The sequence below is a fragment of the Ceratotherium simum genome, chromosome 15 (assembly GCF_057802395.1).
Source record: "Ceratotherium simum simum isolate JZ-2026a chromosome 15, ASM5780239v1, whole genome shotgun sequence".
Classification (NCBI taxonomy): domain Eukaryota; kingdom Metazoa; phylum Chordata; class Mammalia; order Perissodactyla; family Rhinocerotidae; genus Ceratotherium; species Ceratotherium simum.
This window is the reverse complement of record NC_141914.1, coordinates 38,793,078-38,907,357: the sequence shown is the minus strand read 5'-3', so window position 1 is coordinate 38,907,357 and position 114,280 is coordinate 38,793,078. Positions and strand designations below refer to the sequence as shown.

Sequence of the window (114,280 nt, the reverse complement as noted above, 5' to 3'; positions counted from 1 at the left end):
CAAGGTCAGGTTGGGCAAGACGATGGTGCTCTGCAGAGGAGAGCTGGTGTGGCCCGGGAAGCCTCAGCTGGCCCAGCACCCAGCCCTGACACTGGGCTGAAGTAACAGCCGGTGTGCTAGTGGGAGTGGCCCAGGGTCAGGGGGCCTCCAGGAGACTCAGCAGGCAGACCCTGTCTGGGTTCCTTCCCTCCAGGCTCACATCAGTGAAGTTGCTGAGCATTACACAATCCTGGCTAAGGACCACCCACCCGTATCCTGAAGACTCCCAATCCAGATCTAGAGACACAGCTGCTGCCTCCTATGAAGAAGGCCAGTGGCTGTTGGGCATGACTGGAGGGGGACCAAGTTCTGCACAGGGCAACAAACACTGGGGTGGCATGTGTGTGTGTGTGTGTATGTGTGTGTGAGGGGGAGAGAGAGAGAGTGAGGAGAAATAGAACGGCAGACAGACAAGGAGAAAGACTGAGTGATGAGGCAGAGAGAAGGAGAGGAGACAGAAAGCTTCACTCTTTAGGAGTGGGGAGAGAACATGAACCCTAACCCTCACCCTAGCCCTCACTCCATCTCAAAAAAGAAGTGAGTGATTGGCACGAGAATCAGACTGATCAGATGCGAGCAGAAAGGAGCCAAAGGCTCCTGTCAGGGTGATTTCTGATTCTTACCACGTGGGCCCTGGGCTGACCAGAAACAGCATAAAGTGGAACAAGGATGGAGTTCGTTGTGGACCCGCGTCCTGAGACACTCAGTTCGAGGGGTTCTAAGGAAAAGCTTATGTCCCATGGCAAACACCAGAGAATTAAATCAGCCCCCTCTGTGGGGACAAGAGGACTGGCCACAGGATTCTTGGTTTTGACAAAGGTATCTTGAAATTAAAAACGAAACAAAAACAAAAGACTCAGCAGTTTGAAGCCTGCATCCCAAGCAGAAGCCAATAAAGAATGCAGAAATTCAGCCGATGTAAATACTTTCAGAAGGCACTTTTGTTTTTTCAGTTGTAGTACTGCGGGGTTCAGGGAGGCACCTGACTCTAGCCATCCGGACCAAAAGGCACCCAGACCTGGTCCCTCTGGGGCTTTAAGCGGAGAGGCGGGGAGGCACCTGTTCTTGCTGCTTCCTGAGTCAGCTATACATTTCCTAATCATAGTCGTGAATTTCCCTGTTTCCTCACCTGGGATGAAGTAACCTCTGCATTACAACAGTTCTTAATAATCACCTTCAGATGCAGAGGCTCCTGGCAAGATGCTCTTTTCCCTCCAGAATTATTTATATCCTGTTCTGGGTGATGTTTGGGACTCTTTCCAAAGTGACTGACTGATCTTAATTCATGGAACAGGCTCAGAGCACAGACTATCCACTACACAAAAAAGGCAACTCTCCTTCTTCCCCCAAATTACAGATCCATCTGTCTGCTGGGTACCCCCTGGGGACTCTATGCCACCTTCTTGCCAGTAAATGGCAGTTTGGAGTTCACAATCAAATAGAATGTCTGAGGAGGGACAGCTTTGAAGTACCACCACCGTATTAGGGACCATTGCTGTTGTCACTATCACTTGACTGGTGGAAAGGTTAAGAACAGTTTAGGAATATCTGTAACATTTAATGATCTACTGTCAAGCTTTGAGTCCACTTTCAGGAGACATCTCTCACCCAAGTTGTAAAAGCTCGATATTGATTCCAGGCTGTTAACAGTCCCCTGGAGCTCTCATCACAGAACAACTCCTAGAACCAAATCGGCAGGAATGGGCTCTTCATAAGGAAATTTCTAATCCCAAATGACATAAGACAGAGCTGAACCCTTGTTCCTTCCTTTTTAATTTGACCTAATTTGGCACAGCTTTTAGACAATGAGGCCTGGGGCCTCCTGCCACGCCGACAGCAAGATGAGCTGATGATGTGGTCCTGTCCTCACATTCCAGGAGACATTTGTCAAACCTGTGAACTTGCTGGCCAGTTCCTGTCAAGGACAGTTCAGTATCAGCCAGTCTGGCCCACCAATGGACGATACAAAACATCTCCATCCAACACATTGGTTCATTTACTTACCTAGAGAGGCATTTTTGAAGCAATATGAATGGCAGGGAGTGTGGTGGAAAGAGCAAAAACTCTGGAATCAGGACACAAATTTGAAACTCGGTTAAGTCACTTACTAATTGTGTGTTTGGGGCAGTTACTTGAGCTCTCTAAGCTGAAGTTTCCTGTCTGCAAAAAAAGAATAACAATAACAGCAACATCTAAAGGATCAGGTTGTAATGAAGAAGAAATGTGTGGAGGTGGAACCTCAAGTCTGATCAAATTAATAATCACATCCTGGCAGGGCCCTTGGAGTCAAGTCTGCCCTGAACCATGGTTGTAAGAGCCATGTAAAAACTCATGGAGAAGATTGGGCCCCACATTTTCTCTCCCCATCACTTTCATAGTGTTTCATTGTACCATCGAGGCTTCCACCAAGGACGGGCTGGAGCATCAGTGCTGAGTTAAAGCCCCTTTCTTTTCTTTTCTATTTTTTTTTTTTTGTGAGGGAGGTCAGCCCTGTGCTAACATCTGCCAATCCTCTTCCTTTTTTTTTTTTTTTGCTGTGGAAGACTGGCCCTGGGCTAACATCCGTGCCCATCTTCCTCCACTTCACGTGGGACGCTGCCACAGCATGGCTTGCCAAGCAGTGCGTCGGTGCGCGCCCGGGATCCGAACTGGCGAACCCCAGGCCGCCGCAGCGGAGCGCGTGCACTTAGCTGCTTGCGCCACTGGGCCGGCACCTTACAGTAGCTGTTCTTGACCTAAATATTTTGATATAATTCTCTTCCTCTATCTCTCTTTATTTGGTACTTGTTCTCTTAACCTTGTCGTAAAATGAAAGAAACAGGACCTGCATTTCTGCTAGAAATCAATTCTAAGGAAATAATACAAAAAACAGACCGAGCCTAAGGCACATAAATTGCAAGTAGCCTAAATGTTCACCAATAAGGGTTAGGAACTACAGAACACCCATCTGGTGGAACATTATGCAACCATTAAGAGTGATGTAGGAGCCAGCCCGGTGGCCTAGCAGTTAAGTTCTCGTGCTCTGCTTCGGTGGCCCAGAGTTCACCGGTTCAGATCCTGGGCGCAGACCTACGTACCGCTCATCAAGCCATGCTGAGGCGGTGTCCCACGTAGAGCAGCTAGAAGGATGTACAACTATGACACACAACTGTCTACTGGGGCTTTGGGGAGAAAAAAGGAAAAAAGGAGGAAGATTGGCAACAGATGTTAGCTCAGGGCCAATCTTCCTCAAAAAATAAATAAATAAATAAGCTCTAAAAAAAAAAAAAGAGTGATGTAGAGCAGTAGTTTTCAAAATGTGGTCGTGGGGGCCGGCCCGGTGGCGCAAGTGGTTAAGTGCGTGCGCTCTGCTGCGGTGGCCCGGGGTTTGCCAGTTTGGATCCCGGGCGCGCACCGATGCACCGCTTGTTAAGCCATGCTGTGGTGGCGTCCCATATAAAGTAGAGGAAGATGGGCATGGATGTTAGCCCAGGGCCAGTCTTCCTCAACAAAAAAAAAAAAAGAGGAGGATTGGCAGATGTTAGCTCAGGGCCGATCTTCCTCACAAAAAAAAAAGAAAAAGAAATCAAAATGTGGTCCTGGACCAGATGCATCAGCACCACCTGGGAACCAGTTAGAAAGGCAAATTCTCAGGCTCCACACCAGACACTGGGAGTGGAGCCCAGCAATGTCTGTTTTTAGCAAGCCCTGCAGGTGATTCTCATGTACTTGGAACCACTGTTGTAGAAGAATCTGAATGATGTGTTTGTTTCAAGAAATGAAGGATTCAGAATTATATAGTCAGCATCATCACAGCTATGTAAGATATACATGGACAAAAAAGATTGGAAAGAGGTGCATTAAAATGTCTGCAGGGGTTACCTCTGAACAATAGGGAACTTTAAAAATTGTCCCTCGGTGAGTATATTCTTTTATAATCATAACCCTCCATCCCAAATTGCATAGATAGAGATGGATGGATGGAAGGATGATTTATTGAGAGCTGGCAGATAGGCAGAAGCTATAGCAGGTGGCTGTGCTGGGCAGGAAGGGCAGTTGAAGGGCATTTTCTGCAGGCACTGGATCAGGGTGGAGCCACACCAGGGTCACCTACCTTGGGCATGGGGTGGCCATGCACACGGGTGGAGGTTACACACTAGCGTACGGCATCCAAGGCCACTACGCTGCTGAGGGGCTGCCCCTTGCAGAGGACAGAGCGGGTGTAGGGCAGTCACTCTCTGTCCTCATAGCAGATGGCCCCGGTGGCACCCAGTACCACGTCCAGCTCCTGCTGCACCCTCTCTACAGGTGGCTCGGCGTGGGTCCAGGGAGGGCGCTGCAGCCTGGCCTCCCCACCCCACCAGACTGTCCTCATCCCCACCCAGAGATGGTCACAGCAGCTCATGGCCCCGAGGTCACCCCACCTCACCCGGCCATCTCTGGTTTCACAGGAGCAGCCTTTTTATAAAGGCACAGCTTATAAACAAGATTTTGCAGGGTTTGCTCTTTCAGGGGGGACTTGAGGGAAGAGGAAGGACCCAGATTTGAGCAGCCGCTATGTCCCGGGTAGTCTGTATACAAAGAGCCTTGTGGGATAGGAACTATTGTTTCCATTTTACAGATAGGGAAACTGAGACTCAGACAGGACAGGTACTTCTGCCCAAGGTCACAACACTGATGGAGCCAGGATTTGAACTGGGGCCATAGCCGGTTTGTCCCTGAGAGAACTCCAGCCACTTTTTTCTTCTACGATTGTGATCTTGAGGTGAAGGAGGAAGGTGGCTCCTTTCCCAGTAGAAGGTGCTAAGTTGCAGGAGCAGGAAGCAGACAGTCAGTGAAGCCGGCCCGCTGAGCAGGCGGAATGTCTTGGCCTGCGCCTCCCCTCACCCCTTTGCTTCCTGGTCCTGGGGATTCCAGTGCAATCCAGCCTTCTCGTTAGCCCTCTCTGGCCACCTTCCTCTCCCACCCTGCCTACCTCCACTTTTAGGCCAGCGCTCTCAGGCAGCATCGTGGAGGGAGGCAAGGCCAGGAGTCTTTTCCCAATGGAGTAAATCCATTTGGTCACACCTGTCACACCCAGGCCCTGCTACTCAGCAGGGCCACATGGCTCTGGCCTGGGCCAGGTTGGGACACTTTCCCTCCCACAACAGCCTCACCTGTGGCCCCTGGAGCTCAACCCCGGGCAGGCTTCTCTCAGCCTCCACCTGGGAGTCTCAGCTGGCTGCACGGGTCAGTTCAGGGCCAGAAAGGTAGCAGCCCATTCTCCCCTCGGGATATGCTGTTCCACCTCAGCATGATAAACACTGGGCTTGTGGTTCCTGCTTTCCTCTGCCTAGGCACTAAGCAGCACATTCAGAGGCCTCACCAGCCTCCCAGTCACCTCCCCGCCCCCCAACTCCAAGCTCTGGTCCCCTTGGACTCTTCACCTACCTGGGACCCTGGTGTTTGTCAGTAGTCGAGTTCTGTAGCCCTTGCTTTTGTTTCAGCTGTTCTGGAGCCAGACTGCTGGGGTCTAGATCCGAGTTCTACCCTTACAAGGTGAGTGACCTTGGGCAAATTATGCAGCCTCGCGTTACCTCAGTTTTCTCATTTGTACAATGGAGGTCATAATTTTAGCCAACTGCCTCACAGAGTTGTTGTACCAGGACCCGGCAGGAGAGAGATGGTACACTCAAGTTGAGTAAATTGAGGATAGTTTAACAAAGAGATTGTTCACAAAGGTGTGTGGGTCAGGATTAGGGAGACCACAGGTACAGTGCAGAGCTCCAGGGCCAGCCTGGAAAGGCTGGGAGCCCTTTCCACTCGAGGCCTAAAGAGTCAAGGGATTTTGTTTAACAGGTGCAGAGTTTCAGTTTGGGCAGATGGAAAGTTCTGGAGATGGCTGGTGGTGACAGCTGCACAACAATGTGAATGCGCTTAATGCTACTGAACTGTACACTTAAAAATTATTAACATGGGGGGCCGGCCTGTGGTGTAGCAGTTAAGTGCGTGCGCTCCACTGCTGGCAGCCCGGTTCAGATCCCAGGCGTGGGCCGACGCATTGCCTGTCAGGCCATGCTGTGGCGGCGTCCCACGTAAAGTGGAGAAAGATGGGCACGGATGTTAGCCCAGGGCCAGTCTTCCTCAGCAAAAAGAGGACGATTGGCATGGATGTTAGCTCAGGGCTGATCTTCCTCACACACACAAAAACAGAATGGAGCATCTCTTTGCCTTTGCTCATGCAGTTCCCTGTGCCCGGATGCTTTCCCCTTGCATCTCCACCTCTAGAAATTCTATCTTCAAGGCTTATCTCAACTAGATGTGGTGATAATGATGTTCACCTAACAAAGCTGTTAGGAGGATGAGCTGAGACAATGTCACATGAAAGTGCTGTGGATAATGTGCCGTGCTTGTACAAATATATATATATTTTTGTGTGTGACCGCCAGCAGCGGAGCGCACGCACTTAACCGCTATGCCATGGGGCCGGCCCTGTAAAAATATTGTTACTGCTGCAATTTCCACAAAACTGCTGTCTTCTGTTTTTTATGTTTCCACCCGTTCCCCAACAAGTCATGTTTCTTCTTCCTCAAAACATTGCTTAAGAGACTACACTTCTCTGAAAGCTTCTCTAGTCAACCCCACCAATCTCACCACTTCCTCCAAATACCCTAACCGTCTCCCACAGTTGTCCTTGCCTTGTTTGGGGTTGATTCCTTGGCTCTGTTAACTATGCTGAGTGTCCACCCCATCTTTTCCACAATATAACAAGCTCCTAAGGGCAGGTGCCAGGTTTCCCTTTCTTTGGGTTTCTCCTGCAGTGTCACCAGATTGCTCTAAGTCCCGAGTTGCCATTGAGTGATGTGGACTCACTGACAGAAGGACCTGGTGGCCCCTCGAGGCCTGGTCCCACGGTGCTCAACGTTCCTTTGTGTGAGCACACCAGTGAGCCCTTTATGGGAGCTCCTACATGGCACTCCCTTCATGCATGCCCAGACTCTATGACCACCTCCTCGTCCCACTGCAACGTGAGCTACTAGAGGCCAGCGACCATTCTCAACTGAAATACCACGCATGTCACGCAAGTACGCTGTTTCAGCCTTCAACTTAATTCAGATGGTTTTGGTGGTTTGGGCATGTGAGGATGGTAGTTTTGGGGTCTGGGATGAGTGGTGCTGTTGGTCACAAGGGTTTTAGTAGAGGCTTTAGCACAGATGAAGGTAGGTGGGCAGTGGCTGTGATGGCGACTCTGGTTTTGGAGATAGTGGTAGGATAGAAAGATGGATCTATCATCTGCCTTGTGACCCGCTGACCTTTGGCTCCAGCTGTCATCTGGGTATCTTGGCCAAGAATGTTTCTCAGAGCCTCCTCAAAATCAGATATAGCGTTTGAGGCCTTTTCTTTAAGTCATAGAAATGTGTTACCCTAGTGGGAGACTTGCCTGCTCAACATTCCCAAGAGTGTTGAACTTTCACAGACTTCCTCTCCTCCCTCCCTTGCCCAAAGGTCACAGCATTCTGGCTGCTGAGGGCTCCCTGTTTTCTCTTTAGAATCCTAGGCCAAGGATGGGCAAAACTCAGACCCCTCTCTCCTGTTCCTCCAGGAAGAACTCAAATCAACCAAGATGTCCTGGTTAAGCACCTTCCTTGTGTGAAGTATTTCACATCAAATTTCTAAACTAATCCTCTCGACAATACTGTGGAGGATGTTGTTGTTTCTGCTTTATTGATGAAGAAAGTAAGGCTCAGAAGGGTGAACTGATTTGCTCAAGAAAGTAGTAGGGCTACAATTCTAACCCAGGTCTTCTGTCTCCAAGTTCAGTTTTCTCTTTCCACAGCTGCCTCCCAGCTGGGACGAGCCAGCATCCTCAAAAGGAAGTTTACTAAAGGCTAAGAGAAAATAGATGTGAGAAACCCAGAGCTAGTCATGCTTCCAGAGGTTCTGATGCAGCTGTAGAGGCCTCTCTGCAGGGCCCAGACAGGTCCCAGGTTTGCATCCCGTCTGATGTTATGCCCAGAAACCCCTTCTCCAGAGCGGAGATGCTCTTTCCTCTCCTCCTTCCTTCTCTGCCTGAAGACCCCATCCAGGGGGGAGCCCCTTCCATGGCTCTTGTAGAAACAGTGGATAAGGAGTACCTATCACAGCCTCAGTCAAGGGGGCTCAGCCTCAAGCAGGAACCATTTCCCATAACAGACTGCCCCTCATTGTAGATCCCTCAACCTCCTGCCCCAGCCCCTGCAATGGATGGATCTCAGATCAAAAGGCTGCCTTCCCATTTCTAGATCTACCCAGACCCAGAGCCTAATCCATGCTCAGTGCCTGGAGGGTGTTCCACTCGACACCCGACTCCAGCAAGGTTTGAAGGCACATCTCCCTCTACTATGAAGGGGAGAGGAGATAAAAAATAAGGAGACACAGAGACCACTAGAGATGGAAGAAATGAGGAGAGATGAGGTAGGAGAGGTCCCTAAGCTTATCTCCATACGTCTGAACAAAGAGAGAGATTTTTATTTCTTATGTTTGTGTTTAATTTGCACAGTGTGCCCCAGCTTCTCATGGGAGTGAATGGGAACAAATACAGGCGGCCTGACTGCCTCTGAACAGTTAGTTGAAGTCCCTAAAGGACTGTAGCTATTTCTGGGGAGCCTTGGGAGACCCAGGGATCCATAACAGAAGGAGAGTCAGACTCAGAGACCACATCCGGGCAACGAGGGCAAGAGCCAGCTCTAGAGGACATGGTCCTGCTTTGCACATTTTATTATTAATCATGCTTTCTTTCACTCTCCAAAGTGTCCCAGTTTGACTGCTCCCCACAACACTCTATAACCGCCGACTCTAAGTCTCTAGGCTTTGTAGGTGGGGAAATGATGATGTGACATCTGATGGTTTGTAATGAAAACTTGGCATCTAGAATTCTGCTGAGTGTTCCAGTGGGGTTCCCTCAAGGAGCTGCTTTCTTTCAACCTCAGCTTTGAAGAAGGGTGCGTGGCAGCAAAAGACACTCCCACACCATTGCTGGGTCCCAGGGAGTATTATCCCAGGGCTCAGGAGGAGGCTTGGTGTGTGAAGTGTGTGGCAAAGGGCCACCAACACCCTCCCCATGTGCATACACACAGGCACACCCACATCTCCATGCGTCCTGCCTTCAAAGAGCTCCAAGGGTAGTCCAATTATTCTTCAAACCAGAACAATGTCTTTCATCCCGTTTCTCTTATCCAAACAAGATTTATGGCAGCTTTTATTAAAAATATTGAATATATTCAAGACAGTCAAAAGGAAAGATCCAAAATCTTATGAAGGATGAGGGAAATAAATTGAGATAAACGTACTTACAGTGCCTGAACTTCCTGTCAGCCAAAAGAAGAAGGGAGAAACAACGTGCTTCAGAACCCTCATTGAGAAGCAGAAAGTATTCCCAATAACAAATTCTGAGAGGGATTTATTGTGTGGACTATTGTCTAGCAGATAATGTTGTCAACAGCAATTTTCCGGAAGATGTAGCAGCAGCTTTCCTCATGTGCCCATTTCTGAGAATGACTCCAGTACTGACCAAGGACAAAGTGTGGAAACCAAAGGAGTGGTGGTCTTTCTGTGAGCAAAACATAGCTTGGCTGGGTTGGAGTGATTTACAGGCAGAACCGATCACACTGGGGCCGGCCTGGCGGCATAGCGGTTAAGTTCGTGCACTCTGCCTCGGCGGCCCGGGGTTTGCAGGTTCGGATCCTGGGTACGGACCAACACACCGCTTGTCAAGCCATGCTGTGGTGGCATCCCATATAAAGTAGAGGAAGATGGGCACAGATGTTAGCCCAGGGCCAATCTTCCTCAGCAAAAAGAGGAGGACTGATGGCAGATGTTAGCTCAGGGCTAATCTTCCTCACACACACAAAAAATAGAACTGATCATACCTAGGAATGGGTGGATGGCATGTATCTTCCCAAGGGATCATTTCTCTTAGCCAAACATAGTTTTGCTTATCTAAATATGAATACCAGTGGTTGTGCCAAATGGTATGTGGCCAGGACTCAGCTCCTGCAATCTTGACCATCTGCAGGCTTCCAAAGGAAATATACACTGAGGCTGTTCTAGGCAAAACCCTTCCATTGACGCCTTCAAGGCTTTGGCCATGCCTCTGTGAGGCAGCTTGGTAGGCTAGACTGGATAGTCTGGTGCCTGAGGACTCCTGTGGTTGGTCTGGGGGATGCTCAAGGCCCAGAGGTCTTTTTGGCAGCAGCCCCTGGGCCCACATCCTTACATTAGATCTTTATGCCTTACTACACTCAAGGTGAGAATGGGTGACCCCAAGTAGAGAACACCATGGACGGGAAGGAAAGGGTATCTCTGTAGAACCTGGGGAAGAACCAACCAGGCACCTCCCTAGTGGTGAGAGATCCTGGCTGCTCTCAGCATGGATCTGAGATACAGAGAGTCATGGAGGAGGAGGGAGGGAGAGAAAAAGAGACAAATACAGAGAGCAAATAATTTAAGTCTTTCTTCTTCTTCAACTGTGATCTCCATGTGTCCACTATGGTGCCTGGCACTTAACAGATACTCAATCAATATTTTTTGGGAAAAGAAAAAAGCCCAAGGTGGGTAGAGTCCAGGTGTTGGGAAGCTGGAAGGGAAGAGTTGGTTGGATTGATAAGGCAAGAAGTGGGTGGCTTAAATTCCCAGAGTGCATGGAGGGAAGGACTTTCTCAAAGGCCCATGGGGATGAGGGTGGGAAAGACCCCAGGGAGGGACTGTTGACACATTTTCTCTCACCAGTGGTCAGAATGGCCCCAGGACCCCAGCCCAGTAGATTCTTTGTCAAGGATATGAAAGGAAGGTCAGAGCAATGTCCCCAGCCCCCAAAACCAACCATTCTGGGCAAGGTGAGTGTCTCTGCCCCGACCACTGTGTGCCCACAGTCCTGCCTGGCTGGCGTTGGGCTGATCCTGGGTGGGTGATGGTGCTCCCCTTCAGGAAGATGGCTGTGCGATGGCTATGGGAGCCCAATTACTAGCTCTGACAGTTCTTACGTGGGCAGCAGCTGGGTAGGGAGCTTAGCCTTCCTAAGCTGAATCCACCTGAGGGGGTGAGAGAGAGCTTGCTTGAGCCCAGGAGGAATGGTGAGCCCAGGTCCAAGGCAGCAGCAGGGTAGGGAGAAGACTCCAGAAAAAGAGATGACTCTCCCCACTCCCCAAATACATGCCATCTCCCTCATGGGACCTGGGAGGAATGGGCATAGCTCTGGAGCTATGCTTCAAATGGGGTTATCAGGATCCAGGTTTATCAGGACATATTTATTGATCCACATTAGTCATAGAATCAGAGCTAGAAGAAACCTTAGAGACCATCTGGTCCAGCATGTGTGCTTACTCCTGAAGCTAAGGTCATGAGATGAGAGAGAACCACTAGAAGTCTGGAATCAGGGTATCTGAGTTTGAATTCTATGTGATTTACTATGGACTTCTTGCCTGTTCTCCCAATAGAATGCAAACTCCATGAGGGCAGGGGTGTTTTCTGTTTTATTGTCAGTACTGTGCTGTCAGTTCCTAGAACACTGCCTGCCATATACTAGATGCTCAAAAAATATTTGTTGAATGAAACAAATGAATCTCTAAAAGAAAATGTTATAAAACTATCAAAATCATATTTCTGAAGAATATTTGACGTGAGAAAATGTTCATAATGTGTTGAGATCATACAAGTTGTATATATGTTATCCTAATTTTGTTTTTTTTTTTTGTTTTTTTTTAAAATTTTTTATTTATTTATTTTTTCCCCCAAAGCCCCAGTAGATAGTTGTATGACATAGCTGCACATCCCTCTAGTTGCTGTATGTGGGACGCGGCCTCAGCATGGCTGGAGAAGCGGTGTGTCTGGTGCGCGTCGGGATCCGAACCCAGGCCGCCAGCAGCGGAGCGCGCACACTTAACCGCTAAGCCATGGGGCCGGCCCCCTAATTTTGTTTTTAATGAATTATATTTTAAATGAATAATGCTGTTAGGTGTTTAGAAAAAAAGACTGGAAAAATATAGATCAAATGGTTAACAGTGGTTGCCTCCTTTGTGGGGTGTGATTCAGTTGCCTTTCCACTATCTACATTTTCTACATTTATGTGCCCTTTGGATTTCTAACAAAAAACCATGCATATTTTTAATAATTAAAAAATATATATGCTTAGAAAAAGCTGTAAAGAATACAGCAATATAATATTGGCTATTTTGGGGTGATATGTGCTTCAATAGTGTTGTGTAATTACCCCAAAATGTAGTGGCTTTAAAAACATTTTATTTTGCTCAGGGATTTGGGAAGGGCTCAGCTGGGTGGTTCATCTCTCATCTGTAGGGGCATCAGCTGGGGTTGGAAGTTTCACTTCCAAAATGGCTTCTTCACTTACATGTCTGATGCCTCAGTACTCCCTGGCCTCACTGTATCTCCACATGGTATCTCATCCTCCAGGAACTTTCCATGTGGCTTGTGAAGCTCACAGTATTGTAGTCTTAGGATAGTTGTACTGCCTATGTGGTGGCTGGTTTCCATGAGGCAGGAAGTGTGAGCCGCAAAAGTGTGCAGAACTGACACAGTATCACCATATTCTATTAGTCAAAGTAGTCAGAGAGCCCACTGAAAGGGGTAGAGAAACAGACTCCACTTCTTGATGGGAGAGTGGCAAGGTTGCACTGCAGGAAAGCATGGGAGATGGGAGATGCTGCTGTGGCCATGTTTGTAAAATACACTCGGCCACAATAGGGTACAGGCAATTTTTGGTGTCTTCATTGCACCTTTCTGCTCTTTCCAAATTTTGTACAAAAAGCATGCCTTACTTTTATAATTAGAAAAAAAAGTTATTAAAAGAAATATGACACACAACAGTGCAGGCAACCATTAGTGCAAGATAAGGTTTCAGTTAGTGAGCCTTTCTATATCCCCTGTGACTCATTTACTTTTAATGCTAGACCCTATTTCTGGGTGATCAATCAGCAAAGAGCTGCACATCACTAAACCATTCCCCCAATGCTGGGCATGCTTATTTTCTGGCTTTCCTGAAGTCATTCTGCATAAAGGCCTCTTTTCCTCAATGCCACGTTTTTGTCTCTTTGAAGAAATCAAATTTCTTTTTGCCATGACCACAGTGAAAGTCTAAAGCACTGATTTCTGTTAACAAATATTGATTGAGCATCCATGTATAAGGCACTATTCAAGAGTCAGCTGAATAGTGTGATACTTATTAAGCACCTACTATATGGAAACATAATGCTTAAGCCAGGAGTTAAAAGGTATACAAAAATATGATGATTTACTGCCTTCATGAAGTTTATATTCATGGGCAGAAATATAAGAAAACAATCAACTATAACATGCAAAGTAAAAGGAAATAAACCTTAAAGTGGATGTGTAAGTAATGTGTTGTAGGAACCCAGAGAAGTCTGGTTTGAAGCGAAAGGCTTTGTGGAGGAGATAGTATTTGAACTAGGTTTAAAATGAAAAACACACCTTTGTTTGACAAGAGAGGATCAAGGGATTCCAGGCTGAGAAAAAAACAAAGACTTAAAGGTGTGCAAAGATTGGCTTGCTTTTAGGAATACTGAGTAGAAAAGGAGGGTTGGAGCCAGAAGATTGACACCCTGTCAAGCTAAGGAATACGGGCCACTCTATAGTCAACTGTCCCCTGAAGATCTTTGGAGGGTAAAGTATTCGACCAGCTTGCAATTTTGGTCTGCATTTTGGCAGTAGTATACACAATGGTTCAGAAGAGGACAATGAGGCATGGAGACTAGTTATGAGGCTGTAACTACAATGTGAAAAAGAAGAGAGGTAGGTCTTAATTAGGGCAGAGGGAGAGAGAAGAGGGCGGTGGTGGTGATGTATAGGAAGTGACTGAATTTATTGGGAAGGGGCAGGAGAGCTGAAATGAATTCAAGGCTTCTAGCCTGAGACTAAGGATGTCAGTGCTACCACTAATTAAGACAAGCAGCGCTCTTTGATTTCCAAGAGGCTGTTTGAGGCACCTGGGAGATGCCCAGTGGAGGTACTCAGCAGGAGCTGGAGACTGGTACTAAGGAGAAAGGCCAAGCCCACAGGTGAAGGTGGGTCACCGTACCTGTGGGAGTGAAAGAATCCACACAAGGAGAGAGAAGGGAGTGGGCAAAAGTCAGGGAAATGCTTCCTTTTAAGGCGGCAAAGCAGGTTGATGGGAGGAGACCCAAGAGATATGAGAGAACAGAACTGAAAGGCGGGGAAGTCAGTGTCACCTGCAACAGAAAGCCTGAACAGGGCGGCGACATAGGGGCTCTTCCCGCTGACCTTGTTACCCTTCTTGGAAGGTAAATCCAGTGCATCAATAAAAGTGGTTGTTTCCATCAGTGCCGTCCAACAGAACTGTCTGCAATGATGGGAGTGTTCTGTATTTGCGATGTCCAATACAGTAGCCACAGGTCACGGGTGGCTACTGAACACTTGAAATGTGACAACAGATGAGCTGAATTTTTAACTTTAGAGCCAAGCCCCTGAATTTTCAAGACAGTAGTTTACAAAAAAGGGCTGGGTTTAAGATATTTCCGTGGATGGTCAGCAGAACCAATACCAAATAGTTTAAAAGCTTTCTTGGCTGCATTCAACACAATATACTGAGAAACTTTAGAATAAGTACCCTTTTGAATGGGTACTTAATTCTCAATGAGTTAATCTGAATGAACTGGCTGAAAGGGCAATTATATTGTTTGAATTGCTGAGAACACTCAACAAACTGTTCATTTTAAATATATTTCACTGCAACCATTCACCCTCCCCACTCCCCACCCTCTTATTAGCAGCTCAGGAGCTTTACTTGGCGGACACAGGCTGTAGTGACTACGACACCACAGATGATTCCAGGCACGTTGAGTCCCATGCCCCATACCACCAACCAGATGTAACTCCATCGCTGGATATTCAGATCCAAGGCTCCGGTCCTCCAAAGCCATTCAAAGACATCTTGCTCCCTTTGCAGAGAACTATTTTATACACCAAGAGTTTTACAAAATCCAAAATAATTTTATTCACTTTTTTCAGATTTTTGCTTCCACAAGGTGTTCAGCAAACATGCTAAGGCGACAGAATGTCTAGTTGGTCACGACATGCTACGCTGACCATTCAACTGATGACAGCAGCGACCACGCCCACCTGAGCTACTGGCCCCACAGCACAAAGGGGGTTTGCGGGAACACACCGAACCACACAGCAATCAGCAACCTGAGGTAGGTCTCTTTACAGTACAAAAAACTTCTACACCAGTGTGAGACACTGATTAGCAAGAGCTGCTTAAAGTCGCAGACTTTGGAGAGGAGAAAGAGACTGTGTGACAACTGCAGTGAGAAAGGAAAACAGACCCACAAAATCCTGAACCCTGTCACTGAACTGCGGAGGTGTGGGACCAGGCAAACGAAAAAGTACCACCGAAAAAAGCAGCAGCTGGCTCCAGGGTGTGGAACCAACAGGTCTAGGAGCTGGAGAGCTCTGTGCAGTGGCCAGCGTTAGGAACCTGAGGCAGTGGGACACTCTGTGAATAGACTTGATTCTTGTTTAGAAACAACAGCAAAAAGAGGAAGGCAGGAAAGAAACTTCCCCTCTCCGAGGAACGCTTCTGTGATTCTCATTCCTGATGGAGGGAGTGAAAAGGGGTCTGGGGCTTTGCCCCACTGCTCTCCCAACAGAAACAGTGACGTGACAACAGGACAGAAAGCAGGAGCCCTGAGAATTCACGGCGCTCTGCCTGGCCTCCAGCGACCCCCTCGACCCCGCCTTGGAGTGGTTGCGGGGTGGGGGGGGTGGCAGAGGGTGCCACTGGAGGGCCCACTATTGCCACACATCTTCATTTGGACACCCAGAAAACCCGGCACCGTGAAGCAACCAGCTACAGAAGAACAATATGCTACCCTTCCTACAGTCTATTAGCAAAACCAGATCTCTAGTACAGCAAACTGTACAAAAATGATAGAAAGGAATTTGCACTGTTATTAGCACAGTGCTTATTTTAATATAAAATAAACAGCTTACATTTTCACTGTAAATATAGGCTATGTACAGAATTATATATAGATATAGCTACACGTATAAAGCTTCATTATAGGCCTCTGATACATTTATAATAACGGTTCCCTGAACCTTTTCGAGTGCAATTAAGAACAAAAACTAGATTTTTGTTTACATGAATATGGAATAAATACAATAATCAAAATATGACTCTCCCTAAAAGTGAAACACATAAGCCAATCCTGAAATGCTGTGCGAAAGATAAAATCGGGAAAGGCAAGGTTTCGGCAGGAGGACACGATGAGGGACCCGCCCCAGGCAGGGAATGGCAATGCTCCAAAGAAAAGAGACTTCGGCGGTGGTGGTGGGGAGGAGTTAGCCCTTGACAGCGACCTTGTTCTCCGCAGCAGCAAACATGGCATAGAACCGGGAGCTGTCGTTGGACAGAAGGACCGATGGGGTGTCAAACTCCACCACCTACAAAGGAAGGAGACGGCATCAGAATGTGACTCAGGGTGATTCAGAGGATCCACTGCTCAGGAAAGGGGGCAAACCCCAAAGCCCCCTGAGGATGGAATCAGGGCGACAATTCAACCAGCCCTGCCATGTCCAAATGGGTTCCTTGTTTTTTTAAACTAACCAAAATATAAGGGAAAGGTGAGGGAGAAAGACCTCCAGATCTCCTTCACATAAATCTCAATTCTTTCAGCCTTGGGTATGAAGGAATCAATCAACAAGGTCCTATAAGCTACAGGGGAAACAAATCACAATTCAAGTCACGTATGGCAGGCAAACGTCATCTTGTGGTACAAGCTGATCTAGCCCTGTAGATGGAAAAGAAACAGCTCAGAATGCCCAGCTGGAGGAAAAAAAAGGAAGTGACTAAGGACTGACTCAATTATCCATTCCTGTGACGAGCTCCAGTGCAGCCACTGAAGATCATAGTGCAGTAGAAAATTGCATGATATACTGGCAGAACCTGCCTCCCATGATAGAGGCTGACAACACCACATACTCACTTTCCAAGCCACTCTTGCTGCAGGGCAAAAGCATGGGACACAACCTTGTTCAAGGAGATACAAGGGGAAGTCTCCTGGGTACTTCTAGGAAAGGCTGTCCTACCCGACAGAGAGGCATAAGGGCAAAGTGTCCTTCATTAGGACTGGTGTGAGGAGGATACAATGTTGGAGCGAGAGCAGACATCCTCCACTATGAGGGGAAGGGTAGGCACCGGCTGGAAGCTGATACAGAGTCTGACATCGCTGAGCTGCTGAATAACCACCCCTCTGGCCTCTTGCCACATGGGATAATAAACTCCTACTGTCCAAGCCTCTTTCATTCCAGCATTGTGTCTACAGCAGAGTGCATCCTATCAGAGTCTGTGCGTATAGATGCATGAAAAATGCCGGTGGGGGGTAAGTTAATGTATTAACAATGATTATCCCTGGGGGGGTAAATGACTTGTGGTCTTATTTTTGCCTTTATGCTTTTTTGTGTTTTTCAGGTTTTCCTAAAATTACAAGGAAATTTTAATTAACAAGAAACACAAATAAGGGAAGGGAAGGATAGAGTCCCTCATTAAGAGCCAATCACTTCCCATACCAAAACAGCATTGAGCCACTCACAGAAACAGAGTGGTCTGGATATGTGTCTTTAAGAAAGAATTTCCCAGGAGGTATTCTTGGTCCCCTCTATCTTATTTTATCATGTTCTATTTAATACCTGTGTACTAACGTATAATAGGATCTTGGGAAACATTTAGGATAGTGTAAACAAAGAGAGTAGCAAAAAAACCACGAATGTTAATAAAATTTCAAGATGAGGAGAAAAATCATTAACCCCTATGATCTCTGGAACTCAGCTTTGACGCCCAGCCTAAATCAGCCATGTTTTCTCAATATTTCTCCACAGACAGACAGTGCAGTGGGATAGTGTAAAGCACTGGCTTTGGAGTCACTGGCCTGAGTTCGGCCCCAACCCTCCACTTCCTGCGGACCTGAGGCAGGTATCTGAGTTCCCTGAGCCTTAGTTTTCTCTTCTGTAAAGCAGAGTTAATAGTAGCAGCACTTTTCTCGGTAGTTGTGATGATGGATTATATGTTGAGAGATTATACGTAAAGCACTTAGCACCGTGCCTGACATACTATAAACATTTAATGAAAGTAGCTGTTATGGTCGTCAGTATTGTTGATAACAGAAGACAAGCCACCCATTGTAACTGGCTTGTTATTTAAGCCAAATCATTAATTTACTTCCATCCCAGGAGCACACAAAGGAAGTGTTTGTCCAACATAAATTTATGTAACATCTACCATGTGCTGTGTACTGTGTACTCAGAACTGTAGTACTGAGCCTCGCAAGAGACCCAAAGATGGATAAGGTGGGACCCCTGCCCTTAGAGAGCATACAGTCTAATAGGGGAGATAAGGAATTACACAATTACTAGCAGAGGAGGCAGGTTATGAGCAGATAGATATGGGAGAGCAAATGAGAAGAAAGGGCACCTTAGGCAGATGGAAGTGTATGAGTGAAGACAGTGGGGAAAAAGCTTAGGGGATGCAGGATTGTCTCTAGCCAACAGCACCTGCAAGGAAAGAATGGGAAATGAAGAAGACTAGGCTGGGCCAAATTGTGGAGAAGCTTGGAACAGCAGGATAAGAAGTTTGGCACCACTGCACGATGGCAAAAAGCAAACATGTGGTGGCTGGTCTCAATACGCCTTGGGTGATTCTTGTGCGTGTGAGTGAATTACTAGGTCCACAGGTTCTCTGACCTAAGTCAAGGTGTCACTGTTTACAAGTGAGAAAAGAACAGGTAATAAAGCAAAATGAGAACCCAATAAGAATGCCCTTGACTCAATCCCTTGATTGGGAGGGCTGTATTCCTTCCAGTAGCAACCAGACTAGAGTAGCTGAGGCTGCTTATCTGAATGCGCAGAACCACGCTATGATGGCAATCAGCCCATCCCTGCCAGGGGCCAATTTTCCTCCCAGACAAGACCACATGACAAGCCAAGGTCCCTCAGGGGCTCAGTACCTGTCCCTGGGCCAGCACCATAATCCTATCAGAGCCTAGGACTGTATGTAGGCGATGGGCAATTGTCAGCATGGTGCAGTCAGCGAATGCTTCTCGGACGGTCTCCTGAATCAGTAAGTCTGTCTCTGTGTCCATGGCAGCTGTAGCTTCATCTAGAATCAGAATCTGCCAGGGAGGAGAGGAGAAAGAGGGATCCAACCAATTCCTTAAGCATTCTGGTTAATCTAGGTTTTACTAAAAGGTATTTCATTATTTAAATTTTATATCATACATTGTTTTTTCTAAGTAGCCACAGATACATGTAAAAATACCATTTTCTTTAGAATTGACATAATTAAAACCCATACATTTGCCTTGATTCCCACAAATCAAAGAATATATGTATCATACTCATCTAACAAAATACTCGCCCCTACGTGTTCTGTGACTCTGAACATGTATAGTAATCTTTCTGGACCTCCCTTTTCCGGTTTATAAAAAGAGGGGACTGGATTTGATGACCTGGATGTCTCCAGGTTTTAAAATCTTCTAAATCCATGGTTTCCAGCACTACAACTATTCACTGACCAGAAACAAAAGTCGCCCTTGGAAACTGAACGCTCAGGTAAGTTAAATAAAAACAAAAAACACCCATATACCCAAACTACATCAAGGTTAATTTAGAAACATCACTGGGCATTCTCTTAAACAATGCCACTGGGCTCAGAGCCAGGAATGCCTTGGACCGTGTGCTCCAGGGAAAGGCTGTTCTTCCATCTTCCTGTTCTTCTCTGCTGCTCCCCTTCCCCACATCCACCAACCTGCCCTACCTTACAGTGACGGAGCAAGGCTCTTGCTATGCACAAGAGCTGCCGTTCCCCCACTGAGAAGTTATCTCCATTCTCCATCACTTCAGATTCAAGTTTCAGAGGTAGCTGAGCAATCTAGGGAGAAAGAAAGTAGAAATTAGAAGGGTGAAAAAGTAAATTTTGAAAAAAAAAAACTAAACTAAATTTTATAAAAAATCCAGTGGCTAAAGTAAATTATTCTGAAACAGATGCAAGAATTATTAGCCAAGAATCTGGCTCCTCTAGAAAGAAGATACAGGTGTGATGATCATGTGTGCCAGGACCCACATTTTCTAGGACAATCCATATATCAAATATACTATTCTCTTAGCTTCACAGCATCAAAATGACCCAGAAATTCCAATTTTTACATGTACCCAAATCCTGTTAGATAGTGGCCCTAATTTTTGGGCCACTGAAAATATTGTCCTGCAATAAGAGATGGGGTAAACAACATTACTCCATTTCTGAAGTCTAAAGTTGTAGGCCCATGGCTGTCACATTTTTTTCGGTAAGCTATAGAACTTATTCCTCAAATGAAATTGTTTGAGGAAGCCAGATATAAAAGAGATAAAAGCAGAACTGATCTAGTTGAATTAGGACAGGGGATCCTGAGCTCGACTCAACCCAGGGGCATGAGAGACCCTACTCTAGGCCAGGGGTATTGGAGACTGTGGCCCCTGGAGGGGTCCTGAGTTACCCTAAGAGGTCTATGAATCCATACACATACTGCAGGCTTTCTGCAGACTCAATAAATGATATGTCTCTTGCATATATATAGATGCTTCAAAAGCATGTTATACTGTTATGATTAATAAAATAGAAATTAACTTAAAAGCATTACTGAATTCTGAGTGGTTGTCATTAATATTTTCTCAATCAATGGAGAGTAAAAGGGCAATATGACCATGGGCGTGGGAGAGGGTAGGGACGGGAGGTATTAACTTTTATGCCCTCTCTAAAATGCCTGGGAAGCCCTGCTCCGATGCCCCTCCACAGACATCCAGGGGGTAGATGGACAGGCTGAGGAGGCCGGAGAGTGACTACAGTATCACTGCGCTTCTGCTCTCGCAATTCCAGCAAGGCCCTCCCTCCGTTATTTACTTACACATTCTTTCATGTGGGTCCTTTCCAGGGCATCCCAAATCTGGTCTTCAGTGTACTGGTTGAAGGGATCCAAATTTGACCTAGAAAGAAACGTAAGAGGAATTTCTCAGACCCAACATGTAAGCAACCACACGGCAAAGGCTGTCCATGGTAAAAGTTGAACCGCGCACAGGAAAAGGAGGGCTCAAACCCTTCAAGGTCACAGAGGCTCACTCCCCAGCAAGCCCTGGGTGGGAGCCAAGATGGGAGTGCCGATGCCTGCCCATCGCAGGAATGTCTCTGAGAACATACTAGGCCTCTCTTTCTTCTTTATAAAAGATATGCAAAACACAAAACAAAAATCAATACATGTTTTTTCTTGTTGATGGTGCCAGAGTCAATTCCAACTCCTAGCAACGCTGTGTACAGCAGAGCAGAACCCTGCTCAGTCTTTTTGCTCCATCCTCTCACCTTCAGCACTACATCAGACAATGCTCCGCTGCTATTCATAGGGTTTTCATGGCCAATTTTTTCAGAAGTGGGTGGCCACATCCTTCTTTCTACTCTGTAAGACTCTGCTGAAATCTATCTAGCATGGGTGTTTGAAATACTGGTGGCATAGCTTTCAGCATCACGGCAACACGCAGCTGCCACAGTATGACAACGAACAGACAGGTTGTGTGGCTCCCTGAGCAGGAAAGGAACCTGGACTGCAATGGTGAGAGCACTGAATCTTAACTACTAGACCACCAGGGCTGGCTAATGTTTTAATCACCTCTAATCAGACCCCTAGAAACAAAGACCATTAGCATTTTAGCATATATCCTTCTAGATTTTTTTTTCTATGCATATACATGTTAAAATACATCTCTAGGGGCCGGCCCCATGGTGTAGTGGTTAAGTGTGCACTCTCCGCTGCTGGCAGCTTGGGTTCAGATCCCGGTCGCGCACTGATGCACGGCCTGTGAGGCCATGCTGTGGCGGCGTCCCACATAAAGTGGAGGAAGATCGGCACAGATGTTAGCCCAGGGCCAGTCTTCCTCAGCAAAAGAGGAGGATTGGCATGGATGTTAGCTCAGGGCTGATCTTCTTCACACACACACACAAAATACATCTCTATGTACAAGCTTAGAAAAACCCCCTTTTTCTTCCTGAGGCACTAAGGTGAGAGCCCTGAGCAGGGGACTCGATGATAGCTAGCCTGACCAGGAAAGGAGCCGATCCAGCAGAAGGGCAGACAAGGGAGAGCGTAAAGGGCGACTCAAGAGGAAGGAATTTATTGGTACAGAAAACCAGTTTGGGGACTATTCTTGCTTACTGTACCAACAGTATCTACCTCAAGGAAGTCAAGGATGATACCAAAAGAACAGGACTAGATATTTCTGGAAATGTTAAAGACAAGAGAAAAAGCTCTTTGTCACAGAGGATGAGGGTGGAGAGGCGGTGGCAGAAGAGATATTTGGTGGAAACTGGGATGTTATATTAATTTTGGGTGTCTTGTCTCGATCTAAACATCACATTTACAGGTCTAGTGATCTGAAAGGTATTAAGCATAATTTGCTTTGCTCATAAAATTATGCTTGGCATAAGGGAAATAGGAAAGTCTCTGGGAGAACCATAGCTCTGTGCCATATTTGTCTCCATGTCTGGGGTTACTAATTATGGGCATGCAAATGAAGCAGGTCATGTTCACAGAACTCTACCTGAGAGGAGGAAGCACAGATTGGCATACACCTGGCTCATGTCCTTTGGGCCATCTCTGGACTCGCCTGGGAGACTTTCTCTCTCTCTCTCTCTCTTTTTTTTTTTTGGTGAGGAAGATCAGCCCTGAGCTAACATCCATTGCCAATATTCCCCTTTTTGCTGAGCAAAATTAGCCCTAAGCTAACATCTGTGCCAATCTTCTTCTATTTTGTATGTGGGACGCTGCCACAGCATGGCTTGATGAGCGGTGTGTAGGTCTGCACCCGGGAACCGAACCTGCAAACCCTGGGCCACCGAAGCAGAGCACGTGAACTTAACCACTATGCCACCGGGCCAACCCCCCAGGCCCATCACACCAGCTGAGGAGCCTCTGAAGACTAAGCAGTGGGTTCCAGATATGTAAGAAATATTTATATACACCAGCAGGTGGTATACATACACATTGAGGCAGACCAGACTGATCTCAACAGGGAGCTTAATCAGGAAGAGAAAAAAATACCCATCCTCAGAGCAGCCAGAAGGCCCTGGGTCTGAACAACAGACAGAAATGAAAGCAAAGTTATGCATCCACTGCATCAAAAGTATTCAAGCAGGATGGACGCATAGAAAGAAAAGCCTCTGAACATGAAGGCATTTATTTTTAATAGTCAGAACTCCTGGAGTCCTAATGTTGTCAAAAGAGCATTTTCATCTTTGGTTCTTTGTTTTATTTTTAGCAATTTTCTAAGCTCGCCTATTGGCCAGTGCTAAATGAGGCCAAGAATATCTCCCAGGGTGTGAGAGGACACAGCAATCCCCTCCTGGTACACCGAAGATACTGTGCTGACTCACACTGTCCTGTCCTCTGGGGTGACCCCTTAGCAGTGGCGGGCCTCAGGACAGGAGACTTTGGGGCTCACAGACCACCTTCTGTCAGGAAGCTAAAGGAAAGCTCAAAACAGTCATTCAGAAATATGGACTGACTTTGGCCTTTAGTTGTTAAGAGTAAAATTAGGTTAAAAAAAAAGTTGTAGGTGAAAAAAGGCAAGAGGAGTAAGTGGAGTAAATGAAAAAGACTAAGAGAGCAGCAGAGATGGTATGAACATTTTTTTCAAGATGAGGGAGGCCTGTGCGAATCTGAAAGCAGAGGAGGAGATCTTGAAGATGCTGGAAAAAGAAAAGTAACGAAAGGTCAAGACCTCTGAGGAAGCAGGCCTAACTCTGGTTTTCGCAGAGACGGAATGCCTCTTGAGGTGGTGATTAACAGAGGTGTTGTGATAACTTCAGGAGGCCACACAGAGGCGAGTGCGCAAGAGCCCAGACCCATCCCTGTGGCATCTAAAAATAGATTTATGGGAAGGAAGAGCAGATCTGGCAACACCTCTCAATTTCTTCATTTTAGACCCGAGTCCTCAATAATTCTCATTCTCTTCTGCTGTCGCTTGTTTGACCTCAGTTCCCAAAGGGAATGACTTAGGATCATCAACAGATCCAGTCTGCGCTGTCCAAATTCCTTAGTGTTTTATAGAAATGCCAAAATAAACACACTCAAGAGTGTTGACCCGACGTGAATGTAGGTGAGAATTCAGTTTATCTACCAAACCTCGAGTCAGCGAGTTCAAATGCCATTTCCAAAGAATAGGGAGTGGGGAGGGGCAGACCTAGTTTTAAAGACAAGTCTGAATACTGCCAGCAGTTATTTAAAATTACGCTGGTCTCAATTTTTTTGGAAACTGCTAAAAACTAAAGAAGAAATGGCAATATTACTTTTAGAATGATTTAAAAAAAGAAGTCCTATCTAGGTCGACTATACAGTTAAAGCTGTTTCTATTTCGAAAGAGAGGCGAACTTGAATAGAAATGGATGCAAATTATAGAAACCCATTGTTTTTAGGAGGCAAAAGCTTGAGGATAAAGGTAGGATAAAGTATAGGAAAGATAATGGGATTAAATATATTTCCTTCTTTTTTTTTTTTAAAGATTTTATTTATTTATTTTTTCCCCCCAAAGCCCCAGTAGATAGTTGTATGTCATAGCTGTACATCCTTCTAGTTGCTGTATGTGGGACGTGGCCTCAGCATGGCCGGAGAAGCGTGCGTCGGTGCGCGTCCGGGATCCGAACCCGGGCCGCCAGCAGCGGAGTGCGAGCACTTAACCGCCAAGCCACAGGGCCGGCCCAATATATTTCCTTCTTAGTTACTATTTTAACAGGTCAAGAAGAGGAATTTTATCTTTGATGTGCTGGCAGATTTCAAAGAGAGGCATCATTCTAGAGTACATACCAAAGGTGGGATACTGGAAAATGGAAAAACATGAGTGGTAATAATGCCTAAAAACCATCATTAGAACTGCAACTTCAAGCGTATCTAAGAGAGATGACAGTATGGAGTGGGAGGAAGATGGAGGATGATGGTGATGAGGCTGATGATGGCTGCTACTGTTTATTGAATGCTCAACATTTGCCAGGCTCTTTGCTTGTATAATTTGTGTGAATTTATGGGGCTGGCCCAGTGGCACAAGCGGTTAAGTGCGCACGCTCCACTTCAGCGGCCTGGGGATTGGGGGTTCGGATCCCGGGTGCACACTGATGCACGACTTGTCATGCCATGCTGTGGTGGCATCCCATATAAAGTAGAGGAAGATGGGCACGGATGTTAGCTCAGGGCCAATCTTCCTCGGCAAAAAAAGAGGAGGATCGGCATCGGATGTTAGCTCAGGGCTGATCTTCCTCACAAAAAAAAAATTTATGTGAATTTATTCAGTCTTCACAACAAGTTTTAATAATATTCCCATTTTATGGATAAAGAAACAAGCTTAGGAGTGGTCAAGTAACTTGTCTGAAGTCACAGAGCAGAGATCTGAGCCCAGATCTCTCTGACTGCTTTACCAACATGCTGCAGGGCCTCCAGGCCCTATTTAGAATTCATGAAGTGGCTTGTACAGTGGAGCTGCCCCTATTTCTGCAACAGGAAGCACACGACGTAGTGGGAAAGCACTAGACCAGAGGTCTCAGATCTCAGTCCCAGATAAGAGATCTGAGAGCCAGATGGAGGCTCTACCATGCCCACTTGACCTTGACATGAGGCACGAAGCACATGGGCGCTCAGATCCTCACCTGACGGTGCCGCTGAACAGAACTGGCTCTTGAGGAATGATGGAGAGTTTGCTTCGGAGGTCAGCAAGGCCAATGTCACTGATTCTCACTCCGTCAATCTTGATGCAGCCTCCAGATAACTCCACCAGACGGAAGAGGGCCATCCCCAGAGAGGACTTCCCTGATGAGTCAGAAGACATGCAGAAAAGTCGCTCAATTAGCAAATTCTGTGAAGACAAAACTGGTTTATTCTCAAGGCAAAATCATCTATTTTTCGATTTCTATTCAATTATTATTTTGACTGATTAGCTGAGATAGTGTATAAAATGATAGCCAGAAACAGAAAAAAACGATGAACTTTCCTGAGCTACCAAGCATACACATTTAAATCACACAGCTTCAGCCTGAAAATAATTTGGAGGGACTGCCACACTTTCATGAGACTTAAATGGAAAAATGCCTCCTTTTCACTTTAGGAACGAGTACATAGGCTTTAATGCTTCTCGGGCAAAGTGAGGAGAACAGAGATCTTACAGCAAAGAGCTAGGGGCAAACCAGAGAACAAGATGTCTTCTCTCTTTTCTGTCCCCTTATCGCAGCTGAGAGAGAAACAAGACAAGGCCTCCCATCGCTGCCACAGCAGCTGGGGAATGGAAGAAATTCCCGGGTAAACACGCAAGGGAAGGAGATGTTGGCTTGAGTCAAGGAGTGGCCAGATGACTCTGCCATGATAGGGAACTGTGGCAGAAAAGCAGGTTTGGAGGATAAAATAATGAGTTCAGTATTATGGTGATAAGCAGAACAGCTTTTCTTAATCGAATCTTCACTTTAAAAGTTATTTAAGTAATTCAAGAAGCTAATATCAATCTCCCATAATCACACTACTGTTATTTTTGACACATTTCCTTTCAGTCTTTTTCTCAGAGTTGAGATCATACCAGAAATAAAAAATTGTAATTGCCTTTTTACATTTAACTTTATACAACAAGCACTCAACCATATTATTAAAAACTTTTAAAAATAAAATTTTAGTGGCTGCAATATATTCCATCATGTGGATGTACTGTTACTTACTTAACCAGTCCTCTAACGTCGGACACATAGTTGATTTAAAACTTACTATAACAATGTTGTGGTGTTCATGTTAGTACTCAAACTTTGCTCCTACCTCATTTCCTTGAGACAGATTCTCAAAACTGAAATCACTATGTCAAAGGACATAAACATTTAAAAAGCTCTCTGAATATAGTGTCCCCCTCCAAGAAAAGCTTGACATCGTCCCGTCTACTTTTCTGCAACTCAGACCCATGGTTTAGATTTAGAGCTACAGGTTTGTAGCTGTTAGATCACTTTTCCTTAGCTGGCTGCCTGATTCTTGACCCTCCTTACCCTCCTCCTGCCTCCATGTTCTGAAAGACCTCTCCTGGGAGCCTCATGACTCTGTCTACTCAGCAGTCACTGAGGGTATAAATATCCCGCCTTGCCCCCAGTGTCTGCAGCCACATCCCCACTACTGGGATTTGTCCCCTGAGCAGGTCCCTGTCAAACAACCTAATGGGAACTCCAAGTAATATGCATCTTCCTAAGGCAGCAATCTTCACATCCCTCTACCAGAAACGAGTTGGGATATCCAAGTCCACGTAGCAGGACAGTTCTTAATGAGGCCTTCTCCTCCTAGAAGTGAAGGGCTGTAGTCGGGATTGGGGGATCTGGTTAGTGGCCCCTTACCCAGATATAAGGAAGGCAGAAGACCCTTCCTCAGTGCTGAGACAGTGCTTGTTTTAAGATCTAAGCTAAGGAAAGAATGGTGCTCAAATACACGGGCCAAGTTGTTCCACTTTAACAAAAGATGCCTAGATTTGGGCCACCTGGACTGGAAGATTTTATACTTCTCTGAATCTAGACTACCTTTGCATTGATGGAATGTGCTGGTAAAAGAGGCAATGAGTCCTCACGGTGGTGTTCTTGATTGAGATCACGGCAGAGCCAGGGGTCTATGAGCCTTGGGAGAAGCTTACTAGGATTAGAGTTCAGACTTTGTTAAGTCAGGCTATTTATAATTATTTTATTTTTGTTTATTTCTCTTCTGTCACTATTTATGGTTTAATTAAGTCTTGGTGAATATTTCTGCCTGTCTCACCTGTGTTAAAAGGAGATCATGGGAAGGGACATCAGTCAGAGCTTTCAAGAGAGCAGTGTGCCCCTGGGAGCCAATGTAACACAAGGAATTTGAGGGAGAGAGCAAAACAAGAACTTTGGGGACAGCCCGTAATCCTCCTTGGCTGAACATTCTCTTTCCAGTGTAAAAACCTAGAGGCAGTGTCTTGTTTTGACGTGAAATAATTCCTTCAAACAGGAAGCAGGAAATGGCTTTTTCTTTTCTTCTTAGTGGGTTCTTTAAAGTAAATTGGCCAAAAAGATACGAGGCTTTTTTTTTTAATAGCAAGAAAAAAAGCTAGAAGAGTTTTGATGCCAAGGAAGCGTGGAGCGCAGAGAGCTGATGAGAACTGACTCAGAGAGACCTCAGATCCAAGGGCAAACAGGTTAGTAACGGAAGACAAGACTCAGTCTTTGAAATGTTATTCAGGAAGGAAAGAGAGAAAGAAATTAATTACTCAAGTCTTGACCCTAGAAATCTAAAGGGCATACAGTAATAACCTTCTAAGATTAAGAGTGAAGTAAAATGCCTAAAATGAAGGCACATTCTCTATTTCTTTGCAACTGATATCAGATCAAGAAAATAATTTCTGTCTTCAAAGGAACATAGTTTCCTTATTTAGAGTTGTGTTAGCCGCTGATAAATATGAGGCTATACTGGCAATATATCACAGAGACCTTAAACTTTTTGTATATTTTGACTTCATAGAAATATAAATATATTTATTGGTTAAATATAAATTATGGTACATCCATAAAATAGGATTTTATATCATGCAGCGTAGAAATCATAGAATATTAACTGACATGAAATATATTTGGTAATTTTAAAAGCAGGCCATGAGCCAGTGTGAAAGGATCCCATTTTTGTAAACATTATTTGTTGATAGAAAAAGCCTAACAAGATATCCACCAAAATATTAATAGTGATCATCTCTGGAGAGCTGAGTTACAGGTCCTTTTCCCCTTTGTACTTGCTGTATATTCCAAGTGTCCTGCACTGAGAATGTATACTTCTATGAATAGAAAAAGTGCTAAATGTTATCAAAGCAGGGTTGAAAATAAACCTAGAAAATTGGTTTCAGAGACACCTGAGACACCAATCACTCATTTAATAGGGGTCTGGTTTGAAGGGATGTGAGTGATATTCAGTAAACAGCAAATCATGGGCCCCAAAGTTAACTCCAATAGGTTCAAACGTTTCTCCAGAGAGGCCTCGGCATATCCTTACCTGATCCCGTCCGCCCCACAATGCCAATCTTCTCCTTAGGTTTGATGGTGAAGGACACTTTCTTCAGGACCAGAGGGAGGTTTTCTTGGTACCTCATCTCTGCATTCTCAAAGGTCACCTCTCCTTCTTGGGGCCAGTCAGGAGAGGGAGCCTTGTTCTTAATTCTGGCAGGTGCTTCCAAAGAGAGAGTCTGGGGAGACAGAAGTGGCCGGTTCAGACTGACCACAGATTCCGCGGGAGCTGCAAGGCTTTGTCATAGGGAAGTAAAACCAGACAACCATAGACACACAGAGGCAGCTGCCACCATGTCCCCTTGCTGTGAAAGACTCCCTGGGCGGTAAATGCTTATCACCACTAAACTAGACAGAGTACAACGGCTACAAAGTTTACACTTAGCAGTTTACAACAGCTACTAAGCAGCAGCTTGGGGAGGGCAGTGGCTTTCAAACTGCCTTCCGTCTTAAGGAATTCTTCCACAAAACTGCCTGGGAGGCCAAGGGTGGGAGGCCATGGGAGGCCATGAGGCTTCCACTCCTCTTCAATCACAGCCGTTTTTACTGGAATTCTTTGAAAATATTCCACTCAAAACAGAATTCCACCCTTTGACAAACACTGGTCTAAACCAAAGGAAGGAAACTAACATTTATCGAACACTTAATCAGATTGTGGCATTCTGACATATCTCAGTCAATCCAGGAGACATGGACTCTATTCCCAAACCCGCCACTCATAGCTGGGTGATCTGGATATATCACTTCTTCACTCTACATCTTCGTTTCTCATTTGCAATTGTAGGCACGGGATTACATAATCTTGGAAATCCATTCCACCTTTAAAATGCTGTGTTTAAAACAACTGCTTGGGTAATTTTTGTTACCAACAGTGGTACTCTGCAATGTTTTAAAACTCTCTGGCAACTAACCATGGGGCTTTTAGCTTTATAGGGAAGTAAGGGCCAAAGACTGTCATGCTCCAGGCAGAGGGTGTGGAACTGAAGCCTAAAACTCCGAGCTGGAAGGACTCCATGTTGGGACAGGCATCCAGGTTGGGGACTGGCAGCGGGGAGCCAGTTCTCAGATATGTGGCTGGCTTGTGCAGGGTCCACTCTGTACCATGGCTGACCATCACCCTGACCTCTCCAGCAAGAGACTCTCACTAACAGTGATATTAAATCAAACACTACACACCTGTATGTATACCCATCCACAGACAAGAGCATTGGGCAAAGAGGCTAATGTATAAACAAAAGGAATAGTTATTAGCAGATATATTTGACAGCTATCTGCCATTCCTTCTGAGAATAATCATTTGTAAGTTTAAGAAATATCCCACGACTAGTGTGAGGTTCATTGTCAAAACAATCCTAGAAAATGCAGTTTACATAATATACTAGTTCTCAACCGAAAGGGGTCATTTTTCTTTTCTTTTCTTTAACTTATTTTTAAAAATTAAGATATAATTGACATATTCATTTCAGGTGTAGAACATAATAATTCAAGATATGTATATATTGCAAAATTATCACCATAAATAAGTCTAGTTAACATCTATCACCATACAGTTACAATATTTTTTTCTTGTGATGAGAACTTTTAAGATTTACTCTCTTAGCAACTTTCAAATACACAACAGGATATTATTAACTCTAGTCACCATGCTGTACACAAAGGGTCATTTTTCAAAACCGTGTTTGTAAGTCAATTATTTGGAACTTGGAATGTATTCTTCCCATGTAAACAATGATATAAATAGCTGATAAAGTGTCCGGGCAGTTCACAAAATAGGTTAACTCCTGAGAACTGAGCTAAATTTGAGAATCCTCGCTACTCATGATTCTGCTTCTCTCAATAGAAAATTACTTTCAGAGTTCCAATTAGGACACCAGCAAGCCACTGCCCCATAGCAAGACCACAGGGGTTACTGAGGGAAGGTGGGAAGAGCCAGGTAATCTCAGTATCAGCTAAGTTAACTGGTTTCTAAACTGTGAATGCAGTTTAGAATTAGCGAGGGATCTACTGCACCAGAACCTCCAGGGATGAGGCCCATGTTTGCCTTTGCCTAAAGCTCAACAGAGGATCCTGACAGCCAACCCTGGTCAAGAACAAGTGAACCAGACTAAGATCTAAAACAATACATGGTTTTAAACAGTGTAAGGAAAATGTTACATTAGTCAGCTTAACTGAACTAACAAGATTCTGAACATTTTGGAAATTAGCTGATGAACATAAGTTCTTAATCAGATACAATTCACAAATATGTTTGGAAACTGTTATGATATTCTCTTCTCCATTCCACACATCTCCAGCTGGAGAGACTGCTGGTCCTCTCCCATGGATAAGATAAGGCAGAGAACACAAGCGTCCTCTCGCACATCCACCTGAGGCAATACAAGGGTAAAACAACCCCACGAAGGGTCAGATCACAGTGAATGGCCTGGAGCAGCCTGACCTTGACGTAGTGGTTGATCCTTTCCACTGAGGTGAAGCGAGCTTCTGTCTCGGACGCCAGTCTGACGGTAAACTGGAACAGCCCCGTTAACTGATAATGGAAAGCAAAAATCCAAGAGAGAATTCATTATATATACACACCGGGCTAACAGTGAAAATCTCCTTCATCTAGGGGACCACAACTCAATTATAAGAACTAACTGGGCACATGCAGCAGCCGATTTTAGGGACTCAGTCATTCTCTAAATATTTAAGACAATGCCTATTAACCCCCAGTCAACTACAATTCTCAATGAATGCAGGTGGCATTGTGGCACTGCTGGCACTAACTTTCCTGTATCCAAAGGTTCTCCATCCATCTTTACATTTCCAGTAACACATATCTGTAGCTGAATAACTTCTGGCATCATACTTGTACCTGCACCTGCTGTGGCAGTCACGACAAATGGAAATATATATTAACCTGTGAGCAATTAGTGGGAATGCTTCCAGGAAACTCAAATAATAAGGCTAGGCAAAAAGGGCATGCAGAGTCCCTGTGCACCTCAGACTGAGGATTCTGAAACACTGTATATATAATATGTATTCTTCCCCATTCAATAATCAAGTAAGTCTGCATAACGTCTTTGGGTATCTGTGAAGATACACAACTCTTCTTGGGTTTCCTTTGGTTACTTATTAATTTTTATCTTTCCAATAAGGAAAAATGTCAAACAAATACAAGAGTAGAGAAGACAGTATAATGAACTCCCATGTACCAAACATCCATCTTAAAAAATTTTCAACTTATAGCCAAAATTCTTTCATCTACACCACCCTATCCCTCTGTATTATTTGGAAGTAAATCCCAGACAGCCTAAGATTTTATCCTTAAATATTTTAGCTTGTATCTCTCTAAAACATAAAGACTCTTTAAAAACACAGTACCACTATCACATCTTAAAAAATTAATACTAATTCTTTAACATCTTCAAATATCTAGTCAGTGCTCAAGTTCCCAATTGTTCTTTGAGCTATTTAAAGACCTTCAACCAGCCCTAGGGACCAGAAGGGTTTACATATGTAACAGTATTGGGAAAACCAGGGGCCTGAAAATAAAATGCACAGAAGAAGTATACTGAGGATATAGTATTTCTTAGAAGACGAGGAAGAGGCCAGAGATGAAAGGGTGGTGAACACAGAAACCCACAATTAAGAAACTATTTTCAAAATCATGTTTATTTATGAAGAAAACAGCACCTAGTTCTTAAACACATGCAACAGACTTAAATCCCTTTATTCCTATAAACCACTCCTACCTCTCTCCCATCCTACCTGCCCCAGCCAAGTACAGATTGTTACTGCCAAAGCAGACCAGGAGAAGGGAGGTGAAATGGTGGCGTAGTGTTGAGCCCCCTACCATGCCTCTCCTAGGCCAACAAAGGAAGGACTCTAATGAGGCAAGATGAGGTCCCCATCCCAGAGACTGACCTGGACAGCATAAGAGATGGCAAGACCCGAGTAGGCTGGGGGAATCTGCCCATGCATGAGAACAATCATCAGCCCAGTGGTGGTGATCAGGGCAATGCTGATCAGGTCGAGCCGCACAGCCAGCCACCGCATCGCACACGTGAACAAGAAGAAAGGACTTTGGTTGTTATCCAGTAGCTCCTGGTACCTGTGAGGAAGACAGAATACCAAATAGGCAAATAAAGTACCACACAGCACTGGTCATGGATGATGTCAAAGCTTTGGTGAACTATGGTTGGAAGGCTAATATTTAAGTCCTTCTATTTGTAAGTACGAGAATGATATGGAAACTTAAAAAGTACAGAGTATTCCAGGCTCCACACATAGGAAGATGGGGTTCTTTCAAAGAAACTATTCAAGATGTTAGGAAAAAATACATACTTCAACAGCATAGGGAAAGCATAGGAGAAGGAGATCAAACAGAGGCTGTACTAAGCTTTAGAAAAATGTCTTAGGTCAGGGGTCATTTTCTCAAAGAAGGAGAAGTTACAAAGGCAAACTGCAGAAATGACCCAAGACTAGGAAAAAGAAACTCTCAGGCTGAATATGGGGAAGCAGAAAATCACCTACTGACGCACCACTGCTGGGCAGAATGGTACTTGTTTCCCAAGGCCATGGAGCAAAGAACCAGGAGCAGCGAGCTAAACCACAGCAAAAAAGACCTGGACAACCTTTGCCATTGAAGGATCGAGACATTACTGTCACTAGGGGTCCTAGAGAGCAGGTCAGACCCCACCTGAAGGCTCAGGTGCCACACACAATTAGAACTCCAGAGCAGGAAGTGCTAAAAATAAAATCATGTTTCTTCCCTACACAAGATATGTGTTCTTTAGAGAAAATTTAGAAAATGCAACAAAGAAGAGGAAAATGCAAAAGTCCACTATTCTCACCACTCACTGAAAACCAAGGTTAACCTTCTGCTGCATTTCCTCCCAGCATTTTTTTCAATGCACTCACATTTACGTGTGTATGTATATACACGTGTACATAGTGTATTTTACTTTTTTTCACTTAAAGTAAGGATGTATTATCTGAGTCATTTAATCTAACCTTTCTATTCTAGATTTTCTTTTCAAAATGAATTACTTAATTTTTGGAATAGATAATATATGCACAAAATACAATATGTAAAAGGTTTTTCCAAGAGAAGTCACTCTTTCTCCTGCCCATCCCCAAGCTACTCGGTTCCCCTTTCCAGTGGCAACTATCAGTTTCCTGTGTATCCTTTCATAGATATTCTAAATGTTACACATACAAGCACATACTTAAAAGGGAGTATACCATACACACCCATCTGTACCTTGCTCTTTCACTAATATACCTGAGAGATCACTCCATAGCAATACCTACAGAGCTATTTCATTCTTTTTAAGGGCCACATACTATTCCACTACATGGGGATGCCATAGCTTATTTAACCAGTCCTCTATTAAAAGACATTTAGGTTAGTTCCAATCTCTTCTTAATACAAATCTCCAGAATGTACATAAATTTCTCATATAAACAATATTCAACAGCTAAGTAAAATGTCAGTCTAATTTCAATGACTATCTTTCACTGTTCCAAAAAAAAAAAAAAAAAAAAAGCAAAACTCCATCAAATGTAGCCATTCAGAGCCAAAAGTCAATAGGCTCCAAACCTGTGTTTTTGTCATCTCATTTGCTCAGAAGGGAGTTCCAGGAAGCAAGTGAATTTTAATCAAAGACCACTAAATCACTAATACTTTAAATATAGTATAAAAAATATAGTATACTTTAAATATTAAGTAATGAGCTTTATAATCTCTAACTCCGGCCTTGAAAGGTAATTTAGAGTCTTATTAAGTGCTGGGCTGCTGGCTCCCCTTTGAGCCCTCTGGCCCCCATCAGCACTGACCTGTGCAGAAATTCCTGCCCTTTATTGTAGGCATGGATGGTGGCAAGGCCCTGTATGCTGGACGTGATGTGGGAGAGGAATGGCGACTGCGTGATATTGTCCAGACGCTTCAGCTCTCGAATCAGGACCCTGGAGAGAGAATGAGTTCTTTGTCAGAGCGATAGACTAGCAACTCTGGCTTCATCCTTGGCCCTGGAAGACATGAACACTTCCTGTTTACCTGGAGACAATGTGCAGAACTGAAAAGAGGATGAAGAGGGGCCCCACTGCCACGAGGAACCATGGGAAAACCCCTGCGATCATTCCGACACAGAAGAACACCAGGATGACATTCTGGATGAACATCTCGGCCTGGAACGGCAGGCGCACGTCGACTGGGGAAACCGTAAAGCAACAAGTGTCAGACTGTTGGGATCCACAAGGGAAAACAGAACCAAAAATTTAAGAAAAGTAAAAGAGGTTCCCAAAATCCCTATCTGAAATTTGTGTGTTGTCTTCTAAACAGTCTGATCAAAGAAAAATCTGGAAACCTGGTTGCTCTAATTTTTCTTGTCCCAAGAAAATTCAGATGGTCTTTCTTCTCTGGGTCCTCTTTTTGGTTCACTATGCTGCCCAACTCCTTTAAACATTTTTTTCCCCTTTACAAAGTAATACTTGCTTGTTGTAGAATATTTGGAAAATAAATATGCAAAAAAGAAAATAAACATAATCTTTATTCTTACCAATACCAATGAACTGCTGCTAAGATTTAAGAAATTTTTCATCATGGAAAGTTTTAAACACACACAAAAGCCAAGAGAATATCCAACAATTATCAATATTTTCTTCGTCTCCTTTTGGCTATCTCCTCTCCCTCGTTTTTTTTCTTTTTGGCTGGAATATTTTCATGCAAATCCCAGACGTGTTGATACCACTGATTTTTTCTTTCAGTCTTTTCTCTATTTGTCTGTGCACGTGTGTTTAGCAGAAATGGGATCATGTCATGCATCAGCTCTATGTATCAGTGATGGTTTTGATCCCTTCTTACCTCTGGCCATGGCTTTACACTAGCCTATCAACATCTGAAACACACTACTTCTATGGAGGCGGCACAGGGCAGTAGTTAAAAACATTAGTTCTGGGGTAAAAAGATCTGGGCTCAATTCCCAGGTTTGTTATCTAATAGCTGTGCAATCTTGGGCAAGTCATTCAACCTTTCTAGACATCAGCTTTCCCATGTATTCAGTGGGTGAAACAATACCCACCCCGTAGGGCTGCTGTGAGGATTAGGATAATGAATGCAAAACATTCAGCACACTGCTTGTTACACAGTAAGCCCTCAATAAGTGTCAGGGGTCGTTACTATTATTCTGGGCTATGGGAGTATTTAAGTTCTGGTGCTGGCACAGCCCAGGCAGCATCCAGAAAACCTGCCAGAGGTTGTAGGTGGTAAGTGTCCAGGACCAATGCATTACCTACACTACCCACACGTAAATACGTGTTTTGGAATCTCAGATGCCCCTGTTCCAAGCCTTTATACTAACTCAATCCTCTGAACTTGTTTTCAGGTTAAATAAGATCAAACAAGAACTTTTAGATGAAGAGTGAAAAATCAGATGGGTCCTTAGCCTAAATACAAGCTGCAATATGGAGAAAATGCCAAAACTATAGTGTTCCTAGTGCAAACACCAGCAGCCGCTGCGCTCTCAGAGTCTAAGGCTGGAGAGATCTGCACATCTGGCGAGTCATCTAGAAGGCTGGAGAGCAGTGAGCTCCAGCTTGTGCTCCAGAAAATAACAGGAAGAAGCGGTGAGAAATACCTTCATCCATGTCTTTGGAAAACCTGTTGAGAATCCTCCCCGTGGGGGTAGTGTCGAAAAACTTCATAGGGCTTCGAAGGATCCTTCGGAAAAGCTCATCATGGAGCCGGGAGGAGGCTCGCAGTGTGCCCTAAGGAGCAGAGCACAAAGTGATCAGGGCTCAGGGACCCAGGGACTCAGGCAGGCTCAGGTCCTACTCCACATGATATCTACTCCCAAAGCTGAAGGGCAAATGGCCATGGAGGAAGGGGGTGACTAATAAGAAAAGGCTGAGGCTAATGGGATACAGGTCATTTCAGCTGGGGCCATCCTACTTCAAAGGAGCCCCACTACTCAGAATAAACCTGAGATGCCATGCAGAAGTCTGACCACACAGTCATCAGGGAGAGGAGGAGCAGAGGCCACCACCGCATACCTTGACAAAGACCACTCCTCGAATGGCTTTCAGGATCAGCATGACTGCCATGGAGAGGGCGTAGATGCTGGCATAGTACTGCATGAGGGGATTGTCCTTCATGCTGCTGCTCACAGAGGTCTTGTTCCCTTGCATCACTGTGGCGTTCTGTTTGGAGGCAAGGCTCTATGAGGCAGATTCCTAAGGACAGCCAAGAACCCCTCCTCAGGGCCATCCTCAGCTCAGGGAGGGTGCAGGATAATGACTCTGGGACCTGGCTGTGGCAAACACAAGGCAGGTTTTTCCCCTTCTTCACTCTTTTCTAATGGACAAGGGCAGACAGGTACAGGTGTGCTACTGATAAGCCCTACTGCCCCGTGAGTTGGTCAGGGAGCACTATCTTCTGAGGTTACGTTAGAGACTCATCTTTTCATCCTAGGTAATCCTTGTTCATTGCTTTTTTAATTGAAAACTAGAGCAGTTTCCCTAAGAATCACAGGGAATACAGAGAGATGGCCATATTCTTAGACATGTAATTTTCCCCTTAATGAGTAACCTTACCCCACTTCCTTGCTTGATCCAGTAACTCAACCACCAGTTGCTGAAGGCGGTGCTGCCCACGTTCAGCATGAAAAGGGATATGATGACCAGGAATGCCAAAGGGCCCCCAGCAGCCCGGATGTAGACACCATATACTGACCAGGGCACTGAACCCTGCCCCTTCTCTTCCACTTGCACGAGCTGCCCTAGGTGAGAAAAAAAGAAACACGAACTCAGGAGGAAAAAGCTACCTTTCCAAAACTAAGTCACTGATAGAAGAGCAGAATCAAAGAGAGCCCATAGTTTCACAGGGCCCTATATTAGAATTATTTCCTCTTCATCAGAAGCTTTTGTTCATCCATTTAACATTTATTAAGCACCTACTGTGAACCAGGCCCAGGATGAGGCCCTGGAGCAGTAAAGAGGATTAAGACCAGGTCCCTGCCCTTGAGATCTGGCTAAGGATCCTTCCACAGTCTAGAAGGACAGATAGATAAATAAACACAGAGGGGCTGGCCCCCGTGGCGTAGCGGTTAAGTACACGCCCTCCGCCACTGGTGGCCGGGGTTCGGATTCCAGGCAGGCACCAATGCACTGCTTGTCAGGCCATGCTGTGGCATTGTCCCATATAAAGTGGAGAAAGATAGGCACAGAGCCTAGGGCCGGTCTTCCTCAGCAAAAAGAGCAGGATTGGCATGGATGTTAGCTCAGGGCTGATCTTCCTCACACATACACACACATACACACAAAAAACAACAAAAACCCCCACATAATTATAGTAAAATGTGCTAAATGCAATACTAGATCTCTATGCAGGGCAGGATGGGAACACCCAGGAGGTGTGCCTACCCTACTTGGGGAGCTGTGGGGTGGTTAGCAGGAAGGTTTCAGGGAAGACTTTCTGTGCAGTCCATACTGCATCTCAAAAGGAAGCCAGAGTGGGCCAAGGGGAGAAAAATAGGGGCAGAGGAAATACATCAGCACCAGCACAGAGGTGGGAAACAGCAAAACAGTAAGTACAGACAGCCAGTTTAGCATGGCTAGATTACATGCACATAAAGAGTGACAGGAGATTAGGTTGGTTAAGCAGGCTGTGGTGAGAGGATAAAGGCATTTGAACTTGATCCTTCAGACAAGAACTTCTCAAGAGAATGGGCTATGGGTGTGTGTGGAGATTTGACTCCCTGGCCCTATTAGGTGGGCCTGGATGGCCAGACCAGTCACCTCTGGCAGTGAGCAGCCTCTTCCATGCAACCCAGTGTCCCATACAAATAATGGCATTTTCTATTTGTGCCATATCAGGACAAAGATTAGAAAACACTGCTTTGAAAATGCAAGGCCACTGAAAGGCTTCACGCAGGCAAGTGGGTTGGTTGGTCTCCTATTTTTAACTAGCTCTCTCAGCTGTCTTCGTGGAGGACAGATTTAAAAGGAGGCAGCTGTTAACACTCTAGGTAAGAGATGATAAAGGCCACAACCAGGGTCGTGGCAATGGAGACGGAATTTCAGGAGGTAAATTCAGTAAGACATAGTGATTGGCTGTAGGAGGAGAGAAGAGGTTCCAGGATATCTCCTTGGGGCTCCCTAGGGTGGTCAGATGATTGACGCTGATGGGAGACTACAGAGAAACAGCCCTACCGGAAGCCTCTGCCTCTTTATCACATATGATGTTTAATTATCTTGAAACAAGCCACACACACCATGAGCACTTTAAGAATTGTGAGTCTCCAGGTTAGTGCTATGTAGATGAGAACAAATGTTTTCTAAGGATATTCTGTTTTTTTATACTGCTTGTGGCAGGAACTGACAGATGTCTCAGCCTTTTGTGCTGTTTTTGTGTGCTGTGAGAGTAAGGTTATCTTAAATTACACCTAAAGTCAAAATCTCATACGTGGCTTATTAAAAAAAGAAAAGATGGGCTGGCCCGGTGACATAGCGGTTAAGTGCTCGTGCTCCGCTGTGAGGGCCCAGGGTTCGGATCCTGGGCACGCACTGATGCACCGTCATGCTGTGGTGCCATGCTGCAGCAGCGTCCCATATAAAGTGGAGGAAGATGGGCACGGATGTTAGCTCAGGGCTGGTCTTCCTCAGCAAAAAGAGGAGGATTGGCAACAGATGTTAGCTCAGGGCTGAACTTCCACACACACACAAAAAAAAAAAAAGAAAGAAAAGAGGAAGAGAGTGGTGAATCAGGAGGGTTAACTCCTAACACCCAACACTTGCTGCAGTCTTAAGAACGAGGAAGTGAAAACAGGCCCATCGTGGCAAATCCAGGAAAGGGCCTGGATTCAAAACGTCAGGTGAGTTACACCTGAAACTAACATAATGTTGTATGTCAACTACACTTCAATAAAAAACATCAGGTGAGGAGGTGACACAATAAAAAGAGCTTTAAAACAGGACTGCATGTTTTCCTTTTTTTTTTTTTTTCGATAAACTGACATGCAGCTTAAAATTCACAAAGGTGAAAACGCCTAAGGTATTCCAAATACCATTTCTAACTCCCAAGATTTGTTCCAGTTGATAAGACAAAGGGTTTAAAAAACAGGACCAAGGACTCTGCACAGGGAAAGTCAAGGAGGAAAAACCCTAGCTGTAAGTCCTCAGCACAGTCCTGCTGCAGTCTCATCACGACAGGCCGAGGAGCAAATCCTTCTAACAGGAGCTACTAAGGACGGGGGCATTCTTGGAGCCAGAACGCCTCTGCCCTGGTTGGCACTGGCTTTTAAAGAGCAGAGGTGAATCACAGGAAGGAAGGGTACACCTCTACCCACCATTCAGTGTTTCCTTACTCAAGATGACTCAGCTATGACTACCTACACCTGACCCCACCCCGAAGAGGAAGAGAAGGCACAAGATGAAAGGTCACTCTTATCACCTGGGTCTCTTTAAGCAAACAGAAGGTGCCCCATGGTCTCCTAATATTACACAAGAATTTTGTCATCCCAGAATTACAAGGCCAGATACTCTACAACACACAATGCTATCAAACATCATGAATTACCACATGGCATAATTTCTGATAAACTTTAATGACAAATCTAAAATCTCAAAAAGGTCCTTACCTTCCTCTGGCTTCACGGCTTTCTCCTTCTTTACTGATCCTGTTTTAGGACCCTTCTCTTGGGTTTTCTTCTGTGAACCACTGGTTTCCTTTTTTGAATTAATCTAATTAAAAAAGTGTCTCCAGTCATGATATGGCCATTCAGACAAAAGCCCAAAGGACGTATTAGAGAATCGTCTATTGAGCTGCTGCTATTATTGAGAAGAGATACATACAACTTCTTAAAAGGGTCACCTATACTCATTTCTTGTACTTCCTCAACTCCTTAAATCTTTGAGATCTGGGTTGCTACCCTGTTATCCAATTGACATTGCTCTCTCTAAAGTCACTAAAGCCCTAAACTCCAAACACAGTAGCCTTTATGCCGTTCTTACCCACTCCGACCTGACCAAAGTATTAGGGCTGGGGTCATTTCCGTTCCTCGCTTCTCTGATCGCCACATCACTAATCAAATCATAGATCTGATCATTTTCCACTGCTACCACGGGATAAACTCAAACTTCTCAGCCTGCTTTGCAAGACCTCCACATTCTGGCCTCAGTCTAACTCTGCAAGTTCCTCTCCCATTCCCGTGCTCTTCACTTGAAATGCCCCTCCCTCGTCCCAACTCAGTCACAGTTGTCCTCATTCAGAGGGATTCAAATCTTACATCCTCCCTAAGGCAACTTAGTCTCCTCTAGAATAAGGCTCACCCCTCCCCAGTTCTCCCAGGCACTTGGTCGGTACTCTATTATAGCACGCTGCTATAAATGTGACCTGGTGTTACAGTTCCCTGTAAAAGCATAAGTGCATTGGTCTTCCCTAGGAGACTGTGAGTCCCTCAAGGACAGAAATGATGTCTCACGCACAGTTATAACCTACACAAGGCCTAGCACCCGGACTGCCCAGCATAGGGCACACAGAAACTTTATAAATATTCATCAAATTGAACCTGAGAAAATAGAAACTACTTAATGGTCTCCTTTCCAAGTTCCTCTTATATCTTTATATAGGAAATTCTCTTAATATACTTTACTACATTTAATTCTATGTCATAGTCAGCCTCATGACCCCACTTTGCTCTCCAACTAGACTTTTTAAATTGATAGCGAAAAAAATCAGAAAATAATATAAACTTTAGAGCCACATTTGGAACACAAGATAGGGCTCTAAATTTTTTAAATTCAATTTATTTCAACTAAAACAAAAAACAAATCAGTTCATCCATTTATCCCACCTCCCAGCCCCTGCCTCTGGCAACCACCAAACTGTTCTCTGTAACTATGAGCTTGGTTTTTTAACAAATTTATTTATTTATTTTTAGATTCCACATATAAGAGATCATATGCTAAGGATTTTTCTCTGACTTAGTTCACTTAGCATAACGCCCTCGAAGTCCATCCATGTTGCTGCAAATGGCAAGATTTCATTCTTTTTTGTGGCTGAATAATATTCCTGTGTGTGTGTGTGTGTATCACATTTTCTTTATCCATTCATCCATTGATAGACACTTAGGTTGTTTCCATATCTTGGTTATTATAAATAATGCTGAAATGAACATGCAGGTGAATATATCTTTTCAAGTTGGTGTTTTCATTTTCTTTGCATAAATACCCAGAAGTGGAATTACTGGATCATAATAGTTCTATTTTTAATTTTTTGAGGAACCTCCATGCTGTCTTCCATAGTGACTACACCAATTTACATTCCCACCAACAGCGCACAAGGGTCCCCTTTTCTCCACATCCTTGCCAACACTTGTTATTTCTTGTCTTTTTGATGATAGTCATTGTAACAGGTGTGAGGTGACAACTCACTGTTGTTTTGACTGGCATTTCTCTGATGATTAATGATGTAGCACATCTTTTCATGTACCTGTTGGCCATCTGTATGTCTTCTTTGGAAAAATGTCTATTCAGATCTTCTGATTTTTTTTTTTGTTTCTGGTGAGGGAGACTGGCCCTTAGCTAACATCTGTTGCCAATCTTCCTCTTTTTGCTGAGGAAGATTGGCCCTGAGCTAACATATGTGCCCACCTTCCTCTATTTTGTATGTGGGATGCCTGCCACAGCATCGCTTGATGAGTGGTGCACCACTCCACGCCTGGGATTCGAACCTGTGAACCCAGGGCCGCCAAAGCAGACCATGCGAACTTAACCACTATGCCACTGGGCCGGCCCCCAGAGCTTCTGATTTTTTTTTGGTATTGAGTTGTATGAGTTCTTTACATATTTTGGATATTAGCTCCTTATCAGACGATTTGCAAATATTTTACCCCATTCAGTAGATTGCCTTTTCATTTTGTTGATGGTTTCCTTTCCTGTGCAGAAGCTTTTTAGTTTGATGTAGTCCCACTTGTTTATTTTTGCTTTTGCTTTTGGTGTCAGATTCAAAAAATCATTGCCAAGACCTATATCAAGGAGCTTCCTGACCATATTTTCAGGTCTTATGTCCAAGTCTTTAATCCATTTTGAGTTAATTTTTGTGTATGATGTAAGATAGTGGTCTAGTTTCATTCTTTTGCATGTGACTGTCCAGTTTTCCCAACACCATTTATTGAAGAGACTGTCCTTTCCCTGTCCTTTCTCTTCTTTCTTGTATATTCTTGGCTCCTTTGTCATAAATTAATTGACCATGGGTTTATTTCTGGACTCTCTATTCTGTTCCATTGACCTATGTGTCTGTTTTTATGCCAATACCATACTGTTTTAATTACTGTAGTTTTATAATATAATTTGAAATCAAGGAGCATGATGCATCCAGCTTTGTTCTTCTTTCTCAGGACTACTTTGGCTATTTGGGGTCTTTTATGGTTCCACACAAATTTTAGGATTATTTGTTCTAGTTCTATGAAAAATGCCACTGGAATTTTCATAGGGATTGCATTGAATCTATATATTGCTTTGGGTTGTATGGACATTTTAGCAATATTAATTATTCTATTCCATGAGCATGGAGTATCTTTCCATTTATTTATGTCTTTTTCAATTTCTTTCTTTAATGTCTTGTAGTTTTCAATAAGGAGGTCTTTCACCTCCTTGGTTAAATTTATTCCTAAGTACTTTATTCTTTTTGATGCAATTGTAAATGGGACTGTTTTCTTAATTTCTCTTTCTGATAGTACCTTATTAGTATATAGAAACGCAACAAACTTTTGTGTATTGATTTTGAATCCTGCAACTTTACTGAATTTATTAATTCTAACAGTTTTTAATGGAGTCATTAGAGTTTTCTATATATATCATGCCATCTGCAAATAGTGAAGGTTTTACTTCTTCTTTTCCAATTTGGATGCCTTTTACTTCTTTTTCTTGCCTAATTGCTCTGGCTAGGACTTCCAATACTGTGTTGAATGAAAGCAGTGAGAGTGGGCATCCTTGTCTGTTTCTGATCTTAGAGGAAAAGTTTTCAGCTATTCACCACTGAATATGATGTTAGCTGTGGGCTTGTCATATATGGCCTTTATTTTGTTGAGGTACATTCCTTTTGTACTCACTTGTTGAGAGTTTTTATCATAAATGGATGTTGAATTTTGTCAAATGCTTTTTCTGCATCTATTAAGATGATCACATGATTTTTATCTTTCATTTTGTTAACTGTGGTGTATCATATTGACTGATGTGAGAATGTTGAACCATCCTTGCATCCCTGGAATAAATCCTACTTGATCATGGTGTATGATTCTTTTAATATATTGTTGAATTTGGTTTGCTAATACTTTTTTTTTTTTTTTTGCTGAGGAAGATTCGCTGTGAGGTAACATCCACTAACACAAGTTGTTTTTCTCTTGTTTTTAATATTATCTTCTTGTCTTCCACTTTTTTTTTTTAAGATTTTATTTATTTATTTTTTCCCCCCAAACCCCCAGTAGATAGTTGTATGTCACAGCTGCACATCCTTCTAGTTGCTGTATGTGGGACGCGGCCTCAGCATAGCCGGAGAAGTGGTGTGTCAGTGCGCACCCGGGATCCGAACCCGGGCCGCCAGCAGCGGAGCGCGAGCACTTAACCACCAAGCCACGGGGCCGGCCCCTTGTCTTCCACTTTTGACATTTTAATTTTAATGTGTCTTGGTGTGGCTCTCTGGCATCTTCTTATTTGGAACTCTCTGGGCTTCTTGGATCTGGATATCTGTTTCTTTCCCCAGGTTAGGGAAGTTTTCAGTCATTATTTCTTCAAACAAGATTTCTGTTCCTTTCTCTCTCCTCTCCTTCTGGGAGTCTTATGATGTGAATGTTAGGTTGTTTGATATCATCGCATAAGTCCCTTAAGCTATCTTTACTTTTTTTCATTTTTTTTTCTTTTTGCTGCTCTGATTGGGTGAGTTCCACTGCCCTGTCCTCAAGTTCATGGATCCTTTCTTCCACTTCATCTAGTCTGCTGTTGAAACCCTCTAGTGGATTTTTCAGTTCAGTTATTGTATTCTTCAGCTCTGTGACTTCTGTTTGGTACTTCCTTATACTTTCCATCTGTTTGTTGAAGTTCTCACTCTGTTCATCCATTCTTCTCCCCAGTTTGGTGAGCATCTTTATGACCGTTACCTTGAACTCTTTATCAGGTAAACTACTTATCTCTGTTTCATTAAGGTTTTTTTCTGAGGTTTTATCTTGCTCTTTTGTTTGGAACATATTCCTCTGTTTCATTTTGCTTGATGCTCTGTGTTGGTTTCTATGCAGTAAATGAAACAACCACTTCTCTCAGTTTTGAAGGAGTAGCCTCATGTAGGAGGTGAAACTTGTCATTCAACCCTGCCTTAGCTCTTTGTTGTCTCTCCAACCTTTGTGCTTGTCCAAGCAGCCTATTATATTTTTAATAGTTCCCAGCAGTTGAGGATGTGCCAAGACCTGTCAGTGTCCCAAACAAAAGGATTTCAGCACTTAGATTCAGGCTGTCTGGAAGCCAGATCCTTAGGCATCAGCTTTTAAAAGTATGCAAATATATACAGTCCTGTGGGCCCACAAGTATAAGGCCAACTGGCCACCAGGTGATCTGCAAGTGTGCCCTAGGCAGCAATTGCAGGAAACAGGGCTCCAGATGAGTGTATAAAGTCTTTTCTGGGGGATACTGGTGAGCTGGAGCAAGGCACAGGGAGAGTGCCAAGATGGCGTCCACAGCCTACATTCCTTAAGAGCAGCTCTGTAGGTCACTAAATGTGTACCAAACCTGAAGCCTGCCCCTCAGGCCAAAGCTCCAGGCCAAGCGTGTTTAATTACCTTAATTACACTGCAGTCATAATGATTAAGCTAATAAGACTTCTTCACAGAAAGATTGAGCTCCTGAGTCTGTTGCCACTTGTTGCGCCCCGGGGGGAGTAGCTGTTTAAGAAATCTTTCTCAGTTGGTTATAGTCCTGTGGGACCCACAAGCAAGCCCCACTGGCCACCAGAGCCAGGCGACGTAGAGTGGTCCCCTAGCAGTAGTCACAAAAATCAGGGTGCCAGATAGGGATATGAGCTCCTTTCTTGGTGACACTGATTATTACAGTCCCAAAGGACCAACAATGCAGGCTCCCCTGGCCTCCAGAGCCAGGTGACCAAGAGGCATCCTCCAGGTGGCAACTGCAAAAATTGTGGCACCAGGTGCATGCAAAAGCTCCCCTTCTGGAGATACTGATGCTTTGGGACACGGCAAAGGAAGAGCGTGAAGATGGTACCTGCCACTTTGCAACCCTGGAGAGTGTTCCAGCAGGCTCCTAGATGTGTGTGTTAAATTAGACGCCTGGCCCTCAGGCCAATGCTTTAATATAAGCAAGTGAGTCTCCTTCACTTTAAGTCTGGGTGCAGTTGGCTGCGGCTGAGCTGGGCCCTGGGGCGGGTGAGTCCGAGCACACAAGCCCTTTAAGAGCAGTTTCTCAGATCGCATCAATCTTGTGGGTCTGGGTACGTGAGCCCTATTGGTTTTCAAAGTTAGATGTTTTGGGGGCTCATCTCTCAAGTGTATGTCTTAAAAGTTGGGATGCCCAGTGTGGGTTGGGATCCTTTTCTCCTCAGGGAGAAGCTCCAGGTTTTGAGTTCCCTCCCAGTGTGGGTTGCCACGCTGGGGGTGGGGTTTATGGCAAGATCGTGTCCCAGCGTCTCCTACATGCTTCAGTGTGGTTTTCTTCTTGTTCGCCCAATGTTTAGTTGTCACTCAATCAAGTTAGGTTTTTTTAAGAGGAAATTGTTCCATATGTAGCTGTGGACTCAGTATGTCTGTGGGAGGAGATGAATTCAAGATCTTCCTACAGAGCCATCTTGAACCGGAACCCAGATAGGTCTCTAAATTTTATATTTACTGCAGTGTATGAATAAATGCACTGTCTAAAGAGAAAATTACCATTTGATGACACTAACTAGAGTAAGAACATTAAATATTATTTCATTTAACTGATGCAACAACTCTAAGAGGCAAGTGTCATTCCCATTTTTAAGATTAGGAAACTGAAGCTCAGGAAAGTTAAGCGACATACTGAAGGCTTGCTCCTCCACTACAGCACATGGACCCTCCATATTCTTTTGTTCCTTGGACGTTTCATATTTTAGCTTCTCTCCCTCTCATTTTCCCCTCCACATCTACAGTGAGGAGGAAATAATCTGAAGAGTCCAAAGTACTCTGAGAGTCATAGGGAGAGATCATAAATCCAAATCTGGTTCAGGTTGTCTCTATGGAAGTTACTGATGACAACCGGAGTGTTTGAGTTGCACCAAAAGGCCTAAAACACATCAGTCATGAACAGTCAGTTGTACTGTACCTGAAATCAAACAGGATGACACCCAAAGACTGAAATAAGACTCCCAGAAAAGGTCCCAACAACTGTCTGCTTTTCTCTCACTCAAACATCAAAATGACCTGGTAGCTAAGAGGTAGCTTTTAGCCCAGCCTGAGTGCACCCCCAGGACCCAAGGTGACCACAGAATAAGGAGTTCAATATGAGAGCAGGTTGGCGAGCAGGAAAAACAACTTCTTTGGCTAGCTCCAACTAAAGCTAAAGGCTCCAACTTTTGCCTTTGCCTGACTCGGAGCCAGAGTAAAGCCATGGAAAGCCACCATCTTTCTGTGTTGCCACAGGAGGCAGGGCAGCATGGCAGAAAGATACTTTGGAGTTAAACTGCCCTTCTTAGCAAGCTGCTTAACTCTTCTGAGCTTCCGTTTCCTCAGATGTAAAAGTGGGGGATAATCACATTTTGTCACAGAGCTCTGTTAAAATGACTAAAGAGGATGACATCTATAAAATGCCTAATCCAGTAATTGGGACACAGTGGGTGTTAGCTAATGAGCACCAAGTCAGCAGCCAAGATACCATGGATCATTTTCAAATGTATGCAATATTTAATTTCTCTTTCTTGGCTCTTTATTCACTTGTTGATTAAGAAAAGAGCTTCATAATGCTTCAATCAGGATTGATGAAGTTTTTGAAACTAAGTTATGGCTGAACAACAGCACATACTGAGCCCATATCCTTCTCCCTGTCATTGCCTTATTAACAAGTTCTCAGTGACAGAAGACCGATCCCATAATCCTGCTCTCCTAGAGTGGAACCAGTAGGTGAACTAAAACACAGCAGTCTGGTCACCAGAAAATAGAGCCCCTGCCAATATGAGCCAGACACTGAGTTCAGCTGAGATGTCTTCATCACTCACTACAGTCATGTCTCCCTTGCTAGAAAGGAGGAGATACACACAAAAGCCACAGGAATCTTACCTCAACTGGGGGAGTCTCTCCCAGCAACAGGTTATTAAAAATGGTAGCATAATCACCACTGAGATTCATCAGTTCCTCATGGGTGCCTCTTTCTGTGATACAGCCCTCTTTCATGAAGATCACTTCATCACAATCAGCCAGGTACTGGAGACAAAGGCAGGGACAACAGAGTGTTGCTGGTATTTGTGCAAATACATCCAAACACCCATACCTTAGTTCAGCGGTTCTCTTGTGGAGGCGACTGAGCCTCCCAGGGGACATTTGGCAATATCTGGAGACCTTTTTGGTTGTTACAGTTCGGGGGAGGGGTACCAATGCCATCTAGTGGGTAGAGGCCAGGGACGAATAGGACATCCCCGCCCCCCTCAACAAACAGCTAACTGGCCCCAAATGTCAATAGTGCCAAGACTGAGAACACCTGCTTTAGTTTATTGTGCCTTGAGAAGTAGTTCAAAGAGCAGTTCCTCCCGTTTTTGACATAAATCTGCTGATGGAGCCACATGAGCCTTGCATGAAACTTCACACCCTTTCACTGCACTCAGAAACATACATAATTACAGACTTTCTGTGGCAGAATGGAGGGTTAGCCCCCTAAACTTGACAGCATATGCAAAACAGATGGCAATATCCTTGAGCTGCCTCCAAAGTGGCTGCTAGTCATGGAACGATAGAGGGAGAAGAGCTTGTTTTCCCTAAACAGTTCCCACTTGCATGGAGCTATTAACACAATTCTTTCCAAACCATCTCATACCCAAACTCCATTTTCAGCCTACTCTTCTCAGCCCTTTTACTTACTGATTTATATGCAGAAGCTAACATGCTTCAAAGATTTCTGATTCAGATGGCCATCTGGTACACTGGTACAACTAACTTTATTGATATAATGGGCCAGGGGGCTATTTGCTGAGGAAATGAACACTGATGATTCCAGGAACCTCTAGGGAGCACCCCACGCAGGTTACCTGGACCAAGCGCACCTCCCTGTTTCTGATTTCCTAAGCTAAGGTAGGCAGCCTGGGGCAGAAAGCACCATACCTGTAACTGGTGGGTAACAAATAGAACCGTCTTGGACTTGAGGTGCTTCTGGATAGCACTGTTGAAGATGTGGTTGCCCACATGGGCATCTAAGGCACTGAGGGGGTCATCCAGGATGTAGATGTCCCGGTCGCTATACAAGGCCCGGGCAAGGCTGATCCTTTGGCGCTGCCCACCACTCAGGTTGGCTCCTCGCTCACCAATCTACAAGAGCCCAGAAAGCACAGTGAAGCCTCCAACTCAAGTCCAGAACCATGCTTAGTGATCACCCCAGTCACCTCTCCTCTCCTCCACCCAAACTGGCTCCTTCTACTGAATTCCCCAGCTGGATGAACAGCCACTGTGATCCTCCATGGGATCACATGGGAACTGGGGGAATCAGCCCAGATGCCTTCTCCTCTCCCACAACCATCTGGATATTAATCAGTCCTACATCTGGCCTTGCCGCTCCCCCTGGACACCCCACTCAAATCCATTTTCCATGGGCGGAAAGATCTTTCCAAAACAGAAAGCTGACCATGTCCCATCCTTGCTTAAAACTCTTCAAGAGCCCTAAAGGATAGAGTCTAAACACCCAAATACAGCATAGGAAGCAGGCCCTTTGCCACCTGGCTCCCCAGCAGCTCTCAGCCTCCACTGCCAGTCCCCCTTCCACACCCTGGGTTCGAAGCCATTTTATATTGTGTCTATTATGAACACACACAACTAGTGTCATGCTTTCTCCTGTACCATATCTGCTCGGTTCTGGCATCCTGTCCTCTGCGAAACCTCCCCCACCCTCTTCTCCACTAACACCCAAAAGAAAGGGCACTCTTTTTCATCAGCTTTTTTTGTGCCCATATGTTTGGGTGTCTCATCTTCTCAACTGTAAGCTTTTTGAGGGCATAGATTATTGTCCTATTCCTTTATATTCCCAGTGCCCAGCAGTTTCTGCACATGTAGCTGGCATATAACAAGCACCCGATAAATGTTACTAAATGACCAAATGAATAAATCAATTGTCAAATGGTAACTGGCTCTGTATTTTTATAAAAACATTCAATTAATTCAGAGGTTTTCAAACTGGATCAGATATCAGAATTACTTGCAGGGCTTGTTAAAACAGATTGCTGGGCCCCACCCCTACAGTTGCTGATACACTAGGTCTGGGGTGGAGCCTAAAAATTTGCATATCTAACAAGTTCCCAGTGACGCTAATGCTGCTGATCTGGGAACCACCTTTTTGAGAAGCAGAGAACTAATTAAACCATTCACCAAGTCTGGTTTGAGGGATTTAACTGAAGTCAGCTGAATAAGTACCAGCCCCAGAGACCTCCAGGGCAGGTCACGGGAGACAAGCATCAACACTGAAGAACACAGAGGAGTTCCAAAGACACACCTTGGGAAACTGCTCCAGGGCAGAGAACCAAAGAAAGATGGATTTGTTCTAAGGCCTCTTTCTTTTGAATGGAAAAGGGCTCTCTACAGACTGTATCTGAGTAAGCAGGTTGGCAGAATAAAGTCCCGGGAGGAAGCTCAACACGCACATGCTTGACTTAGGGTTTTAAAAATGAATAGTGTAGAAAATGTTAACTCTGAACCAACAATGGGATTTTGTTTAAAATCCACATGACATATGAAATATTTATATGCTTAAAACAGTTAGTGTTGATATCCCTGCCCTAAGGAACAAATGCTTTCCTAAGATAAAGTCCCAATAAAAGCAAAACTGCCTGTGTTTTGCAGCAAAACTGCCCACGCATTTAAGATGCACTCCTAGGAGGTGGCTCTGGCACAGCCCTGCCATCCATCTTCCAGAATCTTTTCTGCTAAACATACTGCCCCATCAGGGCCAGAAGACTCATACCTCAGTCAGGTCACTGTGGGGAAGAATGGCCAGGTCAGGTCTTAGGCAGCAGCTGTTCAGCACAGAGTTGTATCTGAAGGACATAAAGAGACCTAGCATCAGGGACATGGTTGGAGTAGAGCCTGTTGACTTGGGTTGCCTTGCGTCTCACACGGCCAAGATGGAAAGCATGACAGAAACCAAACATTCCTTGCCTTTCTTCATCAAATTCCTTCCCAAAGAGGATGTTGTCTCTCAGAGTGGCATTGAGGATCCAGGCCTGCTGGGCCACATAAGCGAAGGTTCCACTGACTGCAATGCTGCCCTCTAGAAGTGTCATCTAGGGAGACAGACACCATCCAATGGCATCATAACGCAAAATCATCACCCTAAGATAACAGAACCCCCCACATTCCACAATTGAGTTGAAAGTTTGGGCAATTTCCTTGGATGCTTTTTGGACTCAAATCCAGACCTCACCTTTGTTCCATGGAGAGCTACAGCAGCAAAGAAAATCAAAGTTCTCCTTACTTATGTGTGATGGGAGCCCAGTATAACCCATGACTTGAATGAACAAACACTTCATTCAGCAACCCATAGCTACTTTATAGCCTTTCTTCCTAATTGCAAACTGTTTTAATTAAGGGAAGCACAAGCAGAAGGCCCTTTCAGAATTCCCCTGAGGAGGATGCTGTGCGGATTTACAAGTCCCTGCCTCAAGATGAGGGCAGGCCAACTCATCTACAGAATTAATCCAGGCTGTTGGCTAGACCAGCTGCTTCTGTAAAATGAGCACCGAAGGGAAAAAAATTCCAGTTAGACATTAACTAGTATTATAGAGTATCCATACAACGATGACAGACCCTCCCCTCCAATAGGAAGTGACTGTATGATAAGCCATATGCTTTGAATTGTGTTTTCACAATTGATTGATAGGATTGATACGAATTGATTTATCCATTTTATCCTCTTTCAGGGTTCCTTTTGGCACCAACGGTAGACATCTGTCTTGGGTTAGGGATGCTATAGCTTGAAACAAAATTTCGCCGGCCAGCCTGCACAGTACATGCACATACAAGCTTGTCCTCTCAAACACCATACACAAAGTGTACACACACAGGTGCACCCGCCACAGACCGTGACACAGCAGGACCAACTACCCACACACTGGTAAGCACTCTGAAATGCACTCAAGTGTTCAGAAACCCACGGAGGGTCTACTGTGGAAACCCAACTCTTCCGGCCGCTGCAGCACCAACACCCGACGCTGCAGACTGCCAACAAAGAGTTAAACTGTAAAGAAGGGGGGCTGACCAGTATGACCAGCCTCCCTATCAGAGAGAAGGCTGTCAGAATTTGATCCAGAAGCAAAGACCCACTCAGTTTTCAATCTAACCATTGCCCACTCAACCCTCCCCTCCCTTCATTCCTCCTGTGTCTCTTATCACTGGCCCTTAAATCCAGCTGATTATCAGAAATCACCTAGGAGGTTTTTGGCTTTTACAAAGACCAATGGCTGGGCCCAACCACTGACAAGTCTCATAAAGTAAAAGGGGAAGGGGGCCTGCCACTCCAGATGATTCGAACGCAGCCTTCCTCAAACTACCTTGGGCACCACCGCTCTTGAGGAGAGCCACACTCTACCAATTGTGACAGTGACACTGAACAAGACAAAATATTCCATAACCTGGATGCTACAAAACACTCTTCCCCAACCCCTTCTCCCATTTGTTTAATTTCCTCAATATGGATTCATGATTCAGAGGACCTCAACCATCAGGAGGTAGGAATAATCTTAAGTTTATCCTCATCTCAACCATCTAAGTCAAGCTACATTAATTCAAGATGAAAAGCAGGTAGGAGTACCTTGGGTTTTGTTTTTTTCCCTAATTATTTGGTTCTAAAACAGTAAAAGATAATTTATCTTAGCTGAATGACCCTCCCCCCGGCCCCCACTCTAAATGCTGACGGCCCTCTGCTGGGCCATCTGCGCTCTCTTCACTCACTGCCTTGTGTGATGCTTGGTGTCTAGAAGGCCTAGGTTTCCAACTAGACCATGAACTCCTTGTGGGCATAATTCTTAGGTTGAATTTCTAGGTTAGGTTGAAAATGGACTGGGGCTTTGCTTCTAGATCAAATCCTGACAGCTCTCTCTGACAGGGAGGCAGATCATGCTGATCAGCCCCACTTCTTCAGTTTGTTGGCAGTCTGCATTGTGTTCATTTCTTATCTCTGACATTTCCCAACACACTGGCACACCCATGGCACTCAATAAATACATACTGAATAAAAGAAGGCAGGAGAAACAAATGACTCCAGCTGGGTATCAAGTAGTCATTCATCAGGTATCCTCTGAGTCCCCTTCCGGATACAATGCTATTAAGGGGTGCAAATGCAGTTGTGGGGGGCATGATGCAGACTAAGGTTCATTTGGTTTCTCCCTTTCTTGACTCTCTTCAGGAAATAAGTTTATTTTTCCTGAGACCCTTGCTAAGCCGAGTCCAAAGCAAGAAGCAGAAAATACCAAGGACAATAACAAAATCTTACCTGGCCAAAAATGGCTGAAATGAGAGAGGTTTTTCCACTTCCCACACTGCCACAGATTCCAACCAGTTTACCCTGGACAAAGCACATAGAGAGGAAGGTCATTAAGAGACTACTGACCACTCATCTTTACAGACTTCTGATTTCTTTGAGGAAAAACACATTAACGACAGTCCATCAATATGGGAACTGCCATCCTGATGACCCAGCAAGTCACTTACCTCTGCTTTCTCCCTTGTCAGACACCTACTTCATAGGGTTTCTGTGGGGATACACTGAGCTAACAGATATGTAAGCCTTTTGGAAAAATAAATAAGCAGCTAACATTAATGTATCCCACATCACTTACAGAAAGGCCCAGGCCCTTTTCTACTTTGTTGGTAACCCATGTTTTTTGACTATCTATTTATTTTTGCTGTTGTTTTTGGAAGAGAGGCAGGACTCTTAAATTTTTTTTTTTATTTTCCCCCCAAAGCCCCAGTAGATAGTTGTATGTCATAGATGCACATCCTTCTAGCTGCTGTACGTGGGACGAGGCCTCAGCATGGCCGGAGAAGCGGTGCGTCGGCGCGCGCCCAGGATCCGAACCCGGGCCGCCAGCAGCAGAGCGTGCGCACCTAACCTCTAAGCCACGGGGTCGACCCAGGACTCTTAAAAATTATTTTATTATGACTTTTTATCCAGGGTCTATAAATTATTTTCAATAAAAATTATATGCACTGTTGTTTCCATTTTTATACAAAACATTTCCAAGAATCTGAGGAACATTTATATCGTCAATCCCACATAATATAGAAAAGCAAGCCTGTGATGAACTGAATATCCTTAGGCCAAACAATGAGATCTCAACGGGCTGTCGTAAAAGTTTTCAAGAACAGACAGAGGATTTTAACAGGGCCACTTGTTTCGCCAACCCTGTGTTGGCTCAAGTCTCACAGCGAAGGAAGGAATGAAGAGTGGTGGTGTGGAAAGAGCAGACAGTCTGGATATGAATCCCAACTCCACTAGCACTTGACAACTGTGTGATCTTGGCCTTGTTACTTAAACTAATACTGTCTGTCCCTCTCACTGGGCTTTGAGCAACTCGAAGGAAGGAGTCATCCTTATAGAACCAAGTCCGGTGTCTGGTACTTAATAAAAGTATGTTAAGCAAACAAAGTTTCTGACACGGCCCAGGAGTTTGAAAGATTACAGCCTGGTGGTATGAGGAGACCAAGTCATAGGTGCAGTCTCTGCTCAGGTCAGTTAGGTTTACCCAGAGGAAACTCTGTTCTGATGACTAAATGGTGACTAAAGGAGACACCAACAATGAAGTAAGTGCCTTTGGCACAGAAGACATCAGGGAAATATTAACTTCCTCCCTTCCCCTCCCTACAGTGGGCAGGCCAGGAGAATTATGGTATCTCCCTTCAAATAGCTAAAGGTCTGTCATGTGAATGTGGGCTCTAAAGGGCAGAATGAGGACCAATACATAGAAAGTCGAAGAGTAAACTTCAGCTGATTATGAGGAATAATCCTCTAATACAGCTGAGTAGCAATGTAGTAGAGCTGCCTTGAAAATCAAGATAATAGTTACTAAATACGAACCCTATGGTTAAGAGTTAACTGAAGTCAAAACCTGACTTGAGTGCCTTCCAATGATGAACTACACTAATTGTTTCAGGTGGTCTCACTAAGGACCATCTCCTCCTCTTGTTTATAGCTTTCAAGAGCTGGGAGCTTTTGTTCTCTCTTCTCCCTAGCTCTGGATCTGTGTAACATGTCTCTAGTCATACACAGCATTGGAACCCATCACTCCCTACTTCCAGTTATGTAGATAAACCTTTCTCACCACCACCCTCCGTCTAAGACATCCTTGTGCTCCTCCTGGGTTAACTGTTCTCCTTGCCTCCTTCCTTGTTTCCCAACATACTCCTCTGAATCCAGAAGCTAGAATGATTCTCTTTATACGAAAGTCAGATCACATCATTCTTCTGCTCCAAACCCTCCAATGGCTTCTCTTCCCATTCAGAGTAAAGCCCAAGTCATTACAGGGGCTCTGGCATCCCAAGTGCCTCTCTGCCCCCAGCAGCTACTATCCTCTCCTGGGCTCACTCTGCACCAGTAACAGGCACACTGCAGACTCAGGGCCTTTGCATGTCGGCTCCCTCTGCCTAGAATGCTCTTCCCTCAGATACCCAAATGGCTTACTCTCTCACCTCCTTCAGGTCTTTACTCAAATATTCCTTTTTAAATGAGGCATCCCTCAGGCAACCTATTTAAATTGCATCCATACCTGCTCTCTGCTCCCCTCCCCTTTCTTCATAGCCCTTATCGCCATCCGATGTACAATATACCTATTCTACTTGTTTACTGTCTGTCTTTGCCCACTAGGATGTAAGCTTCCATGGGGCAGGGATTCTTTTGTGTTTGGTCTTTCACTGCTATATCCCAGCCCTACAACAGTGCCTGCATAGAGCTGGTGCTCAAAAAAGGGCTGTTGAATGAATGGATCTATATCCATCTGGGACCCTCTGGATGTGGCAGCCCTCAACACAGTGCTGGTTCCCAGGCATATTCTGTATTTTAAAAGCCTTGAACCTGGAATCTGTGTTCCAGCCACTCTCTACAGGAGGGCCTCTGAGAGACTCTAGTCCTGTGCTACTTGGGTGACATCATATTCCAAAATGAGCCTTTACTTACATTAAAAATAAACAATTACCACAGAATTGTCGAGGATAGCAGCATTGAGAGTACCTATTATATGCCAGGTTCTATGCTGTGCACAGCCTAGTGGTAAGGAGAAGCCCACACAGAGTTATAATAACCAGAAATAATTATTACAGCTCACATACAACTATAACAACCAGAAATCCATTCAGGGCAAACCCTTGGAAAATCCACTTGAAGGCTTCATTGCCTTGCTTGTAAAATGAGCATCTCATGAGATCAGTTGTTATGCATTTCTATTGTTAAATGCCTAAATACTCCTTTTAGAGGTCGAGCTGCTCAGATTTGCTCTTTAGTTCAAAATCACTCCCAGCCACAAAGTATTTTGCTAAAAGGAATGGCAGCTGCCTACTCTTCCAGAATAGACACTCGGTAGACAGAGAGGGTGCAGGCAGGGGGCGGGGAGGCAGAGGGCTTACCTCTTCGATTTCCAAGTCAATGTTGTACAGCGTCCTCTGTAAGCGGAGGTTGCCCAGGTGGACATGCTTGCCCTCTTCTTCCTCAGGACTGGGCCGCTCGTCACTGTCCAGGAGGAGGTGGCCCTTCTGCTCTGCCAGCACCGCCTGATGCTCAGTGCGCTGCAGCTCCCTCACCTTCTCTTTCTTGCCCCTGGCAGCCCTCTTGTCTTTTTTCGTTTTGGGGGTCAGCTTGGGTGAGTTCTGGATACTGGAGTGGGAGAAGTCCCATGCCAAGGTGGCATTTTTCATCTCTATCTTGATGTGAGGACTGGCTGGTTTTTTCTTTATCATGTGAACCTCTTCCATTAGAAACAAACTCTGATAGGAGTTGTGAGAGAGGTGCAAAGATGAGACACTGGATCAAGACCAGGGAGACAAGCCTAGGGCGTACACTCACGTAGCAAAACACATCAGGCTATACAGTGGAAGGAAGCTGAAGGGCAAAAGGCAGCTCATTAGTGTAGCCCAGCCTCAGGCCCATCGAGAGGTCACAGGGGTGTGGGGACACCCTCAGGAGGGACAGGAGCCTTGTCAATTGCCCAACACTCTACACTTCCTGTTACATGCTAAACTACCTTTTCATTTTCCACCAGTCCAATGTGGACCAAAGGACATTGAGTTCACTGGTATGCAGCCCCTTGTTCTCACCCAGGAGTCGCTGAGTCGCAAGCAGTAAAATGCTAGCAGGAAAACCAAGGGGCACACTGGTGTCCTATATAGACCCTCATCTCTCTGTTTCTCTTCCAGATCACTCCTGTAGAACCCCAAGCCTGTGCACGTCCCTCATGCTCAACGTGGCACATGTCTAGTGGGAGAGGCTGAGCCGAGATTGTGACCAGGCCTAGCTTGCTCAGGTTAGAAAGAGTAGCGAAGGTTTCACCAATGGTAGAGCACATCTTTTCGCCAACAAGTTCTCATGTCTTCAAAGTCCCGCCTTGGAACTTGAGAGAATTCAAACAACCAAAGGAACGGACTTGCGTGGAAGTGAAGGGTATTTCCCTCAGAAACATCCTTGGAAAAGGAACAAGACTCTGTCCTCCCACTCATTCCTAGAGGCCCACTGAGTTATGTTAGGGGAAGGAAAATGGAATGCTTGAAAAGCTGTGTTTCTGAAGTTAGATCTGAAACACTGACCATAATATATCTCAGCCCAGGACTTACACGTTTCCACGACTTTGAACCCACTTCTGACAAGTCTCTTAAACCAGTGATCTTCTCTAAAGAATGCTATCTCAGCTAGATTCCCAATATGATAAAAACATTTTTTTTAATAAAAACATTATAAAACAACATTAGAAAGTCTTCAGAGAACAGATGACTTTTAGGGTCAGGACTCTGCTTGGTTACTAAGAACCTCCAACTATTTTAAAGTTTGCTGGTGCTATTAAATGTAGCATATAATCCTCTTCCCCCGAGAGCAAGCCTTTTCTCCTGGATTCTCAACTTCTAAGCTTGCTGTTTTCCTCCCTGAAGTCGCCACGTCTCCTCTCTGTTCCTAATCCCCAATCTTCCCAGAGGTGCTGGAAGTGCCATGGTTCTAAATCTCCTAGGAAATCTTCACTCTTGGTCAACCTTAGGTTTAGTTTTCTGAAAACAGCTATTGGTTTCATTTGTTCAGACCCTCCCTGAGAGACCGAGCTAAGAATAGCATGCCAAATATTCCGACCACCTTCAGAGAGTAAAACCCTATGCTGATTGCATTCCCATCATTTCTCTCCCGCAAAGAGTTACTAAAAGGATCTTTTAGGCCTCAACAGACTATTAAAAATGATGCTAGTTTGCACAGCTCCTTCCCCACGTTTCCTTCCCATGGGCTCCCTGCAGCCCCTCCTTCCTCCCAGGAGGGTTTCAGCCTCAGGTCACTGCCCCGACATGCTGAGACACACAAGGCCCTGGTGACACTTGGATTTATATCTACTTGGATTTGCACCTGCCAGGACAACAGAATTTCAGAGGTACACAAACCATAAACCTCAACTTTACCACAGGACACTGACTATAAAACACACCTCTCATTCACTGGAAGAATCAAATAAGAATGTATCTGTTGAGCAGAAGAGGGGTCTACTCATAGAGTTGCCAGATAAAACACAGGTTGCCTAGCAAAATTTTGATTCCAGATAAACCATGCATAATTTTTTAATATAAATATGTCCCAAGCAGTTATTAAGTGGGTGTCCTGTGTTTGTATTTGCTAAAGCTGGCAACCCTATACTGGTGACAATCTTATCAGAAAAGTCACAAAGGGGCTTCTCATGGCCTTTCTACAGTTATCATCTTCCTAGAAGGAGGAGAAGCAGGGAGAGGGGAAGGAGAGGGGGGGAGAGAGGGGGAGGATGGGAAGGAGGAGCAGGGAGAGAGAAGGGAGGGGAGGAGAAAGGGAAGAGGAGGGGAAGGAGAGGGGGAGGAGGAGGTGCAGGGAGAGGAGAAGGAGATTACCAAGAGCAATAAGATAGAATGGAACTAAAGTCTCATGGGACATATCATAGAGCTGTGGGTGATTTTGCTTCTATTATTAACTCTGAAGCTTCCTGGATAGAGGAAGGAGGGATAATGCAAAAAGCCACCTGCTAATACAAGTCCTCACTAGTAAGTAAAGAGAAGAGAGCTCTCGAGAAACAAAGAGAGAACAAATCTATACTGTAAACTCCTATTCCTTCATCCCAAATGCCACCAAATCCATTCACTAACAAGGACAGAGAAACAGAGGGACAAACTTATGGTCAAAACATTTGCCTTCTTCCACGGCTGGATACTGCAGGTTCAGCAAAATACAGCTCTGATTACAATTAGACCATTTCTTTTCCTATGGCTCTGGCTCTTGGCCTTCTAGCAGCCAGGTTGGGGTGAGGGAGGGCATGGAGCTGGAGGTCATCCTTGAGGACTAGCCTTCTCAACAAACAAAATTCACCTGGCTAATGATAAACAAGTAGAATATAAATAAATCTTGGGAAGCTACTCTCCATTCTTCTTAAGAGAAAAACCCAATTTGTTTTCTCCTGAACATCTAAGGTGATGCTATTAATCCTCAAACACCTGAGCCTCAAGCCTTCAAGCCACCAGCACTGCTTCTGTATTGTTCTTCTCTCTAGCCAAGGAGGATTAGCAGGAGCTACTCCACGCAGCGGTTTTGTCAGGGAAGTCCAGCCCACACAGGTGCTGCTCCTCTTCTCTCTTTTTTTTAAGAATTAACCACCTCCAAATATCTATCTCCCTCCACCTTCCCAAATATATCTTCCTCTTGTATCCTTATTTGTATTATTCTGAAGGCACAAAGAACAGTCAAGGCATGATCAACTAACCCCCTTAAGAAAAAACCCGATACTTAATTGAACTGCACTTCTCAACATGATCTGGTTTTATGACACCCGTTCCCACGTCACTGCATTTCCTGCATCCTGAGTGACAACCCCAGGGCAGGAAAAGAAAGTACTGAAAAGTGCTCCGCAGCATATTGACCAATCAAAATGCCGAGAGCATCTGGTAGAAGCAGATGGTAGATCAGATGAGGAAAAGCTGACAGTCACCTGACAGCTCTGATCGTCCAGGGTTGAATCACTTAAAGGCCCAGGAAGTTATGACATATATCCACGTCAGTCCCAGGCAGAGGGCCTAGCTCTGAAGGGGAACTGAAATCGTGGGAGCCCACACCTATTTATTTATGTGAAAAGGTCCCTTAATTCAGTCTCCTCCACTGCCCCCTTTCTTACCAACATGCCAAAAGGCTAGAGGTGAACAGAAGTGCAGCCAGCCTGTGTGGCCCACTGGAATCAAGGCAGCCGTTAGTTTTGCCAGGGACGGCTCCTGACACGGAGGAGGGGAAGGGAGCCACTTACCTTAAATCTGTCGACAGCAACCGATGCTTCTGAGAGGGATTTTACTGAGAACGGTGTAACTTTCAAAGCAAAAGTCATGGAATTGAAGACAGTCACCACTGTGAAAGCCTGAAAATAGGAAGCCTGATTAGGCTATGCAACTAAAATAACAAGACATCATCACTTTCCTCTCAGGTTTAAGGAAGGCTGCAACTCGACGGTCAAATGTTGGCTCAAATCAGATATGTTTTTTTAAAGGTGGAGTTTTTATGAGACCTTCAATTAAAATTCTCAGCAAATCTGAACCAAAGGATGATCTGTAATTTCAGAATTAAACCCGAAGTTGGGTTGAGGACCTGTACACTATTTGTGCATTAGGACTAATCCCTACTCTTCCACTTCTCGGCTTAATCACATGAATTAAAAATCCAAATCCAGTAACAAGAGGACCATAGCATCTCCATATGTGGTGTTTCTAAAATGTTCCCAAGCCCTGAGGGCTCACTGACCTGTGCTGCTGTCAGGTCGAAGCCAAGGGTCATGTGAACAGAGAACGTCACCACACTGGCGATCACCATCACAATGGGAGCCACCCCGACAGTGATGCTCTGAAAGTACCCAGCTTTTTCCAATATCCGACGTTCCTCCTCTCGGATTTCTAAGAATAAAAAGCAAGCCAATTTCTAAAAAGCAAGCCAAACTCAAAGCAAGTCAAAAGAAACCTTGGGATATTGCTCCTCTGTCACCAAACAAGAGTTGGTAGGTCTTCAGCCACATATAAGTTTTAAAACGATCCTTGAACACCTATGATGCAAAAACTAGGTCAATATGACTATCAATTACTATCATTAAAGCTGGCGTACAAGACTGAGGTTTGAAAAGAATCAAGTCACAGGAATGAATCTAACAGAAACCAGCCACTACATAGCTGTACAATAATCATCTTCTGCCTTATTCTGATTCTTTTTGCAAATTTCTTATGTTTAGAAGGAATGAACATATTAATTGTACTTGCAATTGGCAATTTTGTTTGCTTACCTAGTTGTTGTTTATTTCTTACTTAGGTATTTATAGGAAAGACTATACAACAGTAATGGAGAATTAAAAAGGAACTAAGATTTACTAGAGTGCCTACTATATGTGGGTGTGGGATGAAGGCTTTCACACAACAAACAGTAAGGATGATTGGAATGAAATGAGTGAAATACAATTTTTGTAGGCAGAAAGATTTTTCTTAAATATTTGCAAAACTGACACCCTTATTAACAGAGCAACCACAGAGTACTGAAGACCATGGAGGAGGACGTATGACAATAAAGCGGTGAGGTATTTTCAAGCACAAAATCAATTCTTCTGAGAGGCTATGCACTGACCTTAAAGGTATTACCACTGTCCAAGACACTGGGAACTATCTTCAGAGCTAGTTCATAAGTCATATTTTTAAAAATCCAACTCATTGCTTTAATATTTATCATATGCCTTGCCCAAGTCTATACCGAGCATGAACATTCTTTTCAAACTAACACACACAAGATACCAAGTCAAGGGCTGAAGGATGAGTGGAATTTCACAAAGATGATGATAACTATAGCATCTGAGAGCCAGAAGGGACCATCAGCAGTCACCCTGCCAAGAAGATACTTGGCAGATGTCCAGTTAGCATCCATTTATTCCATTCAATGGGCAACGAACTCACTACTTAACGAAGCAGCCTAATCTACTGCTGGACACCTCTGAGTGGTCACCTCCTCTGGATGACCACTCATAAATAAAGCCTATGAACCGGAAACAATGTTCCTAAAGGTTTAATCGACAAACCAAGCAGTGAAATTAAAATAGCCTCCTTGATCTGAACATTGTATTTCTATTCAACCTAAAACTGCATTAACTTTTTAACTGCAGCATATTCAGGGTTAGCACACTATGAGGTTATGGTCAATTAACAGCCCACATCTTTCATATTTAAATTAAGTCTAAATGTAAATATGCATTCTTTTTTGAACTGTAAAATGTCTTTAAATACATCCTTCTTAAAGTTCACCTTTTTTAAGGCCCATCATTCTGACTTCTGTTGAATCTTTTTGAATGCCCATTCTGTGCTAATTTATTCCTCCAAGCTTTGTGGCATTTATATATTAGACATGTTTATGTCTGCACTGAATTTACAGATCAGGATGGGGTCAGGTTCTGAGAACCTGGTGACTCAATATAAATAAATTATTTGAAAAGATAAAAATAAAACAACAAACCAAAAAAAAAAAACTCCTATGAATGAGTGGCAGAGCTAGGCCCAGAGTCCAGCTGTCCTGACCCCCAATCCAGCTTCTCCCCGAACCCCCCCAGGATCTCAGACCTATCTATCTACGGTGCACATGCACCCACAGAGTGGAGGGGCCAGAAGTGGAGCTCTCAGCAGCCGCTTGATATTGTTTTCTGTGATATCCTCATGGCCAGGCCAGAAAATTATGGGTGGGATGAGAGTATAGACAGGGGGCTTCAAACCGAATGAATTACTCATAACTAGCTGAGTTATCTTGGGGGGAAAAAAAAAAATCACAATTTTCTCAGGTCTCAATTTCCTCATCCGTGAGATGACCTTATAGGTTCAAATCAATAAGATCCCTCTCAATGTAAAGATCATAAGATATTATAAGAACCTAAGATATTACAGCCCTATGACATTAGGATTCCTAGTAGCTAATGCGCTCAGGAAGCAAAGAGGCCGAAGTCCTTCTACCACATGCACATATGAAGTTGTTAAACTCACTTTGAACAATTTGAGAAAATGCTTTGACCCAGGCATACATTTTAATAAATTTAATGTAGGTGAGAACTTCATTCATCTTCTGGACACGGTCATCTGTGGTGGCCACACATTTTCTCCTGAAATATGCAGTGATCCGTGATACAAACATCTGAAAGGAAAAGCAATGTCATGCCAAACCAGAGTTTATTCAAACTTAAAAACTGTCTAGTCTTTCTGGGACGTAAATCTGTTTAAGATTATTATAAATAAAATGAGCATCATGTAGTGGGACTATTTTTTAAATAAAAGTTGTCTATTAAATTAAAAGCGGTCAACTATTATTTAATTCTTATTCCTTTGTAAGGCAGTTAAGACAAACAAGTATTTGTTCTCGGAGTAATCACAGATATTGAGTGCTACCAAAGGGAAGCAGGAAAGCCACATCAGTTGTCATCAACTTGAGACAGGGTGACTCAAACACTCCTTGTTCCCTGGGGGCAAGGTTCATCTGTTGGCCTTCTCTTTCACTCAGACTCTCTCTTTTCTAATCTCACTAGGAGCCACTGCATTTATTCAAGTGACACCTTACTTCCCCTCAAGTCGAAATTCTGCCTATATAGACTGAACACTGTCTAGCTCTTTCTAGACTTTTCCACACCAGGTACCTGATTTGAGGAAATTTCCAATCAGAGATGTGATACCTCAGTGGTACCTACTATATATAACCCAATGGAAGTAATTCATCTAAGGAGAAGCTGCCAAAATACAGCAAAGAAGGCTTACTCACCATTGCTGGATAAAAGAGGATAAAAACAGCTGATCCTAGGAAGCCTGTTGGTCCCAGAATAATGACATTATAAATCATGCCCAAGATGGCAACAACGGGTCCTCCAGCCAACAAGCTGCCAACGGCGGCCGCCTCAAACATCCTCTGCCCATCATTGGAGCACAAGTTGATGAGCTACGAGACACAAAGAGCAGTGAGAGGATCCTGCAAGGACGAAGGCCACTTGTCTCAGGAGGAAGATGAAGGACAAAGCAAGGACCCAACAGAAAGAAAGAGCTCAAGCCGGGAGCTTTCTCTCTGCCCTTTGCAAACACCCCTTACTCACCTCACCCACAGACTTCTCTTTAATGTTCTTTAACTTAAGGATCTTCTTAAATGCCATGGTTAGGATGGCCCCCCGCAAGCGGACAGCAGTTCGGTAATTCAATGCCCAAGTCAGCGCAAGTGACCAAGAGCGCACGATTTCCGTCAGGAGGAGGCCCAAGACTAACAGCAAGCTGTACTTGAGGTCAGAATCTGTGACCTGGGTGTACTCCAAGAGGTGTTTCACCACGAAGGCCTACAGGGAGAAACACACACCACCGTCAGCATCTCCACAGCACCCACACATGACGCCACAGTTTTATGTTAAGTTAGAAAGAGGAGGCAGCTCCGTTGCACAGTGATACGTGCACGAGCAGAGAAGACCCTTCTCGGAGGATGAAATATTACAGACAGCTGCCTGCAGTAATTTACTCAGGGCATTTCGCAGGAGGTAGGTCTTATTTGAAACTTTCTTCCTTAAGGACACCACCAAAACCGTTACTCTTTCTAATGTAACATAAACCTGTCCATGAGCTGAAATTAATTCTAAACACATGGCCATTAAAAAATATATATTTGACCTTATTCCAGTATCTCCACACACTGATACATTTCTTTAAATGAAATTAAGACCTTTTTTTTTGCATCGTTTCAAACGTGCTTATTTGATAAAAAGGAACAGTGTACCTACAGTTGGACTGGGGAAGAGAAGTGCATTTGCAAAACATTCCTGAAAATAAACATCAGCAGTTTAATAGTATAGAAGAGAGAAAATGAAACAGACTATCAAAAATCCAGAGACCCTCCCGTGGACCCTCCCCACTCCCCGCGCCCTCCCAAAAACAAAAACATGTTACCTCAGGTAGCATATGTCTAACACCACCTGCAGTGAGGGAAGGCAGCCAGCCCCCAAGAACCACCGAGCGCCACCTCCAGCTCTGAGGTCCTGCAACGCCGGAGCACACACTCACACAAGGCACATTCAGCGATAGGATTAAATACCAGGAAGTGGGAGGTAAAGTACTTTTATTGAGAATGAAAAAAAAAGTACCATCTTCAAAGAGCATCCCACAGACACTGTACAGGAGGAGCATTGCGGTAACATACATGGGAACATACAGAGTCAAGTTATACAAGGCTAGCCATCTGACAGGTCATCTGGCCTCCGACTGTTGTTTTAGCTACACACAGTGGAAATACAGAATAGAACCAATATCTGTTTCCAGAGTCCGGAGTAGTACATCAAGCTGACAGCACTTAAGCGGTTAGGGCTCCTCACGTTGCAGTGGGTCTGCAATAGAGTAGATTCTCCAGGAATAAAGACCTTGCTGCCAAGGAAAGAGAATTAAAAAATAAAACTAAACTAAAAACTCCCCAAAGAGGTCACTGCTTAAAATCGCTGGTGCTATTGGTCCACTAGGCTGTGAGGAATGACTTCTGTTCAGGACAGAATTCAAAAATCTAGGCCTCAAGGAAAAACTGCTGGCATCCTTCAGAGTCTTTTCAAGTCCTTGCAGCTAAAAGGGATCTTGCCAAAAATGAAACAAAACAAACCACAACAAAAGAAAGCCAAACCAATCCCCTACCCTGAAGGAAGGAAAAAAAAAATTAACGAGAAACCCATCCACCCATCTACCCCGGATCCTTAACAGCAGAGAATACTGTAGCTGGAAGCCAGCTGTGTGACAGACAAAACTGGAGGTCAGACACAATTGTCCTAAGGCAGCTAATGCTGAATTCCAGAACCCAGACTCCCTCTGGGTTAATTGATATTTCTCCTTTCTCCTGGGAGGAAATAATACCAGATGTCCACTAGATCCTAAGAGATTCCCTCCAATCAGATTTATATCAAGTCTCAGTAAATAACCTGCTCAAATAAATCGGCGATTGCAGATTCCAAGAACTATTGTATTTCACCTCTCCCCTCCCTCAGATTTTTAGGTTTATATCCATTGTTTGGTCATCACTGCACACAGCTGGGTTGTTGGTTTACTAGCAAGAAGATTGGCTTCTTTTCCAGTATGCAATCCAAAATGTGGAACTGAGTCACTGAGTGGCAGGGTCAAAACCCCATTTTCCTCACGTGAAGCAACTCAGTAAGATGGCGGCACAGTAAAGCATTTTCTCACAGACCTCGGCACCGATGGAACAGTCTCCAAAGGAAGGCTTGAAAGGACAGCAGGTTGTAGTTTGGGGTTCCTTCCTTCCCACAGCTTTATAGTGCCATTTTTCAGCACCAGATAATAGCATTAGTACCTCCCAGCAGGGAGGGGAGGGGCGAGGGAAGGTAAAAGACATAACGAATGCTTACGCTATGCAAAACTTTCAAAGGGGGGAAAAAGAGGAAACAGCAGATTAAAGAATTTCCAACACACAGAGTTTTTAAAAAACAATTACATTTCAAACCATTTTGTATGGGATAAAGGAAAAAAGGTTTTCATGAAAAAGCCAACCAAAATTTAGTTTTAAAAAGTTACAAATTTATCATTTAAATTTAAACAAACTGGGAGAAAACTTGAGATTGTCAGCATAGCTGTCTGGCTGTGGAAGGCATTCCCAGTGAATAAACATTACCTTACCTGAACTCTTGGCGAGAGATTCTGCCCAGCTTGACTCTCTCATTCTGACCGCAGAATACAGCCATCCTGAAAATTCTAAAGAACAGCTTCTGTCACTGGTTCCACTACAGAGACACTCCCCCCAAATCCAGATTCTGACAGCACCAAGCAAGCTGCAGCTGGAGAGAGGTTGGAAGGGTGGGAAACTTACCTCTCTAGAGGCTTTTCACTGTCCTTTCCCCAAAAGGCCCTTGAGCAGGGTTAGCATTCACCAAGAGATTGCACTGCAGGAGGGAGGCTTCCCTTGCAGATCTACAGGGCGGATGCTAATTATTTATAGACAAATCATAGGTCAGGCCTGGTCTTTTAAAACGGTTTGAATCAAATCATCTCTGTAAGTTTAGCAATTTGGCCATTTTTCTTAGGTCAGGACCATACCCTTATAGACTGTGGTACTCCATTAACATTATGGTGACCCTTGGACACCCTGCAGAGCACTGGTCCACTGGTGTCACTGAAACCTTGGATCATCTTGATCAAAAATGTCCAGCCTCAGCTGTCCAGCTGTTTAAAAAAACAAAATAAAACACAATAACTTGATTATGTTTCATTTGTTCGGCATACCAAGGTTCAGTGAGGCCCGAGGGGAGATAAGAAATATGACACCATATTTGGGGAGTCAGTTCTTACATAGATTTCTGTAAGAACAGACTAAGTCAGTTTGAAAGCCATGCCATATTAGAAAATGTGAAAAAACCTAAAATGGATGTTCCTCAAAAGGATTTAAATCCACAGACAGAAGGTATGCTCATTGCTGGAACTGATCTCAAAACTGGCCTGATTCCTCAATTTCCAATCAAAAAGAAATTTATTAGAATTGGCTCCAAAAAAAGAAGTTTGCATTGATTACAATTTTAAGTCTTTTTATCATAGAGAGCTTGTGGATGGGACCCTTGCTTTCTCGATTGTTCTAGAATGGAATCTCATGAAATAATATAGGCCTTAAGGCGCTCTTCCCCAAGAGGGTAGAAAGAAGGAAAAGCGTGCTGCGGTTTTCCTATTAAAGGAAGGCTCTCAGCTTTCCCTGGCATCCAGAAGAGTTTACTAGAGATTAGTATTCCAGCGTGCTGTGCCTTAAAAGAGAGATTAAGGAATATGCAGATGCTCAAGGGAGTGACTATAAGGCCCCCAAGCTAAACATGCATAGGTAACATTTTTTCCCAAGAAAAAAATTAAAATCCCACCAACCTACGGAATTTTCATGGAAGGGAGGGAGCCAATGAAATTCTTACATTGGTCAAATGTAACTAAGAAAGCCTGTATACCATGCTACCCAGCTGAAAGAATTCTACAAAAGACGAGACTCGCCACCAGCCCTGTAGTGAAACAATGACAGAAGCTCTTCTTGGGGGAAGCTGGTCCTACGAAAATGTTTGCCATTTTGGTCAATAACATAATATTCAGTTACATGGTCCCTCTGACTTAAAACTTATACAAAAGTGTGTTAGTTGGTCAATTAATATAGAAACCCAATACCAGAAAAGTAGTGTTCTCTGCTTCAAAAAAGAGATCAAAATTTTTCAAAAGGCATCAATCATTTAAAAAAAAAAAAACAAGAAACAGAAAAACTGCAAAGTAGTTTTACCTAAATCACCATGCATCTTAGGCACATACTTACCAAACCATGAACCTCCAGCTTACCCACACACGGAAAATGCACAGTATAAGTAGTACTACTGCTCCGATGCCTCAAGGCAAATATGTAGAGAATAGATTTAATCAAAGTCTTAAGTGTAAGGCAGCATAGCAGATGTAAGAAACAGGTGTCCAGAAAACAGTGTGAACATCACTCTCTTACCTACTCTGCTTTCGTACACACTAGGAAAAAGCCACGGCTGCCGCCCCAACACTTGCCACACAGTTTATACTATAAACCAAAGTTTCAAATGGGCTCCAGGTTAGACTCTAAAAACCTCAACAGTCCTCTAGTTTCTTCAGGGCTCATTTGCCACAGAACCATCTCACATGTGACAACTCTGCCTCCGGGCATTCGGTGTGTCACCAGCACTGGGTCAACAGCCTATGCCACACAACACTGCTCTCGCCCACTCACAGCACTGCGAGACACATCTTCTCGAACCGAGACTGCCATTTCATGTCAACACACAGCAAAGAAGCACAGTCCCGTGCAGAGCCGGAATCATTCGGTTTCACCCCCGCCCCAGGCAAGCAAACCAGTTCCATTTCTTCTCTGACAACATGGGCCCCTCATCCTTCCAGCTGCTGACAAGCCACCATTCACTCCAAAATCAACTGTTCCCTTTCAAGAGACCTGGAGGCATCTCTATGGCTGCTAACTAGCCCAAAGGTGAGCACAACCCCTGCAACAGAACAAGAATGTTAGAGCTGGCCATGGCCGGGCCCCTGGAGACTGTCAGAAAGAATGGTTAGAACTTACTGGTCCACTGAAGCCAGCCAGCTGCGTGATCATCAGGCACACGATGGAGAGGATGAGCCTGGTGCGGCAGAAGATCCACACAACCCTTCGGAGGGAAGCAGCGTCTGGCCCAACTTCATTCAGCTCTTCTTGCCACAGTCTCTCTAGTCTTAACAAGGGCACATGTTCTCTGTTACACATCTCCACAGGGAATAAACACACCCTAGCTTCCCTCCTGCCATCGCTTTTTGTCTCTAGGCTTTGACACCACTCACACCAGTCTCTCCTTTAAAATTATGTACATAGTCTTCACCTTCAGGAAAAAAATACCCTTCTGGGTAACTACATATTTACCCTGAATAGGGAGCCTCTAGGATACAGAAAAGGATGAGAACAAAAGTCTTTCCTTCTACCCAGAAAAATTATCCCTGAACAGAATTTGTTTGTGGATAAGAGCTTCCTTTCTCAAGGGTCCCCAACCCTTTCTGAAGGATCCTGTGTAAACTGTAAAGTTGTACACTAGATTTTAATCATGACACTCAGCTACCATAAACATGTATTCTGTCACAAGGCAGCAACATAACCTCCCTGCAGACTCAGGAAGAGAAGCGGGGCTGAGAGAGAGAGAAAGCCCGTGGTTAAAAGAGGATTAAAGGTGAAATAGGAAATAAAGCAGAAGAGGAAAGAGAACATCATCCCCAGGCAACCCTCCCTCCATAGGATAGCTCAGATCCTCAAAGGACACAGAGTCGTGGACTTCACGCTGTCAGACCCACACTCCTAGCTCAGGCCCTACGCATCCAGTATATGGGAGACAAGGGTGGACCAGAGACGCCTACCTTCTGCAGTTCACATCAGAAGACTCGTGCTTAGACAAAGACCACACATCCTCCATTGAGAGCTCCCCCTTCCTGTGGGCCGTGCGGGCCAGAGGAGAAAGCCAGGAAAAAGTCATACAGGAGAAGAGCCCAGCATTGTCCACTGGGTGCTGGTGTCTAAAGAAAGAAAACCCATAGCACAAAATTGTCAACGTACACGGAGAGGCTAGCCAGCGCCTATACTATGCTGTTTAGTAAACAGAGCTCTGACTAAAAACAGGCCTCCCCAAATGGTCTAATCTTTGCCTGGATTTTCAAAAATGCTTTTGATGCTTCACGGACAAGTCATTACCCAGAAGAGTCTCTTACTTGGAAGTGGTCCGGATGGGCTTCAGAGCACTTAAGCTATGATGGTACTTTCCCTTGGGATGTTCCTCATCCAGGATTCTGAGCTGAGAATGCATAGAAACATCCAGGGAAAGGCCTTCAGCTCGGGCTGCTGTTTCCAAGGCATCTTGGCATTCCAACTGTTTCAACAGATAGGGAGAGAGGGCAAAAGCACAGTTAACGAACATTAGAAAAACAGAGAGGGGCAAATCTATCTGACATAACAGCTTAAACTGCAAACCAGATTCATCTTACCTGAGAAATCCCAGGGGGATCAGGGGGCCAAACACTAACTTGTATGATATGAACTTGCTACGGAACATTTAAACCAGATACTTAAAACTTCTAGACAGACTTCATTTCTTGGAGCACTTTTAGGTTCAGAAAAATTGAGCAGAAAGTACAGAGTTCCCACGTACCTCCTCATCTCCCCGCTCTCTTCTCCGTCCCCATGATTAACATCTTGCATTCGTGTGGTACATTCGTTACAACCAATGAGCCAATACTGATATGTTACTATTAACTAAAGTCCATAGTTTACATTAGGATTTACTCTTTGAGTTGCACATTCTAAAATTTATATTTTTATCATCAAAATGTTTTATCTTTCATTTCCCAACGTGGACTGGGAGTCAGTTCCTTCGCTACTCACTGCAAATTCGATTGCCCATTTTCTGTGACAAAAACTTCACAATCACCTCCAATTAAACCCCAATTAAACCCCTCCAATTAAAGCCCTGTCAAGCAGAAAAAACCAGGATGTACACATGCCTCCTCTCTCTCTCTCATCAGCAACAGGGAGAGCAGAAGAGAGGCTCTCACCCTGGCTGCACAGCTAGAGAGCTCCAAGACCCAGATTTCTGCAGCACAAAGCAGAGGGTCTCAGGAGTTGAAATACAAAGTTACACGTATTGGGCCGGCCCCGTGGCTTAGCGGTTAAGTGCGCGCGCTCCGCTACTGGTGGCGCGGGTTCAGATCCCGGGTGCGCACCAACACACTGCTTCTCCAGCCATGCTAAGGCCGCGTCTCACATAAAGCAACTAGAAGGATGTGCAACTATGACATACAACTAACTACTGGGGCTTTGGGGGGAAAAAAAGGAGGAGGATTGGCAATAGATGTTAGCTTGGAGCCGGTCTTCCTCAGCAAAAAGAGGAGGATTAGCATGGATGTTAGCTCAGGGCTGATCTTCCTCACACACACACACACACAAGTTACACGTATTTACTACAAAGTTTATAAATACCAATTTATCATATTAACAAAAATGCATGTAATTCAAAGTCTGACTATGGCAGAAGAGGGTGGGCCAGGAGTCTGGACACATCTGTCCCCATCTACCCTAAATGTAACTCAAAGGTTACGCCTTCCTGTTGGAGAAGCAGACGCATTATTTTCCTCAAGTAAGGATTATAAGTACATCACTCTTTTCTCACATTATCACAAATATTTCCAGCAATTATTGTGAAAGAGCAAGAAAGAAGAGATCCCCAAATCAAGAAAAAGGTAAGTGGTGCAGCACCCACCTTACACAAAGCAGGGTCTCTATTTTTACACACCACCTCTGTTCCACACAGAACAGAGGCACCTCCAATACGAGCGGGAATGAGAGGGCAGAACTCATGCATGGGGGTCACCTGGATGCCCAGGCGGCTCTTTCCTCAAATACAATAGCTGTAGTCCACGCACAGTTATGTATCTTCAGATAAGATAAGGCATTGCTTAGTATCAGAAAGTACACAGCCCCGGCAAGGGGAAGCACATTTTTTTCCTTTTGTCAAAGGCAAGGTAGACCAGTTTCGAGAGAAGAACACCACAACACGACAAACGAGTCAACACCAAGAAAAGAATGAACTCTTACATAAAGTCCTTAGGTATAAGGTAAATACTTACTTAGTGGTTAGGGACTATGGCACCTAATAATGAACTAAAGGTGGCTGAGATTCAAGTACACAACAGAGGTGCTTTGTTTTATTTTACCTTTAAGCTGCTTATAACCACAAGGGGAAGAAAAGAAAATCACTGGGTTGAGAAAGGAGAAAGATACACCAAAAATACAAACATACCTACTACAAGGAAGTAGAAACTGAGAATAGGTACAGAGCAGGTTCAGAATGTTACAAGGACCAGCTTTATTTGGATATCCAAAGCTTCAGAAGAAGAAAAAAAGTTAAAATAATACCACTTCAAGTGCCCACTAGATATCTGCCAAAATGGGCTGTATGCTGGGCCATAAAGCAACCTCAACGAATTTCAAAAGACTAACATTAGATAGTCTATGTTCTCTGACCACTTTGGAATTCAATTGGAATTCAGCAAAAAAGATAACAAGAATATCTCCAAATATTCAGAAATTATGCAACACACTTGTAAATAATACGAGTTAAAGACGACATCAAATGGAAATTAGTAAATATTCTGAGCTAAATGGTAAGAAATTTTAACACATCAAAATTTGTGGGATGCAGCTAAAGCAGAGCATAGAGTGAAATTGTGAACACTTTAACAGCATACATTAGAAAAGAAGAAAGAGTGGAAAACCAATGCTCTAAGCTAGGGATGGTAAAATTTTCTGTAAAGGACCAGACTAAATATTTTAGGCTTTGTGGGCCAAGAGGCAAATTGAGAATATTAGGTAGGTACTTATATTACAAAAAAACACAAGTTTCTACAAAATGTTAATTGACAAAATTCAAAATATAGTAATAATAATTGAGTACAATTTTTTGTAACACAGTTCTACCAATGAGAAGAATGGAATTCTTTTATGGGGGAATAACATTTCACTTAATTGGGGTTTAAAATCGTTTTCCCTTCATCAAAATCAATTGCAAATCTTCATCTGTTAACGCCGACTGGTAATGAGATTTTATAATTTCATCTTTGAAAATATCTTTTCACACAGATAGGTACTACTGAAACTGAAAATAAATCCATGAATATATGATTTTAGTTGAGCATATTTATCTCTTGAAAAGCATCATGGAATTCTATTAGATTTTTCTCTTGACATTTGCCTTTATCATGTCATTATATGCAGATTAGTCACTTCCAATTGAAAGTTAGGTGGAAGCTACTGAATGTACAATTAAATGGATGTTTTTTATTGTAGTAAAATACATATAATATAAAAATTGCCATTTTTACTATTTTTAAGTATACAATTCAGGAGCATTAATTATATTCACAATGTTGTGCAACTGTTGTCACTATCTATTTCTAAAATAAACGGATCTTGAAATATGGAAGTTTCCTTTGTACTTCGAGAAACACACTGCTGGAACTATAATTTAAGCCCAGAAAATACATCCACTACAAATTTGTATGGGAACGGAGATCTCACTTCTTATTTTAAGTTTTGACAGCATGAGAAGTGTACAAAGCAGTTTGACATTACTTATGATTCAAACATTAGTTGTATTGAAATTACTTTATCACAGTATCATTTTACATTTCCACTAGCGATGTATGAGAGATCCAGTTTCTCGCCATCCTCATCATCACCTGGTATTGTCATTATTTTTTATTTTAGCCACTCAGATAGATGTGGTTTGGTGTCTCATCATGATTTTAATTTGCACTGCCCTCACCGTTAAAGATGTTTAACATCTTTTCCTGTGCTTTTTTGCCATCCATACATTCTTTTTTGGTAAAGTGTCTGTTCAGGTCTTTTGCCCATTTTCTAAGTGGACTGTTTTCTTAGTGTTAAGCTGAGAGAGTTCTTTATCTATTATGGGTTCAGACCCTTCGTCAGATGATTTGCAAATATTTTCTGTCTTAACAGGGCCATTCACAGAGCAAAAATTTTTAATTTTGATCAAGTTGAATTTATTGACTTTTTTCTTTTATAGATTGTGCTTTTAGCGTCATGTCTAAGAATTCTTCATCTAACTCTAGGTCATGAATATTTTCTCCTACAAGTTATATAACTTTACATTTAGATCTATGATTCACCTTGAGTTAATTTTTGTATAAGGTGTAATACTTAGATAAAGGCTCATTTTTTTGCCTATAGATGTCCAACTGTTCCAACACCATTTGTTGAAGACTATCATCTTTCCATTAAATTGCTTTTGCACCTATGTAAAAATCAGTTGGCCATACTTGTGTGAGTTGATTCCTGGACTCTATTCCATCAACCTATTTGTCTAGCCCTCCACTGATACCACTAACTTGATTACAGTAGCTATGTAGTAAGTCTTAAAATAGGGTAGTGTGATATCTCCAACTTTATTCTTCCTTTTCAAAATTGGTTTAGCTATTCTAGTTCTTTTGCCTTTCCAGGATAACCAAGTTCAAGAGTTAGGAGAGTTTATATAAACGTCTTTTGACATCACAGCATCACAAAAGGAAAACTTGGTGCCATCCATTAGTATTCTTATATGAGAATGCATTATGAGGAAGCATATGAGTAGCAATAAGAGGAAACTAAAATCTTCACATCTTCTTTCATTCATTCTTTCAACAAATAACTTGCTGAGCACCTATGTGCAAGACTGTTCCAGATGCTGGAATATGAATAAGAATATGCCAATTTCTGTGTGTATAGTACATTAATTTCATTTTCTTCATCACTAAAATGCCTAGTTACAGTTTTCATCAAAACCTACAAACAGAAAAGTGAATGGACTTAACAACAACAATAAAATCCTCTTGTTGCATGAGTTTTGTTCCTCTGACTATATAATGATGTCATGTTCCACCACCTCCTGGGTAGTAAGTTACTTCCTGTATGGGAGAATGTCAAATTCAGAGGCTCTTAAAAAAGACTCAGATGAGAGTTGGCAGGCAAGGTTTCATTCCCCAAGGCATCCCATGAGCACTATACCAGCATCATCAAATGCTTGTAACATAAGAGAGACTGAGGGCTCTTGTACCGCTTTTGATTTTAGAACAAGACACTCAGTATAATTTTATCCCAACAAAGATAAACCCACTGCAGTTAAAATAGCACTAATCCTCAAATTTTCATATAATAATAAAAGATAGAATAGGACTTCCCACAGTAAGGGTATGGGAGAAGTCTATATTCTTGATCTAAGAGAATCAAAAGTTGCTACTCCAAGCAACCCACTTTCCAAGTCATCTCCCATTTTTGCTATTCTTTCCTACACTACTTCCCAAACTGTCAATCTTGCTGTCATATGTTACTCACTGTCTAGGTGAGGACAATGAAACATCTGATGGAAATAAGAAGATCCCCTGTTTTGAAGGAAACAGTCCTGCTCCATATCTGCACCTAGCTCCTTCAGAAATAGGTCTCTCAAAACAATAAGCAAGAGATGTTTAGCTGTTGGCAAGAACTCTTGAATGTTAAAATAACATTATCAAGAAAATCAAGAGAAAATCCGCTTACTCTAATAAAACTATTTTCTCTATGATCTTAAAGTATTAATACCTCCATAGGCAGAATTTTCCCATAGTTGGAGGCCATTGTGAAGTACAGTGATTTTGAAGGTGGATTTTAGGAGACAGACATGGGTTTGCATGCTGATTCTGCCACCAACCTTCAACATGTTATCTAGCCACTTTAAGCTTCATTTACTCATTTTTACAGTGGTGCATGCACCTATCACATAGTGTTGAGAGGAATTAATAGGATAATGAAAAGTGCTTAGCAAAGTATTGGGTATATAATAAACATTTAATACGTATTAACTATATTACCAATTTATCCATCTGATAAATGTTACGGCCTGTCTCAACTGTTTCCTCTTTCCTTTAGCTTTCCCTGACTTTCAAAATCAGGGAATTTACTTCCTCCCTCCTTTGTCTTCCCTGCAGCTGTACCACTGCAGTGGGATGCTTCTGGTGAGGGCTCCTGTCTTACTCTTGTTTGCATCTCTGATTCCTAGCATGGGATAGAGCTTGGCACCTATTATTCAAATGTCAACTAAAATATCTTCATGTTGCCTCATAATCTGCATTATTATCATTTAATGGTGCGTGATACACCACTGAGGAATCTTCTTAACCGTTCCATTTCTGTTTAGATTCTCTGCTGTTTTGCTTATTATTAATTGTATAATAAACATCTGCAGTTTATTTTTCTCTTTCCAGATTATTTGGATAAATTCCATCAGTGGGATTACAGGATTAAAGAGTGTAACTCCTAGCAATTAGACATCTACCCAGTTTGCTCAATTAATCTTATTATTATAGAATATGTACTCCAGTATTACTGCAAAAGAGAACTACCATTAGCTTGAGTACTTTCAGTTCCACTTCGTTGACCTGAGGCTGCCTCTATAAAGTCCCACCTACCCTAGGACTTTAGCAAGAAGTAGAGGAAGCTACAGCAATCATCCTCGTTTATAGCCAGATCTCACGACTAGCATGTATCTGTAAAGGCGAACTGCTTACTTGAAGATGATAGGAAAATCTGGGCAAATTAATTTATAACAAACCAACATAGCATTTACCACGTGCTAGGCATCGTTTTAAACGCTTTACAGATACTAACTCATTTAATCCTCATAACAACCCTATGAGGTCGGTACTGTTATTTCCCCCATTTTACAGCTGAGGAAACTGAGGCACTTGGAGCAGCAGGGATTTGAATCCAGGCTCCAGAGTTGAGGCTCTTAATCACTACACTCTGTGGCTTTCACAGAAAAAACAAGCAAATAAATCCTCACTGTACTAGATGACCTCAGATGTACCTCTGTAAACAGCTCTCCTCTATTTCATAGGGTGAGGATCAGATTAAAATAAACTCTGACTCTCCTAACTAACCTCTTTATAAGCAAATGGGAGTTTCCAAAGTCAAAGTCACAAGTACATGATTAGAACACTAGAATGTAAATAAACTATTTTACTTAATTGCAGAATGTACTTCCTGATTGTTTTTAAACCAAACATGAGCAGATACTAAAAGACAGATACATTATAGACTGAAATTTAAAGATAAAATAAGAGCATCTTTATACTGCCCTGCCAGTCACTGCACAGATGCCTCGTACTTGTAACTATCTGGTTGGATGCCCGACTTCCTCTCTAGGCTTCCTAAAACAACTTACCTGGCCAAGCATGCCAGGTAAAAAAGTATATCTGTTTAAAGGTAAAAATAAATTTGTCCTACCACATTAACATTCTGCAAAGTGAGTTATCAATATTCTAAGGTTGAATGGATTAAAAATGGAAATGAACCAAGAGAAAAGACTTAAATTCACGCTATAAAAGCTTACTCTATAGGGCTGGCCCAGTGGCTTAGCGGTTAAGTGCGCGCGCGAGCTCCGCTACTCACGGCCCAGGTTTGGATCCTGGGTGCGCACAGACGCACCACTTCTCCCGCCATGCTGAGGCTGCATCCCACATACAGCAACTAGAAGGATGTGCAACTATGACATACAACTATCTACTGGGGCTTTGGGGGAAAAAAAGGAGGAGGATTGGCAATAGATGTTAGCTCAGAGCCGGTCTTCCTCAGCAAAAAGTGGAGGATTAGCATGGATGTTAGCTCAGGGCTGATCTTCCTCATTAAAAAAAAAAAAAAAGCGTACTCTATGAAAGCGTAAATACTATAACAGGGTAGGAAACGTGATTCAGTGAACATTGTTGGGACAAATAAATAACAGATTGGAGATGAATTAATTGAGATCCAGGTTTCACACCATCTAGGATTAACCCCAAAAAGTTACATAAAAATGATGAAATAAATAGAAGAGAGAGAATTAAATAGCATACTATTTAACTCAGCTATGGAAGAGAGAGAGTCTCCATTTTCCCAGAAAAAGCCAGAAAGTTATCAAAGTCAAGATGGATGAGTTTAAATATAAAAAGGAAAACTGTTTGCATAATGAAATGAGCATTAAGGGGAAGGACAATAAAGCTAAAGAAGTGACCAGGTAAGTAACATAATAATATATTTTGAACAACCAGCTTTGAGGGGCCTACCATGTGCCAGGCACTGCTCTAGGTTTTGGGGATACAGGAGTGAACAAGCAGACCCTGTACCTCAAAATCACTGCCTTCATGCAGGTTAAATTTTAGGATTTATAAAAGGTCAAAATCCAGAATAATCTACTAAATCGGTTCAAAAGCTTCTATCTCTCAGCTTCTAAATTCAATGTCACCAGTCAAGAAATATAAATTAAATTTTAAGATATAACCATAGGGCCGGCCCCGTGGCTTAGCCGTTAAGTGCGCGCACTCCACTGCTGGCGGCCCGGGTTCAGATCCCGGGTGGGCACCGACACACCGCTTCTCCAGTCACGATGAGGCCGCATCCCACATATAGCAACTAGAAGGCTGTGCAACTATGACATACAACTATCTACTGGGGCTTTGGGGGAAAAAAATAAAATAAATAAAAATTAAAAAAAAAAAAAGATATAACCATATATACCTTAATAAAAATAGTTAGAAGGGCCGGCCCTGTGGCTTGGCGGTTAAGTGCGTGCGCTCTGCTGCTGGCGGCCCGGGTTCGGATCCCGGGATCGCACCGACGCACCGCTTCTCCGGCCATGCTGAGGCCACGTCCCACGTACAGCAACTGGAAGGATGTGCAGCTATGACAGACAACTATCTACTGGGGCGTTGGGGGAAAAATAAATAAATAAAATCTTTAAAAAAATAAAATAAAATAAAAATAGTTAGAGATAAAATCCAATATGAGAAGGAGGGAAATATAAGATAAACATACGTCATCTGATCGTCAGACCAATTTTTAATATGCCACTGGTGGGTACTCAGGAGAGCAAACTGGCAACATGAAACACTTCACATTTCTTTATCTCCATAATATTACTGTCTGAAGGAAAACTTTCCAAAGAAAAAAAATAATTTAAATCCAATGGTTTACTGGGAACTAAATGCCTAATACAAGATGAATGGCTAAACTATAGTAGATCAACACTCCAGCTCAGTGCTGTCCAATAGAAATATAATGCAAGCCACAAATAAAAGTAAAGTAAAAAGAAACAGGTGAAATTAATTTTAACAATATATTTTATTAATGCAATATATACAAAATATCTTTTAAACAGGTAATCAATAAAAAATTATTGAGATATTTTACATCCTTTTCTTGTACTAAGTCTTTGAAATCCGGCGTATAGTTTCTATATACAGCACATCTCCATTTGGACTGGCCACGTTTCAAATGTCAATAGCACATGTGGCTGGTGGCTACAGTATTGGACAGTGTAGCCCAGTAGTTCTCAAGGGAGGATGATTTTGCTTGCCCAGGGGACGTGTGGCAATATTTGGAGACATTTTTGCTTGTCACAACTGTGTACCCAGTGGGTACAGGCCAGGGATGTTGGTGAACATCCTACAATGCACAGGACAGCCCCCACAACAAAGAATTACCTGGCCCCAGAACGTCAGTAGTGCTAAGGCAGCCCCAGATAGCTAAACAGCTAACATAGTACTTGACGTACGCTGATCTAGGGGAATGTATTTTATGAGGACTATTTGTTGTGTATGTTACGATGCTTTAAATCCTTTTTAGAAGTAACTTTTTAAAGCTTCTCCTGAGATGGGATGAGGACACCCATTTCCCTTTATTTCTCTTAAGGGGCACTGCAGACTGAAAGGTTCTCCATGGCCAGATGACTCGGCTGCAGAGAGGTCTCCGTAGCCATTGATTCGTTCCAAAAGGAAAAATACTGCTTGACCCAGGAGTTGAGAAAACACTAAACAAGGAAATACGACTGCCACGTACATCTTCCTGAGGACTATGTGGCCAGGAGACATGGAGCATTTTTTTCTACCAAGGTGATGATGATGGGGCAGGGTGGGGACACTGGGGAGCTAAATGGGGACAATGAAATTCAGATGCTGCCACGGTTCAAACAAAGGTCAGGGAAACACACAGTCATAGAAGTGCCATCTGGTGAGGGAAACCAGGAACATTCCATCCACAAGCAAACAGAGATGCTTGCACAAGAGACCTGCCTGCCTCTGTGTCACTAACACCATCCCCAGGGCTGTGATCATTAGTGTTCTTATCACACTGCACGGCCACCACTTATCTAGTTCGTCCCATCTCATTTTAACAGGCTGCCAGAGCAGAATGTCTGCTGACAGGGCAACCAGGGGATTCCCCCTGCAGGGAGGCCCCTGGGACAATATACCAGCAGCCAGAAATCATTCCCCAGACTGAACAATCCCTTCCTGACAGCAGGACAACAGCAGGGTAGCCTACCCAAGCCTGGGGGCTGAGAAACCATCCAAGTTGTTCTGAATGCAGAGCCAGCAGGCATGGACCAGCAATGCAGAGGCGTCTCTCAGCTTCCAAGGGGATTAAAGACAGCAATGCTCCTGTCTGGTATACCCCACAAAGAAAGTATTATTGGGGGCTAGAGTCAAAATGGACAGGTCTCAGATCCCACAGCATATTCTTCCTTTCCTTTCCTTAATTCACAAGATCTTAACACAAACACAGAAAGCACAGCCTCTTAGAAACCCTTCTGGCCCAAGTAAAAGCTTTTCTGTCCCACAGCTGCCTTTATGACAAACATCTAGAAAGATAAACTTTTAAGGAGAATTGTTATACAAGCAGATACAGGTTTTAAGAGACTTAATATATTAAAAATTAAATTTAAAAGAAATGTAAATTTTCTTTTAAATTAAAAAAGATATTAAAAGCTGATGCCCTTCCAAGACCAGCTGACTTTAGGCTTTCCCCAAGTTAGAGAAAACTACGAAGGACATTTCCTCTCCCAAGTCTCATCACTTCCTCACTTCAATGGGTTATTAACATGATCCTGACCATCTCAAGCTCTTCCCCTAAGAACTTCCAAATGGGGGCTGGCCCCGTGGCGTAGTGGTTAAGTTCGCGCACTTTGCTTGGGCGGCCTGGGGTTCATGGGTTTGGATCCCGGGTGCGGACCTATGCAGGGCTCATCAAGCCATGCTGTGGCAGGTGTCCCACATGTAAAGTAGAGGAAGATGGGCACAGATGTTAGCCCAGGGCCAATCTTCCTCAGCAAAAAGAGGAGGATTGGCAACAGAGGTTAGTTAGGGCTAATCTTCCTCACAAAAAAAATTTTTTAAATTAAAAAAATTTTCTCTAAAAAAGAAGTTCCAAACGGCAGCCACTTCAATCAGGAAGGACAGCAAAATTCTAGAACACAAGCTTCATGGGGAAGAAGCAGAATACAGTTGAAAGAGCCTACTGTTCAAAGTCAGGGAACCTCCTAATCCCAGCCACTCAGCAGCTATGAATTAATCGTGCATCAGTTCACTCAGCTGTAACTATGCCATGTTACCCTCATGCTGAAGATCAGCTTTTAATACAATTCACACAGGTAAATATATAAAACCAGTGGATATAACTTACCACCACCACCATGGTAAAACAGGTATTTTTCCACAGTTCATAATCTAGCATTACCCCATAATTAGCAGTATTTTGAGGGCTTTCAGTCATTTCATAAGCTAAATTCCAAGGAACTTATTCAAAGTTCCTATTACACTGGGGTGTGAGATTAACTTTGTTATTATAATGATAAGGTTTCAAAGGATTAAACTGAAAATGAATCATGGGGGAAAAAAAGATTCATAGGAAACTCTTGGAGCCCCACAGGTTAAGGGGACAGAAGAGACTTTATTTCATGAGATCTAGGGCTGAGGTTCTGAGTGCTGGGTACACATTAGTATCACCAGGGGAGCTTTACAACAACACTGATGCCTGAGCCCCACCCCAGAGACTGGTTTAATCGGTCTGAGATAGGGCCCTGCATTGTTATTTTTTTTAACATTCTTCAAGTGACTTGAATACACAGCCTGAGCTGAGAACCATTGATTTCAATAGTAGAATGTTGGTCTTTTTTTTTTTTTTTTTGTGAGGAAGACCCGCCCTGAGCTAACATCCATTGCCAATCCTCCTCCTTTTTGTTTCCCCCAGAGGCCCCGCCAGTAGATAGTTGTATGTCATAGTTGCACATCATTCTAGTTGCTGTATGTGGGACACGGCCTAAGCATGGCCAGAGAAGCGATGCGTCGGTGCGCGCCTGGGATCCGAACCCGGGTCGCCAGCAGCGGAGCGCGTGCACTTAACCGCTAAGCCACGGGGCCGGCCCAAAATGTTGGTCTTTTGCATATGACAAAGTCCCTTCAAGATTTTCAGTCTTTAGCTTAAAAAAAAAAAAAAGCCAAAATATAATTTATAAATAAAACCTCCCTCTCTGTCTCGTACCATGTGCGTGTCCATGTTAAATACCTAGTATAAGACAGTAGTGGTTCCACCATGTGACCCCTGTACCGCAGAGCAGACTGGAACTGCTGACAATGGTGAGAAGCAAACACAAAGGTAAAGATTGGGGCAGTCTGGCTATTTTTCTACTGCGATAATACAACATTTAAGAAAACTAAGCGACTGCTAGACACCATATCTTCTTTGGTAAAGGGAAGTTTTCATCTGATATCTAATAACAGTTAAGTTGATTCTTTGAACAGCTAACTCAGAAAATAATCTTAAATAATTAGAACCTATCACATTTAATTATCTAAATAGGCTAAGTCCCTAAAAAGGGGGTGGGGCGGGAAGGGATAGACAAGCTTAATTCTGCTAAGTAGTGGACTTCAGTGCACCAAATTAACTTCACATCAGTCTGTAATTTTGATACTGACAGGTTCAAGCATTGGAAAGACTTTCGGAGGCCCTGTTTCCTGTTCCTGGCATTGACCTTCTTATTTTTGATTAAGGGAGAGGGGAAGAATGGTGAGACATTAAAGAAAGCATTAGCAGAAGGCGACCTAAAGGTAGAACCAAGATTTCATTGAAAAAGTTTTCATTAACCATTTGTAACTTCCAAGTTACATATCTTAAAAAAATAAAGACTTAGGTATTCAAATCTGCTCAAAAAACAGGAAGCTGGTTCCAATACTTTTCTTCCCTTTTGACGGAAAGCTCCTTTAACTCACGCCAACAGGCTATATTTATTTCCCTTAAGCAGCATTTCCTAGGAAAGCAGCAGCAGCCCTGCCGCAGACGGCTAAAAGAGCTCATGATCACGGCAGCAGGCCAATCTCAGGAGACCCACGGTGTTGTAGATTCAGTCACCACGCAGGAAAGCCACTCGGGCTCTGCACCAATAGCAGCGCTGTTGTCATCTCCACCAGAGAGCTCTGGACTGCTATTGGAGACCAAGAGCTGGCCCCAGGCCAGACACTCTATCACACCCGTCCTGAGCTTTATAAAGCTTTATGGATGCCCACAGGGAAAAGGAAAAAAACGCAGGCATCCTTACTCATCCTATCACTGACTGTCCAGAAAATCTGCTGAGTCACTGAGTACCAAGCAAGAGAAAAATAATGCAGACACTGCAAATACTAATCTCCTTTACCCTGCTCTCCTTCCCAACAGCAAGCAGACTCTCAGGTAATATTCTTGACTCTGAAAATACAAGGGCATAGAAAAATTCACATACCCTTAGTCCGTAAAGAAAAGCTTTCAGAGTCAAATTCTCTAAAAGTGTAATGTACTAGACCAAACTATTTTATGATAACAATAGTTGTCTCTGGGTAGAGGGGTTAAGGGTGATTTATTTTTTCCATAATCTTCTACAATTTGCACTTTTTCTATAATGAGACCATAATTCTTTCAAAACAATGTATCTTAGAATCATATTTCTTGGTAAGAGATTAGACCCACATCCTTGATCTCTAGGATTAACTCAGCTCACCAAAGTATTTCAACTCACTAATTATGAGAATTCCAACAAAGGTTAAAGTGTCAGCTTACCACAGAACTAAAGGAAATACTACGTTAAGGTCACTGTACATTGGGAATATTTGCTTTGCCACCTTTCCTACGGGCAGAATTTTGGTAGAAAGAAAATTCCACCAATGGAATACTTTTGAGAGAAGGGAAAAAAAGAGTGAGCAGTAATATGGCACATGAACTTTAGTTGAGTTCTGCTTATTTTCCATTCTTCCTCCTTTCCTAGATTAGACATGCTAGTGGAAAACAAGTCACCCTTGCCTTTGGCCTGAGAGTAATAAGAAAACAACCCACTACCACAATAAAAAAGCTTATAAAAGCATCAAACATAGCTTTGTCTTGCTTTTGCTTAAATTTTAATTTAAAGCAATTAAAATCCAAACTCCTTGGCCTATTATTCAAGAACATATATTGTCTGAAATTCACTGACCTATCCCTCTACTTCTGTGACTTCACACCTTATGCTTAAAGCCAACAGAGCCTCGTCATCCCTATCCACAACTCGCTCTTCTGCCAGCATGTTCTTCATTTCTCCAAATTCTACCTATTCCTCTAGTCTCCAATCAAATGCTGCCTCTTCCTGAAGTCTTCCCTGATCTCAAACACTGAAGCACTCTCTCCTTGTTATTAATTTCCATAGCCCCTAAATGACAGTAATCTATGTTCATGCCCATCAGTTTAAGCTTCTACTGGAGGGCAGGCAGGCCCAGCATCAGTATATCTTCATCTGCACCAGACCACTTTGTTCAGGTCTGTGCATGCATCTGGAGAGTGCTCAAATGTTTGCTGAATTTAGAAAATGAAAAAACATCACCTCTTAACACAAACAAACCAGGGCTCATGGAGTTATGTGATCTACACGTGCATATATGAATGCAATTATAAGAAAAGGAGCTGTGCCTGGAGCATCATGCCTCAGACACAGTAACAGTGTGAAAGAGTGGTCCAAACATAAATCTTCATGTTAATTGAAATGATCCCAGCCTAACACCAGCCAAGGTTAATACTTAGGCTCAAAAGACTAACAGCAACAGAAGGCACCCTATTTGCACTTCACGATTAAAGGATGTCTGCTAAGCATCAACTTGTGAGTGGCCACAAGCATTACCTTAATAGTCCTAAACAAAGGGTAGGTGTGAAAATGCATTATTTTTACCTTAATTATCTCTAAGCAGATGTGATACCAATATCTGAAGACGTGACTAATGAGAGCAATTTTCCCAAAGAGTATTCCAAAGGAAAGATTTGGTCACAATACTAAGAAATGGGCAAACTGTGTACTCTGCAACTTGCTTACAGCTTCAGAAAAAAAAAAAAATCACTGGCCTGTTTCAAATCAGAATTTGTTCCTTGGCACTTTGTTTCTGACCTCTGTTTGACACAGTTTCATGCTTCCATGTCAAGTGGACCTATCAAAGGCTAATGGGCAGTGAATAAACCTTGTTTTCCAATTAAGAGCCATAGATGTATCCTTATTGTTTGTTACTTGGAGGTACTGTTTTTTTTATTTCTGATGGCTAGTAGGCATACCTGGCATCCGGGAGGTCCTGTCCCAGATTTCCTCTCTAACAACTAATATAGAAATGTTGGTTATGATCATGTGACATGAAATTGTGATCTCCGCCCAATCAGCTGCTTACATTTTTTAAAACAGTATGCTTATATAGCCGTTCTGCTTCCAAAGTACTTAAAATTATCCATTTTTATACCATCTCTGAACCAGAAATTTTTTGTCATCTTACTGGTTCCCTCTATCAGCAAACTACCAACATGAGACAAGTTCAAGATAAATATATCTAAGAAATTTTGGTTTTTGACAGGGAATATACAAGAAGATTCTAGATGATACGTGAACTTTTAAAAACACTTGATAGTTATGCATTCATTTTAATGTGTATAAAAAATAGTTTGCATAAACCTATGATTTTATTGCTTAGGTCAAGGCTAAGCAAAAAGAAAAAGTCCAGTAGATTAAAAGAAATATTTTAAGTAAAAAAAAAGTTCAGAGGATATAGGATATGGTAAAAATTAGGAACACAGTACTCAAATTTAAAAGTTCAGGAGGGTCTGGCCCGGTGGCGCAAGCGGTTAAGTGCGCACGCTCCACTGCGGCGGCCCAGGGTTCGCCAGTTCGGATCCCGGGCACTCACCGACGCACTGCTTGGCAAGCCATGCTGTGGCGGCATCCCACATACAGTGGAGGAAGATGGGCATGGATGTTAGCCCAGGGCCAGTCTTTCTCAGCAAAAAAAGAGGATTGGCGGATGTTAGCACAGGGCTGATCTCCTCACACACACACAAAAATAAATAAAAATAAATAAATAAAAGTTCAGGAAACGTGAAAGGATAATGAAAATGAAATTCATGTGGACTCCTGAAATTTTAAAAAAGTGGTATTAGCCTTCCTGTTTCTTCAAGACAAGGCTCAGTCACATGAAGGAAACTTGCTGTCTGGCCCCTGACAATAATTTAGAGGACAAAAGGCAGACCAGTGACTCTACTTCCAGTGCTTCTCCACCCGTGGAGGAAAAGCTGGCTGCTGCCACTGCATATCCTAATGTCACTTCTCCTCTAACCCACTGGATGGGGACCCTGTCCCCAGAAACTTCACAGGACCACACACTAGCTTCCCAGGTTCTCCCTCTTCCTGCTCCTCAAGCCATCCTTAGGCAAGCTTGATCACCGCCCAGGCTTCATCTACTCAGATGCACTAATGACTCCAAACTTTTTCCCTATTCTCTTTCTTGTCTATGCTCTATCTACTGATCATTTTACCTGGAAGCATTTCAAATTCAACATGTTCAAAAGCAAACTCATTCTTACCTGTCAAATCTTTTCTTTCTCTTTCCATATGTCCACTAATAGTTTTAAATTCTTACCACCAATCCCAGGCACCCCAATGCCTCCCTCCCCTTCCAGAGATGCCCCTAAATCTCGCCCCTCTCCTCCACCCTCACTATTATGCTCAGACACAGAGCCCTGGCCTCTCTCATGTGGACTGGCACACGTGACTGCTGACTGCTCCCTGTATCTTGTCTCTCTCTCCTACACAGGTTTTTTCCACATTGCCTCAAAACTAATCTTCCTAAAATAAAAATCGAGTCTTAAAAATCCCTTCTCAGCTCAACGTCATTAGCTATTAGGTAATGCAAATTAAAACTACAATGAGATATCAGACACACCTATCAAAACGGCTAAAATAAAAATACAGGCACACCTTGGAGATATTGAGGGTTTGGTTCCAGACTACCACAATAAAGAGAATGTTGCAATAAAGAGACTCACATGAACTTTTTGGTTTCCCAGTGCATATAAAAGTTATATTTACACTATACTGTAGTTATTAAGTGTGCAATAGCGTTGGGTCTAAAAAAACAATGTATATACCTAAAAAATACTTTATTGCTAACAAATACTAACCATCACCTGAGCCTTCAGTGAATCATAATCTTTTTGCTAGTGGAGGGTCTTGCCCTGATGTTGATGGAGGCTGACTGATCAGAGTGATAGTTGCTGAAAGATGGGGTGGCTGTGGCGATTTCTTAAAATAAGACAACAATGAAGTTTGCCATATCAATCGTTCCTTTCACGAACGATTTCTCTATAGCATGCAATGCTGTTTGATAGCACTTTATCCACAGTAGAACTTCTTTAAAAATTGGACTCAATCCTCTCAAACCCTGCTGCTGCTTTATCAACTAAGTTTAAGTAATATTCTAAATCTTTTGTTGTCATTTCAACAACCTTCACAGCATCTTCACCAGGAGTAGATTTCATCTCAAGAAACCACATTCTTGCTCATCTATAAGAAGCAATTCCTTATCTGTTAAAGTTTCATCATGAGACTGTAGCAATTCAGTCACATCTTTAGGCTCCACTTCTAATTCTAGTTTTCTTGCTATTTCCATCACATCTGCAGTTACTTCTTCCAGTGAAGACTTGAACCCCTCAAAGTCACCCATGAGGGTTAGAATCAACTTCTTCCAAACTCCTGTTAATGTTAATATTTTGACCTCTTACTATGAATCACAAATGTTCTTAATGGCATCTAGAATGGTGAATCCTTTCCAGAAGGTTTTCAATTTACACTGCCCAGATCCATCAGAGTAATCACTATTTATGGCAGCCTACAGCATTACAAAGTTTATTTCTTAAATAATAAGACTTGAAAGTCGAAATTACTCCTTGATCCATGGGCTACAGAATCGATGTTGTGTTAGCAGGCATGAAAACAACATTAATCTCATTGTACACCTCCATCAGGGCTCTTGGGTGATGAGGTGCATTGTCAATGAGCAGTAATATTTTGAAAGGATTCTTTTTTTCTGAGCAGTAGGTCTCAACAGTGGGCTTAAAATATTCAATAAACCATGTTATAAACAGATGTGCTGTCATCCAGGCTTTGTTCCATTTATAGAGCACAGGCAGAGTAGATTTAACATAATTCTTAAGGACCGTAGGATTTCAGAATGGTAAATGAGCATTGGCTTCAACTTAAGTCCCCAGCTGCACTGGCCTCTAACAAGAGAGTCAGTCTGTCCTTTGAAGCTCTGAAGCCAGGCATTGACTTCTCCTCTCTAGCTATGAAAGTCCTAGATGGCATCTTCTTCCAATAGAAGGCTGTTTGGTCTACATTGAAAATCTGTTGTTTAGTGTAGCCACCTTCATGAAATACCTTAGCTAGATCTTCTGGATAACTTGCTGCAGCTTCTACATCAGCACTCGCTGCTTCACCTTGTACTTTCATGCTATGGAGATGGCTTCTTTCCTTAAACCTCATGAACCAACCTCTGCTAGCTTCAAACTTTCTTCTGCAGCTTCCTCACCTCTCTCAGCCTTCACAGAGTTGAAGAGAATTAAGGCCTTGCTCTGGATTAGGCTTTTGCTTAAGGGAATGTTGTGGCTGGTTTGACCTATCCAGACCACTAAAACTCTCTCCAATTCAACAATAAGGCTGTTTCACTTTATTATCATTTGTGTGTTCACTGGAGTAGCACTTTTAATTTCCTTCAAGAACTTTTCCTTTGTCTTCACAACTTGGCCAACTGTTTGGCACAAGAGGCCTAGCTTTTGGCCTCTCTCAGCTTTCAACATGCCTTCCTCACTAAGCTTACTCATTTCTAGCTTTTGATTTAAAGTGAGAAGCATACGACTCTTCCTTTCACTTGAACACTTAGAGGCCATTGTAGGGTTATTAATGGGCCTAATTTCAATATTGTTGTTTCTCAGGGAATAGGAAGGCCCAAGAAGAGGGAGACAGATGGGGGAACAGCTGGCCAGTGGAGCAGTCAGAACACACACAACATTTATTAAGTTCACTGTCTTACACAGGCATGGTTCATGGCGCCCCAAAACAATTACAATAGTAACATCAAAGATCACTGATCACAGATCACCATAACAAATATAATAATAATGAAAAAGTTTGAAATATTGCAAGAATCACCAAAATGTAACACAGAGACATGAAGTTAGCAAATGCTGTTGGAAAAATGGCGCCGATAGACTTGCTTGACCCAGGGTTGCCACAAACCTTCAATTTGTAAAAAATGCAATATCCGTGAGGCACAATAAAATGAGGTATGCTTGTAATGATAACACCAAATACTGCCAAGAATGCAGAGAAAGTGGATTACTCATACATTGATGGTGCGAATATAAAATTGTACAGCCACTCTGGAAAAAGTATTAAAGTTTCCTACAAAACTAAACAGGCACTTACCATATGACACAGCAATTGCCCTCCTGGGCATTTATCCAGAGAAATGAAAACTTATATTCACACAAAATCCTATATAGGAATGTTCAAAGCGGCTTTATTTGTGATAGCTACCTAGAAATAACCCAAATGTCCTTCAACAGGTAAATGGTCAAACAAACTATGATATGTCTATAACGTGGAATACTACTCATAATAAAAAGGAAAGAACTATTGATACACACAACAAATTAGATGGATCTCAAGGGAATTATGCTGAGTGAAAATGCCAATCTCAAAAGGTTACATATTACATGATTCCATTTATACAGCATTCTTAAAATGACAAAATTATGGCGATGGAGAACAGATTAGTGGTTGCCAGAGACTGGAGGAGAGGGTAAGAAAAGTGGCTGTGGCTTAAAAAGGGTGGCATGAGAGATCCTTGTGATAAAGCTGTTTTGTATCTTGACTGTGGTGGTGGTCATACAAATCTACACACGTGAAAAAATTGCACAGAATACACACACACATAACTACATGTAAAACTGGTGCAGTCTTAATAAGGTGGATGGATTGTATCAATGTCAATCAATATCCTGCTGTGATACTGTACTGTAGTTATGCAAGAAGTTACCCTCAGGGGAAGCTGGACAAAGTGTATTGGGATCTCTGTATCATTTTTTACAACTGCATGTGGAGCCACAGTTATCTCAAAAGAAGAAGTTAAAAGGAAAAAAAAAAACGTCCTTAACAACTTCCAATGCCCAGTGTTAAGATTCCTTAGCATGGCATGCGGAATTTTCTCTTACATACCCTACACTCTAGACAGCTAATTCTAAGAGCTAACCTTTATTGAGCACAGGTTATGTGGCAGGCACCGTTCTAAGCATTTTATACATATTATCTTATTTAATCCTCAATGATCCCATGAGTTAGGTTCTACTGTCAATACCATTGTATTCATAAACCGCTAAGGCACAGATGACATAAGTAGCTTGAAAGCATCTCTACCTGATCATCCTTCATAGCCCTGCTCCAATGTTACCTTTGGGACTTTTTCCAGATTTAAGTGCTATATTAACAGTGTCTAGAACTCAGAAGATATTCAATAAATGTTTAATTAACATAAGGTCTTCTAGACAAAAGGACATAAAGAAGTTAGAAAACTGGCACCTTAAGGATTTGATCCTGATTACATTGAATCTACGTTTCTCCAAAGTTAAGCCTGAATGGGAAAGCATTCTATAACATTTAGTGGCAACAGAAAGCACAGATTAGTGAGAAAACGTTGATTAATAAGACAACAGCTTTCACACATCAAAGAAGGACAAGGAATGTCAGGCTAATGAAACTACAGTGTCAGTTGCAAAACCCATGTCTTTCTCAAGTTTTCACATAACAAATACGTGAACACAAACCTCAACTTCCTAAACCCAGTCACTCCTTTTCTTCCTTATTTTTGCAATTCAAGAAAAGGTATAATATTTTTTTCTCAGAAGAAAGATATTTCCTCCAGTTTAAAATATATATTCATTATTTCCCTTGGAGTAAACCAGATTATTATCTAAAGGCTTCTTTAATTCATAGATTTACTTGAAAACCTTACTGGTTATCCTACAACAATCTAGAATGTTCCAAGTACTCTCTGAAATCTGAAAGAGTCTCTCCAAAGGAGTCACCTTTTAAACACAAACAACAGAGGCAGAGGAAAAAAACAATTTTAAGTACGTGACTGAAGTTTAATCGTTCACATTCCCTCTGCTCCCTCCCAACCCTCTGTGCCCCCATAAGTTGTCTTCTCTTAGGCAAAGCATTTTCAGAAGGCACCAAAGGGGAGTAGAAGGGGCAGAGAGGAGAGCACAAGGGAGGAAGCGGAAGGCTGAGAGCCAACCTCTCCTCCTCCTTTATAAGGAACCGTAAATTCTTAACAGTGACCTAAAGCCAATAAAGAAAAAGTAACTTCTTTTTATTTATGCATCATATGAAAAAAGAAGGTGTGGTCTAGTACAACAAGCAGATAAGAAAAGGGACTCTGGAAAGAGAATACTGACCGGTCGAGTTCTCCTATACTTGGAATCCTCTCGGTCTCGGTGCTGCCCAGAAGTGTTGGCTCTCTCCCTCTCATTTCTGTAACCAGGACTGGGGATGATATACTCTTTTCCTATGTCAATATCCTTCATCTTCTCTGAGTAGAGGTGCCAGGGCTCACAGGCTCTTAGTTTCACTTGAGAATTTCTGAAATTAAAAATTCATCAAGAACAGATATTTTCTAAATTGTGCTTAATCATACATGAAAGTGCTTTAAAATAGGAAAAAGGGGCAAACGCCTTCAAGTTTTCTACCATTATAACTATAAAAATAATTTTTCAAAAAATTTTCAAGTATCATTTCATTAAAAAAAAAAAATTCAGTGTAATTGAATCAAGAATTACCTCCTCCTACCTCTAAGGAAAAATAAAGATTAGAAAAAATAAACACACTGGTAAAAAGGCACCCATCCTCTTCAACTAAGTTCAAACCCAATGTAAAGAGCATTTAAATAGGTTTAAAAAAAAAAAAAAGAGACTTTCTGGAAACAATTTAAGTTTGTTCTAAGCATTACAAACTCTACAATTTTAAAATGGATATCATTTGTCCTACTAAATTTTACTGAATGAAAACTTACAAAACAATGATATATCCCATCTCTGCATTTTTATAATTAGGTAATGGGTTAGCTGATATTATTTTAAAGCTCCCTGAAGTTAAAGAACTAAAATACAAAACAATATTATACCTTGTCTTCAAAAAAAAATTCCCCTTGGGGTAGTGAAAGTGTTCTAAAATTAGATAGTGGTGATGGTTGCACAATTCTGTGAATATACTAGCCAAACACTGAGTTGTATACCTCAGAGGGATGAGTTTCAAGGTATGTAAATTATATCTGAACAAAGCTGTTATTAAAAAACAAATTCCCCACCCTGTACTACTAAGTCTTACCTAATATCTACTTGAAACTCTGTTCGAAACCCCTGGTTGCCTGGCTAACTCTAATCAATATCCTGTATCCATTCTGGTTACTTTTGAAAAAATAAAATATACACACCTGTCTAAAACATTTCCCCCACTCTAAAACGGTTCAAAGCTTCCCAGATACAAGCTGAGAAAACACCTTTCATACCGACCTCACTAGAAATTAAAGAAGTGTAGCCGTGTTGCCTTTTGGATTCCGTAAATTCCTAGCTGTCACTGTAACTTAAAAGTATTGCTCTGCAGACAAAATTTTGACAGCTACAATTCATTTGTTAAGGTATCAGAAAAAAGAACAGTTACTAATCCTCTAAATAAAAAGGACTAAATCTCCTCCATGGAGAAAGGTGTTTCCAGCACAAAGAAAGCTAGTCTTCTTGCCTTTCAGAGGTCTGGTTCAAGCACCCTGAGCTGATACTGCTAAGTTACTTATCTTCAAAAAATAAAAAAAAAAAGGTCACCTTGTCCAATGACAAACTGCACCATACAGAACACCGGCTTACAACCAAGAGCTCGGCACTCACGTCATTGAGACCTCATTAAGCCTAAACTATAAACAGACCTGGCATCTGCCAGTGTCCCCAATGTCAGGACACAGCCGCAGACCAGAGTAATCCTTCTTGTTACAGGGATCACAGAAGTCCAACCTTTCCCTCCAAAGTTCCCTAGCCTAGCTGATTATCTGGATGCAGAAAAGATTAGTCCTCCTTTGAAAAAAGGAAGGAGAGGAGGGAATTTGAAAGGGAGGAGGCCAAAGTTACTCATTCACAATACCAAATGTCACGTCAAGAAGAACCAAAAGATCATCTCAACTGTCTAAGAACTCATGAGAACCAAAGTTTCTTTCCATCACTTTATTTCAAGTTACTCTATGTACGAAGGGTGTGGGAAGCAGGTTCCCATCACCTCTAACACCTGGGCTTCCTTAATTTCCCAGGAAAAGAAGCACAGCCATGAGAGTAGGCAGGCACAAAGTTACCATCTCTCAGCCTTGACCATAAGGAGGATCCCATCTTCTGTGTATCAGGGAAATAAGACAGGGCATCTCACATGAAGGCAAGCCAGGAGCAAGGAAGCCTGATAGGTTTTGGAAAGAAACAAGGCCCAAATCTGCAGCAAGCCACTAAGGAAGGATCACCAGGCCAGACTTTTTTGGGATACTATTTGCATTTTCCTATTTTCTTCTGTTCTCCCTTAAAAGTTTTTACAAGTCTTTCTAAAATGCTAACTTCCTTCGGCTATTAAGAAGAAAAAAGAGAAGGGATTTTTGTTTATGTTTGAGTCAGAGCTGTATGACAGCACTAGCAGAATAATCAAAGTGGGAGAACCCCAAAGAAGTGCCTAGAATCGAAATCAACAGAGTTGAGGCCACTCTGTCAGCTGCCTTTTTTATCAAGACTGTCCTTCCAGCGATAAAAGTGAAGACATTCTCCCTGCACAATGATGCAGAGGAAACTGCATGGGGGGAGGGGGGTTGCCCGAATACAAGAACCTTAACTAGCCGGACTGGTGTTTCCAAACTGCCTTTATTACAACATACCTTAGTAGGTTTCCAACACCTCAGGAATCTCATTCCAGGCCCTGAAGCTGCACAAGACCTGAAGCTAAAAAGATAGGTTGTTTACTATCCTCCTGTAATCCACTTGTTGTGCCTCCAACCTTCTGCACCTTTCACTTACTCATGCTGGAGACCCCGGTATAACCTATCCATCTCCTCCTCCAAAACCCTCTGAAACTGCCAATCGTTCCTGTGCCCATCTGCCTCCTTCCTCCCCACGTCTGTGCAGAAACCAAACGACCCCTGTGTAATAAATACAAAGCAACATGCAGCTCTGTGTGGTGGATGTGGAAAGGGCACTGACCACAGTCAAGAGATATAGGTTCATTCCGGGTTCTGCCAAGGGTCTGCTGTGCGTGTCACGAACCTCCATTCACCCATTTGCAAAAACGAGAGGATGACTTCTAAGGTCGCTGGCAGCTCAGAGGCTCTGGCGTGCGGCTTGAGCGGAGGTGCCCCAGGCCGCCTCCCCACAACCTTGAGGATGGGGGCTTCTCTCAGGCCAGCTTCGCCTGGGATACCCTGGCTCCAGGGCGTTCCCATGGCCAGTTCGGGCCTGGGGAGGCAATAGCTACCCATACCCTCGAGCCGCGGGCGCAGCACCCCCTGGTGGCCGCAGTCGGAATGCAGCCAGCACCCCAGACCACTCATCCCACCCTACCTGCCTTCCGACGCCAGGACCTCACCACTAGCCTTCAAGGGTCGCGTCCCGAGGAGGCGGCGGCGGGACACTAGAGGGAGGCCATGCCCCGTTTCTCAGGTCTCCAGCTTCCCCCGAACTGCTCCTATCCCTGATCACAGCCCGCCAGCCCCGGAGGAAATACACGGGGGTGATCTCCGTGACAAGCGAGGGAGAAGGAAGGGGTGCTGCGGAAGCCGCTACCCACCTGCGCCCCAGCTCCAGGACGGCCGCGCCGGCCACTCAACCACGCTCCCGAGCATCAGCCCCAGAGCAAAACAAGCCTTTATAGCGGCATTGGCCGCCACACTGCGCAGGCGTGCTGCACAAAGAATCCCCAAGACTGAAGGGAATTGTAGTCCGCCTTCCAGGATCCCGAGGCTGGATACGCGGCAAAGGACTCTGTTTCCCAGAAGCACCGTACAAGCCCCGGAGGAGGTGCAGGCTGCTCCTCCTTTCCACCGCGCTCCAGGCTCTGCACCATCCTTCCCAATGCTTCTGCGAGCCTATCTGGAATCTTCTCTGAGGCCCTGTGCCCCAGTGGGTGGCGGGGAGGGTTGACAGTAGCCGTGTGTGGGCGGGCAGCCCGGTGTTTGTAGGCAGGGCGGTCGCTACGGTGCGCGGCCGTTTATGCGCCAGAAAACACTGTGAAGGTCATTGTAGCCTCTGTGTCCTCGCGACCAGCCAGCCCCAAATCTTACCTGTGTGGCACTTAACAGTTCCCCACTGCTTACTCACGATTCTACCCTGCATTTCTCTCTGATACGTTTTCTCACTTTAATCCTACTGCCCATCACATAGTGTTGTGCTGACTGGTTTCTAGATAATAAAATGCCACGATCACAGTTTTTAGAGGGGCGAGAACCTTAAAACGCTATGCCGACTCATCCTTTTCTTTTTATAAATGAAGCTGAAGTTCCCAAAGAGATTGATCACTTTATTTCTCTCTGTTTCATTTGTACCTTCAACACGATCATAACATAACTACACTGTTGAGTGCCTACCTACTCTATCTGGTGCCTTACTTACATCTTGTTTCTTTGGATCTCTGTAACAACCCTATGTGTAGATATTATGATTATCCATTTCAGAGATTAAAAATAAAAAGGAAGGTAAAGTGACTTGTCCATCTTTATACAACTAGCTACTGTGAAGACGCTAAGGTATCATAAAGCTGAAGTAATTAATGCAGTGTTCTTGCATAGGGATGGATTAATAGACCAACGCAATTGAATGAGCCTAGAAACTCAAACTAGACTCATGCATTTTTGTAAACTTGATCTGTAACAGAGAAAACAGTATAAATCAGTAGGGAAAGAAGATTCGATAAACAGTGCTGGAACAATTGGTTATCCATATTTTTTTTTTTTAAGACTTTATTTTTTTCCCCCCAAAGCCCCAGTAGATTGTTGTATGTCATAGCTGCACATCCTTCTAGTTGCTGTATGTGGGACACGGCCTCAGCATGGCCGGAGAAGCGGTGCGTCGGTGCGCGCCCGGGATCCGAACCCTGCCCGCCAGCAGCGGAGCGCGCGCACTTAACCGCCAAGCCAGGGGGCCAGCCCTGGTTATCCATATTTTTTAAAACTCAGGGATTACTACTTCTTATCACACAGAAAAATCACTTTCAGGTAGATCAAAGGCCTAACTGTGAAAGGGAAAACTTTAAATTGTTTAGCAGAGGGTCGGCCCGTGGCTTAGCGGTTAAGTGCGCGCACTCTGCTGCTGGCGGCCCGGGTTGGGATCCCGCGCACGCACCAACGCACCGCTTCTCCGGCCATGCTGAGGCCACGTCCCACATACAGCAACTAGAAGGCTGTGCAGCTATGACATACAACTATCTACTGGGGCTTTGGGGGGAAAATAAATAAATAAATAAAATCTTTAAAATGTTTAGAAGAAAATGTGAAATATCTTTGTGAACTTGGGAGTAGAGAAGAACTTCTTAAACAAGATACCAAAACAAATAATAAAGGAAAGATTGGTAATTTTTTACTATATTAAAATTTAAGCTTCTGTACAAGATGCCATAAAGTGAAAAGATAAACCAAAAATTATAACTGACAAAGTTTTTAATACAAAATATACAAATAATTTATACAACCCAATAAGTAATGGCAAATAACCCAATAGGAAAATAGGCAAATGATAGGAACAGACAGTTTACAGAAAAGGAAGCCTGAGCAGCTGCTCAGATATGAAAGACACCCAATCTCACTGATAATCAGGGAAATGGAAATTGAAATAGCGATGAGAGACCACGTTATGCCCATTTGATAGGAAAACGTAAAGATCTGAAAACACCAGGAGTTGTCAAGGATCAAGAGAGACAGGATATTTCACACATTGCTGGTAGAGTGAGTATCAATTGGTAGAATCACATTAAGGAGCAATTTGGCCAAATTTAGCAGGTTGGAAATGGGCTGTATTGTTAGATCCCCAGTAGAACCCTAAAATTCAGTGGCTTGAAGTCAAGCAATTTCTTTCTCTCATGCACAGAAGTCTTGAGTGAGTGTACCCGATCAGCAGTGTCGTTCTGCTCCTTGCAGTCAGTCAGCGACCCAGGGTGATGGTGGCTCTGTCGGGTTCAACATGTGGCTTCCGAAGTTGCTCTACTCATTGCTACCACCAGTCACCCAGGTGGAAGGAAGGAAAAAGAGAGTGTAGAGGAGGTGTGACCTGGTCTTAAGGCACCAGCCAGAAAGCAGCATACATCATTTCCACCCACATTCTATTGGTGACAATTTAGTCATATGGTCACATCTAACTGAGAAGGAATCTGGGAAATGCGATCCTCAGCTGGGCAGCTATGAGCCATCTACAACTCTGTTACAATGGAAGAAGGAAAGAACAGATTTCGGTAGAAGCCAATGGTTCCTACCACACATGCCTATCCTTGAATCCAGCAATTCCACTTCTATGTATATGCTCTAGAGCAGCCTTTCTCAACGGGGGCTTCTGCAAGTGAATTAAGCCCTATACAGAATTATTTGAGTGACTATTTTCTCAATTCTCCCAAGGGTAACACATAGCTAGTAGCATTCTAGATGCCCAGGGGAGAAGTTAATTCATTATGCGCAATGAATACCTTAGGGCATTAAGGCTTAATGCCATTAGCTGAGAAAAGCTGCCCTAAAGGGTCTCCCCTACATATGCACAAGGAGGTGTATTTGTTGTGCATTGTCTGTAATAGTGGAAAGAATCTAAATTCCATTAACAAGAGAACAGGTAACTAGATTATGGTATTTGTACAACGGGATACTATATAGCAGTTAAAGAACAAGAACTATAATGTATCAATATGTATAAATCTCAAAAACAATGTTGAGCAAAAATATGTTACAAAAAGACTCAAATTGTGGGGCCGACCTGGTGGCATAGCAGTTAAGTGCGCACACTCCGCCTCGGCGGCCCGGAGTTCGCAGGTTCGGATCCGGGGGGCGCACGGATGTACTGCTCATGAGGCCATGCTGTGGTGGAGTCCCGTATAAAGTAGAGGAAGATGGGCACGGATGTTAGCCCAGGGCCGGTCTTCCTCAGGAAAAAGAGGAGGATTGGCTTCGGATGTTAGCTCAGGGCTAATCTTCCTCAAAAAAAAATAAATAAAAAACTCAAATTGTATGACCCCATTTGGATTAATTTTGTAAACATGTACAAATATGATATGTTGTTTATGGATACATACATATGTATTAAAAATATTTTAAAATTAAAATATATGCCTGGGCATGATACGCAACAAATTCAAGCTGTAGTTACCTCTGGTGTTGGAAGGAGGGGAAAAAGATCAGCGAGGGATACACAAGGGGCTTCATCTGTTTCTATAACATTTCATTTCTTTAAAAAATGACTTATAGGGCCGACCTCGTGGCTTAGCGGTTAAGTGCGCGTGCTCCGCTACTGGCAGCCCAGGTTCGGATCCTGGCCGCGCACCGACGCACCACTTCTCCGGCCATGCTGAGGCTGTGTCCCACATACAGCAACTAGAAGGATGTGCAACTATGATATACAACTATCTACTGGGGCTTTGGGGAAAAAAAAAAAGGAGGAGGATTGGCAATAGAGTTAGCTCAGAGCCGGTCTTCCTCAGCAAAAAGAAGAGGATTAGCATGGATGTTAGCTCAGGGCTGATCTTCCTCACAAAAAAATAAATAAATAAACAAAAAATGACTTATAAATGTTAAAATTTAACAAAGCTTGGAGTTGGGTACATGGGTGCTTTTAATATCATTTGCTGTACTTTTTGGTAGCCTTTAAGAATTTCATAATAAAAAAGTTTTCATATCAGAGGAACAAACCATTTCTCTTTCCAATGGGCACATGTGCGATTGAACAGAAGAATCTTGCAGACCAATATAAATATATCAACCTCTACTGATGAGAATTCCTGAAGCACCTCTCGCCATCTGGTTGGATAAGGAAAACTTTTCCTCAGCACACCTCAAACCAACCTTGCCAAGGCTTACTAGTACTTCCAACCATGCCTCAAACACTGTAGTACCCAAAAGCTGCATATGTGATACTTTTATATAAAATAAAAAGCTTCTAAAATCTCCCTGAAATACTTCAATTATATTGATTATAGATTTAAAAACAAAATGAATGAATGAATGAGCACTATGTGGCCCTGGTGCCAGGTCTCAATACACTATGGGACTATCTCGATCTGTCCAAGGATAGCCTGGGCCAAAGACTTATACTTAACTTATGTACATGATATTGATTGCAAAGCATCCCCTCCTTGAAATGTCTGTGTTGTGAAGTGTTTTGGGGGTGATATTGTCCAACCCTCAGGAAGCTGCTAAAGAGAGAATCTATGTTGCAATGCAGAATTGTACATATTTTAAAAGTATTCATGTTGTGTGATATGCTAAATATACTCATTCATTCAATAGTTGATGGAGATACAGTGGAGCTAAAACAGACAGGTTTCCTCCCCTCATGGGGCTTAGAGTCCCAGATAAATATTAATCCAAATTTAAACTATAACTGTGGTAAGTAATGGAAAAGGAAGGTATATGTGACGTCTGAGGGTTAGTATGAGGTGAAGGTAAGGCCAGGTGAAGACGGTGGAGGTGAGCAGAGGAGAGAGCCCTCCAAGCAGAGGGAATAACAAAAGCCGGGGGGTGGGGGAAGGAAGGAAACATCTCCAAAGGCCTTATAGACCATGTTACAGGTCTTTAAAGTAAGAGCAAAAGGCAATCATTGCAAGGTTTTGAAAGGTGAATGGGTTAAGGGATGAGAAATCAAATTTGCATTTTGAAAACTGCACTGTGGCTGGCAGACTGGAGAGAGAGTTAGAGGCAGCTAGAATGGAAGGTAAGAGTCTAGCTAGGAGTGACTGCAGTCGTCCAGGAAAGAGATAATAGTGGTTTGGACTAAGATTGTGGTGGAAAAGATGGAGAAAAGTGGATGGACTCAAGAGAAATTTAAGAGGTAAAATCAACAGACCTTGTTGGTGGATTAGATATGGTGGTACGAGAAAGAGAGGTGCCAAAGGTAACATCTAGGTTTCTGGTTGCAGAACTGGATGGATGGTGGTTGTGTTGTCCGTTGACAGGAGGCGTGCTGTACTGCAATAGCTTCCAGATGCCCTCCTCCACTCAGCTTGTCAGGAGCTAACATCAAGTGGTAACAGTCACCCCACATCTGCTGTGACACTCATGTTGAATTCTTCTGCCAGTGATAAGGACAAAATTTCTTTTTTGCAGATCAGTTTTGCAATGACAGTCATTTTCATGGAATAAGATTTTTTTTGTTAGTTAATAAATTGAATCTTTTATTTGACATCATGGAAACAAAATAGTGTGATAGAATAATGCATGCACCTCTTTAATGGTCTCAGGCCAATTAGAAAAGAAGAGCAAAGGATTTAAGATGTAAACAATGCGAAACGAAAGCCAAATGACATCACAGCATGTTATAGAGACAAAAGTTTGGCAGTATTTTCAACAGAGAACTGCAGTGGGAGAAGCTGAGTGTTCATACCATGCATAGTAGTATAGGCACAATATGAAACGTTATATTACGTATTCACTCTATGAAGGAAAGAATTACATACTTCCCACCTTTGTAGTAATAACTCTCTAAGTTCATTAACAGTAAGAGTAGTAGTTAGAATGAAATGAAGAATTGCTTTAAAAAAATTTTGAAGTACTATTATATTGAGATGTACTATCAAACTGGCCCCACAAAATAACAGATAAGTGTTCAAAAAATTAGCTCCTTGTTAAAAAGAGGAAAAAATTGACAGTAATTATCTAATTTCAACAAAACAATAGTATCCACCACATTAAATTAGTGTTGTGTTGATTCTGTAGTCTTACATGTACATAATTTGTAATTTTATTTTAATTTTACAGTGATATAAGAGCCATAAGCATAAGGACTTTATACACGGTTTTATGAATATACATATTTGAGTAATATCATAAATAATTTAAGTCAGCATCAAGGGTTTAGGAGAATTATTTCCCTTAAAAGAGGTCTGAACCTTATTCCAATTTGGGAACCACTGGGCTATAGAATTAAACTAAACTTTGGCTTGGTATACAAGACCTTCCATGATCTGGCGCTACATAATACCACAGCTTCCTTTCCTGTCACTCTCCTACTCAAATCTGAGGTTCTGACAACACTGTAATTTCCATGTTTTTACTCTAGCTGTTTCCTCCACCCAGAACAACCATCTAAATCTACGCAGCTAAAATAACAAGCATCACAGCCCATAGACAGCCCTTGGGATTTTACTCCTCCCAGAATGACAACTAAAGATTACTTACTCAACTGAATAAAATGATACAGTATGTCTAACATCTCTAATGGTGAGACGTGCGTGGGGGATTCTCCCACATTATTGTGAAGTATGAGCTGGGCACCTGTCAGGCCACTGGCAGGTGGGAGGCAGTGGAGTCCCACTAAACCGGAGAAGCCAGAACCAATAGTCCAGCCAAGATGAAGCTTCTCTCTAAAGCAGGTCTAGGCAGACTGGAAGAGTGGTCACTCCCAGCCTTCCCCAAAACTTCTCCAGTGTTTTGCTTTATAGATTTGGGCTATTGATTAGAAGAAGAGATAAACAACTTTGGTCTACATTGGTGATAACTTTTTTGGCATGAATGTCAGTTCAGGAAAATTAAAAATCTATGCAGGCTGTGTCTATTTTTCATTCAAAATAATTCATTTATTGAGTCCCATGAGGAAAAAATATATACTCTTGAAACACAAATTATATACTTCATTGATTACAGGATCACCAATGAGAAAAATCAGCATTAATTTTCAGCTACTAAAATGTTACTCTCTGAGCGTATTTGAGAAGTAACAATATTAAAGCATGTTTTTAAACTCTAATCCTAAAATTAGATCTAGGTGGATGACATATGGCCTGCAGCTGGCAGGCCACTGATCTAAAGGAAAAGAAAGAAAAAAGATTCCTTCATGAGTCAAAGTTTATATTGCTCAGGGATTCAGAAACAACTTGAAATTTATATCTATTTCACTTTCTATTTGGTTGTAGGTTCTTACAGTTCTAATCAAACATCAGGTTTTAAAATACTTATCTAAAAAAATACTCATCTAGTTTATTTTTTTGATTTCTTGATTTATTTATACATATGCTGTTTGCATTCTATATTCTATGTGTAGCAAGTTTGAGAAATTTTTCAACTTTTTTTCTTCTAGATTTATTCCATTTACCTAAAGCAGTGTTTCCCAAAAATAATCCATGGAGTACTAGTTCTGCAGGATATCCTGAGAAAAAGAAATTTCCAAAGTTAACTAAGTTGGGGAAATTATATATACAATATTCAAGTCACATTAACATTTTAGCTAAACACTCTGAGAAATCCTACAATAATAAAATCTGTTCAGCCTTGTTTAATTCAGCATTTCCCAGACTTATTTGAACGTGAAATAACAAATAGAATTTTTTTTAGGAAAGCATTTAACATCCTGTAGACTAGTGTTCTGCAGAAAATGCTTTGGGAAATGCTGATCCAAAGTCATCTTTTAACAAAGGGGAAAAAAAAAAAAAAAGACTTCCCAGAGGGGAAGGGATTCTCAAATGATGAAAAATGATGCTGAGGATTGTGGAGGGATGATTCTTATCAGTATCGAGCTGAGTGAAGCTGAGAGAAAGGCTCTTGTGCTTGCAGGAACTGAGGGTGCTTCAGTCAACCCAGACATTTTAAGTCCAGAAGATTCCATTCAGGCTGAAGCAACCTGAGCAATCTTGAGAGAGGCAGGATAACAATAACAACTACTATTTCTGCGTTTTTTACTGTTATTTCTGCTTCAATTCATTAACTGCTTAGGATAGAAAAGGTGCTATACAAACATTATCTCTAATCACACAAACCCCCTGGAAGAGGGGTTTTATCCTTCCAATATCAGAGATGAGGAAACTGAGGCTGAGAGAGGGTGACATGATTCTAGTAGAAACACGATTTAGTTTTAGACTTTTCTTGCTGCGTCATGCCAACTCAGTCCGTAATGCTTCTTCATTGAAGTCACTGCTCTCCCTTTGTTCTCTAAGCCACTGATTACCCTCCCTTCTCCCGGAGCCTTCCCTAACAGAAATAATTCTAGAATAAAACAGGTTAAACCACTGATGACTTTGGTCCACTTAACCATACCATGTCTGGTTTCCACCACGAATCAAATATTTGCACATTCTAAATCTGACAAGATCTATGATCACCTAAGCATGGCAAGGGATTTTGAAATTACTTCCCAAGGCTTTTTAAGAATCACACAAGGAAATCAATCTTAACATTCAAAGGCAAACTCAAATGCCTACGGAGACCAAGCAGGTAACATAAATGAGAGGAGACAATAGCTGGTGACAGAGACTGTGATGATCAAAAGAGAATGTGCTCCATCCAAAGGGCTTCACCATTTCTTAGCTTTGGCAGATTTTTGTCAAGCAGAAATGTGAGCCCAGTATTGCTTGATCTTGTTTTTCAAATGAAGCCAGAAACACAGATTTTATGTGAAATCTCGCAAATTTTAAAATGTTGACAACTAACTAATTTCTTAAAAACACTAGCTGGATCAAAAACAACAAAAACTTGTAGGCTGATAGCTCGTGACCTCATAAGTCAACTTCTACTAAAAACAATATTACCTCTGCCACCTCCCATTTACTCCACTAATCCCTCCCTCCATTCAGTAGACCTGGGTCCAAATTGCTTTTGACACACTCAAAAAATCAAAGAGTAAGCCTTGCCAGTACTGAAGTCATGTTTAAAACCTGAGTCTGAAGTCGATTATAAAAAAGGAGACCTCTCATTTTTTTTGAAAGATGGCAGAAGGGTTAAAATAAGTACGTGTGCCACTTGAAGGCAATGGCAGTCATTATTTGCCTTTTCTATGATGCATCATACGCCAGAGTGACACCAAAGTATGAGGAGGCCATTAGCACTGCTCCAGTGACCAAATATTTTTGCTTCCTCCTCTCCAAACTGATTTGCCAGATTACTTTTGGAGAATAGATTCAGGCCCAGTTAGGGCATGGGGTGGGGTATTCCTCCATGATATTTTCTTGTCTCCAGGGGTGCTTGTAAGAGAGGTGGCTAATACCACCTGACACCTGTATTATTCAAAGCTAGGGCTTCGAGGAGTGGCCTATGGTCTTTTAAAGTTCAACATTGTCACTAAGTCCCCAGAGAAGAGCCAAGGAGAGCGAGATGGAAAGAGCTTGGCTCCGTGGGGAAGGATTCCTCCTCTGCCTCATTTTCCACCTGCTGTTTCAAGGTAAGATGGGACAAGAGCAAGAGCAAAGCAGACAATAACTTCCAGGAAACAGAGAAACCAGGCTAATTTTTGTTATTCCTAGAGAATGACTAGATGTTCATTTGGGTAAAAATGGAAACTCATTACACTGACAGCTTTATACTTCTTTCTAGGATCCTAATAGTTGACTATTCTCTTCAGCTACTTCATTCCCCAGCTTTCTCTTGGCCTCTCCTCTGTCCCCATGTCTTTCTCTTCCAGGCATATAATCTATCCCCATGGCTTCTGATATCAACCGATGTTAAGAAGAAGAAAATTCTTCTTTCTCAGCTCTCTTGAAGCACCTGAAATGGAACAGGAAATATGCTAAGGGGAAGGAGATGGATGAGAAGATCTGTCATGAAAGAGGGAAACTTTTTCAGTCTAGTTTTCCCAATATAGAGTATTTTTCTTGTTTATTATTGAAATGAGCAATGAGGGATAGTACAACATCAGAGATAGACAAAAATAGGCTCTACCAGAATATGTTACTACATAATTCTCTGTTTCTGCTCCACAAGTATGACTACCAAGGGATAGATATAAGGTGGGTATCAATGGACTCACTTTAAGATAATTTCAGTGGTGTTGACTACTGAGTTTTAGATGCGAACAATCTGAGCACATAGTAGAGATACAGTAAATACTCATTAAATAGAAAAACTGAGTTCCTTCCTTCCTATAAGCTCTCAGCTATCTTACACTACCTACCCAATTCTTTCCCTCATCATTAATTTATGATCAGCTGTGCCTTACTAATACAGTGAGGAGCAGAATGTGATTGCAGCCTTTGCCCCTGACATCACGCCGATGGCTCAAGGACAGAGACGAGCAATGGAAGGACAGTGATTGAAGGCGGAGAGGTTAGCGGTGAGATTGTTAAGAACAAAGCAGGACACTGAAAAGTAGTGGTCAGGGCTGAGTTTGCATCCACATTTGGACAGGTTTTGCATGGAGGCAGAAACAATGGAATTGAGGATGCAGCCTGACTCCGCCCACCTCATCAGCTTCACCATTCGCGTACCAGCCCAACCCATACTCCCTGGTGCAGGAAGGGGGAGTTCATATGCTTCTCCCAAGCCCCCTGCTTTCTCTCCTTGAAGAAACACTCCCCAAGCCCCAGCCCTGGTACTCCTCTCACAGGGTCTCTGTTCTCTATGGGAAGAGGAGACACTTTCACCATCAATTGCTCAGGCTTTGACTTGCATGGGGTAGATCCTGCTGTCTTCCAAGCAGTGTTTGACAGAAACGCCTTCCGTCCAGTCGTCAACTACAGCAGCCCCACTCATGTCAATATCTCCTTCACTCTGTCAGCCATCCTGGAAGTAGTAAGTCCTGGCTTAACCCTGAAATGGTCCAGTGGTGAGCAGTGGGGCCCCTGATTGGATTTTGTAAAGTTAAGAGCTCATTCTATGGGGTGGGAGACATGACAGGGAATGCTACAATAACATCACTGCAGGTAAAATCCATCTCTTTTTGGAATACTCTACTAGAAACGTTATCCCAATGGACTTTCATACTAGTTTTTTCACTTGCATTTCCCACGTACTCTGGATTATTTGACCTATACTTTTCAGTGGCTTATGAATAAAAATCATAATTGCCACATAGAACAGCCTTGGAAATGAGTAAGAGGTAGGTGGTGACATTGGACCAGACTTCACGGAGTTAATGATCCTGGATGGAAATTGTTTTTCCAGAATGAACAACTTCAACTGATGACATCGTTCCTGTGGCTAAATATGGTATGATAGACTCAGTTTCCCCTTTACTGTGGTACCTCCCTTTTTCCACTTCTAGTCCAACTTTGCAAATTATAATGGATAAAGCCTAGAATACCCACGAGTTAGACAAGTTCAAATAGATCCAGATCAACAATGAAAACACAAGACATCCTAATTATTCTGCCAGTCTAAGAGGGTGGAGATGGAGCACAGGAAGAATGTGGCATAAACTGAAGTCATGGAAGCCAATACTTAAGTGGCTCCATCCCAGGGAATCCAAAGCTGAGCTCAAGGGCTCCACTGAGAGCACTGAGGGAGAAGTGGAAGCAAGCAAGACTCTATTAGTGATATTGTGAAAGCTGTCACCAGAGAGGGGGTGGAAGAATGAAGAAATGAGTGGAAAAAAGGATGTAAAGTGCAGAGGACAGAGCAAGACTAAAACTAGCTCCCACCCCATTTGTCCTACAACATGGTTTCCTCTAGATCTGGTACCATCCATTCATCAGGTGGAACCCAGAGGAATGTGGGGGCATCAGGAAGCTCAGCATAGCAACTGAGAACCTATGGCTTCCAGATATCTTCATCAAGGAGTTGTAAGTATCAGGGCTGAAAAAAAGCATGACGGAAATCACATCTCCAGGGAAGGGGACAATGTAACCAATAGGGGCCACACAATGACTCAGCTTACAAAGGAGCAATGTCTGAACTGAGGAGCTTACAAAACCCCCAGAACATGGAGATAGGTGGAAGGGAGAAGTCAGATGAGTGGAGCTTGAACACAGGAATGGGGTGACCTGAGGGACAAAGAAGGCCAAGTCTGATGGGAAACGTACAGCACCCACCTCCTTGTCCTTCTCACACACAGCATGGATGTGGATCAGACACCTGAAGGTCTTATGGCTTATGTCAACAGTGAAGGTCAAATCGAATACAATAAGCCAATGCAAGTGGTCAGCGTCTGTAACTTGGACATCTTCTATTTCCCCTTTGACAAACAAAACTGCACACTCACCTTCAGCTCTTTCATCTACCCTGGTGAGTGAGGTTCATTATAGTAGCCTGTTGAGAGGCAGAGAAAGAGTTTTGAGAGAGAAGAGGACAGAAAACACTCCCACAGAAAGGGATGTGGGAGCTTAGTGGCAAGGAATCCAATAGTCTGGGCAAGGGGTTGGAACCATTTGGAGAGGCTGTGTTATCTGGATCTCTTTTGCAGCAGAGAGCATGGTCCTGGGCATGGAGAAGGAAGTGCAGGAGATTTTGAACACATCACAGGACCTCATTCGGAGCAAAGGGGAGTGGGTTCTTCTGGATATTCACCAGACAACAACGAAGATGACCGTGGGCACCAAGAAGTACAACCAAATCATTTTCTACGTGAGCTTAGGGGCCATGGTTGTGATCGTCTCCTAAGATGCATAGTTTATGTCCCCGCTAGAATGTAAGATCTTCCACTAGAAAGTAAGTTCCATGAAGGAAGGAATTTTTATCACTTTTTTTCACCCATAAATCTCTAGTACCTAGAACAGTACCTGGCACTCAGTAAAAATTGATAGATTAAATCCTCCCTGAGGAAGAAAAGAAGCTCCTATGGCAGTGATTCACAGTCAGAATGAGCTTCCCATCCCCAGGGCTATCAGAACGTTTTGCAGGAAAGGAATTTTTATGTTTATAGTGTAAAAGTTATGAAACATTGTCTTGGGGATATTATGATTCCGAATCCTGGTGATCTCAAAATACCTGCCACTGTCTTATTTTCCCTCCCACTGGTCTTGAATGTCCACCAGCAAAGTCACTAGAGATTAGACCTTACTGAGGAAAGCAAGCAGAAATACAAAAATAAAATGCACAAGATACCTAAGAATCTGGTCCCACAGTCCTGCTAAGAGCACACTGGTAGGCATAAAAATTTAAGTAGAGAAAGTTGACACTTTAGGTCAAGAAGGAATGAGATACATTTCAATGGTAAGCGGCATGGCAGAATCAAATCCTGGAAGGGCAAACTGTGGTGGTGAAGATGACTTTGATTTTTTCTTTTTTATTAAGAGACAGGACAGTGAAAGGGACTTAAGGTAACATTTTCTTACTAGAGTTTGGTCTGGGACAAATCTCAACTCTTGCTCTCAAACTGGCTTGGCAGCCTCCCAGCCCACTCCTCACTTGCCCCCCCCCCTCCCCACCAGGTGGCCATCAGGCGCAGGTCCAGACTCTACACCATAAACCTTCTGGTGCCCAGTAGCTTTCTGATAGCCATCGATGCCCTCAGCTTCTACCTGCCAGCAGAAAATGAGAATCGTGCCTCATTCAAGATGACACTTCTGCTGGGCTACAACGTCTTCCTGCTCATGATGAATGACTTACTCCCCACCAGTGGCACCCCCCTCATCAGTATGGCCCCTTCCTCCATCAGGAGAATAAAAGCAAGGTGGGGGGTGTGGTGGGCAGAGGGACCAGTGGGACCAGGTCAGAGTGGAAACTGATCCTGGAGAATGACCCTCTGGGGAAAGAGGGAACAAGAAGTCCTGGATGGTGCCTCTGGCCCTCAGGCAGGCCCGCCTTCCCTCCAGGTGTCTACTTTGCCCTGTGTCTGTCCCTGATGGTGCTCAGCCTGCTGGAGACCATCTTCATCACCTACCTGCTGCACCTGGCCACCACCCAGCCCCCACCCATGCCTCGGTGGCTCCATTCCCTGCTTCTACACTGCACCAGCCCAAGGAGATGCTGCCCCACTGCACCCCAGAAGGGAAACAAGGGCCTGGGCCTCACCGCTGCCCACCTGCCTGGTAAGGGAAGTCAGCACTGCCCACACTTTCTCTTCCAACACCTCCACTTCTCTGCCCCTGCCTCCTGCCCTGTCCCCTCCTCCCCGGGTGATTTTCACAGCCCATGTCTGAGTCTCTGTTTCTCTGTAGGTATGAAGGAGCCGGTGGAGTGGGTGGGGAAGGTGCCAGGTCCCAGAAAGGCAGTGCTAAATGGGAGCCCTGGGTCAACAAGGGCCCAGCAGGAAGATAAAGCTCAGAAGCAGCACTTGTGGGTGCGGTTCAGCCACACGATGGACACACTGCTCTTCTGCCTCTACCTGCTCCTCATGGCCGCCACTGTCGTCACGGTCATCATCCTCTGGAACACCTAGGCAGATGCGCGCCTGCAAACCCCAGTCTGGAGCTTCTCTTGCCTCCGGAAACTAGCCAGGCTCTCAGGTCTGCTCAAATCTCAGCCTCACAGCCCCGACAGCCACCTTGTTTTCAACACGGTCCTTCTGTGCAGTTTCCCACCAGACCAGGATGGTTTCCTCTGCCCTTCCAGAGTTAGGTCCTGCTCCTTCACACCATCAGCTCCTCTCAGCCCTCTCACAAATCCTGCCTGCCTGGCTCCTCAGGATTCAGGTTCCTGGAATACTTTCTTGATTGAATCCCATCCAATAAACCCCTTTGCAGAAAGCATTGGCTCTTCCCTGCATTATATTTATAGTATCGAAAATCTTGGGATTGAGAATCTTCTTGCAGAAACTTCTCATCACCAAAGAAAGAAGGATTTTCTTATTTTTTTAAGTCTATCAGACAACATGTGAAAGTGGGGACAGGGGAGAGAAGAGGCCGAAATCTATTACAAAGAATAATAATAAAATACAGATTAACCTCCTAAATCTAGTTATTCTGGATTTAAGCTTCAGAAATGAATAATGTGCCAGACCCAGCCATCTCTTGCTTAAAGAGTGAAGCCTTTTGTCACACCCTGACATATGACTCATTCATCATTAAACACTTAGAGGGTTAACATAATCTCGAATTACCGTTAATGGAGTCCGTGTTGCAATTAGAGTTGATCTGCTCTTAATCATACTAAGTAAAGAACATTAGGCCAAGGAAAGCACATTTGAAAATGGCATCTGCTTCACTTGGGAATAACACAAATCCCCCGTATGAGCTGGAAAATTCCCCTTCTTAGCACTTGCCTTATTATTTTGAAAGTCTGTGTCTATTGGCCCATCTCTCCCACTAGCTGCCTGGGCGAAGGAGAGGCCCCGGTGTATTGCTGTACATGAGAGTTGTGGCATGATTTGCTGGACACTCCAGGATCAGAAAAGCACGGATTTGAGAGCGATTACAATTCACACATAATCTTTTATTTTTAGCAACTATTTCTTTTCCTTTTTTCCATTTATTCTACTATTTCCTATCCCAAGTCTAAATTCCCCAGGTCAAAATAGGCTAGGAATAAAAAGGGAGTCAGAATATTGTTCACTAAACAATATTTCCCCGGTTCCTCCTCTCTACTGCTTTTCTCAAACTCTTCTGGCTCCTTCTGGTCACTGTAGATGCTCGGAGGATGACAAGACTGCCAGTGTCCACTAGAAGTGCTGCTGCTGCTGTGCAGGCCCAAGATCCTACCCCAATGTTCGCTCCAGGGGCATCTGCTCTCTCAAAGCCCCACCACTGAATCCTGTGGTGGCAGAAGTTCTGAGCTGGATGCTAAGTCACCAGGACCAGTTGTTACTTGCTCTTTCCTTGCAGTCTCCTTCTGCTGGGACTCAGGCCAGAGTCCATGGGAATCTGGGAGTATTGAGGCAGAAATACTCTGCTAAACTCTGAATGGCTCCTTTCACTCAGACCTGTAGTCTTTCAGCTAAACTTGCATCCCTTAATTCTCCTTTTTTTTTCCTCTGCATTTTTTTTTTCCAGGAACGTCTTTGGCTCCTCAGTTTCTAGAACCCTGTCAAGCACTCCCCTCACCATCGCCAGTCCTCCAGGTGTGTCCAAAACCTAGTGGATACACAATCTGTGTTCAAATCAGGAGCCCTGACGTTCACCTAAATTAATTAGGGTATCTGTTTTTGGCAGTTCCTCAACTCACAGCTTTCTACAAAGTGGGCCTTTAGAAAGGACACAGTATAGTAATAACAACAACTAAAATTTATTAAGTTATTAATCTGTGGCAGACATGCCTCTAGGTGCTTTAGATGAATAAGCACATTTAATCCTTACGGTAACCCTATGAAGTAGGAACTATAGATCCACAAACCCTTGGGGCCAAATGTCTTTTGGAATTTGGAATTTTTCAGATATTAAAAAGGTAACAATTGTGCATGAATTGTATATTACTAACACCCCAAGTGGGGTATGGGGCAGCACCCTATAATCAAACACATTAATATCTCTGCGGTGAAATCCATGAACATTCTCACCAGGTAGCAAAAATGACACTATGAATAGTTTCGCATCCATTCAGGTCAGGTTTTGCCACCAAATAATTTGTGAAAAATCGTTTGGTTTTCAAAGCTCTTTAGGTTTTAGAACTGTGGTTTTGTATTATTATCATTTTATTGACCAAAAAAATGAGATTAAATAAATGAGAAAATGAAGCACAGAGAGGTAAAAGGACAGCTGGTGAGCTGTCCCCCAGTGTTCCACAGCGAGGTAAGTGACAGAGCTGCGATTTGAACCTGGGCAGGCTGGCTCTACACACTGGACTGTTACCCTCTGCCGCACTGCCCTCCAACCCAAGGATGAGAACCAGACAGGTTCTCCAAGGGTCCCACGTTGAGACTTCAATGCCACCTCAAGTCTTTATCAGCTAACACTTCGGAGAAATAAAGAGAAAGATCAAGTCTCTGATTAGGGTCCCTGACACCAACTTTCTTTTACATTTCCTTTTATTCCCTCCCTCAGTCTTCCCAGCTCCTCACCCCCTCCCTCCCCACCCCCATCATAAGTCATAACACCCAAGTTCACGACTTGCACTTTCTCGACTTCTTTCTGAAGTGTATACTTCCCCAAATCTAACCTGGGCAATCCATCTTTCCTCTGTATTCTCTAAGGATTTAGGTTTTTGCTGCTGATATTTATTGCCAAACACTTTTGTATCTGCCACTCCTGTGCCCTATCCCAAGACAGTCATCTCACTTGGAAACGCATCCTTGACTTTGCTCAGCAGCTCAATTACCCAGGTTTTCAGGAGTTCTGAAATTATTTAAGATCATTTTGCATCCTTTTGTTTTTTTCCACCCATCTTCATGATACATATTTCTCTGCTTATTTTCTTCACATTTTTCCCCAACATATAGCCTTAAGTTTTATTTGAATAGAAAATATGCAACTTATCTTTTTTGACACATGGATTAAGATGCTATATCTCCATTCAGTAAGAGGAGACATAATTATGATATAATGATATAATTATGGTGATTTTATTTTCTCCAGAAGCAAAATCTGAACATGTGATCTTAACATATAACTGATAATCATACAGAAACCTTGAAACTAGAGTTCTCCCAGAAAGTTAACAGGTATGGTTGCTGCCTTTCTACTCCATTTATAACAAAATCATATAACAAGCACACTTTGTGCTAATGACTTTCCTCATGTTATGTGGCAAACCTCTGAAAGGTTTTGAGAGGTAGTTTATGACCTCTTTAGAAAAACCTGCTGACAAGCGCTGGTCCTGCCTGGGCCATCTTGCATTTGATGGCCTGTTCCTGATCAACAGCTCCTCACCTTGTCCATTCGTGCAGGGCTAACCCGTGGTCCGTGCACACATTTTTGTTGACTTTCTTTTTCTCTAAACCAATATAAGAAATATTTCTCCATATTTCCTTTTGGTTCCATATTAACCTGACATTACAATTTATGATCTCATTACCATCTTTGCCTCCCTCTCTTCTTCATTCAGACCCACTCTAGGATGTGAAGTCACAGACTTCATTTCAAGCCTATCGTTTTCCTTCTCTCCAATTTCTAATCCTCCCTCTGAGAACCTCTCTTATTGGGTCATTCATTGGCACTGGCTCTTCTATATGATAGGAAAAAAAATACTATAGTATAGAGACTTTGGAATCTGGCAGCCCTGGGTTCTTATCTGACTCCATTACTTGCGAGCTGAGTAATCTTATACAAGGGGCTTAACCTTACAAATTTAAATTTCTTCATTCGTGAAATGGAGCTAATAACACAGAGTAAATTATTTTTATAATTTTATTTATTTATTTTTTCCCCCAAAGCCCCAGTAGATAGTTGTGTGTCATAGCTGCACACCCTTCCATTTGCTGTATGTGGGACGCAGCCCCAACATGGCCAGAGAAGCAGCGCGTCGGTGCGCGACCGGGATCCGAACCCGGGCTGCCAGCAGCAGAGCGCACGCACTTAACCGCCAAGCCACGGGGCCGGCCCCAGAGTAAATTATTTTTAAAATATGAATTAAAAACAATCTTCTATAAGTTGACAGAAACTAAAGAGCCAAATGTGACACATTAGAGAACATCTCTTTATCATGCAGACTGACACCTAGACTGCAAAATCCACTTCTGGGTGGGAGGCAACAGACGAAAAGAATTACAGACTTTCAAATTCAACTCCTT

General features: G+C 43.2%; 2 protein-coding genes across 7 annotated transcripts; one reads left to right on the top strand and one right to left on the bottom strand.

The window, feature by feature from the left end:
* Positions 1-14,997: 14,997 nt before the first annotated feature.
* Positions 14,998-95,746, bottom strand: ABCC5 (ATP binding cassette subfamily C member 5). 5 transcript variants are annotated; one of them, XM_087439927.1, is made up of 31 exons: positions 95,643-95,732; positions 94,738-94,801; positions 92,240-92,423; positions 70,798-70,955; positions 70,450-70,605; positions 69,632-69,779; positions 64,638-64,871; positions 64,313-64,486; positions 63,547-63,694; positions 61,289-61,437; positions 60,801-60,908; positions 56,926-57,282; positions 53,801-53,872; positions 51,469-51,593; positions 51,275-51,347; positions 49,429-49,632; positions 48,394-48,537; positions 40,738-40,840; positions 37,694-37,878; positions 37,154-37,300; positions 36,739-36,868; positions 35,160-35,313; positions 34,940-35,068; positions 33,026-33,212; positions 31,557-31,646; positions 29,109-29,298; positions 25,742-25,901; positions 20,967-21,045; positions 19,841-19,954; positions 19,032-19,196; positions 14,998-16,473 (listed from the first exon to the last, which is right to left on the bottom strand). In XM_087439927.1, the coding sequence occupies exons 3-31, from the start codon at positions 92,366-92,368 to the stop codon at positions 16,372-16,374; spliced, it is 4,314 nt and encodes a 1,437-aa protein (XP_087296053.1). In that variant the 5' UTR covers positions 92,369-92,423; positions 94,738-94,801; positions 95,643-95,732; the 3' UTR covers positions 14,998-16,371. The 5 variants fall into 5 exon arrangements, with proteins under 5 accessions (XP_087296053.1, XP_004424724.2, XP_087296054.1 ...); XM_004424667.3 differs by lacking the exon at positions 94,738-94,801 and having other exon boundaries at positions 95,643-95,746; XM_087439928.1 differs by lacking the exons at positions 94,738-94,801; positions 95,643-95,732 and adding an exon at positions 95,417-95,618.
* Positions 95,747-105,120: 9,374 nt separating this feature from the next.
* LOC101396788 (5-hydroxytryptamine receptor 3C) lies at positions 105,121-110,059 on the top strand. Of its 2 annotated transcripts, XM_087439439.1 has the most exons (9): positions 105,121-105,187; positions 106,349-106,533; positions 106,906-106,950; positions 107,413-107,522; positions 107,795-107,964; positions 108,143-108,303; positions 109,110-109,314; positions 109,494-109,709; positions 109,839-110,059. In XM_087439439.1, the coding sequence occupies exons 1-9, from the start codon at positions 105,121-105,123 to the stop codon at positions 110,057-110,059; spliced, it is 1,380 nt and encodes a 459-aa protein (XP_087295565.1). The 2 variants fall into 2 exon arrangements, with proteins under 2 accessions (XP_087295565.1, XP_087295566.1); XM_087439440.1 differs by lacking the exons at positions 105,121-105,187; positions 106,349-106,533; positions 106,906-106,950; positions 107,413-107,522; positions 108,143-108,303 and having other exon boundaries at positions 107,830-107,964; positions 109,110-109,296; positions 109,434-109,709.
* The last annotated feature ends 4,221 nt before the right edge of the window (positions 110,060-114,280 follow it).

Bases quoted from the DNA above. Each gene is read 5' to 3' on its own strand.
- ABCC5 (XM_004424667.3), bottom strand. From the start codon at position 92,368: ATGAAGGATATTGACATAGGAAAAGAGTATATCATCCCCAGTCCTGGT. The intron at 57,283-60,800 runs GTAAGTGGCTCC...AACTCCTATCAG, and splicing joins TTGCTGTCGACAGATTTAAG to AGTTTGTTTCTAATGGAAGA. The intron at 37,301-37,693 runs GTAAGGTTACTC...GCCTCCAAACAG, and splicing joins GGATCAAGCAAGGAAGTGGG to AACGCCACAGTGATGCAAGG.
- LOC101396788 (XM_087439439.1), top strand. From the start codon at position 105,121: ATGGAAAGAGCTTGGCTCCGTGGGGAAGGATTCCTCCTCTGCCTCATT. The intron at 107,523-107,794 runs GTAAGTATCAGG...TCTCACACACAG, and splicing joins GATATCTTCATCAAGGAGTT to CATGGATGTGGATCAGACAC. The intron at 107,965-108,142 runs GTGAGTGAGGTT...TCTCTTTTGCAG, and splicing joins CAGCTCTTTCATCTACCCTG to CAGAGAGCATGGTCCTGGGC.